We start from the raw sequence: 142617 nt of genomic DNA, 5'->3' as shown, positions 1-142617 counted from the left end.
TCCTAAACGCCTTGCTCTTTACGCTAAAGTTTTTTATTATTTAAAAAAAAAGAATAAAAAAAAGAAGGAGGATAACCTTAATTAAAAGTAAACCATGAAGTTCAGCTTATCAAAGATAGAGAACCCTGGTACGGAGTCTTAGGCTCTTATTTACAATTAAATAACAAGTTTTTTTTTAACTGAAAGTATGAAACAAAAAACTTAAAATGAACAGAAATTATTCCGTATATGAAAAGGGCTGTCCCCTCCTTGACGCCTTGCTCTTTACGCTAATTTTTTTATTGTTTTAAAAAATAGAGTTGTGAGAAAGAGTCAAACTTTAGCGTAAGGGGCGAGGCGTTGAAGAGGGGACAGCCCCTTTCATATACGGAATAATTTCTGTTCGTTTTAAGTTTTAATGTTGCTCCTTACTTTCAGTTTAAAAAAAAACGTGTTTTTTTATTTTATTTTTGAACGTTCTTGATTTAATGGAGGTTTTGATTTTGGCTCACTGTGCATCAATAATAATAAAAAAAAAACGCATATTAATTTTACTTTTATTTGGTTAAATGGCTTTCTCGAAAGTTGTTTAATTTTATTTACGAACGTTTTTATTAGTAATAAATATACGTAACTTACGAACTAACTTAAGTAACGAACTTCTATATCCATATATTTTTAATACGTATATTATGGGGTTTGCCTCCTAGTCAATACCTCGCTTTTTACGCTAAAGTTCGAAGTTTGTTCCAATTCTTTAAAAATGACCCCTTAATCACAAAGGCCGTTAATTATAATAAATAGCTATTATGAAAGTACTAAAAAATCTTTGGCTTAAAGAGCGAGGTATTGACTAGGGGGCAAACCCAATCATATACTTAATAATTTCTGTTCGTTTTAAGTTTTGATGTTGTTCCTTACTTTCAGTTAAAAAATTTTTTATTTTTTTATTTAATGTTTGGTCGTTTATTTAAATAATACCAGGAATTTTTTAAGTGTGGTATTATTCATCGAAAGTAACAAGCCAGGAAAAATTTATAGAATCTTCGAGAAAGGTATAAATAGCTCCAAGAAGGAGGATAACATTAATTAACAGAAAACCATGAAGTTCAACGTATCAAAGATAGAGAACCCTGGTACGGAGTCTTAGGTTCTTATTTACAATTAAATAAATAAAAAACAAGTTTTTTTTATTTGAAAGTAAGGAGCAACATTAAAACTTAAAATGAACAAAAATTATTCCGTATATAAAAGGGGCTGTCCCCTCCTAAACGCCTTGCTCTTTACGCTAAAGTTTTTTATTGTTTTAAAAAAGAGTAAAAAAATGAAGGAGGATAACTTTAATTAACAGTAAATCATGAAGTTCAGCATATCAAAAATAGAGAACCCTGGTACGGAGTCTTAGGCTCTTATTTCCAATTAAAAAAAAACACAAGTTTTTTTTAACTGAAAATAAGGAGCAAAAAACTTAAAATGAACAGAAATTATTCCGTATAGGACAGGGGCTGTCCCCTCCTCATCGCCTTGCTCTTTACGCTAAAGTTTTTATTATTTTAAAAAATAGGGTTGTGAGAAAGAGTCTAACTTTAGCATAAAGAGCGAGGCGTTGAGGAGGGGACAGCCCCTTTCATATACGGAATAATTTCTGTTCGTTTTAAGTTCTAATGTTGCTCCTTACTTTCAGTTTTAAAAAAAACATGTTTTTCTTATTTAATTTTGAACGTTTTCAAATTAATGGAGGTTTTGATTTTGACTCCCCGTACATGAATAATAATAAAAAAAACGCATATTAATTTTACTTTTATTTGGTTAAATGGCTTTTTCGAAAGTTGTTTAATTTTATTTACGAACGTTCTTGTTAGTAATAAATATACGTAACTTACGAATTAACTTACGTAACGAACTTCTATATCCATATATTTCTAATACGTCTATTAGGGGGTTCGCCTCCTAGTCAATACCTCACTTTTTACGCTAAAGTTCGAATTTTGTTCCAATTCTTTAAAAATGACCCTTAATCACAAAGGCCGTTAATTAGAATTAATAGCTCTTATGAAAGTACTAAAATATATTTGGCTTAAAAAGCGAAGTATTGACTAAGGGGCGAACCTAAATCATATACTTAATAATTTCTGTTCGTTTTAAGTTTTGATGTTGCTCCTTACTTTCAGTTTAAAAATTTTTTTATTTTTTTATTTAATTTCTGATTTTTTTTTTCAAATAATGCTGGGAAATCCAGCGCCCCATTCATAGCAATGTCCTTTCCCTCATGAAAACATCCTCCATGCAAAGATCCTCCCACATAACCCCCGACCCCTCCCTCCACTACAAGAAAAAAATCCCCCATGAAAACGTCTGTGTATTTCCCAACAACCAATACTATATGTAAATATTGGGCAAAGTTCATAGCTTTCAGCCCTCCCCCCTGGGACTTTGGGGACTAAATCATAATAAAAGACATATTTATTATATTTTCAACCATCCTGAACAAAATGCTATCTCAAAATTTTGATCGTGTGACTTTGGGAAAAAAAATTAGCGTGGGAGGGGGCCTAGTTGCCCTCCATTTTTTTGTCCCTTAAAAAGGGCACTAAAACTTTTAATTTCCGTTCGAATGAGCCCTCCTATGATATTCTAGGACCACTGGGTCGATACGATCACCCCAGGGGAAAAAAACAAATAAACACGCATCCGTGATCTTTCTTCTGGCAAAAAATACAAAATTCCCAATTTTTGCAGATAGTAGCTTAAAATCTCTACAGTAGGGTTCTCTGATACGCTAAATCTGATGGTATGATTTTCAGCAAGGTTCTATAGCTATTAGGGGGTATTTCCTCCTTTTTTCGAAAATCAGCCAAATTTTCTCAGGTGCTTAACTTTTGATGGGTATGACTAAACATAATGAATATTATATATTTGAAATCAGTATTAAAATTTGATTCTTTTGATGTATCTATTGGTATCAAAATCCTGTTTTTTAGAGTGTCGGTTATTATTGAGCCGGGTCGCTCCTTACTTACAGTTTGTTACCATGAATTGTTTGAAAATAGAAAATTTTGTAAGTTTTTGACACGATTGGTCCCGGACGTGTGTTTATTGCTTATTTTTTCTTCTTCATCTTTTCCCCTGGGTTGAGAGGGCTTTTCCCAAAGTAAATTGAAAGTCCTAGTGTCCTTTCTTAGTTGCCTAAGGCAATGCTGCCAAAACGAAGTGGTATTTTAGGTTGTTTCATTGCGTGAAACAACCATTTTGGCCCGTAGAGGGTCAAACTGCAGCCAAGTGACATTCATGAGATAGCTAGTCGATTTAGAATTATTAAAAAAATATATTTTCAGTTTATCTCAGAAGCTAAGCGGTTGTGCATTTGTTCCCGACCCTTGGCTCACAAAGAAGTGGTCTTTTTAATTCAAAACAGCCGGTGAAATGTGAAAATTTGTTTGACTTATTTAGACAGTATAGAAATAAGCTAAAACAAGTTCTATAAGCCAAAAAAGCATTCAAAAGGCTATGCCTAATTAATAATATAATTCGTACCTTCTATGCTCATTTCCCTGGAAATGTTCTGTCAAGCATTGAAGATTAAATATTTTCTTTAATGGCCCCCATTTTGTTTGTCTCTTGGTTATTTTAATATTATTTTAAATATGATCTGTTTCTCGGTTATTTCCATTAAAAAAAACGATTTCGAAAAAAAGGTTAAGAAAAGGTTTCAATTCAGCGTTTTTTAACGGCTTATTAGAAACGATTCAACATGCCCATTGAACCGTTATTAAAAATTTATAAAATAATCGTTATACAAAAAGAACAAGATGTTTCAACTGAAAGTAAGCAGCAACATTAAAACTTCAACCGAACAGAAATTATTCCGTATGTAAGGAGGGCTCCCCATTTTCAATACCTTGCTCTTCACCCTAAAGTTTTTAAGTGTTTAAAAAGCTTCTCATATACGGAATAATCTCTGTTCGTTTTAAGTTGTAATGTTGCTTCTTACTTTTAGTTGATAAAACTTGATCTTTTATATTTAATTTATGACCATTTTCCAAATAGTACCAGGAAATCCACCACCCCCTATATGGGAAAATTCCCCTTCGCAGAAAATCTGTTCATGGTAAGTTCCCCCGGCATAAAATCCCCCCCCCAGGAAATATCCCCGGACAATTCCAACCTCACTGATAATTCCTCTCGGAAAATTTCCTGGGACAATTCCGCCTGGAAAGTTCTCCTTATCTTAATTTCATTTTAAAAAATGCTCGTTTTTCATTTAATTTCTGGTCGTGTTTCAAATCATGCCAGAAATTACCTACTCCAATGGAAAATTTTTCAAAGACCCCTCACGCCCCCCCCTCCCCAAGGATAGTTTTCTTCAGAAAACTGTCCCGTAGAGAAATTCTACCGCGGAAAATTCTCCCATGGATGTTTTCTCGCACAAAAATCCCTCAGATAATGCCGACTTTGCGGAAAATTTTCATCTCTAGCATAAAAGCATCTCACCGTATAAAATTGAGTCACCAAAGAGAAAGTAAGACAAATAAAAAGAATTTTGTATAGGAATTCTTCTCTGTGTGAATTTATACTTGAAATTTTACCCCCAAATATCTCACTTCCCATAAAAAATTGTCCCTATGGAAAATCCCCCCCCAATCAAAAAATATATGTATAATTCCAAATAACAAATACTAAACGTAAACAATTGGCAGATTTCATAACTTCGAGCCTTTTCCCAAGGGGCATTGGGGGGGGGGGGTCTTGTCAGACAGAGCTATTGGACTTAACAACCATGCTGAACAAAATGGCTGTCTCAAAATGTTGATCGGATGACTTTGGGCGAAAAGGGACATGGGAGGGGATCTAGTTGCCTTCTAATCTTTTTGGTCACTGTAAAAAGGCACTGGAACTTTTAATTTCTGTTTGAATGAGCCCTCTCCCGATCTTCCAGGACTATTGGTTTGGTACGACTACCCTTGGGAAAAACAAAAAACAAATAAACAAGCATCCGTGGTCTTTGTTCTGGCAATAAGTTCAAAATTCCACATTTCTGCAGATGGGAACTTGAAAAATAGACAGTAAGTTGAAACATCTCTGATAAGCTGAATCTGATGTCACAAATTTTATTACAATTTGTAGATATTTTAGGGGTGTCTCCCCTTTTTTTGAAAATTGGGCGAATTTTCTCTGGCTCGTAGCTTTTGATGGGTAACAGCAATATTAATGCATTTTATGTATTTAAAATCAGCAAAAAAGCCAATTCTTTTGGTCTATTAGAGATTCGGTTGCTTTTGGGCAACCTATAGTTCCTTACTTAGCCTATTGTTTGTTACCACGAAATACTTGATGACGTATAAGTCTGCAGCAAAAATGGATGGAATATAAGGGATAACGCAAAAACATACATGCTAACAAGCAAAGTACATGGAAATTATAGTCTACGGTTCATATTGACAATTACTTTTAAGCGTCATTTGACCAAGGGGATTTATTTGAGGCTTCATAGTCATATTATTAGTGTAAAGTCGTGTGTTAGCTATTGGGAAAGAGGGTCAGCCGATATTTTTGTAATTAGGGAAGAGGGCTCCCGAAACCTTGAAAAATGAAGTTTTAGTACAAAATAGTAAAATTTCAATTTTTTTCCATGAAGTTACAAAGGATTTTGTTTTCATAAAAAAGGAAATCTACCGTTATTATAGACCATTTATCCTATAAGACTCATAGTAGCAGATTATGGGATTGTTGTTCGCATGCTATTGGGGAGGGGGGAGGCCATAGGATCCTTTCATAGGGAAGGAGGGTACCTAAAGCCTCGAAAATTGCTTATAGTCCCCATTTTCAAAAGTTTCCATGAGAGTCCCTTCAGAGGGTTTGGATGAACGGTCAGATTAATATAGATTGAGTTGAATATTAACCTCTGTCCTCTCGTAAAATTAAGTGAGAGAAACAAGTTTTTTTTAAACTGAAAGTAAGGAGTGACATAAAAACTTAGAACGAACAGGAATTATTCCGTGTATAATAGGGGCTGTCTCCTTATCAACGCCCCGCCCTTTACGCTAAAGTTTTTTATTGTTTTAAAAAGTAGAGTTAAGAGAAAAAGTCAAACTTTAGCGTAAGGAGCGGGGCGTTATGGATGGGACAGCCCCTTTCATAGACGGAATAATTTCTGTTTGTTTTAAGTTTTAATGTCGCTTCTTACTTTCAATTAAAAAAACTTGCTTTTTGTTGTTTAATTTCTGAACGTTTTTGAATTAATGCAGGTTTTGAATCCGGCTCACCGTACATGAATGATTAAAACGAAATTTACCTATTAGTTTTACTTTTTTAACTAATAATAACCTTATAATACCTAAGTTTGATTTTTTTTTTTTTTTCATTTATTTAGGAATGAATCCTGAATCACAAAGGAGGTTTAATTAAAGTAATAACCTCTTTTAAAAGTTAAAAAAAACTTTAGCGTAAGAGGGAGGTATTGAGTAGAGGCACCCCCCCCCTTATGCACGTAATATTTTCTGTTCATTTTAAGTTTTAATGTTGCTTCTTACTTTCATTTGAAAAAAAAAATTATTCAATTTCAGACTGTTTTTTTTTTAAATAATGCTGGAAAATCAAGTGTCTTCTTCATGGAAATTCTCTTCCCCATGAAAAATTCCTCCGTGGAAAGATCCTCCCACGTAATCTTCTCCCTCCAACCCCTCCCCTCACCAGAACTAAATCCGCCCTGAAAACGTCAGTATACTTCCCAATAACCAATACTATATGAAAACAATGGGCGAAGTTCATAACTTGCAGCCCTTCCCCTGGCGTTTGTGGGGGATTAAGTCGTCCTTAAAGACATAGTTACTAAATTTTTCGACTATGCTGAACACAATGGCTATCTCGAAATTTTGATCCAATGACTTTGAGAAAAAATGAACGTGGGAGGGGGCCTGGTTGCCCTCCAATTTTGTGGTCACTTAGAAAAGGCACTAGAGTTTTTAATTTTTGTTCGAATGAGTCATCTCGTGACATACCTAGTACCCATGAAAAAACAACAACAAAAAAACAAATTAACGCGCATCTGTGATCTTTGTTCTGGCAAAAAATACAAAGTTCCACCTTTTTGTAGATAAGAGCTTGAAACCTCTGCAGGAGGGTTATCAGATACGCTGAATCTGATGGTGTAATTTTCAATAAGATTCTATGACTTTAAGGGGGTGTTTCTCCATTTTTTCGAAAATAAGGTGAATTTTCTCAGGCTCGTGACTTTTGATGGGTTAAATTAAACTTGATAAAACTTATATATTTAAAATAAGCATAAAATAACAATTCTTTTGATGTATATATTGGTATCAAAATTTTGTTTTTTAGAGTTTCGGTTACTTTTGAGCGTGTCGCTCCTTATTTACAGTTCGTCATCACGAACTGTTCAATTTGACTATATATGAATGAATATGGGATGAAGCATGCAGTATGGCTGAGGATGGAATAAAAACCTTCTCTTTTAAGCATCCAGCATGGCCGCTGATGCAACGAAAACCTTGTCTTTTAAGCATGCAATATGGCTGCTGATGGAATAAAAACCTTTTCTCTTAAGCATCCAGCATGGCTGCTGATGGAACAAAAACCATGTCTTTTAAGCATGCAACATGGCTGCTGATGGAATAAAAACCTTGTCTTTTAAGCATCCAGCATGGCTGCTGATGGAACGAAAACCTTGTCTTTTAAGCATGCAGTATGGCTGCTGATGGAATGAAAACCTTCTCTTTTAAGCATGCAATACGGCTGCTGATGGACTGAAAACCTTCTCTTTTAAACATGCAATATGACTGCTGATAGAATGAAAACCTTCTCTTTTTGCAAAAACGATAGTTTATTTAGGGCAATTTTACTTTATGTTGAAATAGCAAACAAATTTATTTATTTCTTTATGCAAAACTAAGCATCGTTGTGCTAAACTTACCCTTTGGTAAAAAGAATGCTGTTTATCTGAAATTAGAAACGGACATAAATTAAACTAAAAAAAGTTTTTTTTTTCAAATAGAAACTAAGACCCACATGGAAAATTAAAACCCATTAAATGATATTGTATTTGAGAGGGCTCCCCTCCCCTTACAAACTCCCGCTCTTTGCACTAAACTTTGACTTATTTCTCCAATACTTCTAGAATGAAGGCTCCATATGGAATCCGATACCAATGGGAATCCGATAAACGGTTATTTTTACAATACCTTAAGAATGATACCTCAATCAATATGCATTACTTTCACAGTAAATATTCTTAGTTCAAAAGTTATAAACGACAATTAGTAAACAAAAAACACTTGCAGATATAAACTGGCAATATTTGTTGCATTCAAGCGTTTAGTAAAAGACTAGTAAACCTTAGCCTACAGGGGAGGGGAGGGGGAGATGTAAAGAAGGTTAGTTACATAACAGTGAAGTTAGTTGTGCGTCAATGGCCTTGAAGCGCGCTGTGCGAGCCTGCAATTAAAAAATTAGCAGAGAAAATCTAGCCACTAAAAATTTACTAGTTTTTGTTTTCGTTCCAGATGGTATTAAAAATAATATAATAGCTCAATAATACTCTGAATCTCATTTTGTTACAGGAAATCAAATCTTTTTATATGTATACGCTAATAGAAAGAAAAAATAAGGAGCAACAAACCTTTAAAAAATGGATTTTTACGCCACAACTTTTAGCAAAGTGTGTACATTAGCATGTCCGAAAACTTTCCAAACTCCCACTATGACGGTAGACTCCGAAGCCTCTGAAAGTTGGAAAAGTGTGATTGGTGAAATTTTACATTTTTATAATTTGGGATTACTTCAGAAGTATGCGACTTTGACCATGATTTCTAAAATGCACTATCCTAGTCTAAATACCTCCTATGACGAATAGAAGGAAGTAAATTAGATTTTTTTTTATATTGATCTTATTTCCTTTAGAGAAATATTTCGTGGTAAATCGAGTATTTACTTTTCAAAAATGATTCTAGCATTATACTCCTTTTGCATTAAGACTTATCATTCCTTCTGATGTTTGCCGTGGGGCTGTAAACATTTTTCCTTGGTCCAAGAAGATTTTGGCCACCCTCATCCACTCACGCAAGGTAAAATAAAAATTTGCTCAAAATAATCTTGTCAATCAAATTTGGCCAGCTTTGATCTGAATTTATGTCTCTTAGAGTGGTCACTAGCCATTGGTCATTCACAGTGGTCATTCTATAGCGATGCAGAAGTCTGTGGCGAGTTCAAGGTATGACTGGTCAACAATGTAAACAATGCAATTTAAATAAAGAGGTTCGTCTTGTGACGTGAAAAGTACTGGATTCAAATGAACTACGGGTTGCTGAAGAAAACAATTTCTTCCTGAAAATGTAGTTCACGCCCAAAACTTAGCCAGATCACGATAAAATAAGCCAAGTTTTAAGCCAGCGGTTAATTGTAAAAATTTTCCCGCCAGTCGCCATCAAAATAAGCCACTTTTACGGAAAATAAGCCAATATGGTAACACTGGTCATGACCGAAGAATATTGGTAACTTGTAAGAGCGTTAATTGGTGACAGTGTCGAAAAAAATCTCAACGCCAACTTTCTTTGTCATGGATGAAGAATGATTGGTTAACAAAAATTACACTTTTTGGAAATACCTCGTAGGCCAAATAAAAAAGTAGGATATTCTCAAATGTGTTGGTAAGAGTTCATAAGAATGGATTAGAAAAGGGAGCTTCGTGGAAGGAGGAAAAGAAGGAAGTTCTAGGAATATTGTGGGGAAGGAACTGCGTGCGAGGGTCTTTTGGCTCAGGTGGTTTAGTACTGCAATAAGTTCTAAATATTACAATAAACAACCGTAATAAATCCTATATTAGAAACATCTTTAAACCTTCTGATAGTTCAAGCACAGAAGAAGTGGCTTAAATTTAGAAAGTCTTAGGAGGTGGGATTTCAAAATTCCCGCTACTTCACACCAAAAATTAAGAGAAATTCCAATAAAAGGTGATACAACCTTGCATTTGCACTTTTGAAAGTGCAACAAGGAATGTTGTACTTAACAAGGAAACTTATCTAAACCCATCTTAAGAAAGAAACCTAACATTACGCGATAAGGCAACAGAACTGGTTTAATTTATCATCAAAAATAATCATTTCCGTTTTGTTCAGCACCTTAAACACTCCTTGCGGAGTGGAAGAGTTAAATATTGTGTTCCAGGCTACTGCTCTTACTCCTCAGTGATTTACACGCCTGAAGGCAAATGAAGGCGAAGAAGGCAAACTTTTATTACTTCACTATTGCTCAGCTCTGAAAGGTTCTCTGTGATAATTCCCACCTTCTTCGGCGAAGAAAGCAGTAAAAAATTTATAGACCGTAAAGTCATAAATAACCTTCTAACGATGTAAAGAATATATATAATGCTCAGTTCAGAAGCGTAGGATTTTGACAAACCCTTTATAGATTTTGTCACTGTTTTAACTTGGATTTTTTTTTTTTTTCAAGATATCGTATAAGGTTCTTACGATTTTTATGGTTTTTTAGGGTGCCTATGGAAAACCACAAAAATAATTTAGTCTGTCCCGCTAAAGGAAAATGTATAGGATTTCATGAAAAATTCTCATTTTGAGAATCCCACTCAAATTTTTAAAAGACTTGTTGAAATCCAATGTATCTGAACTTAGGACAAGGATATTCTGGGACTACAAGACTGCTAGTGTGTTCCCCTCCCCTAGACGCAAATGAAAACGAATGCACTTAAGTATGCCTGCAAGATTTTGCATTTCCCGCTAGATGACACTTTTAGCTGCGGATTGACTGTAAAAGTGATGAGGCCTGAGTTTTCAACTTCTCTATTACAATTTAAAGTTCATTTATAGTTGCGGAATTTTGTTTCTTTTTCTCTTTTTATTCTTGAATAGGGCTGCTAAATATATGTAAATAGACTCCGGCACCATGCCGATAAGGGAAGACCGGTGGCGGCAGGGCCAAAAATAGCAGTATGGCGCGTCGCCGATGATTTCTCTGTGCCGCCACCAGTGAGATGTCGGCGTTGCGCCGCCGGCGTGATCAATGTTGACCGCAAACATTATTGTTTTCATCAGTTTTTCTCAAACCCCAGCTTGAATTCAAAACAGATTCGGGCCTATTTATGATTTATTTTAGAAACGAAATGGGTGTGGCTTTTCAGAACCCTTGCATAATAGTTGAAGTATCTATTAGCTATGTATTCTTAACATAAATAATTATCAGAATTAGTAGGGTTTTTTTTTCATCGAGCATTACTGCATACAAAACTTCAAATACCGTATCACAAAATTCGTCAATTATCTGGAGCACATTTTGGAGCAGGGAAACGAATTTCTCTCAGTTTATGGTTATACAAACACTGAACCATTACAACAACAAAAAAAACGATAAAAGCTGAAGCTTTTACAATTTGCAGACACTGTTTTTTTAATAGGCAGCTTTAGAATTAGGGTCAGTAAAATTAATTTTATTGAAATGTTTAGCGGATTCCTTTTTTTATTTGGAAAACTGTTATTGAACGTCTGAAAACTGGATTCAAATCTACTGCCTGTAACATGTAAACTTAAATATTACTAATAAAAAAAAATTAGACTGTAAATTGTAAATATATTTATTAGGAAATTTCTTGAAACGCCCCCTTCTTGAAACCAAATACATTATACATTCTGAATTATTTTACAGTTTCAAGTATTTCTTACGTTTTCCGTCAACCCCCTCCCAAAGCTTTACCCCATCTAGTAATGGATAATGGGAGGGGGGAGTACATTGGCTTGGTTGAATTTTAATTTTGTGGTTTTTGCTTTTTTATATGAATATGTCGAGAAAAATAAATAAGCAGTCCCTCCCTAATTTTTGAAAGTTTGGATCCACAATCCCCCAACGAAATAGATTTTTAAGCACAAAGGTGAGTACATTCTTAACGACTATCCAATAAAACATCTAGAATTTCTTATATATGTCCTTTTTAGGACCGGGGTACGTTATACATCTCGGCAGAGAAAATAAATTCTGTCAAGTATTGGAAAAAAGTTCATCAAGTTTCTTTTCACTATGTTTTCTGCTTCATTTCTTAAAATAATACGACAGAAATTAATGAAAGAAGGAAAGAGATATTACTGATTTATATCTTTTCACCAAAAAGGGGGAAAGAGTGATGGAACAATAATAAAATGGATTCTATCTTTTTGAAGTAAATCCTGTATTGTTAAATTGATGGTATGCTGAGAGGTGAGATCTCCGGTTTTATTGACAGCTCAAATATACGATTCAAAAGGGATAACAAGAAACTTCAAAGAAATGTAGTTGGGATGAGTAATATTAACTATATAATTGTTTATGTAATAGAAACATAGAATTATTATATAAACAAGATATAATATGAATATAAACATATAAAGACACATAATGTAAATATAGACATGAATGTAGACAACAAAAAATATAGGCTATAATTAGACATAATATAAAAATACGCTTAGACATAATAAAATTGCTTATATAGTATAACCGCATAATAGGCTTATATAAAAATGAATACTATATAAGCTATAAAATATAAGGATGTTTAGCAATAGAAACTATATAAAGTAACTAATACTTATTAAATATATCTGATTTATAAGTTCAAGCCTTTTCACTAACAAAACCAGATCCTTGAAACAAGGCCTGTGGTCTGAACAAGATCCAGATCCTTGAATTATCAATGGAATAAAATAAGTTTATAAAACTGGTTTCTGAAACTTAACCATTGAATTACCAACTGTTGAACACCAAAATTTGCAATCCCACATTCCAAACCATAGCACTACAGCACCACATTGCAGCATCCAGTTTGTGAACACACCCTCACGATTGTCAGCGGATGTTAAGAATATTTACATTCGGTGACAACTTAAAAGATATTTGAATTTGCCATGTACACAGGAGAGGACCTACAATCCATGTGCTAACAAGATATAATTACTATTAGCAAGAGGCCTGCCACCAATCTAAATAAAAGCTGCCTTCCTTAGAAATTAATGACAGTAAATAGAAAATGTTTACTCTGTAAATCTCAGTTTTTTAAAATCGAATTTTATTTTATAATAATAATAATAGTTTATTTCTGACCCACTAACACGGTAATAAAATGGAGTAACAAAAACAAAAGAAAACACACAGTAAAAAAAAACAGCAATGCAAATCAAAATTATTGCACGAGATGATGAAAAATACATAACCGAGGGCAAACCTCTTCTTGTAGCTTGGTATCTAACTTATTGTAATTCAACTGAATCAACTGAACTTTCAACTGAAAATAAGGAGTAACATTAAAACTTAAAACGAAAAAAAGTTGAGGGCGGTATATAAAAGTATATGAGGGGGGTTGCCCTCTCCTCAATACCTCGCTCTTTGCGCTAAAGTTTGACTTCTTGTTCCAATTATTTAGGAATGAACAATGATTTAATTAGAATAATAAGCTTTTTTAAAAGTTCTAAAAACCTTTAGTGTAAAGAGTGAGGCATTGAGCGGGGGGGGGGACCCCCTCATATACGTGTTTATTTCTGTTCTTTTTATGTTTTAAGATTGTTCCTTATTTTTAGTTGAAAAACTTGTTTATTATTTAATTTCTGATCATTTTTTAAATATTTCCGGGAAATCAAGCTCCCCCTCCTTAGAAAATTCCTTTCCCCTACAAAACATTTCTTATGAAAAGATCATCCCATGTAATCCCCTCCGAAAAATTTCCGTATGCTTCCAAATAGCCAACACTAAATGTAAACAATTGACAAAGCTGATAGCTTAGAACCCTTCCCCCGAGAGCTGTAGGGAATCCATTAATTCTCAAAAACATAGTTATTAGGTCTTTCGACTATCTTGAACAAAATGCCCATTTTGAAATTTTGTTTGGAAGACTTTGGGAAAAAAGAGGCGTGGGAGGGAGGCTAGCTAGCCTTCAATATTTTTAGTCGCTTATAAAGGGTACCAGAAATTTTGATTTCCAATCAAATGAGCCCTCTCCCAATCTTCTAGGATCACTAGCTCAATACGATCATCCCCAGGGGAAAAAAAGAACAAATAAACACACATCCGTGATCTTGCTTAACAAAAAATACAAAATTCTCCATTTTTTGATATAGGAGCTTGGTAGAGTTTTCAGATTTGCTAAACCTGATGGCATGATTTTCATCGAGGTTGCTTGATATTTTGGGGCTGTTTCCCCTCATTTTCAGGCTTGTAACTTTTGATGAGTGACATTAAACATGAAGAATTTTATATAATCTGAATAAGCATCAAAATTCGATTCTTTTGATGTATCCATTGTTATCAAGACTCTGTTTTTCAATATTTCGGTTACTATTTAGCCGCACCACTTCTTACTCTTTACATCGTTCGTTACCACGAACTGTTTGATGTGAAAATGTCATAGTCCAGGAAGTGTGTGAAAAAAGGGCCTAACCCGGAACAAATTGAAATAGAAATGATTCTTTGACCACCCGACTCAGAAAAATGTGCTGATTCCAAATAAGCAAAGTTTGCTGATCTACCTGTTTCACAAATACGTTTTTTTGGGGTTGAGGTAAATAACGAGGAGGAGAAAAATGTCTTTTGCAGAAATGCGTAGAACCACAAAAAACAATATGCATTCAGGGGTAATAAAGTACGCTGAATCTGAAAGTGATCTCTAACTGCAAGGATAAACAACGGTTATCAGCATTTAAAGGGGAAGTATTCGGGAGGAGGGTGAATTTTCTCATCTAGTGTTAAACCACGCTGAATCTGAAACAAACAGGTCTTAAAATGTAGAATGACAACTACCACCCATTTTGAGGGTTTAATTAACAATTAAAGCATTCTCAACTTTTTCAGTTATATATTATACAAATGTGATAAAAAAAACGAAACATCAATATTCATAGATCTTCGTTATCTTCGAGATCATCAACTCCGAGAAACTCAGTTGTAACACAGTTCGCACAACTTGTTCCCTTGCAAGCTCCACAGGCCCAGGTGCATTTCATGCCATTTCTTTTGCAAGTGCATCGCATATTTAAGCAGTCAGTTTTGCAGTTACAGCAAAAAACTGCAAGGAGAGAGTTGGGGGCAGCGGGGAGTTCACCAAAAATAGGGCAATATAATCCATTCTGAATTACCCAACCGAACTGGCCAGGGTCAAGATTACATCCCAGGGTTTTCCACGATTCAACTTGCAAATAAACTCGAAATGAGTGGAAGCTGCAAGCATCACTGGTGGGAGGGAGAACTTTAGACTAAACATAAAAAGAAGATGCTGTAACTTTCTCGATGAGTCTGCTATAACGTATCTGATCGTGGGTTAAATTCAGCCTCGGAACATAAATAAAAGCATCATTTCTATTTTCTCAGCTGCTAAAATGTTGTGCTAGGTGGATCGTGGATCTACAAGAATTTTAGTAGACTCGTAAAACTCGTTGTTTTTTTATCAGAAGCTGTAGTCCCACTGACTTCCCAATGCCATAGACCGAAAAGTTGAATTGCACCCAAGGAAGGCGTGGACATACAGGATTGTGCTGCATATACGAGATCCAAGTTTGAGTTTCGTAGGATTTATATCCCAAATTCTATTCTTTGAGATTTCAGCTCGAGGTTCAGAGTAAAAGTAGATCGCTTGGTTATCTGTCTGTGCGTGATAACAGAGGAGTATAAGCAGATCTGTGTCGTCTCCAACCAGGACAGTAGGCATAAGAGAAGCAGATCGAACTGCGGTTAGAACAATGAGAAGATCAGCGGCCCCTTCTTTGGTCACACAGCTTTGGTCAGGTACTCACTGGTCATGGCTATGATTGCTTGCTTATTCTTGAAGTTGCTTAGGAACACTTCTTTCTTTGTAGAACAGAGCATATTCCTGCTAAAATTGATCTGCGGGCACGATCGTTTTCCTTTCCGTCTCAAATGGGTGATGTCTTTGATTGAAGGTGCTTGGTCGTATCCGTCGAAAACCACCGACGTCCATTGCGCCCCGTATTTCCGTGCAACGTACTTCTGGCAGATACTATCATAAGTTGAGTTTTTTTCCCAAGGAATTCGCTGAAGCAGTGCTCCACCATCAAGAACAATATGCTTGTCACTGAAATCTTTGACGAGGTCTTCAGTTTTCAGCTGCTGCTCTGCAACTAGATGCCACATCGCATCGGCGAGGGCAGGCTTATCGGCTGTTCGTGGAAGTCCGTTTGCTTCAAAAAGTGACGGAGGCGGTGAACTTAATTCATACTTAAAGTATGACTCCAAATCATCTTCGCTATTTCCAGCAACTGTCACCAGCCGCTGAAAAATGAATGTTGGATCAACGGCAACTGACTGTAGATCAATAACTGGTGCAGCTTTATTAGAAAGCGTTACGGCCACAGACTTTTTCTTGAATGTGTACGTGTTGACGTTTTCCCCTGTCTTGCTACCCATGATTTTTTGTCCGACTGATCTAGCTGTGTCAACGTTGAATTTTTCATTAGCCGTAACTCTAGAGGTAATGTTTCACAAACTCGGGTCTTCTGCATGAGGGGTATTCTCAGCAAGAAAGCAAAGGAGCTTGCTAGTGTCATGGTTGTCGCGTTCAATCCTCGACTCTCTAACTTCCTTGTGCTGTTTGCCCGTCTCGTATTGGACCTTAGCAAAAGTTTGTATCGACGAATTGATTGTACTACAAGTTGGTGCTGAGAGTAACCAAGTCAGCCTCTGCAACTCACTCTTGCCGCTTCCCCTTGTAAGACCACCGTTAGTTTTCAACGAGCATATGAGGACGGCTCCCGTTCTGAAAATTGTCAAACACGTCGGGATTGGTAGTTTCCAGCTGTTTCATTTTTTTTAGGAACACCCTGGCAGACTTCGCATATAGGAAGTGGTTGGAAGCTGCGAAATACGGCAACATAGCTTCAACTGCCTGAAGGTGAAGATCCCAGTTCCCCGCACGCTCTGCTTGGATGAACTTCTTCAGTATGTCTTTCATTTCCATATATTGTATCCACAGTTTCGCCGTACGCGACTTTTCCGAAAGTGACTGTTTAAGAGAAGAAAATTTCTTGGCGACTTCTGCCAGGGACAGATTTTTCTCTATACTTCGCATGTCTGTGTGACCTTCCAATGCCCCAAAATAAACAGTGAAGAAATCCATTAACTCGTCGGAGGCACTAAATATTTTTTCCGAGTCTGCTGAATCAGCGCCATCCTCAGTGCCGTAAAGTTCAGTGAAGAGAAGTGTGTTCAGTGCCCAGTCAGTGAGTATGTGTCCTCGTATAGCTCTGGAATAAGCTTTCCCAGAAATGATTTGTAGAATAGTATTTGGAGCATATATCATTTCCAACGTCTCTTGAAGTCCAGAGCCTTACATAATCTGTCTAGCAGCCACAATGTAACTCATGAGTGTCTGGAAGCCACCCAGCCACAGGACAATTTTTTTTATAGGACTTGCATCCGTCTCGGCAGCAATAATGGTAAGAGCTTTCCAGTAAAGTGGCTGATCAATGGTCAGTACTGGAGTCCCACCGTATCTGGAACACTGTTCGCAAATGAAGCTGAGTGTGGAGTAGATACAAATGGGATCACTTGGGCTTATATCTGGACATACAGGATTGGCCTGCATATACGAGATCCAAGTTTGAGTTTCGTTGCATTTATATCCCAAATTCTATTCTTTGAGATTTCAGCTCGAGGTTCACAGTAAAAATATATCGCTTGGCTATCTGTCTGTGCGTGATAACAGAGGAGTATAAGCAGATCTGTGTCGTCTCCAACAAGGACAGTAGGCATAAGAGAAGCAGATCAAACTGCGGTTAGAACAATGAGAAGATCAGCGTCCCCTTCTGCTTGGTATACCTGACACCCAGCTTTGGTCAGGTACTCAATGGTCATGGCTATGATTGCTTGCTTATTCTTGAAGTTGCTTAGGAACACTTCTTTCTTTGTAGAACAGACCATATTCCTGCTAAAATTGATCTGCGTCACGATCGTTTCCCTTTCCGTCTCAAATGTGTGATGTCTTTGATTGATTGTGCTTGGTCGTATCCGTCGAAAACCACCGACGTGTATTGCGCTCCGTATTTCCGTGCAACGTAGTCAACGTACTTCTGGCAGATACTATCATACGTTGAGTTTTTTTCCCAAGGAATTCGCTGAAGCAGTGCCCCACCATCGAGAACTATATACTTGTCACTGAAATCTTTGACGAAGTCTTCAGTTTTCGGCTGCTGCTCTGCAACTAGACGCCACATCGCATCGGCGAGGGCAGGCTTATCGTTTGTTCATGGAAGCCCGTTTGCTTCAAAAAGTGACGGAGGCGGTGAACACAATTCATACTTAAAGTATGACTCCAAATCATCTTCGCTATTTCCAGCAACTGTCACCAGCCGCTGAAACATGAATACTGGATCAACGGCAACTGACTGTCCGTCAATAACTGGTGCAGCTTTATTAGCAAGCGTTACGGCCACAGACTTTTTTTTGAATGTGTACGTGTTGATGTTTTCCCTTGTCATGCTATCCATGATTTCTTGTCTGACGGATCTAGCTGTGTCGACGTTGACTTTTTCCTCAGCCGTAACTCCAGAGCTAATGTTTCGCAAGCTCGGGTCTTCTGCGAAAGGGGTATTCTCAGCAAGAAAGCAAAGGAGCTTTCTAGTGTCTTGGTTGTCGCGTTCAATCCTCGACTCTCTAACTTCTTTGTGCTGTTCGCTCGTCTCGTATTAGACCTTAGCAAAAGTTTGCATCGACGAATTAGTTGCACTACAAGTTGGTGCTGAGAGTAACCAAGTCAGCCTCTGCAACTCACTCATGCCGCTTCCCCTTGTAAGACCACCGTTAGTTTTCAACGAGCGTATGAGGACTTGCTCAATGACAAGATCTGACGGCAGGCCCGCCCAAAATTTTTCGGATCTGCGGATAACATTGCTCCCGTTCTGAAAATTGTCAAACACGTCGGGATTGGTAGTTTCCAGCTGTTTCATATTCTGCAGGTACACCCTGGCAGACTTCTCATATAGGAAGTGGTTAGACGCTGTGAAATACGGCAACATAGCTTCAACTGCTTGAAGGTGAATATCCCAGTTCCCCGTACGCTCTGCTTTGATGAACTTCTTCAGTATGTCTATCATTTCCCTATATTGTATCCACAGTTTCGTCGTATGTGACTTTTCCGAAACTGACTGTTTAAGAGAAGAAAATTTCTTGGCGACTTCTGCCAGGGACAGGTTTTTCTCTATACTTCGCATGTCTGTGTAACCTTCCAATGCACCAAGATAAACAGTGAAGAACTCCATTAGCTCGTCGGAGGCTGTGAATATTTTTTCCGAGTCTGCTGAATCAGCGTCATTTTCAGTGCCGTAAAGTTCAGTGAAGAGAAGTGTGTTCAGTGCCCAGTCAGTGAGTATGTGTCCTCGTATAGCTCTGGATTAAGCTTTCCCAGAAATGATTTGTAGAACCGTATTTGACGCATATATTATTTCCTACGTGTCTTGAAGTCCAGAGTCTTCCATAATCTGTCCAACAGCCCAAAGGTAACTCATGAGTGTATGGAAGCCACCCAGCCGCAGGACGATTTTTTTATAGGACTTGCATCCGTCTCGGCAGCAATAATGGTAAGAGCTTTCTAGTAAGGTGGCTGATCGAAGGTCAGTACTGGAGTCGCACCGTATCTGGAACACTGTTCGCAAACGAAGCTGAGTTTTGAGTAGATACAAATGCGATGACTTGGGCTCATATCTATCATGGGTATGAAGAGAATGGAGGATTTCCCTGTGTAAGAGCCTGACTGCGTATCAACATACAGCTCGCTCATAGCTCCCTGCCAGCTAGGCAAGGGTGCAGGAAAAAGTCTTGACATCTTCCATAGAAAGTCACAATATTTTGAGGGATCCAGAATCGAAGCTCGTAGTAGTAGATCGTACAGAAGGTTCGGTTGTCCTAGTGTCTGTCTGAGATACTTATTAGGAATTCGGTTCGTTTCAGTTATCTGCCTTGTCGCAACAAACTTTCTCCTTTTAAGCACTGTCGAAGACCTCAACAGTGACGTCAGAGAAACGATAATACTCATGCCGTGAAAAGTGTCGTTACTATCAAGTGTTTGGACGTTCTGGTCGACGTTATCAGCTATGTGCTGCATGCAAAAAGTTCCTTCCAGTCCTTCTATGTTTATGCTGTTAGAAACCGCAGCGTTACGCTCGAAGAGCTTCGTTTCGTAATATGATGAGCTGAAACCCATAGCACTGAGCATGTCAATTAGAAAGGGGCTGCTAAACTGATGATGCAACTGGACAGCTAATCCAATCTGAAGAGGTGGTCTGATGGCCTTTGGCCGACATGCTTGTAACATGCACTGACCTATTGACGCAACCTTCCTGTCTGTTTTGTCTCCTACGAACAGAGTGTTGAGAAAAAGCCGCAAAGATGAGGGTAGGTATTCGAGGTTGTCTGTTATCTCCCCGAGGTTTTCAGAATTGGGATACACATCCATTTGTTGTTTAATACCTTTGGCATCACTTTTGATTATAGCTACTGCAGCTTGGACGATAGCTTTCTTCTCCAGTTCTACGTCGACATTTTTTGGCTTTAAGTAATGCTCGTGGAGAATGGCATGAGCTGTGGCTCTTAGCGTAATGACGTTCTGTCTGCCGTTTATCTCTGCAAATACTACGCTTTCACCAAATCTCTCGCATCTTCTTTTTCATGTATCTTCCACTATATCCTGAATCCTATGAGTCACCGATGAGCTCGCTCATCATACTAACAAGATCATTCATTGTTACTTGCTCTTCATCGTTAGGCTAGAAAAACTCGACATCTTTCTCGAACGCCTCGTTCTGACTCAAGTTCTGTGGTCGACAAGATTTTTGTTTTCCAGACTGTGAAGGAATTCCACTATACTTGTTGGGGATATTACGTTCCATTTGAAAGTTTGAGTAGCAGGATTTGTGATAAACTACATCAGCAGCGTGTAGATCGGCAGTGGCAGCAAGAATTCTAGTCATCACTGCTCCTGACCATTCATCATTTCTCTTTCCACAAACCTCTTTTAGTGTATTTTCAAATTCTCTCGTTCTAACCTTGAAACTGTCTTCCTTCTTCTTCGTTCTGTCAAAGGTAACTGGCGTAGAGAAAAAGAGACAATCGGATTTGAAGTTGAAGTTTCCAGATAAATGGGAAGATTCTCACCTCTGACTTTGTTTCACCTGCGACAACGATGACAAGTACTGTTCAATAGATCTCTTGTTAGTGAAGCTAGACCTGCATGACTTATGGACAGGATCCCCAATAACTGTCGTGCAATCTTCACGCTTCTGTGATTGATTGGCTTCATTCACCGAAACTGCCCTTTTCTCTCCCAAAACGACCTATCCTGACTCTTTCACTATTTCTTCTTTGCTGCAATTCATATCAACAATTTAAAGTTTAAGAGTAGTTATCCATACATTCATCGTTCAACCTAAAAAGATATAGCTAAATTTAAACTGGTTTAATGTTTCAAAGATTGAGAGAGATATAGATATATATTTTGTGAGTGAGAGAGATTGAGTGAGTGATTGTGTGTGATACATTCAGAGAGAGAGATATATAAAGGGACTAAGAGAAAGTGAAAGAGTGATAGAGAAAGAGAGACAGAGACTAAGATACAGAGAGAGAGAGAGAGAGAGAGAGAGAGAGAGAGGACGTGTTTGATCAGCAGGGTCAGCCAAACTAAAACGCCAGAAGCCATAGGAAACGAAAATAAACCAGAACAACAATTCCAAGATTACTGCGGCTTTATAAACTGACTATCATCAAGCATTTTCACAAGTGCCATTTTACCAACTTCGACGAACGGGAATTAAAGGTCACCGCCGGGCAAGGGCCTTGCCCACTGGGACTGCAAGGTCTCTAAAATAGAATCCATCACAGCGGGCATCCACAGGGCTTTATCATATTTTTTTCTATACCAAAATGTTTTATTACAAATCAGCAAAAACTCTTGCAGTTTTTACTCTGGTAAAAAGATAAGGCAAAACACGATGGAACAGGTTTTATCACTGTAACGATAGATTTAGAATCACCCGAAGGATTTTTACATTCTGGGATTGTTAGGTCCCGTCAGTCGCAAAAGGGTTATGAAACTGATCGAATATTTAGATGAAAGTTCTAATTTTACATTCAAATAAAGGTGATTTTCACAATCACGATGATCTAGTACCCTATTTTAGACATCAATTTCGTTGTTTTACGCCTTTATATGAAAAAAAATTAATTTTACATCCTCAAAATCAACATCAACCTCAAAAACATAATTTTTAGTAGTTTGCTATATATTCATCGTTCCACCTAAAAAGATAAATGAAAGTTTTAATTTTAAGTTCAAATAAAGGTGATTTTCCTACTCACCGTGATCTAGTACCCTATTCTAGACATCAATTCTGTTGTTGTACGCCTTTATATGGAAACACGAATTTTATCTCCTCAAAATCAACCTCAACCTAAAAAAAAACATATTTTTGAAGCAGCTAGATGAGCAAACTTTGCATATTTGGAATCAGCGCATTTTTCTGAGCTGGGTAGCGAAAGAATCATTTCTATTGCAATTTGTTCCCGGTCAAACCGTTCCTCTCCTGGACTATCAGTCGCACTAAGCATTTGAATAAACTTTTGGTTTCTATACCAACGAGGCAGATGCACGGGCTGTTTACATAAATGGAAATACAATACCCTAATGTGCTGCATATCACTTGCATTATAAACTGGTCGTAACACCATACAGAAACAGAATGGAATGGCCACAATATGTTGAGTAAAGTCTAGTCAATTTACTGAACATTATACATTTTATCAGCTTTGAATAACCTTAAAAAAGGAATTTCTTTTCGAATTGAAGTAAAGAGCAAGATTTAAGCTTAAAATAAACAGAAATTATCCTTTGGTACCAACTGTGTGACAGATCATATAATTTTTTCGGTTCAACTTTTTTCTGCCCGGGGCCAAATCTTGATTAAAGCTTCCCCCCTCGCCTGTCTCTCATAAAATTTTCAAGCCAAATTAAAAAAAAAATCATTTAATAACAAAATTATTTCCAGTTTATCAATTAATTATTAATTAATTTTTTAATTTGATTTCTAAATTATTTAATTATTTAATTATTATTAATTATCTTAATAGGTATTATTTAATTAATTTTTTAATTTTTTAGTTTTTTCGTTGAAGCTTTTTTGATCGATAAATTACAAAATTGCTATATCTCTTCACTTTGTATTTTTTTTTTTTTTCAAAACAAAATATCTTTCTCATAAATGCCCAGAATGAGGAGGGATTTCTTGGAAGACCTCAGGGAATGAGATTGAGTTTAAATGAAAAAAAAAAAATCAGACTATTATTTAGATTTTCGCTAGTAGGCTTTGAGAGCAAGGTCTTTTTACCGGCATTAGAGCAAAATCTCCAGCTCTTACCCGTCCCCCTTTGTGTGCCGGTATGTGTAGCAACCTTTTGGAAGCACCATGGTCAGTTCACAACACATTTGCTTAAAATTGCAGCATTAATTTTTCTAGGAGAGGGGTCTCCCTTCAACCTCTGTGAAGAGGATCATGTGAATCTGACCTTTTATTTGACACTCATAACTTGTGTGTAATAAAAAGGGTAGCTCCAACCCCCAGCAACTGTATTTTGCACTCGTTCAAAATAGATCCTTCCTAAAATATATTACTATTATTCATCCAGTTTATGATTTTGACTACAATTATGACCGGTAACAATTATGATTATTTTTGTTACTATTTGTCGAGATTATGAAATGCCTTCAACAGGAATCTAATCTTGGCCGCACACTTTTCTGCTAGCTGCCTTCTTGTTTCCACGGCCATCTCATGTTTGGCAAACTGAGGAGTTAATTCTGTTAAACTTCAGAATCACTTTTTTTGTCTCAATACGTCCCACCTTCCTGTACCAATTACACTCAACCCTCTCACTGCTCCCCGTCCTTATTGCCACTTTCCAGAAGCGTTGAGATATGGGAATAAGTAGTTTTAGTCAATAGCATGTCATTTATACTTTTTCTTTGGATAGCTCATCTGCCAATTCATTACCTGCGATCTCAGACTATTCTGGTGCCCACAGCGCCATGGCATTGACAATAATCCAACTCAGATTTTGTTTGCTCTAAATATTCTTTAGTGTCACTAAGCATGCTTGACTATCAGCTAAATACAAATATTCCCATCTGTACTTTTTTTTTGCACCAGTGTCTTAGCTGCCTGTTCTATTCCAAACATTTCAGTCTAGAAAACCGTAGCAAATTTTCCTTGGTGACAACTTGTTATCGTCTCATTTAAACCTGGAGCATTCTGGTATATAACTATTCCATTCACCGATTTCTATGAATTAGGAAGCCCGTCTGCATAACAAATCACTTCATTAGTTTGGTAAAGCAGTGCCATCTTCTGCTGGGATTCATTTTTTTTTCATTCATTACACTCGGAGATCAGCAGATGTCAACATGGCTTTTGAGTTTTGTGGCTTCCTGAGTTTATCGATCAGCATTCTGCGCACTGACAGTACTTGTTTTTTTTACGATATTGGGTTATCATTCATTATTATAAAAAAGAGAAATTTCCAATATTTTTCTTACTTATGATGGCTGCAACTTCAATCTTTTCTGGAGAAACTCGCAGTTTGTGTTTTTGTTACCGTATCTGACTTTTATCTAGCATGTGCTGTCCCAATTCAAACAGGGTATTAAAACGTTTACCTTTTAGGGGAGATACTGGATCATCAGCTAAAGTCAGAGTTAACCCAGAATGCCGTTGGTATGCCATAGCAGTTGGTATAGAGCGGTGTCTGTTGACTGGAGCTTCTTGTTTTAAAACACATTTGGTCCTTAAGAATCAGATTTTTAGTCCCTGCATAATTGACCAGGCACTGCATTACTAACCGGATATCAATTATTGCTCCGTCACTTCCTGTTAAATTGATGTTAGCAAGATCAACTCATAAAATCTAGGATTTGAATAGTCTTTTTCCTCAGGCTTAGTATAAAACACCTCTTGCTTTAATTTTGGGAATGCAGCCTAAAGTGAGACTCCTCTTAACAATTTTAATAATATGGGTTAGTAAATTTTCCATCCTTCTTTGGTTATTTATATATGAAGTATGAGCGCACTCAAAATTGATGCAGCCAAACTAACAAATTAAGCAGATCTTTGAACGCCATGACGGAACTTTTAGTCTTTATTTTTAAAGATTCAAAATATTATATTTTTGGGGGGATGAAAAGCTACAGATTTATACTTTTTTATTTGAAATTCCTAGTTGATGTTGATCCAAATTTTTCTTGGGGTGGTCGCATGTAGGCCTAACCCATGATCACATAAAATCTGAACAGAACTACAGATAGGCCTATAGCAGTTGTATAGATGTACAGTCTAAATCTTAACATTACAAAATATATATTAATCGATATTTCCGATTAATGTGAATGCAATAAATGAAATTACAAAATAGTGGTAAAAATGAAGCTCTCAAAACCACAACGTAGAGCATGATTCAAAAAGGTATTTAATTGTATATATTCAAGGATAGTAAAATTTAGTCTGATCTTGATCTTCTTTTTTGCAGATATAGTGGTAAAAGTGGCCCCATTTTATTTCACAGCTGCTCTTTTGCTGATTGTGGCAGAGGTTTCATGCCTAACTGGACAATTTTCCAAGAGAAGAAAAATTTTAACTTTTATCGGAGGAGTTATTTTTATTATATCTGGTAAGAAAGCTGATATCTGCTAAAGATTAATAATACTACTAAGGGTAATATAATACTAAAATGCGCCTCATTAATTGCATAGTACAAATATATCGTTACTTTTTTTATTGCATATTAAGTAATTTTTTCCAATAGAAGACTGGTAGCAGTTTTATAGAACTACCTCTTAGGAGGAAGGAAAGAATTACTGTGATCAGCAAACAATATTTTAGTCCGTTTAACTCAAAGACACGTGCATGGGAAAGGGGGAGGAGGCTCAAGTTTTACGATTTTGTATTTAATGTCCGATATTGTTCATGCTATTTGCGTTTATCAGATTTAGGACAGTGAACCCCCCCCCCCTACCCACAAAAAAAATCCTTTGCAAGTACCTACAGGTTCAACGATGACCCACATTAATCTCGGAAACTATTTACCATAATAAACCCACGTAATTGTTTCTTTATTGCCGACAGATAAGATAGATAGATAAGATTTATTGCAAAAAGCCTGTGGGCCATAGCAACACATAATACAATCTATAAACAAACACTCAGGAACAAAATACAACTTTAGATAGTAAAAATCAAAAAAGGAAAAAAGAAAAAGAACAACAAGACGACAAAAAAGAAACGCACCAAGGTTCGACTTTTAACCAACAAACACCATATAATAAAATTCAAATCATAAAAATATGATCAAGCTTTATTTTACTCCTTTTCATATAAATCTAGAGGTTGTCTTCGCAGACTGTTCAAAAACCACATTTCTGCTTTGTTGTAAAATCACAATCTTATATGCAGCTTTGTTTTAAATATTAAACATAGATGATTTCTTAAACCACATTGGCCAATAATACAATAAACATATTGTCTATATTATGGTTTTATAAAGTTTGATTTTTTTCCTTTTTTGTTTTATTAAGCGTTATTGGCATTATGACAAATCTATCTGTGTCAATTAAGTAAAAAGAATGTAATACAAACCAACAAAACCGTTGAACGATATTTATAAAGTCTAGTGAACCGTTGAACGATATTTATAAAGTCTAGTGAACCGTTGAACGATATTTATAAAGTCTAGTGCTATACCCAGGCAATATGGAACTGAGAACTTGGGCGCACTTAAACTGAAAGGGATTCTAAAACTTCATCAAAAAGAAATTTCCTCAATGTAATGAAGTAGAATCATGCTACTATAGTGATTAATTTAAAGAAGTGGATAGACTAGACTGTTGCCCTTCATTAAAACATGTCTTATAACACCAGTCAGGGGCCTGCCATAGATGATTGTTTCCATTGAGTGACAACCCTGCTTGTATATAAAACCTTGCAGGGCTCTAGATTTGTAGCGTTTTTTGCCATTAAAACTTATTAAACAGTTCCATCTCCATAGCAACTCTTTCTATCTAGTTTTTAGCTAGTTTTAATTGCTATTAAGCAGAGTGCAAGGGAAACTTGCGTCTAATTTCGTGATTTACTTCTCACTACACCAACTTCATGGAAATACTTTCGACATCGAGAGCTGAAATTTAGCAGTGATCTGGGAAAGTTACTTGTATCAATTAAATTAAGATAGAAAAAGGCAAAGAAGTTACAAGGTAGGCCTGCTCTTGAAAACAAAAAGTAAGAATTGATAGGCCTAGTGGAATTGTTAAGATGGCAATAAAAGCATTTTACATGCATTTTCTTGCCAAAAAGCTCAAAAAAGGTGAAAAAATTAAGCTACTAAACGTGTTAGGCTCACTGTTTCGTGGGTAACACTAGACAAATCCCTGAATATACAATTGAGGCGTATGAGATAATGAAAAGAAACAAAAAATGCACAGACAAAAAAAAAAACACGCATAATTCTTGACAACTTTAACTTTCAAACACTTTTCTGCATCCAGTTCCAGTTCCAAAATTTTATGTAAGGGTATATGGAATACTTAATTAGTCCATTCTCCTTTTTGACTCCATAAAAATACCTTCAGATAAAAATAAAATGTCCTCCAATCAGCTAACAATTGGCTCTCCTTGTGAAGTTACTTAATTCTAATGATGTATTGTGGGAAGTACGGGTACTTAAGCTGCCTGTCCCCAGCAGTTTAAGGCCTATAGGCCGGCTGGTACCTACACTGCTCTTCCCACTCACTCCCGCTCTCTTCTGCGCATTTCATAAATATTACTAAGTCAACCCGTTTTCCATTGTCTTCTTCATGCTTCAGTAACCTGCATGGGTTAAACATAATAAGATTTCACAACTATCGACGCTAGGCACTTCATAGAAGGCAAATCAGTGCAAAATCGATAATTCTTTTGCAGCGGTCAGCAAATCTACGCGACAATTCGTCTTTTTATTTGTGACAAATCTCAAAGACCGGACCGTCGTGAATTGTAACTATTACGAATCCAAATGGGGATACAAAGAAAATACTTACAGAACCTAAAGAATAGCAATCGGATTTGCTTTTTATCAGATGCAAAGAAAAATTTCCAAGAAAGTGTCAAAAACACATGCAGTGCAAAAAACGCATTATATAGCCGACCAAGGGTTCTTTTATCAAACTGGCCCTTTAACCTGGCGAGAAGACCATAAGATTGTCTTGTTTTCTCTTTCAAAGAAACATATAAGTTGAAGTTCTAAATGGAAGGCCTAAATACCTAATTGAACTGAAAGATGAGATTGTGGCGGGACAAACTTGGATTGTATCATTAGAAGTGATCTCTAGTCCAAAGACAAGAAACTCTGTTTTGGAAGAAGCAACTGAAAGACCTATTTCTTTCAGTCCGGAGCAAACAACATCGACAGCGTTCTGGATTTACATATTTTTTTTAATTTTTATTTTTCTATGTCATTTTATATTTCCAAAGACTACAGAAAATTATAGGGGAGAAGCATGGACCTCAACAACAGACAGGCAATTCTAAAAGTTTTAAACGTATAGGGTTAGTATTAAGCCTTTTGTACTGTTTACCACATTAGAGTGATTTCACATTGACTAAGCAGGCTTATAACACTACTTGGCATAAATTCAGTAAGAAATCTTTTTCTGATTGGTAGTTTATTTTTAACTGAACAATTGTAGGCTATTCGCATTTTTATTTCAAGTAGCTTATAATATGAAATACTAGCAGTAAAGCACAATTGTTGTTTTTAAATCAGGCTGCCAAAAGGAGATGAATTTTTAAGGAAAGGCTAAAATCCAGTAACTGAAACGTATCCGGTTTGGAAAATCTTTAACTCTAATCCAAGAGAGAGAGAGAGAGAGAGAGAGAGAGAGAGAGAGAGAGAGAGAGAGAGAGAGAGAGAGAGAGAGAGAGAGAGTAGAAGATATTCCATGATCCTTCAGCTGTGGTTTGCAAAAGATGGTCAATTTTTTATTTTTCTATCAGATTTAATTTTTTTGTTTTAGTTTTTTTCAGGTTCAGCCATCATGATGTAGAATATTTTTACTTTGTTTCTAGAATATTCCCATGTTTAAGTGGAGTATTTCTGCTGAGCCGCTGAAAAAGAGTGTGTAAAAAATTGCTATTTGTCAAATTCCAAGTCCCTAGTTTTAGCGTTCGTATTTAAACAAATAGAATGAAGTGGTTTGGCATGAAGAGATCTGTTTTTTGCTGCATTCTTTATGCATGGGATGTTGAACGTAAAGAAAAAAAAGGAAGAAAAAATCAATTTGAAACATGCGTTTGGAGTGTTTATAATTAAGCTTCAATATTCTGGTTTTCCGTACGTTCGAGTTTCCTGTTCACCCTTTTGAATTTTTCATGAGCCATATTAAAGAGCCAAAGTTTATTTTTCTATCCAGTTTCTAGTGTGAATTCTTTTTCTTTTTTTTATTATTTCAAAAAAGAAAGAAAAATAAACCACATTATATTTTCATAAAAAAATTTCGTAGAACACTATTTTCTTTATAAATCTTTCAGCGATAAATATAGGGTAGTCTCTAAAAGAGCTACCGTTTTTACCCAAGACCGCTTTTTATCTTCCTTACTTTCCTTCCATTTTATAATGCCACATTATTGATTCAATTTGCTTTCCTCACTACTCCTTCCTTCTCCCCTTTTTTCCTACGCGATAACGAATAGCCAAACCGTGGAATGCATACACATTTGCAAATAGATTATTCAATTGTAAAAGGCCCAAAATTGGGAAAAGGCGGGATTATAGTACAATTTTTCTTGCAATTTCATATACAGCTGTATAGAATAGCCTGTTTCTCGATAGTCTGAAAAGTAGATTAGATAAAAAAAAAAGGTTGCCAAATGTTAACATCCAGTCCTGGAGCAGTTTTGAATGAGAAGTTTTTTCTCTTACTATTAATATATTTGGTCAGAAACCGCCAGGGCCTCTGGGCTTAAGCCCTCTTTATATTTTGCAACTATTTTGCTGGTATAGAATTTCTGGCATGTTTCGCATAGTTTCTGAAACTTAACGTTTTCTAAACGTTTTTGTTCTGCTTAAAGTGAAGGTTCCCAGCAACATAGGAGCTTCTGAACCAAATTATGGAAACTATCCAGAGGAGCAGACAATTCTGGGTTGAAGTGCGGGTGATATATTACAATCACAATCAGCATGGCTTTCAATACAGATTTCTATTTTACTCAAAAAGAGGGTCAAAAGTAATTTTTGCTACTAATAAAAGTCTGCCAAGGCTCCGCAACAACCTCTTTTTGCAAAATATCACAAGATAGGATAAAAAAATATATATTTTTTTAGTTTTCTATTTTATTGCTGGTTTTAAATAGTAAATGGGTTGCATTTATGAAGTATCAGGAAGTCAGAATATTGATACTATAATTCTTAGCAAAGAGTGTGGGTAACTTATAAGGGTGAAAACTAGTGTTGGCAAAAAAAAAATCAACACCATCTAGCGTAGGCAACATTTGGCGTTTTTCAAGCTTCGTAATCCTTTTTCTAAGAAGTGAGATTATTACTACACTTATTTATTTCTACTCTTATTACTATAATAATTTAACCAACTACACAAATTAAAGTAATTATTCAATTTTTGAATCTCTGTATTTGATTTTTGACCTAAGATTTGCAATCAGAAAACTGAGAAAAAATCCAATTCTGGGTTTTTAATTTGATTTCTAGTGCTTTCTAGTATGGGATGGTTCCAAAGCAAAATTTTGTTTGCCAAAATTTCGAGACATAAAACTAGAATTTCTCCTGGTTAGACTAGCTATGGAGAATCAGGTCCAAGGTCCAAATTAGTGCCGTCCAGTTAGGCAGAGTAACAATCAATAGGTGGCTCTGATCTAAATAAAATATAAAAGTTCGCAATTATACTTATTACTTTAAGAGGAATGGGGCTGGCAGTGAGTGGGTGTAAGGGTGAATGTCAGAAGCCATTTCTCAAATGATTCCTGAATAACTTGATTTTGAAAAGGCGTGGAATATCTATGTAGCCGTGGTCAAGCAAGGTTAGGTCTGATGGCCCACATCAGGCCTTCAAACTACGCAGATAATAATTATTAACATAATTTTGATTTCAACCAGGTATGGCATTTTCACTGTTTTACTAAGTTTTTCAGGGAAGGAGAATTGCAAATTAGTTTATGTGTTACCCTGAGCTCACAGATATACAATTTTTCACTTGCAACATTGACAATAACACAATAACTGACAATGGCAATTGTTATTGTCAAGGTTCATGAATGTCAACCTCACTGATAGCTCGGACATTTAAATCACGCCTGAAATAGGGCTGCTTATACAAAATGAATATTAAAAACTGATTTTGAGCGTGATAAACTATCTGAGTTTGTACTCCAAAACTCGTAAAGACAACAGGAATAGACTATTCGTCATAAAGCATAGATTATATTTAAAAAGAAGTGGAAATTTGATTGCCAATCTTAAATCAGGACCTAGGTTTGAAATTTAATTTTAAAATGGATGACGCAGTATCTTCTTGATTTCTTTGCTTTTGAACTCAGTGAAAGCATGACACTCAGGGACCGCTCTATAAGCAGTCTCTGAACCGACCTAATTCATAAGAAGGCCATATTCAATTCTGCTCAGGCAAGGTCGGATTAGCGTAGTTGAGCCATTATCCTCTGCCTGGGGTCGGTTGTTTTTGAGGATAACACTTCCGACATGAATTTGATTTCGATAAGGTGTAGAAAGTTTTTTCCAACATCAAATTTTCATCAAAGTATCAAAACATCAAAGCGATGTTTTTTCCAACATTAAGGTTTTAAAGTTCAACATACCCCTCAACATTCCCTGAAAGTAGTTACAAATAGAGCAAAAACTTTCTATAAAATGCAACTGCGAAGAGTTAATTTGATTTTCAGGTACTTGTAAATTAGCTGGTACACAAGCGAGAAGTCAAGTCTGTTTAATGCTAATGAAAAAAAACAAAATATGATGAAAATATAATACTTTAGAAACAAATTTGGGCTATATATTTGCACATTAGGGGGGTGGGGGGTAAAGCATAGCATATATTAAATACGTAACCTAACCTAGGTACCTCCCCCCCCTAAACCCTTCAAAAAACAATAGTTTAAATATTGTAAACACAATGACAAACCACCGTTTGCGATCCAAATCTCTATTGACTGATACCTGTTTGACTAGTTTCCTTTAGCATCTGTATTGCGTGTGTACCAGCTACTTGACTAGTACCGATTTTCTCGTACACCAGTTACTATTCACTGAATAATGGCCGAACGACTATGATTCGAAAGAAACGTACTATGTCGACAAAGTAGATGATGGGGAAGATAAATCTTAGTCCCAAGGCCCCCACTCAGAGCCATCTTTGTATTCCAATTATCATTCCTGCAACAGTTTTGACTTTAATAAGGCATAAGATTGTTGAGTGAACATAACTTTTTCTTGTAACACAGGACTGTGTTTTAAGCTGTTTGTAACATCAATCCATGCTTGTTTTCATTGTGTTAAGGAAATGGGTTAAAACAAGTCGTTATGACTGTACAAGATTTATACATGAAAGTCCAATTTTCAAAAAGACTATTCTCATTATTTGGCGCGCTTGTCCGACGGAGTGGTGTACATTTTGTTACACCTGAAGGCATATTTTTGAAACTTTTCGCCATCCTCAATCCATCTTGACAATTGACAATTTAGGCGATGTCAAGTGGGGCCCTGGGACACACAAATGCTGCAAAATAGCATTTTGTTTTCCCACTCTGTTTACTCACTATAAAGAGCTATATAGATTTAAGTATTTAACTATATAGATTTAACTATATTTAACTATATATAGATTTAACTATATATAGATTTAACTATATATAGATTTAACTATATAGATTTAAGTATTTGCTATACAGTAAGCAAATTCTTGACTTTCTACGGTCATTTTTCATATTGGCAATGATGAGACCAGAGCAAATTTTAAATTTATATACATCAATTTTCCTAAGTCTATGCCATTTTATAGATTTTAGAAAAAACATGGCTTTTATAGAAACACACTCAACAGTTACATAGCAAGAAATATCTTAGTTTTTTGGTAGACTGGAAGATTTGATGGAAGAATTCTCGTAAATAGCTTCATTAATTAATCAACAAGCTCTATGAAATATTACTGTGTTGATAAATACGTTGAAAAGCTCACTACAGATGGCTGGACTGCAAAGATATGAATTGATCTTACACCTTAGAAAAGACACCTCATTTGGAGGCTGTTTATGCTGTGCATTTCGAGATAAAGATTTTTTTTGTAAGTTACTTAAATAATTTATTTCACTCTGTAGGAAATCCTAAAATAAATTATTGTCCTTTATACTTATGAATATTTTCACACGTTTTTCTTATCTATTTAAGCCCTTTCAAACCCTTTTGCTACTTTGAACTGACGGTGTCAGCTAGTTTGTAATATCTTGAGATCATGATTTCAACCAATGACAACCAATGACCATATCAATTGCTCTAACCGAATAATCAACGCAGTATGATTTGATCTCCAAGCTTCAGTCTTTGACCGAAAGAGAGGAAGAGAAACGATCTGACTTAAACTTAAGTAAAAAACCGAGAACGAAAACGAAAAACGAGTGAAAACAGAGGATCAAAAGTTAAGAAAAAATTATCTGCCATCTATATCACTTCTCAATGAGACGGCTAAAAACAGGAATGGACAAAAGCCCAAAGGCTTTCCCCTTAAAGCAGAAATTTAAGAAAAGATTTTAACGAGCGGAAGAATTTAATTAAAAATTTGCAACCAGAAATATAAGCTCTTGGCTCTTCAAATGACCATAATCAGAAGTAGCATTGATGAATGGGGTCAATTTTTGGAAATTTTTAGGGGAGGGAGGACAAAAAGTATTTTTCAATATCCAGTGAGGGGAAATTTGCATACCCCTTCAAGCAGGTACGTAGTCTTTTTTTTATTTAGCAAGAACAGAGTTTATTGATAATTCATAGTTATTGCTATGAAATCCTTTAAGTAAAAAAGCCGTTCATTCTAGGTCTGTTGTTGCTCATGGGGTTTGTAATGTACATATCTGGATTTAAAGCAGAGATTGGGGGCAAGCTCCGTCCAAAGTCACCGCTCCAGCCTGCAATGTTTACTTATAAGTTTGGCTACAGCTTTTTATTCGTGGTCTGTGGGTTTTTAGCATCAGAGATTGCAGGAACATCCGCGGTTTTTTTGTTTATATACTGGCATAAGCACAAATGGGCTAAACGAGAAAGGCATAAAAGGTAATATTGCTATTTATTTATTTTTATAGTTTATAATTAGAAGGGCAGTCAAAAAACTGTTTTTTGTCTCTAATTATTATTCTTTGGGACATGGAAGGATGTGAATTGAAGAGGGGAATGATCCCCCAGGTTTAAAACCCCTCACTCAACTCCAAAATTTTGGAAAATACATTTTTTGGTATTTTCTTTGAAAAAAAATCTAAAAAATAATAAATTGCCCATTCTTGATTTAGAAAACACATCCACCCCCACTGCATTTTCGTGGTTTTGTGCCCCGAGGAACTGTTATGTTTCTCCGCTATTCAAAAATGGAAATATATATATATATATATATATATATATATATATATATATATATATATATATATATATATATATATATATATATATATATATATATATATATATATATATATATATATATATATATATATATATATATATATATATATATATATATATATATATATATATATATATATATATATATATATATATATATATATATATATATATATATATATATATATATATATATATATATATATATATATATATATATATATATATATATATATATATATATATATATATATATATATATATATATATATATATATATATATATATATATATATATATATATATATATATATATATATATATATATGTATATATATATATATATGTATATATATATATATATATATATATATATATATATATATATATATATATATATATATATATATATATATATATATATATATATATATATATATATATATATATATATATATATATATATATATATATATATATATATATATATATATATATATATATATATATATATATATATATATATATATATATATATATATATATATATATATATATATATATATATATATATATATATATATATATATATATATATATATATATATATATATATATATATATATATATATATATGTAATATATTTTTTGCCAGGTCTGTAGAATCCCGCTTCGCCTGATTTCAGTTGTGGATTTTGTCTTTTTCTTAATAAACTCTTTCCTTTTGTCAATTCTTCTTGCTCTTCTTGTGTTTTCTTCTTTGTTTTCTCTTTTGTTTTGTTTCTTTCTTTATATCTATTTTTCTTTTTTCTTTCTATTTTCGATGTTCCTGAATTTTATGTGCGCAACTGATTAATAGCTTAATATGTAAACGTTTTATTTCGTAATTTTCCTACTTTACCGGGCATGGAGCCCATATTTTCCCACTTCCTCAGTATTTTTTTTACGAAGAAATCCTTCCATGTAAAAATAAAAATATATTGGCCAAATCAAATTTATTTGTTTTTTAATCCTTTCCATCAGGAAATCTAACCGTCTTCACATTTTGAACCAATTTCCACCTGATTTGGGAGCTATGTTGCTTTATATCCAATTTTTTACCTAAATCTAAGCTTCGTTACCATAAATAGGGCTAAAACCTTGCCAATAGTCCAAAAAGTTATATTTTGACTATTACATTTTATTATCATTTAATTAGTGTATTTCCAATTATTGAATGTGTACAAAAGTCATATAAATTTTTGTGGTTAACACTCTTTCCTATAAAATTCCTACCCAGTAAATTAAAATACCAATCAGGGCTTTCCCCGGTGAATTAGTCCTCTTTGAGCCTATTTTTGGCTTCATGTGACTGAGATAGTCATAGCAGTAGAAAAATAAAATCTCGACTGAATTTTGACGAGTAAGGAACACTCTAATTTTGTTGTCTTCATTATGACAGTTTGGGGATTTTCTTTTTTTCGTTTTTGTATTAGCCCATTAGAAAATTACATGTATACGTAAAATCACTGCACGAGTCGGTAAAACCGCTGCAGTTACCAACCGAGATTCAGATTTCGGTACATATCATGTTACTATTTTAATGCTATTTATTTAACCAAATGGAAAATTGTGGCACCATATGAAAAATCACGGAAGGATTCCGTAAAACTGCTGCGTTTATCGACCAAGTTGGAAATGTCTGTAAATGACATGCCAGTATTTTCGTGGTCTTTATTGAACCGAACAAAGAATTTTACCAAATTTTTTTTTACCAAGTGACCAAAAACCTTGGGGGGGGCATCCACCTCCCTCCATACGTGAACGGCCCTGACTTCATATGTATTTCTTTTTCATTAAAAATCTTGGTTCCCTTTATTATGTTGTACAAGTTTCCACTAACCAATTCAAACAATCAGAATTCATTTTCACTGTCCTTGGCACCTTTGCTAAAGATACGGTATTTTATCCTTTACAGCTGACATTTATTTTGTTTTCTTTTCCTTTAATTTTTCCTAAAACGAAAAAATAGTAAAGATGAGAAAAACGAGGATAATACAAGCCAGTGAAAAATGTAGACTAAAATGCAAATATTTAGGTCAAGACCTCCGCTTGACCGTCCTCAGTGTACGATAATAAAAAAAAAATTACAAATAAAAATCCAAGGATACTATAAAAAATTAAACCTTAAAGCAAAACATAACTAAAATTTGACGACCCTTTCCATGCAACGGTGAAAGGGAAGTTACCCTCGGGGAAGTTATTATCCTCCACTGAGGACGGTCAAGCGGAGGTCTTGACCGCTTATTTGTATTTTGTATTTTAGCAGTAAAATACAAAATACAAATAAGCCGAAGCATTTGTATTTTGGTCTACATTTTCAACTGGCTTGTATTATCTTCGTTTTTCTCGTCTTAATACTTTTCGCTTTATCATGATTAGCCAATGTGGTCTCGGAAATTATTTAATTTTTCCTAATTTACACAAATAATTTCCATTTATCGCCCTCTCACCCAAGTGATTCTGTTGATCAGAAGATTTATGCACTATAGAATTATGTTTTAACAATACTGATTAGGTCATCCGTTCTCTTGTGATTTTAGATGAGTTCTTTCAAGAGTTTAGTTAAAGGGAAAACGATTGAAGATTAAAAATCACTCAGATTGAAGATTAAAAGCATGTGGTAACATTTTAGTTCGCTGAAAGGGTATTATGAAACATTACACCAAAGATATATGAGGATAAGGAAAACTGTGTTTGTGAAAACTCTTTTAATCAGTAACTAATTGATCATGACCTTTTACTGTTTTTATACTACATATTGCAGTTTAGTTACGTTAATCATTACCTTTCACACTTAAATCAGTCTGTCACAAGAAGCTGACGAGGCATGAGTACGAAACATGAATCATGAGCAGTGCTATTCAAAGAAAAAAAACACTATGTAATGTATATGGATCTGCAAGCGTGAAAGGCATTCTAGGAATTGCTAATTTATTAATTTATGTCTGTTAATTTCATTTTCAAATTTATTAATTAATCACCAGAAATTCTTTTTGTTGTTACTATGGTGACTTTTTCATCACGTGACATTAACTTACTTAACTTAAAATTCAATATAGAGCTTGAGTCTACTTGGAGCTTCGTATGTTAAAAACGAAAATTGCTCCGTAAGATTACGTAACGCAGCGAAGGTTTGAAGTTATGCTAGTATTGAGATGTTCGTCGACGCAGCGTGAAAGAACTTCTTCAAGTATCATGATGTACTTTTTCAAATACTGAGCCTTAAGCTATAGCTTGGGTCAATATTTCCTGTATATCTGAGAGTTATTTTGTTTCCCTTTTCCTAAATTTTAGCTCATTTACACCAATAAATTCTAAGCTATCGCCTACTTACACAAGTGATTCTTCACACGAAAAGGTTCAAACACTATAGAATCATGTTTAAATAATGCTGATTGCGCACCTTTGCTCAGTTATAATATTAGGTGAGTTCTTTAGAGACTTTAATCGGAGAAAAAATGACTGATCATTAAAGTAACTTCAATGCAAGTGGTGACATCTTTAGTTCATTGAAAGAAAATTAAGAGGCGTCTATTCTGAAGGGTTTTGATAATATGAAAGGTACGTTTTTCTTGTTCGGTAGAGAACTGTTACTCTTCATTACTGTTACTGTTACTGTTACTGAAAACTGTTCGTTGAAACTGGTTCATCAGTAACAAACTTTTGACGACGTTTTAGCGGTTTGATACTACGCACGTAGTTTTCATGCTAAGTCGCCAAGTTATGTTACGTTAGGTATGACTCTTCACACCTAGACAAGTCCTTTGACGCCTCAACAACTTGACCTTAAGTTCACATAGCAGATAAATGTGGTTATTGCAGGAACTTCATCTCAACTTTTGACGATTTTAGTTGCTTTGTTAAACAATTTATCAAGATAGAAAAAAATAAATAACATTGGCCTTCTGAGCAATTTTTCCAGTAGTTTTTAAAAACACCAGCAACAGCAATGAAAGACGTAATTCCTATTGACTGAGAATTTGATTGTGACTATCCACCTCAACAAAATCATTTATAAGAAAAAGAAAATTTATACAAAAAGGCAGCTTTGGTCCTGAAAGTATGGGAGTAAAACATCCTTCTGGTCCATTTCAGCCTCGAGTTTTTAATCTTGGAATATTTTCCAGTAATTGTTTGGCGACTTAGAAATCCTCTGTGAACAAAATGACAACTTAAATTGCTCATTTATGCGATTGACGAATTGACATCGGACAATCTATCGCAACATTTTTTTTCTGTGAGAAAAAAGGGTCAGTATCCGTAAAACCCCAATAATTATCGTCTTAAGTCATCACCAGCACACTATTCAAAGATTTAAGAATTTATAATCGATTTGGAGCCCAGCAGTAGCAACAAGCTGCAATGCTGACGTAAGGACGTTAGTAGTGAAAAAGCGTCGTTAATCCGATACAAGACAATGTGAAAACGAGGTCTAAGCTCTGATCAAACATTAAAGGCTTTCTAGGAAAAGTTTTTAATATTTTTTAAATTCATTAATTGCTCTTCCCTAAAATCTATTTTGTTACTGCTAGCGTTGACTTTTCCATAACGTAACACAAACTACCGTACCATAAAATTCTACGTTGGATTTGAGTGTACTACCTACTTCAGTGACAAACGGAATACCTAACGTTTCGTGAAGTCTATGCGAGCGTGAAAGGTTCTAAGGGGTAGTGTAAAATAGTCATTTGTCTTGTTCAAGTATCGCGATGCGCTGTTGCGATTACTCGAGCTAAAGCTATATTTGGAGCCAGTATTTCTTCTAAAACTGACAGTTATTTGGTTTCCCTTTTCCTGAATTGTACCTCATTGACACCAATAAATTCCATACTATTCCCTCTTACCAAAGTAATCCTCTAGATTAAAAGATTCAAGCACTATAGAATCATGTTTCAATAATGCTGATTCCGTCCTTTGCTCTGTTGTGACATTAGGTGAGTTCTTTAGAGAGCCTACTAAAAGCGAAAACGACTATATGTTTAAGTCACTTTGATGCGGTAACGATACTAGTTCGTTTAAAATATATTAAAAGACGTTAGTATCAAGAACTACGATAGTAAAAGAAGTAATATGTTTGGTGTTCTGTGGAAAATGTTTGCTGTTTAGTGGAAACTGATTTATTCAGTAGCTAATTCATGATGACGTTTTACCAGCTTTTCACAATTACAAATTTCTTAGTTGATTTTTTTTTTACTCTCTTCTATTTTCTTTAAATTTTGATATCATAAATTCCTGCGTACGTGCCTGCCTCTAGCTAAAGGTTTTAGATTTGGACCATGAAAAAATGATTAGCTTTCTAAGAATCTGCATTCCTGGATAGTGGTAACCAAGTTACCATTAACCCAGGCTCGGATACCATTTATCCCTATTTCTACCAGCTTGGGCAGCAATGTTGTTTTGAAATAGGGCATTGTGGCCCTATTTGCATAGAATTTTCTTTCTATTTGTGGTGTGATAGATTTTCTAACTTAATAAAAGACACTAAACCTATTTGTCTACAGCCCTTCGTGATTATTTACGGACCTTCTGTTTCGTAAAATATCCTTTGGGGCAAGGAAAACAGAAGCAGAGACACGGCAGCTATACTTCCCATGCTAAAATGTGATTTTCATCGATTTTCTCGATGATATCCATAAAACCCCGATAACAAAATCAACATGCAAGACATAATATGGAGTACTGGTCCCTTGAATTCTGAGTCTCCCCTTTTCCACCTCTGTGCCAGTAGGCATGGGAATATTTCCCAGAAATATGATTTCATACTATATAAAGAAAGACTTTAATCAATTTTCTATTTTTTTTTCAGTGTCTTCTGTTTTCTCACTCTCTTCTATTTTCTTTAATATCTACTACTACTAAAAACTGAGTAATTTCATATGGAGATCTTTTTCTTTAAATTTTTTTTTTCTTAAAAATCCAATTCCGGGGTTTTTTCTAATATTTTTATGTACGTAAGATTATTTTTTTCCATTTATCAAACAATTAGGTCTCAATTTTTACTGTACTTGTTGCTTTAAGTTAAAGCTACGTCAGTATCTCCGATAGAGCTGACAGTTATTTTGTTTCCCTTCCCCTGAATTGTATCTAATTTACACCAATAAATTCCAAGTTATCGCCCTCTTACACAAGTGATTTTCTAGATTATAAGATTCAAACTCTATAGAATTATGTTTCAGTAATGCTGATTATGTTCATCGCTCTGTTGTGATGTTAGGTGAGTTTTTTAGAGAGCTAGTCAAAGGGGGCTGGACATTTAAGTCACTTAAATACAAATAGTGACATTTTTAGTTCATTTAAAGTATATTAAAATATATTAGCCTATAGAATAATGATAATAAAAAAGTCACATTTTTGGTGTTTAGTGGAAAAGGTTTGGTATTTAGTGGAAACTATTTTATTAGTAGCTAATTCATAACGACGTTTTACAGGCTTCTACATTTCGCGTTTTAATGTTTTTGAGTTTATTTTTCATTTTTTTTCACTCTCTTCGCTTTTGTAACGCGTGTCTTTTAATACAAATCTGTACAAAAACAAGCATAAAATTACAATCAAACAAGAAAACACAAAAAATAGTCCTTAGTTCATTCTTAACCGAATCAAAATATCGAGCTGCAAAATCAAGTGGTTTGCAAAAAAGCTTTTGAAAACGGATCAAAAATTTCTTTATGTACACTTTTGCTACGGCTTTACGGAACGGAAAATATTTTGGGAGAGGGGTCAAACCTCTTAACACCCCCCTCCCGCCCAGATACGATATTATACTGTTACAAAGCTTTTTAACATAACGCTTAAAATATTTGTTATTGTGTAGTTCTGGTTGAGCAGAAACGCTGTTACGAAAGATATAATAAGCAAAACTTAATTTAAATTTGTATAGTGCAAACTTACACAGCCGTATCTCTTATAAAAAAGTCTCTTATAAGAAAAGCTGCGTCAGTATTTGCGACAGAGTAGCAGTTATTTTGTTTCCTTCCTCTGAATTGTACCTAATATAAACCAATAAATTCCAAGCTATCGACCTCTTTACACAAATGATTTTCTAGATTATAAGATTCAAACACTGTAGAATCATGCTGCAACAATGCTGATTAGATTCTTCGTTCTGTTGTGATTTTAGATGAGTTCCTTAGAGAGTTTAGTCAAAGGGAAAATGACTGAACATTAAAATCACTTAAATGCAAGTGATGGCATTTCTAGTTCGTTGAAAGGGCATTAAGACGCATTAGTCTGAAGATCTACGATAATATAAAAGTCACATTTTCTAGATTGCAAGTGGTAAGCGGAAAATTCGAGATATGTAAAGAGCGTTAATTAATAAATAGTACCGCTTAGATAAGGGATCCTAATAATAATTACAATAGTAATAGGTAAGGTTACACTCTAATTGAGAGATTGGGATATATGTGGTTGTTGACATCTAGGCAACAAAATGTGATGCGCAACATTTTGTAAATGGATTTAAGATTTTAAAATTTTAATAACCTAAACATTGTTATTCTAAGTTCAAAATTGTTTATTGAAAAGGAATTTAATATTGAAATAAAATCAGAAAGATAGTGGCACAACCAGCACTAATAAAGGGAATGAAAATATTTCGACTGTGCATCTAGTTTTATCTCTCTATTTTTTCTTTTTTTTCTTTTTTTTTGTCAAAAAACGTTTATCGTAGGCTATAGCGCTACCTAAGTAAAGAACGATGTTGGCACAATGTATTTTTTTTTTTTTTGGTTTTAGACCAGGGCACTTCGTATCGATGAAGTTGTCGTAGAAATTTCGAAAATGGATCAATCGATTGGAAATTGGAGCGGCTTGTGCCCTTTTTAATAGTCAAAAGTGATTGGAGGGCAACTAAAACCCCTTCCACGCCCACCATTTCCCCAAACACATCCAATCAAAATTTTGAGATAGCCATTTTGTTCAGCGACGTTGATTTTCCCTAATAACCCTCAGGGTAAGGGTTGTAAGTTATCCCCTTGGGGCATATAAGATACTTATAGACAGTGTTGTCGAAGAAACTTCAAAAAGGGCTCATTCGATTGGAAATTTAAAGAGCTAGTGCCCTTATTAATATCGAAAGTTGGTTTGAAGGGCAACTAACCCCCCTCTTACGCCCACCTTTTCCCCAAACACATCCAATCAAAATTTTGACGTAGCCATTTTATTCAACGTAGTTGAAAGTTCTGAAAATTAGGTCTTTTAAGAAGGCAAATCCCCCCCCCCACATCCCTCAGGGCAAGGGTTATAAATTATGCCCTGGGGGCATATAAGGTTTTCATGTTGTCGTGAAAACTTCAAAAAGAGCTCATTCGATTGGCATTTGAAGTGGCTAGTGCCCTTTTTAATAGTCAAAAGTAATTGGAAGGCAACTGACACCCCCTTCCACGCCCACCATTTCCCCAAACACATCCAATCAAAATTTTGAGATAGCCATTTTGTTCAATGTAGTTGGAACTTCTGGAAATTATATCTTTGAGTAGGACACTCCCCCCCCCCCACATTCTTCGGCAGGATTATAAGTTATGCCTTTGGGGCATATAAGGTTCTCATAGAAAGCTTTGTCGTAGAAACTTCAAAAAGGGCTCATTCGATTGGAAATTCAAAGTGCTAGTGCCCTTTTTAATAGTCGAAAGTGATTGGAGGGCAACAAACCCCCCTCTCACGCCCACCTTTTCCCCAAACACATCAAATCAAAATTTTTCGATGACCATTTTGTTCAACGTAGTTGAAAGTTTTGGAAATTAGGTCTTTAAGGATGACACCCCCCATAGCCCTCAGGGCAAGGGTTGTAAGTTATGCCCTGGGGGCATATAAGGTTCTTATCGAAAGCGTTGTTGTAGAAACTTTAAAAAGGGCTTATTCGATCAGAAATGGAAATGGCTAGTTCCCTTTTACATAGTAGAAAGTAATTGGAGGGCAACTAACCCCATCCCACGCCCACAAATTTCCTAAACACATACAATCAAAATTTTGAGATAGCTATTTTTTTCAACTTAGATGAAAGTTCTGGAAATATAGGTCTTTGAGGATGACCCCCCCCCCCACAGCCCTCGGGGAAAGGGTTGTAAGTTATGCCCTGGTGGCATATGATGTTTTTATAGAAGGAGTTGTTATAGAAACTTCAAAAAGAGCTCATTCAATTGGAAATTAAAAGCGCTTGAGCCCTTTTTAATAGTCTAAAGTGATTGAATAGCAACTAACCCCCCTCTTACGCCCACCATTTCCCCATGCACATCCAATCAAATATTGAGATATTCATTTGTTCCCCGTAGTTGAAAGTTCTGGAAATTAGGTCTTTGAGAATGACAAGCCTCCCCCCTCCCAAAAAAAAACCTCAGGGCAAGGGTTGTAAGTTATGCCCTGGGGGCATAAACGGTTTTTATAGAAATTTTTTTCGTAGAAACTTCAAAAAGGGCTCATTTGATTGAAAATTGAAAGGGCTAGTGACCTTTTTAATAGTCGAAGTAAATGAAGAGCAACTAACCCCCCTCTCACGCCCACCATTTCCCCAAACAAATTCAATCAAAGTTTAGAGATAGCTATTTTTTTCAACGAAGTTGAAAGTTCTGGAAATTATGTATTTGAGGATGACAAACCCCCGAGTTCCCCCAGGGCAAAGGTTGTAAGGTATGCCCTGGGGGCATATAAGGTTTTTACAGATAGCGCTGTCGTAAAAACTTCTAAAGGGGCTCATTCAATTGGAAATTGAGAGGGTTAGTGCCCTTTTTAATAGTCGACAGTGATTGGAGGGTAACTAACCCTCCTCTCACGCTCACCATTTCCCCAATCACATTTTCAGATACCCATTCTGTTCAACGTAGTTGAAAGTTCTGGAAATTAGGTCTTTGAGGATGACACTCCCCCCAGAGCCCTCAGGGCTAAGGTTGTAAGTTATGCCCTGATGGCATTTAAGCTATTTATTGAAAGCTTTGTCGTAGAAACTTGAAAAGGGCCCACAGCCCTCAGGGTAGGGTTGTAAGTTATGCCCTGGAGGCATATAAGGTTTTTATACAAAGCGTTGTTGTAGAAACTTCAAAAAGGGCTCACTTGATGGGAAATTGAAAGGCTCTTTTTAATATTCAAAAGTGATTGAACGGCAACTAACCCCCTCTCACACCCACCATTTCCCCAAACACATTTAATCAAAGTTTTGAGATGGTCATTTTGTTTAACGTAGTTTCAAGTTCTGGAAATTAGGTCTTTGAGAATTACAACCCCTCCCCCATAACCCTCAGAGCAAGGGTTGTAAGTTATGACCTTTGGGCATATAAGGTTCTTATCATTGGGAATTGAGAGGGCTAGTGCCCTTATTAATTGTCAAAAGCGATCAAGAAGCGAATGCCCCCCCCCCATACCCATCATTTCCCCAAATACTTCCGATCAACATTTTGACATAGCAAATTTTGTTGAACATAGTTGAAGAGTCCGGAAATTATGTTTTTGAGTATGACAACCTCCCACAGTCCTCAGGGCTAAGGTTTTAAGTTATGCCCTGGGGGCATACACTGTCATATAGAAAGTGTTGTTGTAAAAACTTTAAAAAAGGCTCTTTCGAATGGAAATCGAGAGGTCTGTTGCCCCTTTTAAAAGTCGAAAGTAGTCAGAGCAACAATCGCCCCCCCCCCGCCCCCCACGCTCACCATTTACCCAAACATTTCCGATTAACACTTTAATATGGCCATTTTGTTCAACGTAGTTGAAAGGTCTGGAAATTATGTCTGTGAGGATGAAAACCCTTTCTCCATAACCCTCAGGACAAGGGTCGTAAGTTATGCCCTTGGTGAATTTAACGTTTCTATAGAAATTTTTGTCGCAAAAGCTTCAAAAAGGGCTCATTCGATTGGAAATTGAGAGGACTAATGTCTTTTTTATCAGTCGAAAATGATCAGAGGGCAAATGTCTCCCTCCACGACTATCATTTCGGCAAACACTTCTAATCAAAATTTCGGTATAGCCATTTTGTTAAGCCTATCAGAGAGACCCAAGAAGTATGACTTTGATGGTGGCAAATCCCCCCAGCCGTCAGGGCAAGGGCTGTAAGTTTGTCCTAGGGGCATTTTAGGGTTCATTAACTAAGCGTTATCATATAAATTTCAAGGGGGGCACGTTGGGTTGTTAGTCAGATAATCTATTACCCTTTTTAAGAGTCAAAGTGATGAGAGGGCAGCTACCCTCTCCCCCTTACACACACGTCATAATATCCCAAAATGCGTCCAATAGAAATTTTAAAACAGCCGTTCTATTAAAAACAGTCTAAATATGAAAAAACAAGGCTCTTGGGGTTGAAACAAACCCCAGAGATTAGGGGCAAGGGTTGTAAGTTATGCCCAGAGGGTATTATTGGTTTTTTTTTGTGGAAGAGATGGTTGTTTAACTTCAGAAGAGGCTCAGTCTTTCTCCCTGAAAAGGACTATGTCAATATAAAACGAACAGAAATTAATCAAACAAAAAATTTGCAAAAAATGAGTTTTTCAAAAAAAAGTAAAGAACTCCATTAAACCAAAAATGAACAAAAATAGAATCAAATAATCTACCAAGCATACAACCACCACAAATCACTATCAACAAATAAATAAAACCCAAAAGAAACAGAAATTAAAATAACTCGAACTCAAAAAAAGTAGAAATTAATAGGATTAGGGTTCTAAACCCTAGGCTATATAAAAACAAGAGTATAAATTGTGTTTTACTGAAAAAACTCTTTTAAATGTTATATTTTTTATAACTTTAAGAAATCAAAAATTGATTAAGATTTTATGGAATAAATATCAGCATATGTATATTAAACTGACAATGCACATTTTTACAGTAAATTCATTTGAATTTTTTTTTATGAGTGCAAAAAACGCAAAAGTGCAAAAAAATTGCCTTCGAAGTAATTGAATGAAAAATATATTGCCATCAACATATCTATTGATGAAAATATATTCAAACAATGAAATGTGACTTCATAATATATTAATGTTTATTGATATAAAATACATTTGAGAGGTTTTAAGTTATGCCCTGGGGGCATACACTGTCATATAGAAAGTGTTGTCGTAAAAACTTTAAAAAAGGCTCTTTCGAATGGAAATCGAGAGGTCTATTGCCCCTTTTAAAAGTCAAAAGTAGTCAGAGCGAGAATCCCCCCCCCCCACTCTCACCATTTCCCCAAACATTTCCGACCAACATTATAATATGGCCATTTTGTTCAACGTAGTTGAAAGGTCCGGAAATTATGTCTGTGAGGATGAAAACCCTTTCCCCATAACCCTCAGGACAAGGGTCGTAAGTTATGCCCTTGGTGAATTTAACGTTTCTATAGAAATTTTTGTCGCAAAAGCTTTAAAAAGGGCTCATTCGATTGGAAATTGAGAGGACTAATGTCTTTTTTATCAGTTGAAAGTGATCAGAGGGAAAATGTCTCCCTCCAAGACTATCATTTCGGCAAACACTTCTAATCAAAATTTTGGTATAGCCATTTTGCTAAGCATATCAGGAAGGTCTGGAAATTATGTTTTTGAGGATAACAAATCCCCCCAGTCCTCAGGGCAAGGGTTGTAAGTTTTGCCCTGGGGACATATAGGATTTTTATAGAAAGTATGGTCATATAAACTTCAAAGGGGGCTCATTGGATTGATAATCAGACGCTCTAGTACCCTTTTTAAGATTCATAGTGATGAGAGGGCAGCTACCCTCTCCCCCTTACACAAACGTCATATTGTCCCGAAATACATCTAATAGAAATTTTAAGACAGCCATTCTATTCAAAATAGTCTAAATGTCATATAACAAGGCTTGTGGGGTTGAAACAAACCCCAGAGATTAGGGGTAAGGGTTGTAAGTTATGCCCAGGGGGTATTATTGTTTTTTTTATGGAAGGGATGGTTGTCTAACTTCAGAAGAGGCTCAGTCTTTCTCCATGGAAAAGACTATGTCAATATAAAACGAACAGAAATTAATCAAAAAAAAATTTTGCACAAAATAAATTTTTCAAAAAAAAAAGTAAAGAACTCCATTACACCAAAAATGAACAAAAATATAATTAAATAATCTACCCAACATACAACTACCACAAATCAGTATCAATAAATAAATGAAACCCAAAAAAACAGAAATTAAAATAAGTCAAACTCAAAACGAGCAGAAATTAATCTGAGTAGGGTTCTAAACCCTATGCCTTTTAAAACCCAGAAAATGATTTGTACTTTACTGAAAAAAATTCTTTTAAATGTTTTCTTCTTTTATAACTTTAAGAAATCAAAAATTAATTAAGGTTTTAAGGAATAAATATCAGCATATGTGTATTAAACTGACAATGCACATTTTTGCAGTAAATCCATTTGAATTTTTTTTTAATATATTGCCATCAACATATCTTTTGATGAAAATATATTCAAACAATGAAATGTGACTTCATAATACATTAATATTTATTGATATAAAATATATTGAAACAAAGAAATAGCCATCAATAAGTTTGTTCACTATCAAGGTATTATGAATCCAATCGTCCTTGTTTCAGCACTCGTTCTTAAAGCATTGTGGGTTAAAATAAAACTTTAACGCAAAAAGAAGGAGTTAGGGCAGGAAGGAGGTAACCCCCCCCCTATACAGAATAATTATAATTCAATGAAAAACCTTTTGATCTTCACCGTAAAGAGTAGAGGGTCAGGGGGCGGTATCCCCTATAGAATTTTAAATGATCTCTGTTCGTTTAAGCTTCAATGTCGCTCTTCACCCTCTTTTGAAAATTTGTCTTTTTGTATTTAAATTGACAATATTATGAAGAGACTTTCAAGAAAATGGAAATATTAACGAAGAGCACAGGTCTCAAGTTCGAGAATAAAATACACGACACATGAGAAACTGAAGGAAATGTGAGTCGTAACTTGGAGTTGAAGTTGAAGCTATTCTTAACGAAAACAAAAGCAGACTCATATAGTTGTGGACCATTAATTTTCGATAAGCATGAAGTAGTCTCTAAGCTAGACTAAAATACCAAATATTATGAATTTTCCTAGATTTACTCCAGTTAATACTATAAAAAACAAGCTCTGGTCAGCTAGATTTTATAACAAAGCGGGTAGCAAAACCTTGTAAAATGCTCATCGGATGACGCAATTCATTTGCAATATTTCTAACGTAACATGTTGCTGACGGCCTAAGGCCAGAGCTACTTACGATATTGTTCGAATGAGGGAAGTGCCACCAAAAAGAAGTATTTTCAATCTAAAATTCTTGTCCTCCTCCCTCCCAAGATTCTGACAAATGTTTTTTTTGTGTATTAATTGAAAAATACCTTTTTTTGGGTGTTTCATTGAAAGCGATTAAAAAACAAGAAAATTACCCCCTTTTCTAAACTTTGAAAAATATATTTTCTTCCTTCCATTGTTTCGCCTGGTCCTGCAGCAATTAAAAGCAAGGATAATCTGAACCGTTTTTTTTTTCACCGAACCGCTTAATGTGTCATGACTGAAACCTCTTCCCTTAGAAATATGGAAAACGTTTATAAAGTAATTTTTAGAAAACTAAGTCAAAAATATTGCCAATAAATGCAAAAATAATGTCAATAAGGCGTGTGGACCACATTTGCCACCAAATCGTTGGGAACTTATTGCTCGGGGCATATGTAATGAATAAGCCACTCAACTATTCAAGCTTGAAACGTATACAAAAATTGATAAAATGTCAAAAATAACGCCAAATTAATCTTAAAATTCATCATTGAAAAGGAAACAAATAAAAACAACCTTATACTGTGGCTGAAGGCCTGAGTTGTTGACTATAGCGCACAAAGCGAGCATAGGCAGAAGATCAACGGAGCAAACTTTTTGCTGAACAGTAAGGTCTGCGAAGCGAGCTTTTCAGCTAGCAACAGATTATTCAGCACAAGTATTCCGGTCAAACATCCAGGTATTGTCTTTAAGACTAATCAAAAACGCTTTTTGCACAAAATAAGTTAATTAAAAAAAATAAATTTTTTCTTGAGTTTTTTGCACTCATAAATGTTTTCATTAAAGTAATTTGAGGCTTTAGCGTAAAGAGGAACCATTAAAAAGGGAGGGGCAGCCCCACTCATATACGAAACAAATTCTATCCATTTAAACACCATTTAAACTTCTCAAGAGTAGAAGAAGGGATACCAGCACTGTACAAACAAGATGACAGCCAATCAGAGGCCTAAAATCCGTGTACGAACAAGATCACGTGCCTCTTTCTAGGCCAATCACAGAGCTAGAAATACTAACGGGAGTAACGCAACTGATATAAGGAAGGATATTCAGTACAGTTGATATTAGTGTGAGAATAGAATTTAAGGAGTTTTAACAGTTTGACTTTACTCGTATATTTATTCATTGAGATATATTTACAATAATGAGTGGAATGTTTACACTATTAGAAGTTGATAGTAGAGTTGGTAATAGCAGCAATGATACAAGAGCAGCGAACATAGCAGTAGAAATCACGAGAGGATCACGGCTTTGTCTTGAATGAGATGAAGTATATGCAAGATACGTGTTATCTTTGAGCAAATTTAAATTGGACGACCAATTAGGCTTCGCTGCAAAAGTTGATATAACACATATGAATAGACTTCAAAGTGCTTTAAGTGCAATAGTTAAGTATATAGAGGACAATAAGTTATAACGATGATTGTATATGTGTAATATATATTATTGTTGTAATTATGATCACGCACAATAAAATTGTTTCGAAATCAAAAATGTTCCTTTCTTTTTGTTAGAATTTTTTTAGGTTATCGAATATTCTTGAAGCAGAATGAATTATGGTTAGTCTAGTATCAGCAGTGAGAGTGTTAGGATTGAAAAATGAATAAATTTGAGAAAGAGAGAATTAAGTCAAATCTTGTGATTATGGAACAACATTTGATTCTAGATGACGATTTTCTCGAGTTATCTCTTCAACGGAAAATATTTTCTCAGGAAACACTTGACAATATAATAAAAACTGATTTTTGTATGAAGCTTTTACGTCGTGACTCAAATGTTTTTACTCAATTTATTGATATATTAATTGAAACAAAGTAGAATAATATCGTGAATATACTTTTGAAAACACTGCAATAGATTCTTTGTAGATGACTCTCCCTTCGAAACAGGGTATGTAACGTCACAGAGTTACTCATCTCCTATCCCCCTCTGAATTTATCGAATGTGGATCAGTTTCTTTTTAGCTGTGAGAGATTTGACCGCTGAAACCAAAAAAAAAATGTTCTATACATATCCACTATGTATGTACACTCTTGGCAGTTGGTCATCATCTGATAATTGTACGATCATTGATGAAAATAATGAAAAGTGCAAATTATGCAATCCCTGGAAATTACATAGAGGATATGCAGCAAAAATTGATGGCTGTGATTCATCTCTTGAAGAGATTTGCGACTCTCACCCTAGAGGGCAACTATGCTCCAATTGTCACTATGATTAATGTGATCAGTGGGAGAATACTTATCCTGGTATGATTGGAAGAAACCTAAACGTGATTTTAGTTTATTTCTACGAGATTGGTATCGTAATGGTTTTAAATTATTTTGGGAGGAAGAATCAGGTCTACGACTCAACAGTTGGGGTAACAAGACAATTTGGTTTCTACGCCATCGTTGTCACAACACTGTCTATTATGACTATAACCCTAGTGATTTTCAATTAGAAGTTACCGAATGTGATTCACCGCTTGAAAACAGTGTATGTCATATTGCTTCAAATAAATAAACTGAAACAAATGATTTCTACAATAAGAATGCAAATAATATCATTGGTTATACAAATAGATACGACAAGAGTGACTTTACTTTGTACTTTAGACAAAGTGACCTTGCCTCTGTAGCCAATCAACATCAATATACAGTGAATCCAAATGATCCATCAGCATTATTGGCTCTCGAAAGTTGCCCACACACTGACGAAGAAGAAAATCTAAAGTGTAGAATAAAGACATTTTTGTTGTATACATTTTTTTTTATTAATATACAAATTCACATACATTTTTTAAGCATTTCACTCGTAAGCCAATAAAATCAATATTATACAGGTCTGAGAGGATATTTTCAACTATAAAGTCGTTCAGGCATGGACTGTCTACATAAATGTTGGGAAACTGCTTGTAAGTATAGCCGCTACATCTGACATCATCTATTTTTTAGAGAAAGCCGAGAGGATCAAAAAATTCAATCGTCTTCATTGTTTGAAAGATGCACAACCAATTTTTGGTATTCACAGTCGACGGGTTGCTATTACCGACGAGTAGGGTAGCAGTGGTACTTCGGCTTTATCCATGAATTGTCAATGGCTAACACAGTGACATATATTAAAACAGGCAGGGGTCCATGCAAAACACACTATTCAGGCTACTGATGTTCACTGCACTAGTTTTTGCAGAAAATTACCTTCAAGGGGGAGTTTCGAATAGGTTTTAAATTGATTTAATGAGATTAGTGCTATACTCTCAGGCAATGGATCAGCAAATGTGCACTCTAAACGCACACTCCCCGTTCGTACTAGACTCATATCTTGAGTTACAGACAGATCTATTACATTGAGACCATGTGTTTTAGCGAACATTTCTTCGTTTAAACCATTTTCAAATAGTTGTGAATCATGATCTAAGGTTTGCATTGTCAACTCATACAGTGTCCTATAGGATTTATCAAAAGATGGATTGTAGAGTGGTATTCAATTTACTTTGCAGACAAGAGATGAAAGCCTAAGCATCTCAAATTTATGTCGGCAACCAGTCCACGGTCCTATTGCACTAACTCTTTTTACAAATGCCAATGCAAATTTTATGGAATTTCGCCATTGATAAAAGATGAGTCGGTGAATGTAGGCGAGCCTGTGGCAATATGACGTTGATTGGTGATTGTATGAGGAACGAGTGGAAATATTATTTCCACTTGCTCTCAGTTTTTCCACTGCCAAAGCAACAGAACTCATAACCTGCTGCTTTCGTATATGTAGTATTGCCGAGGTGAGAGAGAGAGAGTTACATCACGATTGGCAGGAAGTTCCTCTCGTAATATAAAATTGGATGGAGCAAGCGTCAAGTTCTTATCCACTTTAATATTTGGTGGTAGCTATTGGGGTATATTAAATATTTCATGACATAGTTTTCCAACTAGATGTAGTTCACTAGTTGTATCATTTTTAAGTGCATCTGTACTATTAGTATCTGTAATATATTCCTTTCCATTGGAGGTGCCTCTCAATTCCTTGTATGACTTATGTGTCATTAACATGAACTGCATATAGCTTGTATAATTTGAAATATTGTTGCTTGTGCTCACCAAAGTGCCATTTATGTAGAAACTAATTTGACGAAATAAATGATGTAATATACAATTTTCATATGATATTCCATCAGCACGAACTGGCATTCTATTGTCAAATTTCTTGACTATCATATGTAAATCTATAAATGTCGAAGACATGTCCATAAAGTAGTCTTCATTAGAATAAATTTGAAAGCGGATAATATCAGAGAGGGGTTGTTGTGGGTAAAATTGTTCATAGTATTCATATTTTAAAGTAAATAAACATTTTTTGCATTGAATAGATTTAATGATGAAGTGATTCAAGGTTGGGAATCCCTATGCGGTAGATATGCCATTGTTCAGTCTATGAAAAGAAATCCAGTTTTGATCTAACAATTCTCTTCCTGTGGTTTCTTCTTCTGTTTACTCTACAAGTCGTCTTTTTCCTACTTTTCATTGACATGAGTGATGACTTTCGTTTCTGACCTGAGTAGAGACTGATGAGTGGTGCACTGTTTCTCAACCTTTTTAAACCTTTTCTATTTTGTCGAGATTTCAGTTGTTCGCCAAGGGTTTTCACACTGGACCTAAGATTGTCCGAAGCACTTTTTTTAAAATCCTTGCCAGAGCTCCAATCGTATAGTGTAGAGGATGCAAAATCTGTCGCAGCCGGTACAATATATTTTTTAGCAAGAGGTTGTGCAGAGCCGAACAGCTTAGCAAACCAACTGCCATGACCATAGCAAGACATTAGAGTGTGCGTTTAGAGTGTAAATTTGCCAACCCATTACCTAAGAGCATTGCACTAATCTCATTGTAGCGGCTATACTTACAAGCAGTTTCTCAACATTTGCTTAAAAAATGTATGTGAATTTGTTTATTAATAAAAAAAATGTATACAACAACAATGTCATTCTACACTTTAGATTTCTTCTTCTTCGGTGTATCGGCAATTTTCGAAAACCGCTAATGCTGGTAGATCATTTAAATTCACTGTATATTGATCTTGATTGGCTGCAAAGTCTGGGTCACATTTTCTACAGTACAATGTAACTTCACTCTTATCATATCTCTTTGTATAGTCAATGATACTATTTTCATTCAAATTGTGAAATTCACGTGTTTCAATTTGTCTATTTTAAGCAATATCACATACAGTGTTTTCAAGAGGTGAATCCCACTTGGTAACTGCCAAATGAAAATCACTAGGTTTATAGTCATAAATGGCAGTGTTGTCACAACGATGACGTAGAAACCACATTGTCTTTTTACCCAACAGTTGAATGGTAGACCTGATTCTTCCTCCCAAAATAATTTAAAACCATGACGATACCAATCTCGCAGAAATAAACTAAAATCACGTTTAGGGTTCTTTCCAATCATACCAGGATAAGTATTCTCCCACTAATCACATTTGTCATAGCGACAATTGGAGTATAGTTGCCCTCTAGGGTGAGAGTCACAAATCTCTTCATGACATGAATTACAGCCTTTAATTTTTACTGCATATCCTCTATGTAATTTACAAGAATTGCATAATTTGCACTTTTCAATATATTCATCAATAATTGTACAATAATTACATAATGACCAACTGCCAAGAGTGTACAAACATAGTGGACATGCATAGAATTTTTTTTTTTGGGGGGAGGGTTTCCGATGTCAACTCTCTCACAGCTAAAAAGAAACTGATCCACGTTCGATAAATTCAGAAGGGTATAGGAGAGCAATAACTCTGTGACATTACATAACCTGTTTTGAAGGGAGAGTCATCTACAAAGAATTAATGGCAATGTATTCAAAAGTATATCCACAATATTATTCTGCTTTGTTTCGATGAATTTATCAGTAAAGCGAGTGAAAGTGTTTGAGCGACGTTCTAAATGTTTTGTAAAATATCCCCACGGGGCGAATTTATCCTTCATTTCTTTTACAGACAATCCCTGACAAAGCGTCCTAAGCTGTAGGAGTAACTTGAAAAAGTTGATACGCAGAATCAGACATTGTGTAGCAGGCCTAAAATCTGACTTAATTCTCTTTTTCTAAAATTCATTCATTTTTAATCCTAAGACTCTCACTGCTGACTCTATACTAACCATAATTCATTCTGCTTCAAGAATATTCGATGACCTAAAAAAAATCTAACAAAAAGAAAGGAACATTTTCGATTTCGAAACAATTTTATTGGGCGTGATCATTATTATAACAACAATATATATTACAAATATACAATTACCGATATAACTTATTGTCCTCTATATACTTCACTATTGCGTTTAAACCACTTTGAAGTCTATTCACATGTGCTATATCAACTTTTGCAGGAAAGCATAATTGGTCCTCCAATTTCAATTTGTTCAAAGATAACACGTATCTTGCATATACTTCATCCCATTCAAGACAAAGCCGTGATCCTCTCGTGATCTCTACCGCAATGTTAGGTGCTCTTGTATCATTGCTGGTGTTACCAACTCCACTATCAACTTCTAATAGTGTAAACATTCCACTCATTATTGTAAATATATCTCAATGAATAAATATATGAGTAAAGTCAAACTGCTAAAACTTCTTGAATTCTATTCTCACACTAATATCAACTGTACTAACAATCCTTCCTTATATCAGTTACGTTACTCCCGTTAGTTTTTCTAGCTCTGTGACTGGCCTAGAAAGAGGCACTTGGTCTTGTTCCTACACGGATTTTAGGCCTCTGATTGGCTGTCATCTTGTTCGTACAGTGCTGGTATCCCTTCTTCTACTCTCCGGCAAGAGTAGGTGGTTGAGGGGTGGCTGTCCCACTTATATCCAGGATAGTTTCTATTAGTTTTATGTTTCATTGTCTTTCTTTTCTTTAATTTTAAATTTTTTTATGTATTTTCTATTCGTTTTCAACATCGTATTCGGAATAAAAGATCGTAAAACAATAAATATGTTTTACAATAAACGTTGATTTTTGCACAAAAACCCTTCCAAAATGTAAATCACCATGGAAAAGGTGCCTTTTAAAATTCTTTGTAAGAGGATTCAAAAATGCCAAAATCATTTTTGATTAGGTGGTGCTTACATTTTAAAGAGGATTCATTTACCACTCCTGGTAAAATATCCTCTTCACCCTTGCACCTTAGTGCCAATAAGCTTGTAGTAGGGCCTACGATATTTAATACGAAAGTCACTGGACCATTGCAACCAACAAAATATTAGGAGGATAATCAATAGATGAGCATTTTGTCAATATAAACATATTTACATTGAAGCTAGCTTACAATTACTCTACAATTTTCATTGGAATCCCTACTTGTCCTGGGGAGTCTTTCCAGCCACTTAATATTGTTATTTAAATTTAATTTTTACTTTAAAATAAAATTTTTCTTCAGTAATAGGGAAACCATTCTTCCCTTAGTATCCATATTACAGGTTCAGTCCAAATATATTATTCCAAGTGTGAGGATGCTTGGCAGAAAACGATTTTGGTAAATTTACTTTGGTGGAAACTTAAACTTGTAGACATATATACTTGTCGATTATTCTAAGCAGATTGGCAATCTCAAAATTATTACTCGATAGCATTTACTCCTGTTTGGATGAAAAATTCTAAATTTCGACCAAAAATTAGTAACTACCCTTTACATACTGGGAGGGATCGCATAAAGTAATCAGAAGATGATATAAACCAACAAAAATGATGTATAATACAGATCTTACCATTATGCTAATGAGATATCTTTTGATACCTGTAATTATGTAGGTCAATAACCCAATTATGGTCTTCGTCAATTATAGCATAAATTATGATGTATGCTAAGTATAACATAGCATTCAAGTGGTCTGACTCGTCTTAACTCAGGATATCCATATGTAACCAAATAATAATAATAAGAATACAATTTTTTTTTGTCTTTGAATTGAATGAAACTGGCAAAGGGTTGAAATTTCAATCGCTTGTCAACTAAAGGTAAGTGTCTGAGGGAATGGGGACTCCCACGCCACAATATATAAATATTAGAATATGATTGGAATAAATTCATCCTTTCACAAGTCGATTGATTCGATTGACCTAGCTTTACTTCTTGGCTGGTGTGGATATAATACACAAGTACCAAATGAAGAATGAAGCTAATATAAAATATTGTTTGGTAATGGAGTTTGCATAAAGTTGAGATTAATAAAGTCGTAGGCACAAGGAAGAGAATTATTATATAAAAATCCAGACAAATCCATAGAAATCCAGTACAACCCTTAGTAATCAAGTAGTGAGGTGATTATGGATTTGAACCACCAAAAACCCCAACCATCAAGAACCCCAACCACCAAGGACCCCAACCTCCAAGGGCCTCAATACCCGTTCCACCAGCTTTTTGCCCTCCCCCCCCTATTTTTTGAATTTTATTAAGTTTAATTTTTTTGGAACTTTTTTTTAGCTTTTATTATTTGTTTTTTAATATTTTTAACAAAATTTTTTTCGACTTTTCTTGCACATTTTAAAATGACATAAAATATGCTTAAAACAAAGAAAACCCAGATTTAATATTTACGAAATACAAAATGAGAATGATGTAGATATGTTATTCGTGATTTTTACTTGCGGGCTCGCTTACTGAACCCAAACGAACCTAGCTTAAAAACAGTTAACATAATGTAACCTAAGTAATAAGGAAAAAATGTTCACTGTAAGTAGCCGGCGTGCGATAGGTTGGCTGCAGGTAACCTGTGTCTCTGTTCAAACTTAATATTCAACACAGTTATACTTTTAAGCCCTAACGAAAATACAAGGAATAAACCGTGTCAAATTTAAAGCATTGGTTTAAACTTTATATTCAACAGAGTCAAAGCTTTAGTTATTACGACAAATTCAATGAATCAGCCGTGTCAAATTTATTTCATCAGTTCAAACTTTATACTCAACAGAGTTAAACCTTTTAGTCCTTACGAAAATTCAAAGAAAAACCATATAAAATTTAATTCATCAGTTCAAACTTTATACTCAACAGATCTTAAGCTCTTAGATCTGAGGGAAATTCAATTAATAAATCGTGTCAAATTTAATTCGTCTGTTCGAACTTTATAATCAAAAGAGTTAAACCTTTTAGTCCTTGGGAAAATTCCAGGAATGAACCATGTGAAATTTCGTTCACTTATTCAAACTTTTTGCTCAGCAAAGTTCAAGCTATTCATTCCTGGGAAAATTCACTGAATAAATCATGTTTTTCAACAGGAATAATCCACATTAAATTTAATTTATCTGTTCATTTTTGAGGAAATTTACTGAATAAAACATATTTTTGATTTGATGATGATGATACTGAATAGAGTTAAACCTTTTAGTCCTTAGGAAAATTCAATAAAAAAACCAAGTCAAATTTAATTCATCACATCAAAGTTTATACTCAATCGACTTAAACCTTTTAGATCTTAAAGAAATTCAATGAATAAATCGTGTGAAATTTAATTAATCTGTTCAAACTTAATAATCAACAGAGTTAAACTTTTAGTCCTTTGAAAAATTTTAAGGAATAAACCTTGTGAAATTCAATTCATCTGTTCAAACTTTATTCTCAACAGAGTTAAAACTATACATTCTTGGGGAAATTCAAAGAATAATCTGTGTCAAATGTAAATCATCATCTTTAACTTTGTAATCAATAGAGTTAAAGGTATTCCTTTTTGAGAAAATTCATGCTGTTGGGTCCTTATAAAAATTCAATGAATAAACCTTGTCAAATTTAGTTCATCTTTTCAAACTATGTTATCAACAAAGTTAAAGCTATTCATTCTTGAGAAAATTCAAAAAATTAACCACGTCAAATTCAATTCATCTGCTTAAAGTTTATACACAACAGTGTTATATCTTTTAGTCCTTAGGAATATTCAATGAATAAACCGTGTTAAATTTAATTCATCTTTTCAAACTCTATGCCTCTAAAACTTTCAGGCCTTATGAAAATTCACGGAATAAACCACGTCAAATTTAATTCATGTGTTCAAATTTTTCAATAAACATAGTTAATGATATTCCTTCTTGGGATAATTCACTGAATAAACCATATCAAATTTAACGTATCAGTTCAAACTTTATACTCAACAGAGTTAAACCTTTTAGTCCTTATGGAAATTCAAGGAATAAATTGTGTCAAATTTAATTCATCTGTTCTAACTTTGTACTCAATAGAGTTAAAGCTAATCATTCTTGGGAAAATTTAAGCTTTTGAGCCCTTAAGAAAGTTCAATGCATAACCATTTTCCAATTTAGTTCATCTGTTCAAACTTTGTAACCAACAGAGTTAAAGCTATTCTTTCTTGAGAAAATTCATTGAAAAAACCAGGTCAAATTCAATTCATCTGCTCAAAGTTTATACACACCAGAGTTATATCTTTTAGTTCTTAGGAAAATTCAAGGACAAAACCAAATCAAATTTATTTCATCAGTTCAAAGTTTATACTCAACAGACTTAAACCTTTTACATCTTAGGAAAATTCAATGAATAAATCGTGTCAAATTTAGTTAATATCTTCAAACTTTATAATCAACAGATTTAAACTTTTAATTTTTCTCCATGACAACACTGCCTCTTCTATGACGAAATGAATAAGAATTCCAAATAGGGATAGGTCCTTTTATTACATAGTGAAGCGAAAATATAAAACAAAGGCTCTAAATATTTCGATGACACAGTCGGTCATCATCATCAGTAGAGTTACTAATACATCAAAATGAAAACAAACTGCTTTTATACTAAACAAAATAATCACTTTAGGGTCAAAGCAAGTTACCGGTCCATTGACTTAAAAAGTTCACTAACTGTTCTTGAATTTTGTAATACTGCGTTGAGTAAAGGTGGTACAATTTTCTTCGAAATTGCAGGTCAAAGCAGGTTAACGGTCCATTGACTTAGAAAGTTCACTAACTGTTCTTGAATCTTATAATACTGAGTTGAATATTCTTCGAATTAAAAATGAAATAATGCTGAATTTACAGGTGCTAAATTTATCATTTTATTCTTCTAATAGCAAATGAAATGATTCTGAAGTTTGTCTGTCATCCCCATATATAAGACGTTTTTATTTTTCTCCACGATCACACTGCCTTTTCTATGACGAAATCAATAAGAATTCCAAATAGGGATAGGTCCTTTTATTAGAATGTGAAACGAAAATATAAAACAGAGACTCTAAATATTTCGATGACACAGACGGTCATCATCAACAGTAGAGTTACTAACATATCAAAACCAAAACAAACTGCATTTATACTAAACAAAATAATCACTTCCAGGTCAAAGCAAGTTACTGGTCCATTGAATTAAAAAGTTTACTAACTGTTCTTGAATTTTTTAATACTGCGTTGAGTAAAGGTGGTACAATTTTCTTCGAAATTGCAGGTCAAAGCAGATTACCGGTCCATTGACTTAGAAAGTTCACTAACTCTTCTTGAATCTTATAATACTGCGTTGTATATGCTGTCTAATGCTATTTATTCTTGGGGAAATTCACTGAATAAAGCACATAAAATTGAAATTATCAGTTGAAACTTTATACTCAACAGAGTTTAACCTATTAGTCGTTATGAAAATTGAAGGAAACAACCACGTCAAATTCAATTCATCTGTTCAAACTTTGTAATCAACAGAGTTAATGCTATTTATACTTGGGGAAACTTACTGAATTAACAATGTCCAATTTAATTCATCTGTTCAAACTTTATAACCAACAGAGTTAATGCTATTCCTTCTTGGGGAAATTCTCTGAACAAACCACATCAAATTTAATTCATCAGTTAAAACATTATATTCAACCGATTTAAACCTTTTAAACCTGAGGGAAATTCAATTAATAAATCATGTCAAATTTAATTCATCTGCTCGAACTTTATACTCCACAGAGTTGAGCCTTTTAGTCCCTATGAATATTCAAGAATTTAATTCACGTCAAATTTAATTTATCTGTTCATTTTTGAGGAAATTCACTGAGTAAAACATAAAATAATTTAATTTATTAGTTAAAACTTTAAACTCAACAGATTTAAACCTTTTAGTCCTTATGAAAATTCAATCAAAAACCCATGTCAAATTTAATTCATCACTTCAAAGTTTATACTCAACAGGCTTAAACCTTTTAGATATTAGGAAAATTCAATGAATAAATCGTATGAAATTTAATTAATCTGTTCAAACTTAATAATCAACAGAGTTAAACTTTTTAGTCCTTTGGAAAATCTTAGGAATAAACCTTGTGAAATTTAATCTATATGTTCAAAATTTTTTCTCAACAGAGTTAAAACTATACATTCTTAGGGAAATTCAAGGAATAAACTGTGTCAAATTTAATTCATCTGCTCAAACTTTTTAAGCAACAGAGTTAAAGCTATTCGGTCTTGGGAAAATTGAAGCCTTTGAGTCCATAGAAAAGTTAAATGAATAAACCCTGTCCTATTTAGTTCATCTGTTCAAACCGTGTTATCAACAGATTTAACGCTATTCATTATTGAGAAAAATCATTGAATAAACCACATCAAATTCAATTCATCTGTTTAAAGTTTATACACAAGAGAGTTATATCTTTTTGTCCTTAAGAAAATTCAACGAATAAACCGTGTTAAATTTAATTCATCTTTTCAAACTCTATGATCAACACAGTTCAAACTTTTAGGCCTAATGAAAATTCACGGAATAAACCACGTCAAATTTAATTCATGTGTTCAAATTTTTTAATCAACATAGTTAATGATATTCCTTCTTGGGATAATTCACTGGATAAACCAAGTTAAGGTTCACGCATCAGTTGAAGCCATGAGATGCACCAAATCGAGCTTTGTACCTCTGAGAAAAAATCATGGAATAAATTGTGTCAATTTAAATTCGTTGCTTCAGAATTTATAATGAACAGAGATAAAGCTATTCTTTCTTGAGAAAATTGAAGCTTTTGAGTCCTTAAAAAAATTAAATGAATAACCCTTGTCAAATTTAATTCATCAGTTCAAACTGTGTAATCAACAGAGTTAAAGCTATTGTTTCTTGAGAAAATTCATTGAAAAAACCAGGTCAAATTCAATCCATCTGTTCAAAGTTTATGCACAAGAGAGTTATATCTTTTAGTCCTTAAGAAAATTCAACGAATAAACCGTGTCAAATGAGATTCATCTTTTCAAACTTTATAATCAACAGGGTTAAACCTTTAAGTCCAAATGAAAAATTCACGTAATAAACCACGTCAAATTTAATTCATGTGTTCAACTTTTTAATAAACAGAGTTAATGCTATTTCTTCTTGGGGTAATTCACTGAATTAACCACATCAAGTTTAAATCATCAGTTAAAAATTTATACTCAATAGAGTTTAACCTTTTAGTCCTTATGGAAATTCAAGGAATATATTGTGTCAAATTTAATTAGTCTGTTCTAACTTTGCACTCAAAAGAGTTAAAGCTAATCATTCTTGGGAAAATTTAAGCTTTTGAGTCCTTAAAAAAGTTAAATGCATAACCATTGTTCAATTTAGTTTACCTGTTCAAACTGTGTAATCAACAGATTTAAAGATATTCATTATTGAGAAAAATCATTGAATAAATCAGGTCAAATTCAGTCCATCTGTTAGAAGTTTATGGACAACAGTGTTATATCTTTTATGTCAAATTTTTTTCATGAGTTCAATGTTTATACTCAAAAGTCTTAAACCTTTTAGATCTTATGAAAATTCAATGAATAAATCGTGTCAAATTTAGTTAATCTGTTCAGATTTTATAATCAACAGATATAAACTTATTAGTCCTTTGGAAAATTCTAGGAATAAACCATGTGAAATTAAATTCATCTGTTTAAACTTTATTCTCAACAGAGTTAAAACTATACATTCTTGGGGAAATTCAAGGAATAAATGGTGTCAAATTTAATTCATCTTCTCAAACTTTTTAAGCAACAGAGTTAAAGCTATTCATTCTTGGGAAAATTCAAGCCTTTGAGTCATTAGAAAAATTCAATGAATAAACCTTGTCATATTTAGTTAATCTGTTCTAACTGTGTAATCAACAGCGTTAAAGCTATTCATTCTATAGAAAATTCATTGAATAAACCACCACAAATTCAATTTATCTGTTCAAAGCTTATACAAAACAGTGTTATATATTTTAGTCCATAGAAAAATTCAATGAATAAACCGTGTTAAATTTGATTCATCTTTTCGAACTCTATGATCAGCAGGGTTAAACTTTTTAGTCCTTAGGACAATTCAAGGAATAAACCATGTCAAATTTAATTCATCCATCCAAACATTATATTCAACAGAGTAAATACTTTTAGGTCTTATGGAAATTCACGGAATAAATCATGACAAATTTAATTAATCTGTTCAAACTTTATAATCAACAGAGTTAATGCTATTCGTTCTTGGGGTAACTCACTGAATAAACCATATCAAATTTTATTCATCAGTTCAAATTTTATACTTAAAAGAGCCTTTTAGTCTTTATGAAAATTCAAGGAATAAATTCTGTCGAATTTAATTCATCCGTCCAAACTTTGTAATTGACAGAGTTAATGCTATTAACACTTTTGAAAATTCACTGAATAAACCTTGTTAAATTTAATTCATCTTTTTAAACTTTATATTCAGCAGAGTTAAACCTTTTAGTCCTTAAGAAAATTCAATGAATAAACCATATCAAATTTTATTCATCTGCTGAAACTTTGTAATCAACACAGTTAAGGCTATTTATTCTTGGGGAAATTCACTAAATAAAGCACATAAAATTGAAATTATCAGTTCAAACTTTATACTCAACAGAGTTAAACCTATTAGTCGGTATGAAAGTTCAAGGAATAAACCACGTTAAATTTAATTCATCTGTTCAAACTTTTTAATCAACTGAGTTAATGCTCTTTATAATTGGGGAAATTAATTGAATTAACCATGTCAAATTTAATTTCATCTGTTCAAACTTTATAATCAACATTCTTGGGAAAATTCAAGGAATAAACTGTGTCAAATTTAATTCATCGACTCAAACTTTTTAAGCAACAGAGTTAAAGCTATTCATTCTTGGGAAAATTCAAGCCTTTGAGTCCATAGAAAAATTCAATGAATAAACCTTGTCATATTTAGTTTACCTGTTAAAAATTTGTAGTCAGAAGATATAAAGGTATTATTTCTTGAAAAAATCATTGAATAAACCACGTCAAATTAAATTCACCTGTTCGAAGTTTATACACAAGAGAGTTAAATCTTTTAGTCCTTAAGAAACTTGATCGAATAAATCGTGTCAAAATTAATTCCTCTATTCAAATTTACAAACAACAAGATTGAATCTTTTAGTTCCTAGGAAAAATTCAAGGAATATACCTCGTAAACTTTAATTCATCTTTTCAAACTTTATATTCAACAGAGTTAAAACTTTGAGCCCATATGAAAAATCAAGGCATAAACCACATAAAATTTAATTCATCTGTTCAAACTTTATAACCAACAGAGTTAATGCTATAACTTCATGGGGAAATGGGGAAATTCACTGAATAAACCACATCAAATATAATTCATCAGTTTAAACTTTATAATCGTCAGAGTAAAACCTTTCAAATTTGAGGGAAATTCATCTCTTCAAACTTTGTAATCAACATAGTTAGAACTATTCATTCTTGGGAAAATTGGAGGAATAAACTGTTTCAAATTTAATTCATCTGCTTAAAATTTGTAATCAATAAAGTTTAACCTTTTAGTCCTTATGAAAAATCAAGGTATAAACCACGTTAAATTTAATTTCTTTGTTCAAACTTTGTAATCAACAGAGTTACTGTTATTCATGCTTGGGAAAATTCACTGACTAACCATGTCAAATTTAATTCATCTGTTCAAGCTTTATACTCAACAAAGTTAAGCCTTTTACTCATTACGAAAAAAAGAATAGCACATATCAAATTTAATTGATCACTTCAAATTTTATATTTAAAAGAGTTAAGCCTTTTAGTCCTTAGGAAAATTCAATGAATAAATAGTGTCAAATTTAATTCATCTGTTTCATATTTGTAATCAACAGATATAAAGCTATTCATACTTGTGAAAATTTACTGAATAAACTATGTTAAATTTAATTCATCTTTTCAAAATGTGTAATAAACAGAGTTTAACCTTTTAGTCCTTATGAAATTTCAGGGAATAGACCATGTCAAAATTTAATTCATCTCTTCAAACTTGGTATAAAAATAGTTAAAACTATTCATTCATGGGAAAATTCAAGGAATAAACTTTTTCAAATTTAATTCATCTGCTTAAAATTTGTAATCAATAAAGTTTAACCTTTTAGTCCTTATGAAAATTCAAGGAATAAACCGGGTCAAATTTAATTCATCTGTTCAAACTTTGTAATCAACAATTTTAGGACTATTCATTCTTGGTAAAATTCAATGAATAAACCACGTCAAATTTAATTCATACGTTCAAACTTTGTAATCAATAGAGTTAAATCTATTCATTCTTAGGAAAATACAACGAATAAATCGTATCAAATTTAATTCATCAGTTCAAACTTTATAATCAACCAAGTTAAACCTTTTAGTTCTTCGGAAAATTCAAGGAATAAACCGTTTACAATTTAATTCATCTGTTCAAACTTTGTAATCAATAGAGTTAAGGCTATTCATTCTTGGGAAAGTTCGCTGAATAAACCACGTCAAATTTAATTCCCCCGTTTAAACTGTAAAATCAACAGAGTTAAACCCTTAATCTTTATCAAAATTCAAGGACTAAACCACGTCAAATTTAATTCATCTATTCAAACTTTGTAATCAACACAGTTAAGGCTATTCATTCTTGGGGAAATCGACGGAATAAACCACATCAAATTTACTTCATCAGTTGAAACTTTATAACCAGCCGCGTTAAGACTTTTACTCATTAGGAAAATACAAGGAATAAACCGTGTCAAATTTAATTCATCTGTTAAAACCTCATATTCAATAGAGTTAAACCTTTTAGCCATTTTTTGGAGTTTAGCAAGTACAACACTTGGAATTTACCAACTACCTTAGTTTATTGTAGTTAAAATTGTTTTTATTACATTTTTGATGCTCAGTTAGCAACTAAGACTTTCGGAATTTTACAGCTAGCAGAGTTTGTCCTATGCAAATGTGCTTTCTATTAATATTTTGATACCCTGTTATCAATAAAAAATATTTTAAACATAACAAAGTAATGCATGAAACATTTTCATTGAAATACCGACATTTAGAATATTAACATAAAAATAAATTACATACATTATTATACATTATTAATATCTTTAACCAGCTTTGGACATATTGAGTTTGTTCATAAGATAATTCATCATGTTCTCTCTTGATATTGTAACTATTATCTTCTCGTAGTTCGTGACCAGTAGATTAACCATTATTTGATATTGAGTCATACACAACTGTCGTGTAAGCACCTATAGCCTCAATATGCGTTGTGACATTTACTTTCTATGGTTTAATGACTACATCTGTTGGTATACATGCAAAGATCGCATTAGTGTTCACATGCGCTTTGCTTTTTATTGGTTCATCATTATACACCGTTGTTATTTTGTATACCAATGTTCTTTTTAGTCTGCCATCGATTTCACTGTCTATTGTCACATTATTTTTACACATGCAACAGTTCTGGAATCGTAGACAAAATATGGTTTATGACATTAGTGCAGCAGTATGCCTTTCCTCTTTCGACTTTCTTTGAATGCTAATACGCAAAAGCTGTCGATAGGGTTTATCACTGGGTGACGTGTTACTGCAAGCACTAGCAAGAAGATACACCTTTTTATCAACTATTAATTTTGTGTTGGCATTCTCTTTAAGCACTATCATCTCAGGAAACGATACTCTCGCATATTCACCATCATAAGAGTTGAACTTTTTGGTACTCCAAAGAAATTTATCTCTCACTTTCGTGACAATGCATGCATACATTTCCAATGAGATCCCCACAAGTACTTTTTTTATAATTCAAATATTGGTCTTTGTCAGCATTCAGCGCATCGATGACTTTATCATGTGCACACACTTTCTTCGAATATTTCATCTTCACTGAAAAAACAAATATGATGCAAGTATTTATCCTTCCAATGTACAAAAAATACTCATTGAAAATATACAATAAACTAGGCAGTGTCGAGGAGCAGCCATATGGTATCACTGGGACATTGAAAAAAGTAAGTGTATTCAGGACGTATTATAGCCTATAGCGATGAATAAAAAATGTCCTGATTGTAGTAATTATGCTTCATCTAAGGTGTTCCCATATCTTGCAAAACAACTGCCAAGACCATATCCTGACATTGATGAATGACCTTTGTTATAGTCCATTCCATGAGCCATTGGTCCTGGACCAAAAGTAGCAACATAGAAATCCATATCAGGACAAATGAAGGCCATCTTCATTTTTTGAATATGATGCATCTGTTTATCCTTCCAATGTGCAAAAATACTGATTGAACATATATAATAAACTATTTAGTGTCAATAAGTAGCCATAGAGTACCACCGATACAGCCGCATAATTAAAAAAATCTAAGTAAAAAAAATAAAAATGTTACTACATACATTAATTTTCTAATAGTAAAAATCACGAGTAACATATGTATATCATTCTCATTTTGCATTTCGAAATTATTAAGTGGATTTTTTTGTTTCAAGCACATTTTATGTCATTTTAAGACATGTAAAAAAAAGTTGAAACAAATTTTTATGTTCAAGAAATATAAAAATAAGAAATAAAAGTTAAAAAAAAGTTCAGAAAAAAATTGAACTTAAAACAAGTGTAAAAATAGGGGGCGGGGCAAAATTCGAGGAGGGGGTTTTGGGGCCCTTTGACTCTGGGGTCCTTAGTGGCTGAGGTCCTTGGTGGTTGGGGTCCTTGACGGTTGGGGTCTTTGGTTGTTCAAATCCATAACCACCGGAATACTTTATTTCTAGAATTGTACTGGATTTTTAAGGATTGTTGAATTTTAAGGAATTCTTTTCTTGGCGCCTACACATTTATTAGTTTCAACTTTATGCGTACTCCAATACCAAACAATATTTTATATTAGTCGCACTCCTCATTTGGTACTTCTGTATTATAGCTACCACAGCCAAGAAGTGAAGCTAGGTCAATCGAATCAATTAACTTGTGAAAGGATGAAAAAATTTTAGTCATATTCTAACATTTATATAATGTGGCTTGGGAGTCACCATTCCCTCAGACTTAGCTTTAGTTGATAAGCGATTAAAATTTCAATCCTTTACCAGTTTTATTCAATCCGAATAACAAAAATAAATGTATTCTTATTATTATCATTAGGTTTTATCTGGATATCCTGAGTTAAGACCATTCAGGCCATTTTAATGCTATGTTATACTGAGAGTACATCATAATTTATGCTATACAGGACGAACACCATAATTGGGTCATTTGACATACATAATTAAGGTATCAAAAGCTATCTCATTTCATAATTATAAGCTCTGTATTGTATATTCTTTTGGTCGGTTTATATCGTCTGGTGGCCACTTTATACGATCTCTCCCAGTATGTAAAGGGGCCTTACTACTCAAAACGCTGCAGAACTTGGCACTGTCGTCGTCCAGCATCATCTCTTTCGGTAAACAAAATAAAGCTATAAATTTTAATTCTTATTTGAATGAACCCTCTCCCGATATTTTATAATGAATAGTTTGACATGACAAAATTAAAACGAAAACAACAAACAAACAAATAACCCACACGTGCTAAGACATTTTTGGAAAAACAATGTAAATTTCGTGGACATGCTGAATATGACGATGGGACGTTCACAAAGGTCACGTCCCGTTCAAGGACGTTTCCAATCTTTTTTAGTTACGTAAACAATATTTGATAGATATAATTATTAGGCATTGTTATGGACCTTTTAGGGCAAGCAAGCCTTATTTCTAAAATATCCTTGCAGTAAAGTGAGGTTCCCTGTTGTTCAAGCCAGGAGTCTGCAGCAAGTTTTCTGTATAAGGTTTTCGGCCATGACAGTTCTAATGGTGTAGCCTACTTTTTTTGATCCGCGGCCATTTCCTGGGAGTTTTAGAATATTTTTCGAGATTCTCATAAATTTGTCTTCAAAAAATGTCTTCAAAAATCATCTAAAATGACAATTTTTCGAACTAGCTAGTGTTATTAAGCATGTTTTTATTGTTACTATGGGCAATGGTTCATTCTTTATTAGGTTACAGCCAGCGCTGCAACCATAATTATTTTCTATAATTAAATATACCTTAAACCAATTTTGAAGAATCGTTGAAATAAAGTTGCTACCAACGTTGAAATAACGTTGGAAAAGGTGTTTGCCGTGCCAAACGGCTAAAAGCACTGCACGCTAGCAACATCGTGGATAAACAATCGTTGCCGGCTGAGGTAAGACTATTTGTCCATTTTTTTAATTGCTGCTTATTCATGGGGCGAAATAAAAGAAACCGTAAAGAAGTCTCATTCGAAGAGGATCAAAATGATTATTCGTCATCTTCACCTAAGGAGGAGAAACTTTGTCAATTTCGACGCTGGCTCGGAGCTTTTCTGAAATTCTAACTATAGTGAAAGACAATGGAAAAAAGCTTGACGGTATCACGGACCAGTTCAAATCTCTGGAAACCCGGGTCAAATCGCTTGAGGAAGCGCTATCTGGCCAATCGCAGCAATTTTCGACGATCCAGACCCATGTGGCGGCTACTGAGAATGAAATAATAAATGTAAAATCACAGATTAGTGTTGTTACAGCTGAGTCAGTGTTTCTCCGTGAAGAAAATAATCAGTTGAAAAATCGGTTAATGCATTGCGAGTATAGAATGAATGAGAAAAATATAGTGGTTTGGAATGTACCTTGCGATAATAAAGAGGAAGCTAAAGCGATTTTCAAAACTGTTTGTGAAGAAGGACTAGGTGTAAACGAGACCCCATAATTTGATTTTAAATAATTAAAAAAAGAGCTTATATATTTTAAAGTTACTTTTCGGTATAAATAAGAAAAAATAACGATTCTGAAACAGAGTAAAAAACTTAAAGGAAAGACTGTTTGCGGTCATAAAGATATTTATCTTAGTGATGATGCTCCGACGGCAGTGAGAGATATTAGAAAACGGCTAATTGAAAAAAGATCAAAGCTTGCTGATTGTGGTATTCAAGCATGGGTAACAAAATCGGTTCCACCTCTCCTTTGTTTTGATCGGCCAAATGGCCTGCGTGTTTCTTTCTCCGTGAATGACGTGATTCCTGAATTGTCAGTGCCGATAAATCCTCGAGGTGGGCCTATGCAATGCTAGGCGGGTTGTCATATTTATATTTATATTAATTATTTTAGTTTAATATGGTTTTGAGTTATTATTTTGTTGTGCTTTTACTTCTTTTTGTTTTTTTTTTTGTGATATCAAATTGGTATGAAGTAGTGTTGTCTCGTGTTTTTTTATCTTCTTTTTTTTTAAAAAGATGTTGTGGATGGAATAATTTAAAAAAAACAAAAATAGGAAAAGTATTAATGGTTTATAGTGTATAGCGCGGTGCGGAGCGTACCGGGTGGTGATTGGAGTTCTTATGGATTGGTCTTGGCTTTCAGTGATCCTAGGCCTGGAAACAGTAGTAGTGTTTTTTGGTTTTGATGAAGATATTTATGTTTCTAAATTAAAAGTTGCGCAGATTAGTCGTACTGAGGGAAAACGACTTGGAATGGAGATTACTTTTTTTTTTTTTTTTTTTTAATTGTTATTTTTTATTATGGTTTGCTGGTCTTTTGGGGCATGGTGTGGTTTCTCTTAACGTGGGGTTAATATTTGATAATGGATAGAGATAATCGTGAAATTCCATCATCAAGGTTAAAAGAATTTGAGCGGAATTCTCTTTCATTTCAGTAAATTTTTCATACTATTGTAGCTGGTGATGATGAAGATACTTCTAGTAATTTTGATATCCCAAAAAATCAATATATATTTATGAATGAGCTGGTAAGAAAAAATGTAAATACAAGTAGGATGTCGTTTTGGAATTGCCGGGGTTGGAGGACTGCGCAGGATGTGATTGAAACTTTTTTGTCGGATTCAGATAGAGATATATTAGGCCTATGTGAAACTTTTTTAGATGATTTTTCAATTGAAAATATACATGTAAAAGATTACCAATTTTTTCACATCGGTCGGAAAAGACAAAAACAAGGGGGTCTAGGTGTTTTGATTAAAAATTGCATACCAGCACGTATAAGGATTGATTTTTTGCCAATGAATATTGAAATGATTTTTGAATCTTGTGTAGTTGAATGCTCTTTTCCAAATAATCGGAAGCTTTTAATTGCAGTTATTTACCGTACTCCGTCATCCAGCCAGATAGAATTTAAAAATCATTTTGAAAGTATGTTGGATAAATTAGCTAGTCTTAATACTCCTTATTTAGTTATGGGTGATTTTAATATTGATTTAATGAAACTCCTATCTGCAGATCAGAATAGAATAGATAGAAATATTTTGCAGTTTTTGGAGGGCCCACTATCTTATGGACTAAACCCCGTATGTTTTGTTCCCTCTAGAATAGCTGATACATCATTTTCACTTATTGATAATATTTTTTCACCTTATAGTGCTGTTAATACATTTATTATTCCTGATGATTCATCTGACCACTGTATAATTATGTCTGATTTTCTTATAAATTTTCCGCATAATAAAAAAATCAAACCAAGCGTAGAGATTTTTCACATAAAAATGTGTTAAGGTTAAGAGAAGGGCTTGGTGATGTTGATTGGAGTCCTGTAATTGATGAGAAGGATCCGAACCAATCATTAGATAAATTTTATTATATTATGAATGAAAAGCTTGATCTTTTTTGCCCATATAAAAGCCCGAGAGGAAAGAAACTTACCCCAAAAAAACCTTGGATAAATGAATCACTTTTGAGATCTATTAATGAGAAAAATCGTTTATATAAAATTAGAATAAAATATCCCACGGACATAAATATCACGCGTTTTAAAAATTATAAGAATATGCTGGTACGGATCCTTAGAGTAAGTGAAAGACTTTATTATGAAAATTCTTTTCGAAATTCAGATTCCCCTAGAAAAACTTGGAGTTTGATTAAAGATAAAATTGGAAGAAATAAAAAGTTGTTACACCCTGAAGTGTTATTTGATATTAATGGTAAAGAATTTAGAGGACCACAAGCTGTTGCTAAGAAGTTTAGTGAATATTTTGCTAGTATTGGATCATCTGTTGTTTCAGGAGAAGTTGACCTTTCTTCCCCAAGGTCGCATAAAAAATATCTACCGCCCACTGAAGATACGAGCATATTTATGGCCCCGGTTACTTTTGCAGAATTTCAAAAGGTCATTAAGAATTTAAAAAATGGTAATTCATTGGGATATGATGAACTTTCAACTAATTTGCTAAAAAATATTGCAGGTGAAATTTTTGAACCATTGCTTCATATTTTAAATTTATGTATTTTCTCAGGTACATTTCCTAAAAGATGGAAAATTGCACGCGTAATACCATTGCATAAAAAAGGAGATAAATCTGATACAAATAATTATCGTCCTATTGCAATTTTATCACCATTGTCTAAAGTATTGGAAAAAATTTTAAAAGGAAGGATCACTAATTATCTAGATAACATAAATTTTTTACCAAACATCAGTTTGGATTTAGAGCAGGCCATTCGACGGAACAAGCAGTTGCAGCTCTTGTATTAGAAATAAATGACTGCTTAGATAGTAATTATCATGTATCTACTGTTTTTTATGATGTTAAAAAAGCATTTGACACTTTAAACCATGAAATTCTTTTTGATAAAATGGAAAATTCCGGTATAAGAGGGAAAGGACTAGATATAATAAGATCATACCTTTATGGACGTAAAATCGTGGTAGATGTTGATGGACATTTGTCTAGTTTAAATGATCTTGAAGATATTGGTGTCCCACAAGGATCGGTATTAGGTCCGCTTTTATTTTTGATGTATATTAATGATCTCCCACGATGTTTGCAGGAAATAATGGTCTTGCAATTTTATTCGCAGATGACACAGCTGTTTCTGTTAAAGCGAAGGATTCATCTACATTGATTCAAAATCTGTTTAACACTGTTAGTTCAGTTAATCGATGGTTTGTATCTAATTATTTAGTACCGAATTTTAAGAAGACTGAATTTATGGTTTTTGGTCATTCAAAACGTGCTACTAAAAAAATTTCATGTCAGGAGCTTCAAGTTGGTGAGCATAAAATACGTAGAGTTCAATCGTATCGTTATTTAGGAGTTTTTATTGATCCCCTTTTGTCATTTCAAACTCATATTGATCATTTAAGGGTGAAACTTTCGCAAAATATTGGGTCTATGTATCGTTTGCAACATGTTTTTCCATTTTCAATTTTAAAAATAATTTATCATTCTTTGATTGCTCCTTATTTAAATTATTGCCCAATTATTTATTTAAATACTTTTTGGACGCATATAAAACCCCTACAGATCCTTCAAAATAAAGCAGTGAGAATACTTGGAAATTTTTTACATCGTCCATCAAAACTTAGAGATGCATCGGAAACTGAAACATTATTTCTTTTCTTGAATTTGTTAGATCTGAAACATATAAGAGAACTTAATATATCAATATGGCATTTTAAAATACAAGATCCTAGTAGTTATTTTTATGAAAAATCTCTGTTGATTCTGCCCCCTCCTTCGGCTCTTAGGTGTTCTGGAACATATCGAATTCCCTTTGTTAATTGTGAAAGATCTAGATTTTCAATTAGATACCAAATACCATTTATTTCAAATAAATATAGGCTGAAAGATAGAATTCAAATTGAGTCATTTCGGCAAATATCAGTTCTAAGGAAGAAAATATTAAAATTATGTATTGACCTGTGATGGTGGAATAGAAATTTTTTTTATTATTATTATTATTTTTTTTGTTTATATTTGTTACCCATGTTGGGATAGCCTTCCATGCCCCACTTGTCCAGCGTTTGTTTTCTTTATGTTTGTTATGTTTTTTTGTTTTTTATTTAACCAGGTTTTTTTTTCTTTCTCTCTTTTGTTATGATGAGGAAATGTTTTTTTTTTTTTTTTTTTTTTTTTTTTTTTTTTTTTTTATATTATTATTAATACCCAATTTTACGAGCTTTGCTCTCTGTTGGGGGTATATGTTTTTTTGTTATGTTGATTTATTCAAATAAAAATCTTCTTCTTCTTCTTCTTCTTCTTCTTCTTCCTACAGAAATCTAGATTCCACATGGAACTTTTTTTTTCTATTGAAGTTGCATTTCTAAATGTTTACAAGCCATTATCCAATTACTAAGCAAATAGAACTTGGCAACGGCAAATCCTAGAAGTTAAATGCCATAAACGTGGCTTTTAGTGCTAGAAATCAAAAGCAAAGTAATGTAATTTCACATTCGACTTTCAAGGAAAAACAGTAAATTCCCGAATAATGCCTTTGAAGCATAGTTAGTAAACAGGATAAGTTGATGGATTGAGATCTTAGGCTATCTCTAAGTGAATTAACTGTTCCGAAATGCGAAATTCGTTAACGTCCAGAATAAAAATCGGTTGGTCGTCAGAAAATAAAAGGAAAATTGAATATCTTTCATCTTCTATATGCACTACGATAGCTATCATAATGCGATCAGTGACGTTCAAGACATCATTGTTTGTTATTAGTTTCTGATTGAATGATTGAAATTCAGCATATGCCATATTTTGAAGGCATAGCAGAAAGTGCTGGATGGTTTAGAAGCTCTTCAAATGTGTTTGGAAAACATTCTCAACAGCATAGAAAAGAAGTGATTAGCGGTATTATCCTTAAGAAGTATCTTTCATATAGTTTGCCTGTTGTTTATTTTCAATCACAGCTGTGCCCTTGTAAATAGTATTCTGAAATATAATAACAAATTTTCAAAAACAAATAAAACAAATCCAGCATTGGTAAGCAGATACTACACGATAGACGTGAAGCAAATTTAAAACCTAAAGATTTTGCTGTTCAGAATAGTAAGACCAGCACCCCAAATTCCTTAACATACTGGGTGGGGGGGGGCAAAAATATTGTTATAAATTTAGAGAATTTTTTTCGGTTTTTTAATGAAAATATCCAAAAGGATATATTTCAAATAGCAAAAAAAGTACATCTTAAAATCCAGAGGGGAAAAATCTGAGGGATGCTCAGCTAAGGCACCGTAAAAGGCAAGAATTAACCAATAAGAAAAGATTAGCCAAAAATTGATTAAAAATATGAAGCACTATTTATGTACTTAAAATTAATCAAAATCAAAGGATTAGCCAAGAAACTCACCAACGACAGGTTCTTCTTACAAATGAGAGAAAAGCAACTACTGAAAGAAGGGAGTTAGGGATGGCGAGAACAAAGGGATGGCAGGCTCAATACAAACTGTTCCACAATTACAATCAGCCAGAAATACCTCAAAATGACGTATAACTTAAATTATATGTACAACGTTGAAATCGCTATTGTCAAAATTCTGAACATGATGTTTGAAGTTCATCATCTTGAATAACCATGAAAATCACATTTTTACATGAATAAAATGTATGATTTATCTCCTTTTTTCCCCGGGTGTTCATATTAAACCAATGGTCGTAGAATATCAGGAGAAAGATAATTATCATGAAAACTGAAATTTTTAGCTATATTTTCAAGTTAAAAATTAGATTCCGCAATGTATTTTTTCTGCAATTTCTGCTACGAAGCAGCAATTTTGGCCCCACATGGAATTCATAAAAAATAGTCTCGGAACCAAAATTGAACAAAAATTATATTCAAATTTAAAAGTAGATTCCACTAAATTTGCATCTTGGTTATCTTAATTCCAAAATTGTATTAATTAAAAACATGCCTAGCATCAGAGGCAGCAGATGAAACTCCTATGTAGAGACAAGTTGCGAGACCAGGCGTCCAGCTGAGTAATCTTTAAGGACTTGGTAGACATACTGAAAGTTAAATACCTTTAGCTATATCAGAAATAAATGATTCTAAATTAATTTATAAATGGTCAAACACCAAAAATATTCGAACAAAAACGGCACGAGATCTACATAGCTCGGCCCACCATGGAAAATTACAGTGGAAAAAGAGCCGAACTGCTCAGGTTAAAGACACGAGGTTTTTTTTAATAATAATAATAATAATAATAATCGCGAAACAATGGGCATCGCTATAAACTTAAAATCATCAAATACTTCAATAGAAAGCAAAGTTCATAAAACTTAACTTCGAATGACGTCACACAATTTCCGAGTTCGGTGATTGCCATTTGTAAGAGATTAATTTAAAAAAAAAACTTTCCGAAAAATGAGTTTTTCAAAGAAAAGTAAAGGCCATTTTAAACTTCAGCTCAGCAAATACAAATACCTGTTAAAATTCAAACTCAAAACGACCAGAAATTACTATTAAAGAATAAATGAAACCCAAAACGAACAGAAATTAAATTAACAATCATAGCAAAAACATACAACAAGTAATAATATAAATGAATAAATAGATCTTAAAGAGATTAATGCTTAGATTGAATATGAAAATCAAGCTTAAAACCAAAAAAAATATTTTCCTATTGAAGTATAAATGAAACTTAAAACAAACAGAAATTAAATAAACAATCAATGCAAACAAACATACAATAGATATTAACCTAAATTAAAAAATAAACATTAAAACGAGTGAAGCTTAAATTGAATATGCAAATCAAGCTTGAAACGAAGAAAAGTTACTACAAAGTGAACGAGAACTTTCAATTTCCAATCATATGAGCGCTCTTCAAAGTTTATACGAGCATAAAATCCGTAAGAACCATATATGTCCCCATAGCAATACTTACAACGCCTGCCCCGGCCCTGAGGGGGGGGGGGTGTTGACACATTTTTTCTTATCTGACCTTTGAACTATTTTTAACGAAATGAAATAGTTTTAAGAAAATGGCTATCTAAAACTTTTTATCAGATATATTTGGAGAAAAAGAGCTTGGGGGGGGGGGGGGCTAGTTGCCCTCTTTTGAATCTTAAAAGGACATTAGAGCTCTCGATTTCCGATGGGACGACTTCCCTTTGAAGTTTATACGACGACCCCTTCTATATGAAGTGCCTCTGGGAAAAAATAAATGGAGTGTTGGGGGAGACTAGCTGCCCTCCAGTCACTTTTGAGTCTTAAAAAGTGAATTAGAACTTTAGATTTCCAATCGAATGAGCCCTCTATGAAGTTTATACGAGCATCCCTTCCATAACAACCATATATGCCCCTAGGGCATAACTTACAACACCTACCCCCGGGCCCTGGAGGGCTGCGTCGACAACGGTTTTTTTCTGACCTTTGAACTATTTTTAACAAAATGTCTATCTCAAAGTTTTTATCTGATGTATTTAGCACTTGGAGGAGAGGGAACTAGTTGGCCTCCGATCTCTTTTGACTCTTAAAAAGTGAACAAGAACTTTCAATTTCCAGTCAAATGAGCCCTCTCCGAAGTTTACACGAGCATCCTTTCCATAAAAATTATATATGCCCCTAGATTATTACTCATAGCACAGCCTCCGGGCCCCCCCGGGGGGGGGGGGGGTTGCGTCGACACGGGATTCTCTTATCTGACCTTTGAACTATTTTTAATGAAATGGCTATTTCATCAGGTGGGATTGGGGAAGAAAGTGTGTGTGGAGGGAGGGGACTAGTTGCCCTCGGATATCTTTTGATTCTTAAAAACTGACCTAGAACTTTCAATTTCCAGTCAACTGAGTCCTCTCTGAAGTTTATACGAGTATCCCTTTCATAAGAGTCATATACGCCCCCAGGACAAAATTTGCAACGTCTATACCCCGGGCCCTGGTGGAGTTTTGTTGTCTATTTTTTGAACAATTTCCAAAAAACTGGCTATCTCAAAATTTGTAGCGGATCGGTTCATGGTAAAAAGGGCGTGGGGGGACTAAATTTCTATCTCAAAATTTTCATCAGATAGGTTTGGAAAAAGAAGGCGTGGGGGGCTAGCTACCCACGGATCTCTTTTGACTATTCAAAATGAGATCTAACTTTCAATTTTCAATCAAATGAGCCCTCTGAAGTTTATACGAGCATCCCTTTAATAAGAACCATATATGTCCCAGGGAATTACTTACAACACCTGCCCCGGGCCCTGGGGGTATGTCACGACACCTGAGTTTTTGTTATCTGACTTTTGAGCAATTTTTAACTTATTGGCTATCTCAAAAATTTTTTGGATGCACTTGGAGAAAAAGGGGCATTGGGGGCTAGTTGCCCTCCAATCTCTTTTGACTCTTAAAAAACCGAACTAGAACTTTCAATTTCCAATCAAATGAGTCCTCTTTGAAGTTAATACGAGCATCCCTTCCATAAGACCCATATATGCCCCTAGGGTCTAACTTCCGACGCCTACCCCCGGTCCCTGGGGGGTTTTGTCGACACCGGAATTTTTTTATATAATCTTTGAACTATTTTTAACGAAATAGCTATCTCAAATTTTAATCGGATGAATTTGGGAAAAAAGGGTTTGTGGGGGAAGCTGGTTACCCTCCGATATCTTTTGATGCCTAAAAAGTGGACTAGAACTTTCCACTTCCAATCAAATGAGCCCTCTCTGAAGTTTATACGAGCATTCCTTCCATAAGAGCCATATATGCCCCAATGGCATAAATTATAACCCTTGCCCTGAAGACTTTGGGGGAGTGTCCTGCTCAAACATATAATTTTCAGAACTTTCAACTGCGTTAAACAAAATGGCTGTATCAAAATTTTGATTGGATTGTTTTGGGAAATGGTGGGCATGAAAGGGGTGTTAGTTGCCTTTCAATCACTTTCGACTATTAAAAAGGGAACTAGCCATTTAAATTTCCAATAAAATGAGCCCTTTCTGAATTTTCTACAACAACGCTTTCTATAAGAACCTTATATGCCCCAAGGACACAACTTACAACTCTTGCCCTGAGGGCTGTGGGGGAGGGGGTTTTTATCCTCAAAGACCTAATTTCCTGAATTATCAGCTACGTTGAACAAAATGGTTATCTCAAAATTTTGATTGGAATTAAGGTGGGCGTCAGTGGGGGGTTAGTTGGCCTCCAATCACTTTCGACTATTAAAAAAGGCACTAGCCCTTTGAATTTCCAATCGAAAAAGTCCTTTTTCATGTTTCCACGACAAAGATTTCTATAAAAACCTTATATGCCCCCAGGGCATAACTTACAACCCTTGCCCTAAGGGCTGTGGGGGAGTGCCCACCTCTATAACATATATTCTTTCTGGAAATCAACTACGCTGAACAAAATGGCTATCTCAAAATTTTGATTGGATGTGTTTAGGGACCTGCTGGGCGTGGAAGGGGTGTTAGTTGCCTTTTAATCACTTTTGACCTTTAAAAAGGGCACTAGAACTCTCGGTTTCCAATCGAATGAGCCCCCTTTGATGTTTCTACGACGACTCCTTCCATATGAAGTCCCTCTCGGAAAAATAATAAATAATAATAAAACATTGGAGCCTTATGGCCTTTACTATAGGCAACGCTATAGCGTTGCATAAAATTTCATGGTACATCCAGGTGGCTTCTTGGTCAATGCTGACCAGAAAGCTGACGAGAAGATGGCCAATGCTGGCAATGGATGTTCTCAGACTTAAGAAAAACACTTTTTTTCAGCTTCAGAGCGCTATTCCCTGGATACATTATGAGGAAGCAGGAACGAGTCAGAAGTTTTAGTGACGGATAACATTACGGCCGTAACGAGTTCCATGGTGCCCTAGAAAAGTGTATTTTATTGGATTCTCAGTAAATTCACTAACATTTGAAACAGAACCTAACACCCGAAAAAAATAACAGAAATTTCTTAAAATTTTTATAAACGTCGTAGATATATTGCAATATTAGCATTTTAGGTCTTTGTCTCCATAAGTATCTTCCCACTGATAGTAGATTTAAAAAACAGTTTTCATTAAATAGGCCTTCAATTTCTTCTTAATAATTAATAAATCTAGATTTAATTCTGTAATTTAGATTCTTGTTACCAAACTTTAGCGTACAACGTGCCAGAAAAAAGTCTTTTTGAAAATGGTTTGTTTTTATTTATTTTTTTACGCTCTTTATCAAGCTGGCTATGGTCCATTAGTGCAACTGATTTAAAAATAAAAGAAGCAAGGAAATCTTTCCTTTCTGGACATTAAATCTAGAGATGGAAACTTCCACTAGAAGTGGAAAATATGATGAAAAGTAAAATAATAAACTTGTTAATGAGCTGCTCGGTAGCAAATCTATCTAAGTCCAAAAATAAAACGTGGAGAGAGTCAAAGAAGAAGGTTCTTTGTTAATTTTGATTTGAAAATTTTGATTTGATTGAAAATTTTGATTTGATTTGAACCCAGTGAAAAAATACATCTGGAACTATTTGGTAGTTAAATTTAATACTTGAGAAAAAATATTTGATTATTGTGGATTTTTTAGGATTGGAACCGAAAACTTTATTTAGAGTTTTACGGCCAATAATTGGTCACTCTTTTTTATTCATCCTTATTTTTTGGAAATAAAAAAAAAAAAAAAAAGTTTGAAATTTAAGAATTTGAAAGTGCTTGTGAAAGTAAGAAGTTAAGAGCAGATGAATTGCTTTGATCTTAAAAGTTAAAATAAAGTAAAGTTCAACACAAATCAACTTGGTTTCTGTATGGCTTAAATACAATTAAATAAAAAAAACAAGTTTTTTTTTAACTGAAAGTAAGGAACGATGTTAAAACTTAAAATGAACAGAAATTATTCCGTATATGAAAGGGGCTGTCCCCTCCTCAACGCCTCGCTCTTTACGCTAAAGTTTTTTATTGTTTAAAAAAAATAAGAGTTGTGACAAAGACAAACTTTAGCGTAAAGAGTGAGGCGTTGAGGAGGGGACAGTCCCTTTCATATACGGAATAATTTCTGTTCGTTTTCAAGTTTTAACGTCGTTCCTTACTTTAAGTTTAAAAAAACTTGTTTTTTTATTTTGTTTTTGAACGTTTTTGAATCCATGCAGGTTTTGATTTTGGCTCATCGTACATGCATAATTAAAACAAAATGTGCATATTAATTTTACTTTTATTTGGTTAAATGGCTTTCTCGAAACTTGTTTAATTTTATTTACGAACGTTTTTATTAGTAATAAATAAACGTAACTTACGGATTAACTCACGTAACAAACTTCTATATATATTTTTAATACGTATATTCAGGGGCTTGCCCCCTAGTCAATACCTCGGTCTTTAAGCTAAAGTTCGAATTTTGTTCCCATTCTTTAAAAATAACCCCTTAATCACAAAGGCCGTTACTTAAAATCAATAGCTCTTATGAAAGTACTAAAAAATCTTTGGCTTAAAGAGCGAGGTATTGACTAGGGGATGAACCCAATCATACACGTAATATTTTCTTTTTGTTTTAAGTTTTGATGTTACTCCTTATTTTCTGCTGGAAAACTTGTTTTTTTTATATTTAATTTCTGATCTTTTTTTAAATAATGCTGGGAAATCTGGCAATATCCCTTCCCCCTTGAAAACTTCCTTCATGGAAAGATCCTCCCACATAACCCCCGACCCACCCACTCCCCTACTACCAGAAAGAATCCCCCCCCCTTGAAAACGTCTGTATACTTCCTAATAACCAATACTATATGTTAACATTGGGTAAAGTTCATAACTTTCAGCCCTTCCCCCGGGGATTTTGGGGGATTAAGTCATCCTACAGGACATAGTTATCATATTTTCGATTATGCTGAACAAAATGGCTATCTCAAAAGTTTGATCAGGTGACTTTGGGAAAAATGAGCGTGGGAGGGGGCCTAGTTGTCCTCTATTTTTTTGGTCACTTAAAAAGGGCACTAGAACTTTTAATTTCCGTTCCAATGAGTCCTCCTACGATATTCTAGGACCAATGGGTCGATAAGATCATCCCTGGAAAAAATACAAAAAAACAAAAAAAAACAAATAAACATGCATCCGTGATCTTTCTTCTGGCAAAAAATACAAAATTCCACATTTTTGTAGATAGGAGCTTGAAACCTCTACAGTAAGGCTTTCTGATACGCTGAATATGATGGTGTTGATTTTCATTAAGGTTCTATAACTTTCAGGGGGTCCTTCCCCCTTTTTTCAAAAATCAGCCAAATTTTCTCAGGCGCGTAACTTTTGATGGGTAGCACTAAACTTAATGAAAGTTATATATTTAAAATAAGCATTGAAATCTCATTCTTTTGATGTATCTATTGGTATCAAAATTCCGTTTTTTAGAGTTTCGGTTACCATTGAGCCGGGTCGCTCCTTACTTACAGCTCGTTACCACGGACTGTTTTATATTTGTATGACTGATAGTCGTGAAAAATAATTTATGTGAGAAAAGATAACTTTTCAGTTTTCTTTAGAAAATATACAGAATATACAGAAAATATCTTTGTATCCTTAATCCATCCAATCAATTATTATGTAGATGAAGTGGTTTCCCCCTCCTCAATACCTCGCTCTTTACATTATAGTTGGAATATTTTCTCATTTGTTTAATAACAACTCCGGAAACACAAGGATCATTTAATACGAACAATTTTTATAAAGCTTATTTTAAAAGTACTAAAACCCTTTACTGTGAAGAGCGAGCTGTCGAGGAAGGGGCAACATAAAAAAGTAGCTTTGTATTCTGATTCTAGACATATAAGATTCATCAAGTTTAGTGATACCTATCAAAAGTAACGAGCCTGAGAAAATTTGTCTGATTTTTGAAATATGGGGGACATCACCTAAAATACAAGGAATCTTAATGAAAATCACACCATCAGATTTAGCGCACCAGACAACACTACGTTATAAGTTTCAAGCTCCTATATACAAGAATGTGGAAATTTGCTATTTTTGCCAGAAAGATCACGGATGCGCGTTTATTTTTATTTAATTTTTTTTCTCAGGGGTGATCGTATCACAATAATGGTCCTAGATGTTCAGGAGAAAATGCCTTCGAACGGAAATTCAAGGTTCTAGCGCCCTTTTTAAATGACCAAAAAGATTGGAAGCCAACTGTCCCTCTTCCAAGCCCCCTTTTTTCCCAAAGTTATCTGATCAGTATTTTGAAATAGCCATTTTGTTCAGTACAGTCGAAAGACAAAATAAATATATCCTTAGGGGTAAAATTACCCCCATAGTCCGTGAGGAGAGGCCTGTAAGTAATGAAATTTGCCCATTGATCACATATAGTATTTGTTATTGGGAAGCATACAGATATTTTTACATAGATTTACATAGATTACACAGATTTACATAGGAAGATTTTCGTTGAGAGTTAAGTTTCCGCGGAATGAATTTTTCAGGGGAAAGTTTACACTGGAGGGGGGGGGAATTTGACAGAATTCCTATATGAAAATATTTTAAATTGTCTTACATTCTCTTTGCCAACTCAATTATGAAAGTGGGCCTTTTCCAGGGACATATCCGTTGGCTATTGTCCGCGTGTTTTAATTTTCGGGAAAAAACTCCACGGAAGGAGGCATTTTCAGAGTGATCGTGAAACCGATTAGAAATTAACGTCTTTTTCAAGTCAAAATATACTAAGGTGAAATATTTCCGTCTGAATCGTCTGCAAGATGTTTTATGGGGAGGGGGATCTTCAGCGAGGATGGAACTGTCTGCATGGAGTTTGACGGGATGGGGAGGTTTACCTTACGCTGGATGAAATTTTGACGGAGTTTTTTGTAAGGAAGGGGGTATATTTCATGGAGGGTGAGCCAGATTTACCGGCATTATTTGAGAAACGATCAAAAATTATATAAAAAACAGTATTTCAACTTTTCAACTAAAAGTAAGGAGCAACATTACAACTCAAAACGAAGATAAATTATACCGCACATGAAGGATTGCTCCCTCCTCAATACCTCGCTCTTTATGATAAAGTTTGACTGTATGTCCCAATTTCTTAAGAACGGCTACTGAAACACATAGGCCGTTTAATAAGAACAGGAAGCTTTCGTTAAAAGAGCTAACAGCTTTAGTGTATAGAGCAAGTCATTAAGGAGCAGCTAACCCATTCATATGCAGTATAGTTTCTGTTCGTTTTGAGTTTTAATGTTGCCCCTTACTTTCAGTTAAAAAAAAGAACTTTTTTTCTTATTTTATCATAGGCAGCGCAATCGCGCTGCTTAAGTAAAGAACAATGTTGGCACAATGTATTACTTATTTTTTGTTGTTGTTCTAGACCAGGGCACTTCTTATCGAAGGAGCTGTCGTAGAAACTTCGAAAAGGGCTCATTCGATTGGAAATTGGAGTGGCTAGTGCCTTTTTCAACAGTCAAAATTGATTAGAGGGCAACTAATCCTCCTCTCACGCCCACCATTTCCCCAAACACATCCAATCAAAAATTTGAGATATCAATTTTGTTCAACGTAGTTAAAAGTTGTGAAAATTAGTTCTTTGAGGATGATACCCCCCCCACAGCTCTCGGGCAGCTCTCCCACAGACAAGGGTCATAAGTTATGCCCTAAGGGCATATAAGGTTTTCATAGAAACCGTTGTCTTAGAAAATTCAAAAGGGGCTCATTCGATTGGAAATTGAAATGGCTAGTGCCCTTTTGAATAGTTGAACGTGATTGGAAGGCAACTAAAACCCCTTCCACGCCCACCATTTATCCAAACACATCCAATAAAAATTTTGAGATAGCCATTTCGTTCAACTCAGTTGAAAGTTCTGTAAATTAGGTCTTTGAGGATGATAACCCCCTCAGAGCCCTGAGGGCAAGGATTATAAGTTATACCATGGGGGCATATACGGTCCTTATTGAAAACTTTGTCATAGAAACTTGGAAAAGGGCTCATTCGATTGGAAATTGAAAGGGCTAGTGCCCTTTTTAATAGTCGAAAGTGATTGGAGGGCACCTAACCCCCCTCTCACGCCCACCTTTTCCCCAAACACATACAATCAAAATTTTTCGATAGTCGTTTTGTTCGACGTAGTTGACAGTTATGAAAACTAAGTCTTTAAGGATGACATCCCCCCCAACAGCCCTCAGGGCAAGGGTTGTAAGTTATGCCCTGGGGGCATATAAAGTTTTTATAGAAAGTGTTGTCGTAGAAACTTCAAAAAGGGCTTATTCCGTAGGAAATTGAAATGGCTAGTGGCCTTTTTAATAGTCGAAGGTAATTGGAGAGCAACTAGCCCCCCTCTAACCCCCACCATTTTCTTAAACACATGCAATCAAAATTTTGAGATAGTCACTTTTTTAACGTAGTTGGAAGTTCTAGAAATTATGTCTTTGAAGAGGATAACCCCCCCCCCCACAGCCCTCATCGCAAGGGTTGTAAGTTATATCCTGGGGACATATGAGGTTTTTTATAGAAAATCCCCCTGTCACGCCCACCATTTCCCCAATCACATTCAATTAAAGTTTTGAGATAGCTATTTTGTTCAACTATTTTAATGTTCTTGAAATTATGATTTTTAGGATGACAAACCCCCTAAACCCCTCAGGGCAAGGGTTATAAGTTGTGCCCAGGGAGGCATATTAGGTTTTAATAGAAAGCGTTTTAGTACTCAGAAAGAGCTCATTTGATTGGAAATTTAAATGGCTAGTGTCCTTTTTAATAGTCGAAAGTTATTGGAGGGCACTACTCCCCCTCTTACGCCCACCATTTCTCCAAACACTTCTAATCAAAATTTTGAAATAGCCATTTTGTTCAACGTAGTTAAAAATTCTAGAAATTAGGTCTTTCAGGACGACACTCCATCAAGAGCCGTCTGGCTAAGGTTGTAAGTTATTCCCTGGGGGCATATAAGTTTTTTTTATAGAAAATGTTGTCGTAGAAACTTCAAAAAAGGCTCATTTAATTGGAAATTGAAAAGGTTAGTGCCCTTTTTAATAGGCTAGTTGAAACTGTTTGGAGGGCAACTAACCTCCCTCTAACACCCACCATTTCCCCAAACTCATCCAATCAAAACTTTGAGATAGCCATTTTGTTCAACGTAGTTGAAAGTTCTGGATATTATGTCTTTGAGGATGACAAACCCCTCAGGGCCAGAGTTGTAAGCTAGTGCATAGGGGCATATAAGGTTTTTATAAAGCGTTGTAATAGAAAGTTCGAAAACTTCAAAGGGATAGTGCCCTTTTTATTATTCAAAAGTGATTGGAGGAACACTGACACCCCTCCTACGCCCACCATTTCCCCAAAAACATCCAATAAAAATTTTGAGATAGCCATTTTCTTCAACGTAGTTGAAAATCTGGAAATTATGTCTTTGAGGATGACACTCCTCCCACAGCAGGATTCTAACTCTATGCTGTCTAAAAGCGAGAATATAATTTTTACTTTACTGAAAAAAAATACTTATAAATGTTTTCACTTATAACTTTAAGAAAACACAAATTAATTATGATCTTAAGGAATAAATATCAGCATATGTATATCAAACTGACAATGCACATTTTTTTCAGTAAATTCATTGCAATTTTTTCATTGCAATGTAAGGTACAAATTATATTCTGGCTTTTAGAAAGCATAGGGTTTAGAACCCTACTCAGATTAATTTCTGCTCGTTTTGAGTTTGAATTATTTTATTTTCTGTTTGTTTTGGGTTTCATTTATTTATTGACACTGATTTGTGGTAGTATGCTTGGTAGATTATTTGATTCTATTTTCGTTTATTTTTGGTTTAATGGAGTTCTTTATTTTTTTGAAAAACTTATTTTGTGCAAAAAGTTTTTTGATTAATCCAAACATAAGGCTATGTCTGTTACATTCTAAAATGCTCTCATGAAAGCACGTTAATGTTTAGTTTAAAGAGCGAAGAATAAAGTGGGGTGATTGTTGTCTTCATACATAAGGTGATTCCTGTTCACTGTCAATTTTACTGTCGTCCATTAGAAAAAAATCTATATTATTTTCAAAATCTAACTAATAAATCCAGGTGATCCATTCACTAGAACTAAGTAACTAAATGTTTGTGCAGAAGTACTAGAAAGAAAGATGGAGGAAAATTTAAAATCAATTACTTAAATTTTACTACGTTAATCAAATTAAAAACTAAAAAGATCTGATTTTTGGTGAACGAATGGAAAACTCATTAATAAGGTTAGGGTTTACTGAAGTTCACCCTCTTGGAGACAAATTATTGAATTTGCAGAAAAGTTCCTTCATGAAAGTTAAATTCGGAAACTGGAATTCCCAAGGTTTGTAACGGTAGCTAGAAAGTTTGCTCTAGTCTGTCTCAGAGGTCTCTTAAGAGATACTTAAAAATTAGAATTGGATTTAAAACATAAAACAGACAAGTGATGCTTTGACTCCAAAAGAAACACAGGAGGGCACAGTAGAAGGGCACAGTAGTTCTGCTCCAAGGAACGAAAGACTATTGATCAATCCCATCTGTCAATTATTACCAGCCGTGTGATACAGAAAGCACAGTAAGTATGGAATTAAGAGTTTGAATCTTATTGGCTCTACCATTTGAGACTGAAAACCTTTTTTTTTTGAAAACTTGTAAATAAACAATCATGGTTGCATATCCGCCACAACCTAGCAAGGAACTAGATCTAGCCCATAGATACAGAAATACAAGTTTTAAAAAAAAGCTGTGAAGTGAGAAAAATTGCCATTAAATTGAAAGCTGATTTAGGAATGATAAATACCATTTCAATTAATCTTAATGGTAAGAGTCTGTTGCGAAAAGCAATTTATAAGAGCTTCTGGAAAAAAAATAGTGATACAGTTATGGGGCAAAGGGGAACGGGTGTCACCGATTGCAACCTCTGAAGGGGTCGCAAACTGAGTTTTTTTTTCTATTGTGGTAGCGATGGTTGAAGGGGCACAAATACCGATATTGGCGCCAGGCACTGAAAACCCTAACTAAGACTCTGCTGAAACACCTAAATATGGTGTTGGATCGAAATAAAAATTACATGTCGGAATCACCTTTGCCTTGGGGTGTGTCTCTTTCTTGTTTATGGAAAGTGAGAGCGATAGTGTTTGAATATTACGGTGCTAAACTATTATCTTAAACCAGTAATGTCTGTGAGCTATTGCTGGTGGATTAAGCCAAGTTTTTATCGAAGCAGAGACCTTATTGCAATTTTACTGGAAAAGGGGCGGGGTACTCTTCTACTTTTAAATTAGCATCCCCTAATTGTATAGTTTTTTATACATCACTCGATCAGTGTTCACAATACCCCTAATCTTTTAAGGTTAAAGCGTTCAATCTTCGCATTTGAAACAAAATGCCTACGTCGCCTTGCAGGGACCTACATTGACCGAGCATCCAATGAAGACCCCTGCAAACTCCTCTGATCCTCACGCACTATCATTGACTGAATTAGAAGTCAGCAACTCCACTAGCACGGTTATATCCAACGAATGCCGTCAAGTAAACTGGTAAAAATCAAATTTAATAGACGGGTAAATGGTACAAGACCTCGAGACCAGCCTCGTAAGAAATGGCGTGATAGCTTGAATGGTCAAACCCCCCTCGTAAATCGTCCATTTAGCACCAGATAGAGCAAAGTACCGTAGTCGTTTCATCAACTAGTGAGAAGAGAAGAAGCCCTAACACAGCCACAGAGGCTGGATTGGACTTAAGTCAAGTAAGGTCAAGTGAAAAGTCCTAGTCTGAGGTCTGAAAAGTCTGAAGATTTTAGCGTTAACCAATGCAGGCACCGGAGAAGAACTACAAACATCAACAAGGACTTTGCTTCTGGAACACTATTCTCCCGCTTTTGTTTTAATTAGCGTTCAATTATATTATGGTGTTGTAGGGATCGTTTTGTTAGCCATTACGCTCATCATAATCTGAAAAATTTCCTGTTCTGAAAAGTGTTCGATATAAGTGTCAACCACGAAATAGAACTGAGTAAAAATTCAAACATTTAACAGGGTCTTTGTTCTGGAATATTGTTCTGTCTGCTTCTTCTTTTGAGAGAGAGAGAGAGAGAGAGAGAGAGAGAGAGAGAGAGAGAGAGAGATATTTATTCTAAACAAACAAACAATTTAACATCAGTTTAGCGGCCACCCCTAGAAGTAAAAACTTGTCCAAGGGAGTGGCAAAAACACACTAACATAACAAAACAATACAAAAAACAAAAACAAAACAACCTATCTATGTCACAGTCCCCAAACAACACCACAAACCTTACACCTTACCAATTTCATTAAATTTAATATCATAATCATAATCATAATCATAATCATCACCTCTAGGGGCCATAAATAATTACCAATTTTTACCAATTTTAAAATAATTTTCCTTTAATTTAATACGGCTTTAGATAGTTTCCTATTAGCTTTCCCAATATACGTAATTTGTAATATTTTTCTGTTCTGAAACGTCTCTGAGTTTATTACCGACCAAGATGTCATGTTGAGAAAATATGCTTAGGTCGAACAGAACATTGTTTCTGGAAGCCCTGAACTTTTACTTTATTTTCAGACCTTTAAAAGACAGAAAAAAGGAGTGCTTCATTTTACTCCGCCTTATGAAGGAATAAGGGGTGCTTTTACTAGATTCAATCTCGACTGAAAATGATCTATTCGAGATTTGACTGGAAGATTGTCATGCAAAGCGAATATGATATTCAAAATCATTCTAAAAGAAACGCTTCTTATAAGATTCGAAAAAAGGACATTTCTATCTTCAGGAAAACAGATAGAATATTTCTTGTTTAACACCCAATATTCACCATGGCAAGGGCCTGGAATCAAGATTTCATATTATGGCATCCGTAATACATTTCTGAACTTCGCCTGACAAGAATGATTGATCAACAAAGAACAAACCTTTTTATACTAACTCGGGAAACAAGCCTTACTCTGAAAATTCGTTATTCCGTTTGCAGGATATCGATGGGCTGTAGCCCTCTTTCAAACCATCCCTCTCGTTGCTGAGCTCACAATTGGCCCTTGGCTGAAAACAAATTTTGCTTGGGACATTACATAGTCAACTTTATAGTATAATTTAGGATTTATGGTAAAATTATACAATATTTTTAAATTACAATTTTTATGTTAATCCTTTTAAATTTTAACTTTAAGGAGGCTACTGAGTCAATTAATTATAGTCAGATTATAATTAGAGTCATTAATTATAATTATTTATTTGCCATTATTATCATCCTAAGATTACTAATAACTACAAATTCTTCACATTATATGCTTCATAATAAGCAAAACGGTTAATATTTGAGCACTTTCTAATATCTTCTTTTATCATCCTTTTTTTTATAACAAATAACAGTAATTAATTATAACTGAACACAGTAATTAATAAGAATTAACATTAATGATAATTGCCTTCTGGAACACACTCTAATTCTGTATTACTTTTCCAAAAAAGCTGCTTCTTTCAAAATCGTTACATCCAGATAAAAAGCATGCATATATTTGTATTCGACTGAAAAGCTCTCTCACTGTTAAACAAGTAAAAGCTATCTTGTTCTCTAACATTGGTTAAGGTCCACCAAACAAGGTTTGTTCAACTAGAACTAAATAAACAAAAGAGAGAAAATGTGATGCAAGGTAAAGAAAAATGGAAGAATAAGAGAATTTAATTCAATGGCTCAGCAACAAGATTATACTGTGAAATGGAAAGATTAAAAGGTTATCTGGAATGATAACATTTTTTGCTTTAAAACGAAAGGTCTTAACTAGTAATGTCTATATTTATTGAGAAGGCAGATTTTGGAGGTGTAAAACGGAAGACGTAAAGTAGAAATGGAAAAAGTAAAAGGTGATCCAGAATTATCTTATTCTTTGTTTTAAAACGAAGCATCTTAACTAGTATTGTCAATATTTATCATATTGGGGAGGCAGATTGGGGCGGAGTAAAATGGAAGAAGTAAATTAGAAATGGAAGACGTAAATTAAAAATGGAAGAAGTAAAAGGTGATCCGGAATGAGTAATATTTATCAGAGCTGGGGAGGCAGAAAATTGGGTGAACATGGAAGTCGATACAAAGCTGAAGTTGCATTTTATTATGTGTTGTAATAAAGTTCAACTTTAGAATCCCTTGGTACTGATGTTTATTCATTAATCAGTGATATCAATTGCTGGTCAGGGAGAGCATGCGCCCCTTTAGATTTTGTTGCCCTCCTCGCACTAAATTTTGAAATATACAGTTAAATAAAAATTCTTAATTTAAACAAGGAAAATAAATAAAATAGTTACAGTCTGCACAAAGTGGAGCTAGGTTAGCTGAGGAAAATCTTTGCAGTTAGGCTAGTGAAATTTTAGCCGGTAGGCCTGATGGGGATGAAATAACCTCCCACGCACTTTAAAATACCTGAAAAGACAAAAGTACAGCAATTTCAGGCTAAATAAAGTTGTAAAGCAGTAGATGGCATTGGTAATGTTATGCCCGTGCCACATTATAGTCACATTTGTCGATAAAATCAAAATTATGCACGACTACAGAACCAATTACGTTTGCCGTTCGTAATTTCTCGAGTTGAACATTGTTCAACTTTCTACCATAAATTTCTTGACTGACCAATCATAGTAAATGTTTAAGGCATACTTTTTGAAACTAGGGAAGATGGAAACTTAGAAATGCGGTTTTTCTATCTGGGAGAGGAATTTGACAAAAGTGGCACGGGCATTACTCTTAACCCTACTGTCAGTTATAATGACTCTAGGCGTTTACCCCTCCCCCCCCGGTGATTACCCTCTCCCCCAGAAAATGAACACCCGGAAAATACCCCCCCTCGCGGAAATACTCCCCCGCGGAACCCCCCCCCCCGGAAAATACCCCCCCCTTTGAAATTAAGGCTTTTAAAATTTGAGAATTTTTTTTTAGTTTTAATTTTTTTTTTCCGTAGGGGGAACGAATTTCGGTACTTAAATTCGAGAACACACCAGTTTTTTCGTTACTTTGAAAATGAATTTGGGCTATAGCTTTGCATATTAGGGGGGGGGGGTAAACTATAGCTGATCTGCATACAAAATGTCTTTGGTACAATTATTCTGCATATTAGATAGATAGATAGAGAAGTGTATTTAAAAGCAAAATATACGGCCATGAACATAGTAAAATAATATAAACAAAAAGCACAAATAACATAAACTTAAAACTTGGAAAATCGGTCATTGAAAAAAAAACATTTAACGCTTGGAAAAAACAATTAAATGAAACATTACATTTACTTTATACTGGGATTTTTTTTTTTTTTTTTTTCAGTTATCAAAATTTCCAGATATTTCGCTATTCTTCTATAATTTCTTAGTGACCATACCTAGAAGGAATTGTTTTCTGAGTTCAAACTGTCCAAACACTTTACCCCCCCCCCTATTTGCAAATATATAGCCCAAAATATATATTTCCCATCTATTCTGTCACTTGCCTTTGTCTTGTCTCATGCTAAGATGAAAGTAACTAACGAAGAAATCGGTTTGTTCTCGAGTTGTATACACACCGTAAACTTGAGTGAGTGGTGCATAATACACAAGTACCAAAATTCCTTCCCCTACCGAAATAAAAAATAAAACTCAAATAAAATTCTCAAATTTGGAAAGCCTTATTTTCCACGGGGGGGGGGGGTATTTACCGGGGAGGTATTTTCCGTGGGGGAGGGGGTATTTCCCATGGGATATTTTCTGGAGGGGGTATTTTCCGCGGGGAGGGGGGTAAACTCCAGCCATTTTTATAATCTACTGTTAAAAGTCTCCCATATTCTTTATCTAAGTCTCTTTATAAAGGTCTCTTTAAGTCTCCGTGTTTTATATAAGTATCCCAGCCTCGGTTCCCCCTGTAATAAGTCTCCTATACTCTTCGGTAAAAAAAATAATAATAATAGCTTCTTTTTAAACTATTAAATTAATGAACGGTAATTATGGTGACACGTGTCAATATTAACTGAAATTCATAAGAAGGGAAGTTTAAAACCATAGATATATTCAATTCATGTATTTTAATGCCGATTCTGAATATTTAAAGTTTCCTAGTGTACCAAGGACATTAAAATAAAAATACTTTTGCCCTCTGGATCCATTTAAAGGTTTATTCATAGCTAGAAAGCGAGATTTTATAAGATTTTTCTTCGGTCGTTTCAAAATTAAAAAGTTGCAGGGTAGTACCACACTTTCATCAATGTTGCAACGTTAAACGTAAAAATAAGTGAGCAAAACTAATTAGTTAAATATAGCAGCGTTTTTCATCCATAAAAATTCAAGCCTTAACAGTATGTTGATCCTAAGAGACAGCTACTGGCACCAATAGGCATAGGGGACATACCCCCCTAGATTTTGAAAATTATCTTGTTATTTCCATTTCATAGCTATGGGCTATATAAAACCATCGAGACTAGCTAACTGGCGGTTTGAATTTGCCACCCATGTGCTTCCATCTTTCGCAACTTTTAATAGCTCTGTTATTTTTCGATGACTTTGTTTGGAAGTCCTGTTTGCCCCACTCTTGTAAACTCCTTGTTGTGAAATATCTAAAACGATTCCTCGGCGCTGTTTTAATACCATACTCTCGACCAGAAATGTGATCTCTGAGTAGGGTTCAGTGAAAAACTAAGCATCGGCCACTTTATCTTGGTTATTTTATCCTTATTGTTCCAGTGAATTCGTAATTAACCTATGAGTTAAAAGTGATAGCAAACTTTTGATTTTTTTGCCACAAAAATGCGGAAGAAAAATAAAGAAACTTTAGTTCAAAAACTGGCAGTAATGTCAGCGCTCAAAGTGTTGGGCTAGTGGAAATAGCTTCCCTCGCTTGTGATAGTCTTTTGGAAACAAATGGAACAATACATTACATATGTCAACATGAAAGTTTGGTCTGCATCTCTCAGCCCGTTACGAATTCCAGCAGCAGTAGCAGTCAAGAACCTGTCTCAGATAATTCTAGGACGGGGTAAGACAAACAAGGTCAGCATAGATAGATAGATAGATCGCGTATTTTAAAAGCCCAAGAGCCATATACAGACAAAAATTTATGAAAAAATAAAGAAATCACCAACAGAACAAATTATAAAGCACACAGAAACATAATACATAGCTAAAAAATACCTAATGGTAATTTAGCGAGAAAATAAATGTAACTGTATATAATCATTAATTGTATAAACTTTTCCTTCTTTCTAAGCATTTATCTATGTACACACCAACATGAAATATTGTAGTTGGATTACTACTTTGTAAAATCCCTTCAGATTATTTGTCCAATCAGAGAGCACCGGCAAATTCCTGAGAAAAAGGTCCAAATCTTCGTCCTCATCTTTACAAAGAGGACACAGATTATGCCCTTCAGGATCAACTATCTTTTTGTTGAACACCTTTTGCCTGCTCTGGATGGAAGGCAATTCGCCTTAAGCTGAATCCATCGACTTAAAATCACAGCCGGTAAAGTAAATTGACAATAAAGTTCCTCTCCAAAACTAGGTTTAGCCTGATCATAATGATTCAATATTCTTGAGAATATCTGGCTTCCACTTCTAACAGAAGGAAATTCAGAGCATATTATTTTAAGACTTACGAATGGATTGAATACTAAAAAAAAAACATGGATTCCTCTTATTTTGCTCGCCACCGTTTTTTTTTTTTTTTTTTTTTTTTTTTTTTTTTTTTTTGGTTGGTTGTAGGGCCTAAGGGCAGGAGAAACTTCTGGAAAAAGGGATTTCATTGAGTCAAGAAATAAAAGTGGAAAGACAGTTCGACTCTATTAAAACAACATGATGGTTCTGAAAGACATAGGCATTTTATGTCAGCATGGACGAAATTCAAAATAATTATTACTGATGCTTCAAGATCCATAAGAAATGCCTTAATCCAATCCAGATCTAAAGAGCTTCAAGAAAACAAAGATCATGTGAAGCACCATTTTCGTGCTATTTGCTTTCTTGGCCGCCAGGGTCTTCCTTTGAGCGGTTATGGTTAACCGGGAACATCCACAAACCGAATTAATTTCGCTGATCTGGCGGAGGAAGTATCTGAAGGTAATAGAAGCTGAAGACCAAGTTATAGAGCCGATATGGTCACTATTGCGGTTATCAGTGCAAAAACGACACAGTTACACTGATGGGAAATGGCTTGCGCCAAGACATTATCTCAAAACTGAAATCGGCTAATTACTTCACTGTTCTTGTCGAAGAGAAAAAAAAGGATATTTCTAGAAAAGAAAAATTAGCGATCCTGCTCAGGGTCATATGCAATGAAAAAGTAGCGGAGGGATCAATCGGCTGCTACCACACGCAAAAATCAGAGGCTAAAAGCTTTATCCACCTCAATTTGTGAAACTATAGAAAATCTCGGTGTAAACTTGATGTTACGTATTACTTTATGATGTTACGTATAAATAACCCAATTTATGACGGCGCATCCATTCCAGCTAGAGGATTTAAAGGAGTTCAAGTTGGGCATAAGGTTAAAGTACCTCAATCACTTGATGTGGACTGTTACGCCCACAGATTAAATATGGTTTTGGGTGACTGCCTATTCATCACCGAATTTTCCGAATTTCCCTTTGTGGTGCAAAGTATTTACGTATTTATTTCATGCAGTAACACTTGACATGAACTATTTGTGGAATCCCAACGTACTAGCGGGCAAAAAGTCATTGAGCTTGAAAGGACCGTCCAGACTCACTGATTGCTGTAGGGACATATAAAAACTCGTCAGCTCTGCAGAATAAAAAGCAGGCTAAGATTCTGAGAAGGCACGCTAACCTGTAAGAATTAAAAGATGAAATGAGGAATAGAAATACAAGAAGTAAAAATTGGAATAAAGGTGTAAATTAAGAGGAACAGGACGACGGTCCCAAAATCCTAGAAGGGTCAGGGCCCCCAAGAGAGGTACATATAGACTCACCCATTTTCTCTGAAAAATAAAAAAATAGGCTGAGAATCTGGGAAGGCACGCGAATCTGCAAGAATCAAAAGATGAAATGAAACATAAAAAAATTGTACCAGCTAAACAATTAGAAAAAATACATAAATTAAAGAAAGTCAAGCAAGGCGTGTAGTCTAAACCCTAAACGCCAAAACGAGGACATATAGATTCAGCCGTTTGCTCTGAAAAGTAATAAAATCGGCAAAGATTCCGAAAAATCAAATTATTACTAAAATGAAAAACATTATTCCGAAAAAAATAAGAAGCTAATTTGACTAAAAAAATTTTAGCTGTGAAAGTAAATGTAAAATTTCTTACCATTAATTGGGACGTGTTTAAACTAAAGAAAGTCGAACAGGACGACGGTCCTAAGGCCCAGAAGGACCATGGCTCCCAAGACTGAGACATATAGATTCACCCATTTGCTCCGAAAGATAAAAAAAGGCCAAGATGCTGAGAAGGCACGCTATATTGTAAGAATCATAAGGTAAAATGAAACATAAGAAAATATACGACGAAGTGACGCTACGCTAGGTTGTGTGTCGTTGCAGACACACTGTGTGCCCGTTACTTTAATGAATAATTAGTACTATGATATGCCTAGCTTAGACTCCTAGACCTATTGATGATGAGGGTCTCCTTAGAAAGAAAATTAGTGGCTAGTAGCTATTAAAGAGAAAAAAACAAAGAATATGAGATAGGAACCATTTAGCCTTTTCCTACTCTCATTCTATATTTATTTGAAGGCTCAATAAGATTTAGGATATTTAGGCATTAAGATTTATTCTTCCAGGCGTCTGAACCTCCCCCCCTTGTACAATGGGCCAACACCCTCTTCTAAGATAGCTAATGTACAGTTAAACATCACTGCATACACCCCGGCCATACCCCTTTCTATATTTATTTCAAGGCTAATGGAAAATTAAACGACCTGGGCATTGAAATGCGCTCTTTATGCATCTGGCATTACTCCTATCTACGCATATGGTTGCCAACTGCCAACGTCTAAAAGGAGTGCAAATCAAGGGCAAAAAAGAGAGATTTTTGCTCAAAACGAGTGCAAGTCAAAAAATGTGTCGCGCGCCTGCGTGGCTACCACCACGCGCGTAGTCCCTCTCACTGTTCTGACAACTCTTCTCACCGATCTCCAATTTGTCCAAATTTGTTGACAGGAATATAAGAGGATCAAGTAGCTTGTCATGAACTATAGCTGACTTCACTGTAGTCAAGTCGAGTACCATATCGTTGCAGCAAAAACAATTGGCAAACACATTCTTAGTCGTGTAAAATAATTCTTCTTCTTCCTCTACTGGATTTTTTCCATCTTACCTTTCCTTGTAAATTCATTTCCAATTTTTAGATAAAATGAGTAGTTTTCTGGACATATTTCCAAAAAGTGAATAGTTGATTGTTCGGCGAATGAACTGCTTTGCTTTAAGTACTTAAAATTTGAGTATATTAATGAACATGAATAATTGCGAATGAGACAAGAGTTTTGAGAAAGGGTATTTTAAACACTGTGAATCAGAGAAAAAAAAAGACCTACTGGGTGGATAGTTTATCCCAACAGCACAGAAATGCAAATTTAATTTTGCTACTGTGTCTAAATTAAATTAAATAAAGCAAGTTTTTTGTTTAACTGAAAGTAAGGAGCGACATTAAAACTTAAAACGAACAGAAATTATTCCATATATAGAAGAGGTTATCCCCTTCTCAACGCCTCGCTCTTTACGCTAAAGTTCTTTATTGTTTTAAAAATAGAGTTGTGACAAAGAGTCAAACTTTAGCGCAAAGAGCGAGGTGTTGAAGAGGGGACAGCCCCTTTCATATATGGAATAATTTCTGTTCGTTTTAAGTTTTAATGTTACTCCTTACTTTCAGTTGAAAAAAACTTGTTTTTTAATTTAATTTCTGAACGTTTTTGAATTAATGTAGGTTTTGAATTTGGCTCACCGTAAATAAATAATTAAAACGAAATTTGCATATTAATTTTATTTTTTGGATAAATGGCATGTTCGAAAGCTGTTTAATTTTATTTACGGACGTTTTTATTATTAATAAATATATGTAACTTACAAATTAACAGTAGAATAGATCCATGCAGTTCCAGGGGCCCTCCGTACAAACAGGTTTTTTCTAGTAGTTACAGGTCAACACACTCTTTGCCAAGAGGAGCGTGTATAACTTGATTAGCGATTAGGATTTGAATAAAAGGAATGGTTTTCACTACAATTCATATTAGTAAGAGAATTGGATTCAAAGAGAATAGTTTTTTATTTGAAAGGATATTAGTGGAGAAAAAAATGAGTGGTGCATTTACACTATTGGAGATTAATGATGGAACCGACAGCAGCAGCAGCAACGATATACGAGTACCTAATGTAGCTGTGGAAATAACCGATGGTTGTAGACTAGGTCTTGAATGTGACACTATGTATTCTAGATACGTTATATAATTAAGTAAATTTAAGCAGGAGGAGCAACTGTGTTGTGATAGAAAAGTAGATAGTCTCCAGATAAATAAACGTCGGCCATCATTGGATGTCATATTTAAAGATATTGATGAGAACAAACTGAATCAGTGATTATTATTATTGTAATTATGTTAAATAAAACTGTTTATAAATCAATGGTATTTTTTCTTTTTTTCTAAATTATACTATCATATATTATGAGTACAAAAAGAGATTCTGATAAGCGGACCACATATCTAACACATAATTCAAACGCTTTTTGACAGCTGGTCAGGTATAGGGTATTTTGGCTAAAACGGTTCTTAACAAGCTTGCAGAAATATATCATATTTAAGACTAAAAATTGATTAACGAGCCATGCGTCTCCTTTAAATATGCACAATATATTTAATGTGTTGGGATGGGTTTTAGTCTTGCGGAGGGGGGTGAGGAATATTAATATTCTGAAAAGATATCAAAAGGACCTAATAGTCAAAATTGTGTTATTTTTTTATGCATCGTATTTAAAATTAATATCAAACGGGTCTAATAGTCAAAATTGTGTTACTTTTTTATGCATCGTATTTAAAATATAGATAGCTTAGGCTCCATCTAAGACTGGTGTTCTTTTTTACGAGTTTAAGCAGATTGAAATTTAAGCCTATAAGTTTTAAAATCATGACGTTCATAATTGAAAAAGACATACAATTTTTTTCTTTTATCCTGTGTGAGCTGTGGTTTTGGGGTGGGGGGAATGGCCCCCCCTTTAATATTCTGAATAAAAAACAAACAGAACTAATAGTCAAAACAATGTTATTTTTTATGCAACGTATTTAAAATATAGATAGCTTAGGCTCCATCTACGACTGGCGTTCTTTTTTTACAATTTTAAGCATATTTAAATTTAAGCCTATAAGTTTTAAAATAGTTAAGTTAATAATTTAAAAAGATATTAAATTTTTTATTTTATTAATAGCGAGAGTTGGTTTTGGGGTAGGAGGGACTTGCGCCTCCATTAATATTCTGAATAAATATCTTACTGACCTAATAGTATATATTGTGTTATTTTTTATGAATCTTATTTAAAATTAATATCAAATGGACCTAATAGTCAAAATTCTTTTATTTTTTATTCATCGTATTTAAAATATATATAGCCTAGGCTCCATATACGACTGTCGTTCTTTTTTATGAGTTTAAGCAGATTTAAATTTAAGCCTATAAGTTTTAAAATCGTGACGTTCATAATTGAAAAAGACATAACATTTTTTTCTTTTATCCTGTGTGAGCTTTGGTTCTGGGGAGGGGGAACAGCGCCCCCATTAATACTCTGAATAAATATCAAACGGACCTAATAGTCAAAAGTGTGTTTTTTATGCATCGTATTTAAAATATTGATAGCTTAGGCTCTATCTAGGACTGTCTTTTTTTTAAGACTTTAAGCAGATTTAAATTTAATCATATAAGTTTTAAAATAGTGAAGTTTATAATTTAAAAATAAATAAGAAATTTTTATACAAAGTGAGCGTGTGTTTTGGGGAGGGGGGAACGGCGCCCTCATTAATATTCTGAATAAATATCAAACAGACCAAATCAAACGGACCTAATAGTCAAAATTGTGTTTTTTTTATTCATCGTATTGAAAATTAATATCAAATGGACCTAATAGTCAAAATTGTGTTATTTTTGTATGCATCGTATTTAAAATATAGATAACTTATGCTCAATATAGGACTATCGTTCTTTTTTAAGAGGTTAAGCAGATTGAAATTTAAGACTATAAGTTTTAAAATCGTGACGTTCATAATTGAAAAAGACAAACAATTTTATTTTTATTTTATACTACGTTAGCTTTGGTTTTGGGGAGGGGGGAACGGCACCCTCATTAATATTCTGAATAAATATCAAACAGACCAAAGTGTGTTATTTTTTATGCATCGTATTTAAAATATAGATAGCTTAGGCTATATCCAGGACTGGCTTTTTTTTACGAGTTTAAGCAGATTGGAATTTATGCCTGTAAAATTTAAAATCGAAGTTGCTGATGGTTGAATTTATAGGAAGAATGTAGATATGAGTAATATCTTTTATACGAGCTACTAAAAATCTGTATAGATACCTGCGATAGCAATACGCCCAAAAATAATACGTCCGATACCGAGACACTGTGCAGCCCGTTCCTCAGGGGACTTGGAGGGTCATAATATCACCAACACCAAATAAAATTGACTCTAGCAATGTCTCTTGTAATCGTCAAATCTATTAAGTATCTGATGTAAGCACCCCATTCTTTAATTACCCCGTGAGGCATTCTTAACCATCGCTGCATTTACACAATTTATTGATATATTGATCACGACACATCAAAATGATATTGTGGATATGCTTTTAAACATTAGTTTTTAGAAATTTAGGACTTTTTTCGTGTTTTTTGCAAGCAATTCATACTATACCTTAAATGCATTCGAATATTTTCTTGATTAAACACAGCCGTGACTACATCAGATGGTTTTGTGATGCAGTGAGTTGTTACTAGTAGTAGTAGCACTTTCGTGTTTTTTGCAAGCCATTCATACTATACCTTAAATGCATTCACTTGGCCCAATGTTTACATAAAGTATTGGTTATTGGAGTATACAGAAGTTTTAAGGAGGAATTTTGTCTGATAGTTGGGGGGGGGGGGGGGGGGTTAGTCGGAGGGTTACTCTATGACCTTTCTAATATTCTCAATACTCAAAGGTTAAAATGCAAGAACTTATTGATTTTCTTTAATTTATATAAAAACATCTAATCTATCGTGATGAAAACCACAAAGTAATGTATATTTTTTACATATTCTACACTTATATGTTGATTCATATCGATGTATATCTCTCCATACTAAAAACCAGTTCCGCTGCTTACACCAGTAGCATCGTTCGTCTTTGACTATATCGTCGGGGTTATGGGGATAATACGATCCTCCTTCGGGTTTCATTACAGAACTCTGAAAGTAAAAGTATATTAAATTATTAAGAAGCCTATTTCCTTCATATGAATACTTTTCATTTTAAACTTAAAATATGCTAAATTCTTGATTTTCATTCTAACTTATTTTCTTTAAAAAATTGGGGAAAAAAAAAACCAACTTCACAATAAAGAGTAACAAGTTAAGGATGAGACAGACATTTGATCGTTTACATAATTAAATAAATAAAAAAATTATATATTTGAAATCAGCATAAAAATATGTTTCTATTGATGTATCCATGGATATCAAAATTCCATTTTTTTTAGTTTCGGTTACTATTGAACAATGTCGCTCCTTACTTACAGTTCCTTACCACTAACTTTTTTAAAAAATTTTAATTTTTTTCCTTAATTTAATTTAAAAAAAAAAAAAAAAAAAGCTATAAAAATTATTCTATTTACAAAAAAACTTTTATATTAAACCTTTTAAAATATAATAAAATTAAAAAAAAAAAAAAGAAACCCACACAACCCAAATCATATATTTAAGACAAAACACACCCCAACGAAAGACTAAGAAATATAGCTCCGAAAAGTACACTGAAACGAACGATATGATTTTGATTAAAATTCACTGACTTTTAGAGTGAGTTTCCTCCTTTATTCAAAAAATAATGCAAATCTTCTCAGGTGCATAACTTTTGATTGGTAAAACATCTTCTCAGACGCATAACTTTTGATTGGTAAAACTAAATTTAATGAGTTGAAATCACTTATATATTTGAAATCAGCATAAAAAATATGATTCTATTGATATATCCATGAATATCAAAATTCCAGTTTTTTAGAGTTTCGGTTACTATTGTTATGTTTCTATTGATATATCCATGGATATCAAAATTCCAGTTTTTAGAGTTTCGGTTACTATTGAACAGTGTCGCTCCTTACTTACCTTCTTATTTGTGGATTCTGAATATGGATATAAAACAACATCAGTCACTATTTATAGCTGAATAGGACATGGTTGAACAAATCGTCAAATCGTCAAACAACCTACTTGATCTAATGAAGTGGAACAGAAACTCACCAACCTGAAAAGATAAATGTAATAATTAACAATTAATAAGTAGATCATGGTTTAATCTAAATAAAATTGCTTTTTACTACTACCGATTGCCAAGCAGTAAGAGGAAATTACAATTCTTACTTTTGGTTCAAATAATTGCATTCAGCATATGCGATAGAATTGACTATGGTACGAAAAGAACTCATAAAACTGCAGTTTCTATAAAAAAGGCTGAATTACAAAATCAAAATTAAATTGCATTTACTACTTTTCATTTAAACTAATACAGTTTCTATAAAAAATTGAAATTATTTCGTTTAAACTTCTATAAAGTTAAGTTAAGATGTTTATCTCCAATCCCCACTCAAGAATTTTGATCTGTAAGATCTGAGAAAAACTGGTTTGTAATTGCATTCAGCATATGCGATAGAATTGACTATGGTACGAAAAGAACTCATAAAACTGCAGTTTCTATAAAAAAGGCTGAATTACAAAATCAAAATCAAAATTAAATTGCATTTACTACTTTTCATTTAAACTAATACAGTTTATATAAAAAAATTGAAATTATTTCGTTTAAACTTCTATAAATTTAAGTTAAGATGTTTATCTCCAATCCCCACTCAAGAATTTTGATCTGTAAGATCTGAGAAAAACTGGTTTGTAATTGCATTCAGCATATGCGATAGAATTAACTATGGTACGAAAAGAACTCATAAAACTGCAGTTTCTATAAAAAAGGCTGAATTACAAAATCAAAATTAAATTGCATTTACTACTTTTCATTTAAACTAATACAGTTTCTATAAAAAAAATTGAAATTATTTCGTTTAAACTTCTATAAAGTTAAGTTAACATGTTTATCTCCAATCCCCACTCAAGAATTTTGATCTGTAAGATCTGAGAAAAACTGGTTTGTAATTGCATTCAGCATATGCGATAGAATTGACTATGGTACGAAAAGAACTCATAAAACAGCAGTTTCTATAAAAAAGGCTGAATTGCAAAATCAAAATTAAATTGCATTTACTACTTTTCATTTAAACTAATACAGTTTTTCTATAAAAAATTGAAATTATTTCGTTTAAACTTCTATAAATTTAAGTTAAGATGTTTATCTCCAACCCCACTCAAGAATTTTGATCTGTAAGATCTGAGAAAAACCGGTTTGTAATTGCATTCATCATATGCAATAGAATTGACTATGGTACGAAAAGAACTCATAAAACTGCAGTTTCTATAAAAAAAGGCTGAATTACAAAATCAAAATTAAATTGCATTTACTACTTTTCATTTAAACTAATACAGTTTCTATAAAAAAAAATTGAAATTATTTCGTTTAAACTTCTATAAAGTTAAGTTAACATGTTTATCTCCAACCCCCACTCAAGAATTTTGATCTGTAAGATCTGAGAAAAACCGGTTTGTAATTGCATTCATCATATGCGATAGAATTGACTATGGTACGAAAAGAACTCGTAAAACTGCAGTTTCTATAAAAAAAAAAGGCTGAATTACAAAATCAAAATTAAATTGCATTTACTACTTTTCATTTAAACTAATACAGTTTCTATAAAAAATTGAAATTATTTCGTTTAAACTTCTATAAAGTTAAGTTAAGATGTTTATCTCCAATCCCCACTTAAGAATTTTGATCTGTAAGATCTGAGAAAAACTGGTTTGTAATTGCATTCAGCATATGCGATAGAACTGACTATGGTACGAAAAGAACTCATAAAACTGCAGTTTCTATAAAAAAGGCTGAATTACAAAATCAAAATTAAATTGCATTTACTACTTTTCATTTAAACTAATACAGTTTCTATAAAAAATTGAAATTATTTCGTTTAAACTTCTATAAAGTTAAGTTAAGATGTTTATCTCCAATCCCCACTCAAGAATTTTGATCTGTAAGATCTGAGAAAAACTGGTTTGTAATTGCATTCAGCATATGCGATAGAATTGACTATGGTACGAAAAGAACTCATAAAACTGCAGTTTCTATAAAAAAAGGCTGAATTACAAAATCAAAAGACCATCGTTTATGGATGTTTAAGAGTGAACTCTAAGTACTATTTTTATGTAAACATTTGTTGTTGTTGTTGTTGTTTTTTTTTTTTCTCAAAAAAATCTGTTAATACATTTAATCAATAAATATATTTCAGCCTAACCATTCATGTTCTTTAGAATAGTTCTATTGTAAGTAAGTAACAAACTCTTTCCTGAACTAACCTCTTGGATACACAATACAGAAATTTTCGTTAAAGAAATTATGAAAAAATCCACTTTTCAATCTAGAAGAGTTTAAGTGTCTTAAATTTAAAGGAGGGCTATCACCATCCTGAAGACGAGGTTAGGTTCTTCGCACAGTGGATACCTAAGAACATACCTGATCGGACTTCATGCTTCAAATTGTAAGAACATACCTGATCGGACTTCATGCTTCAAATCGTAAGAAGGAACTGAATATACATCATACTGTTTTTAAGGGGTTTTATACGTATCTTGGATTAAGTCTCTTCTTAACAGTATTCTGCAATAACGCTACATCTTGGAGATTAAAAGAGTCAAATTTCACCTTAAAACGCTAACATATCTGATCAAATAGTTTAAGTCTTAGGATCAATTTCGTTTCAGAATCAAAGTAAGGATTTGAATAATGACTTCAGGAATTTGAGAAAAATCTGAACTAATGAGCCGTGTCGATCCTTACTTACAGTTCGTTACCACGAACACAATAAATTGTTTCAGCCAATCGTGTATCTCCCCCCGAAAAAATACTTTTCAGACAATCAACTTGAGACTAACTTTTTTTTTTTTTGAAGGAGGAGGGAGGGATTTTTCCGTGGAGATGGAGGCCAGATTTACTGGCATTATTTAGAAAACGATAATGCAATAAATTAAAAAAAGTTTTTTCAACTTAAAGTAAGCAGCAAAATTAAAAAACTTAGAACGAAGATAATTATTAAGTATACGAAGGGGACCCCCCCCCCCCCCCTTTGGGGTTAATCTAGGTTCACTTAGACGCGCGCGTCTAAGTGAACCTAGATTACCCCCAAAGGGGGGGGGGGGATCCCCGTCGTATACGTAATAATTCTCTACGTTATAATTTTTTTAATTTTGCTCCTTACTTTAAGTTGAAAAAACTTTTTTTAATTTATTGCATTATCGTTTTCTAAATAATGCCAGTAAATCTGGCCTCCATCTCCACGGAAAAATCCCTCCCTCCTCCTTCAAAAAAAAAAAAGTTAGTCTGAAGTTGATTGTCTGAAAAGTATTTTTTCGGGGGGAGATACACGATTGGCTGAAACAATTTATTGTGTTCGTGGTAACGAACTGTAAGTAAGGATCGACACGGCTCAATAGTTCAGATTTTTCTCAAATTCCTGAAGTCATTATTCAAATCCTTACTTTGATTCTGAAACGAAATTGATCCTAAGACTTAAATTATTTGATCAGATATGTTAGCGTTTTAAGGTGAAATTTGACTCTTTTAATCTCCAAGATGTAGCGTTATTGCAGAATACTGTTAAGAAGAGACTTAATCCAAGATACGTATAAAACCCCTTAAAAACAGTATGATGTATATTCAGTTCCTTCTTACGATTTGAAGCATGAAGTCCGATCAGGTATGTTCTTACAATTTGAAGCATGAAGTCCGATCAGGTATGTTCTTAGGTATCCACTGTGCGAAGAACCTAACCTCGTCTTCAGGACGGTGATAGCCCTCCTTCAAATTTAGGACACTTAAACTCTTCTAGATTGAAAAGTGGATTTTTTCATAATTTCTTTAACGAAAATTTCTGTATTGTGTATCCAAGAGGTGAGTTCAGGAAAGAGTTTGTTACTTGCTTACAAGAGAACTATTCTAAAGAACATGAAGGGTTAGGCTGAAAGATATTTATTGCTTAAATGTATTAACAGATTTTTTTGAGAGAAAAAAAAAACAACAACAACAACAACAAATGTTTACATAAAAATAGTACTTAGAGTTCACTCTTAAACATCCATAAACGATGGTCTTTTGATTTTGTAATTCAGCCTTTTTTATAGAAACTGCAGTTTTATGAGTTCTTTTCGTACCATAGTCAATTCTATCGCATATGCTGAATGCAATTACAAACCAGTTTTTCTCAGATCTTACAGATCAAAATTCTTGAGTGGGGATTGGAGATAAACATGTTAACTTAACTTTATAGAAGTTTAAACGAAATAATTTCAATTTTTTATAGAAACTGTATTAGTTTAAATGAAAAGTAGTAAATGCAATTTAATTTTGATTTTGTAATTCAGCCTTTTTTATAGAAACTGCAGTTTTATGAGTTCTTTTCGTACCATAGTCAGTTCTATCGCATATGCTGAATGCAATTACAAACCTGTTTTTCTCAGATCTTACAGATCAAAATTCTTAAGTGGGGATTGGAGATAAACATCTTAACTTAACTTTATAGAAGTTTAAACGAAATAATTTCAATTTTTTATAGAAACTTTATTAGTTTAAATGAAAAGTAGTAAATGCAATTTAATTTTGATTTTGTAATTCAGCCTTTTTTATAGAAACTGCAGTTTTAAGAGTTCTTTTCGTACCATAGTCACTTCTATCGCATATGATGAATGCAATTACAAACCGGGTTTTCTCAGATCTTACAGATCAAAATTCTTGAGTGGGGATTGGAGATAAACATGTTAACTTAACTTTATAGAAGTTTAAACGAAATAATTTCAATTTTTTTATAGAAACTGTATTAGTTTAAATGAAAAGTAGTAAATGCAATTTAATTTTGATTTTGTAATTCAGTCTTTTTTATAGAAACTGCAGTTTTACGAGTTCTTTTCGTACCATAGTCAATTCTATCGCATATGATGAATGCAATTACAAACCGGTTTTTCTCAGATCTTACAGATCAAAATTCTTGAGTGGGGGTTGGAGATAAACATGTTAACTTAAATTTATAGAAGTTTAAACGAAATAATTTCAATTTTTTATAGAAAAACTGTATTAGTTTAAATGAAAAGTAGTAAATGCAATTTAATTTTGATTTTGCAATTCAGCCTTTTTTATAGAAACTGCTGTTTTATGAGTTCTTTTCGTACCATAGTCAATTCTATCGCATATGCTGAATGCAATTACAAACCTGTTTTTCTCAGATCTTACAGATCAAAATTCTTGAGTGGGGATTGGAGATAAACATGTTAACTTAACTTTATAGAAGTTTAAACGAAATAATTTCAATTTTTTTTATAGAAACTGTATTAGTTTAAATGAAAAGTAGTAAATGCAATTTAATTTTGATTTTGTAATTCAGCCTTTTTATAGAAACTGCAGTTTTATGAGTTCTTTTCGTACCATAGTCAATTCTATCGCATATGCTGAATGCAATTACAAACCAGTTTTTCTCAGATCTTACAGATCAAAATTCTTGAGTGGGGATTGGAGATAAACATCTTAACTTAAATTTATAGAAGTTTAAACGAAATAATTTCAATTTTTTATAGAAACTGTATTAGTTTAAATGAAAAGTAGTAAATGCAATTTAATTTTGATTTTGATTTTGTAATTCAGCCTTTTTTATAGAAACTGCAGTTTTATGAGTTCTTTTCGTACCATAGTCAATTCTATCGCATATGCTGAATGCAATTACAAACCAGTTTTTCTCAGATCTTACAGATCAAAATTCTTGAGTGGGGATTGGAGATAAACATGTTAACTTAACTTTATAGAAGTTTAAACGAAATAATTTCAATTTTTTATAGAAACTGTATTAGTTTAAATGAAAAGTAGTAAATGCAATTTAATTTTGATTTTGTAATTCAGCCTTTTTTATAGAAACTGCAGTTTTATGAGTTCTTTTCGTACCATAGTCAATTCTATCGCATATGCTGAATGCAATTATTTGAACCAAAAGTAAGAATTGTAATTTCCTCTTACTGCTTGGCAATCGGTAGTAGTAAAAAGCAATTTTATTTAGATTAAACCATGATCTACTTATTAATTGTTAATTATTACATTTATCTTTTCAGGTTGGTGAGTTTCTGTTCCACTTCATTAGATCAAGTAGGTTGTTTGACGATTTGACGATTTGTTCAACCATGTCCTATTCAGCTATAAATAGTGACTGATGTTGTTTTATATCCATATTCAGAATCCACAAATAAGAAGGTAAGTAAGGAGCGACACTGTTCAATAGTAACCGAAACTCTAAAAACTGGAATTTTGATATCCATGGATATATCAATAGAAACATAACAATAGTAACCGAAACTCTAAAAAACTGGAATTTTGATATTCATGGATATATCAATAGAATCATATTTTTTATGCTGATTTCAAATATATAAGTGATTTCAACTCATTAAATTTAGTTTTACCAATCAAAAGTTATGCGTCTGAGAAGATGTTTTACCAATCAAAAGTTATGCGCCTGAGAAGATTTGCATTATTTTTGAATAAAGGAGGAAACTCACTCTAAAAGTCAGTGAATTTTAATCAAAATCATATCGTTCGATTCAGTGTACTTTTCGGAGCTAGATTTCTTAGTCTTTCGTTGGGGTGTGTATTGTCTGAAATATATGATTTGGGTTGTGGGGCTTGTTTTTTTTTTTTTTACTTTTCTTAGCTTTTCACAGGTTTAATATATAATTTTTTTTTTTCACTCTAATAAGTTTTATCGCTAGTTTTTTTTTTTTTTTAACTGAAAGTAAGGAACAACATTAATATTTTTTCAAACAGTTCGTGGTAAGGAACTGTAAGTAAGGAGCGACACTGTTCAATAGTAACCGAAACTAAAAAAACTGGAATTTTGATATCCATGGATACATCAATAGAAACATATTTTTATGCTGATTTCAAATATATAATTTTTTTATTTATTTAATTATGTAAACGATCAAATGTCTGTCTCATCCTTAACTTGTTACTCTTTATTGTGAAGTTGGTTTTTTTTTTCCCCAATTTTTTAAAGAAAATAAGTTAGAATGAAAATCAAGAATTTAGCATATTTTAAGTTTAAAATGAAAAGTATTCATATGAAGGAAATAGGCTTCTTAATAATTTAATATACTTTTACTTTCAGAGTTCTGTAATGAAACCCGAAGGAGGATCGTATTATCCTCATAACCCCGACGATATATTCAAAGACGAACGATGCTACTGGTGTAAGCAGCGGAACTGGTTTTTAGTATGGAGAGATATACATCGATATGAATCAACATATAAGTGTAGAATATGTAAAAAATATACATTACTTTGTGGTTTTCATCACGATAGATTAGATGTTTTTATATAAATTAAAGAAAATCAATAAGTTCTTGCATTTGAACCTTTGAGTATTGAGAATCTTAGACCGGTCATAGAGTCCCCCTCCGCCTCGCGCCCCCCCCCCCCTCCCCAACTATCAGACAAAATTCCTCCTTAAAACTTCTGTATACTCCAATAACCAATACTTTATGTAAACATTGGGCCAAGTGAATGCATTTAAGGTATAGTATGAATGGCTTGCAAAAAACACGAAAGTGCTACTACTACTAGTAACAACTCACTGCATCACAAAACCATCTGATGTAGTCACGGCTGTGTTTAATCAAGAAAATATTCGAATGCATTTAAGGTATAGTATGAATTGCTTGCAAAAAAAACACGAAAAAAAGTCCTAAATTTCTAAAAACTAATGTTTAAAAGCATATCCACAAAATCATTTTGCTGTGTCGTGATCAATATATCAATAAATTGTGTAAATGCTGCGATGGTTAAGAATGCCTCACGGGGTAATTAAAGAATGGGGTGCTTACATCAGATACTTAATAGATTTGACGATTACAAGAGACATTGCTAGAGTCAAATTTATTTGGTGTTGGTGATATTATGACCCTCCAAGTCCCCTGAGGAAAGGGCTGCACAGTGTATCGGTATCGGACGTATTATTTTTGGGCGTATTGCTATCGCAGGTATCTATACAGATTTTTAGTAGCTCGTATAAAAGATATTACTCATATCTACTTTCTTCCTATAAATTCAACCATCAGCAACTTCGATTTTAAATTTTACAGGCTTAAATTCCAATCTGCTTAAACTCGTAAAAAAAAGCCAGTCCTGGATATAGCCTAAGCTATCTATATTTTAAATACGATTCATAAAAAATAACACAATTTGGTCGGTTTGATATTTATTCAGAATATTAATGAGGGCGCCGTTCCCCCCTCCCCAAAACAAAAGCTCACGTAGGATAAAATAAAAATAAAATTGTTTGTCTTTTTCAATTATGAACGTCACGATTTTAAAACTTATAGCATTAAATTTCAATCTGCTTAACATCTTAAAAAAGAACGCCAGTCGTATATGGAGCCTAAGTTATCTATATTTTAAATACGATGCATACAAAAATAACACAATTTTGACTATTAGGTCCATTTGATATTAATTTTCAATACGATGAATAAAAAAACACAACTTTGACTATTAGGTCCGTTTGATATTTATTCAGAATATTAATGGGGGGGCCATTCACCCACCCAAAAACCAAAGCTCACGGAGTATAAAAATTTATTATTTCTTTTTCAATTATAAAACTCACTATTTTAAAATTTATTGGCTTAATTTTAATTATGCTTAATGTCGAAAAAAAACGACAGTAATGTATATATCCTATGATATAAATATTTTAAATTCGATTCATAAAAAAACACAATTTGGTCCATTTGATATTTATTCAGAGTATAAATGGGGGGCGCTGTTACCCCCCCCCAGAAACAAAGATCACCCAGGGTAAATGAAAAAAATGTTATGTCTTTTACAATTATTAACGTCACTATTTTAAAACTTAGAGGCTTAAATTTCAATCTGCTTAAACTCATAAAAAAGAACGCCAGTCGTCTATGGAGCCTAGGCTATCTATATTTTAAATACGTTGCATAAAAAATAACAGAATTTTGACTATTAGGTCCTTTTGATATTAATTTTAAATACTATGCATAGAAAATAACACAATTTATACTATTAGGTCAGTAAGATATTTATTCAGAATATTAATGGAGGCGCCAGTCCCTCCTACCCCAAAACCAACGCTCGCGATTAATAAAATAAAAAATTTCATATCTTTTTAAATTATGAACGTCACGATTTTAAAACTTATTGGCTTAAATTTCAATCTGCTTAAACTCGTAAAAAAGAACGACAGTCCTAGATGGAGCCTAAGCTATTTATATTTTAAATACGATGTATAAAAAATAACACGGTGTTGACTATTAGTTCTGTTTGATTTTTATTCAGAATATTAAAGGGGGCACCGTTCCCCCTCCCCCCAAAACCAAACCTCACCCAGGATAAAAGAAAAAAATTGAATTTCTTTTTCAATTATGAACATCAGGATTTTAAAACTTATTGGCTTAAATTTCAATCTGCTTAAACTCGTAAAAAAGAACACCAGTCTTAGATGGAGCCTAAGCTATCTATATTTTAAATACGATGCATAAGAAAGTAACACAATTTTGACTATTAGACCCGTTTGATATTAATTTTAAATACGATGCATAAAAAAATAACACAATTTTGACTATTAGGTCCTTTTGATATCTTTTCAGAATATTAATATTCCTCACCCCCCTCCGCAATACTAAAACCCATCCCAACACATTAAATATATTGTGCATATTTAAAGGAGACGCATGGCTCGTTAATCAATTTTTAGTCTTAAATATTATATATCTCTGCAGGCTTGTTAAGAACCGTTTTAGCCAAAATACCCTATACCTGAACAGCTGTCAAAAAGCGTGTGAATTATGTGTTAGATATGTGGTCCGCTTATCAGAATCTCTTTTTGTACTCAAAATATACGCTAGTCTACTATAGAAAAAAAAGAAAAAATACCATTGATTTAGAAACAGTTTTATTGAACATAATTACAATAATAATATTCACTAATGCATTTTGTTCTCATCAATATATTTCGATAGAACATCTAATGCTGACCGAAGTTTATTTATATGGAGAATATTCACTTTTCTAGCAAAACACAGATGTTCCTATTGCTTAAATTTGCTTAATGATATCACGTATCTAGCATACATAGTGTCCCATTCAATACACAGTCTACAACCAGCAGTTATTTCCACAGCTACAGTAGGTACTCGTATATCGTTGCTGCTGCTGCTCTCGGTTCCATCATTAATCTCCAATAGTGTAAATGCACCACTCATTTTTTTTTCTCCACTAATATCCTCTCAAATAAAAAAACTATTCTCTTTGAATCCAATTCTCTTACTAATATGAATTGTAGTGAAAACCATTCCTTTTATTCAAATCCTAATCGCCAATCAAGTTATACACGTTCCTCTTGGCAAAGAGTGTGATGATCTGTAACTACTAGAAAAAACCTGTTTGTACGGAGGGCCCCTGGAACTGCATGGATCTATTCTACTATTAACTTACATAACAAAATTCTATATTCATATATTTTTAATACGTATATTAGGGGGGTTCGCCCCCTAGTCAATACCTCGCTCTTTACGCTAAAGTTCGAATTTTGTTCCAATTCTATAAAAATGACCCCTTAATCACAAAGGCCGTTAATTAGAATAAATAGCTCTTATGAAAGTACTATAAAAACTTTAGCGTAAAGAGCGAGGTATCGACTATTAGGCGATCCCATTCATATACATAATAATTTCTGTTCGTTTTAAGTTTTGGTATTGCTCCTTACTTTCGGTTGAAAAACTTGTTTTTTTATATTTAATTTCTGATCGTTTTTTTTAAATAATGCTGGGAAATACTGCCCCCCTTCATACCAATGTCCCTTCCCCCATGAAAACTTCCGCCATGGAAATATCCTCCCACGTAACCACCGATTCCACCCACTATCAGAAAAAATCGCCCTGGAAACGTCTGTATGCTTCCCAATAACCAATGCTTTATGTAAGCATTGGGCAAAGTTCATAACTTGCAGCACCTCCCCCGGGGACTGTGGGGGATTAAGTCATCCTCAAAGACATATTTGTTATATTTTTCGACCATGTTGAACAAAATGGCTATCTCAAAATGTTGATTGGGTGATTTTGGTAAAAAAAAAAATGATCGTGGGAGAGGGCCTAGTTACCCTCCATTTTTTTTCACTTCAAAACGGCACTAGAACTTTTAATTTTCGTTCGAATGAGCTCTCCCGCAATATTTTAGGACCACTGGGTCGATACGATCACCCCTGGAAAAAAAACAAATAAACACACATCCCCGCTTTTTCCCCCTTTTTTCGAAAATCAGGTAAATTTTCTCAGGCACGTAACTTTTGATGGGTAGGACTAAACTTGAAGAAACTTATATGTTTGAAACAGTATAAAAATATGATTCTTTTGATGTATATATTGATATTAAAATTCCGTTTTATAGAGTTTCGGTTACTATTGGGCCGGGTTGCGCCTTACTTACAGTTTGTTACCACGAACTGTTTGATAGAATCAAAATCTTGCAAAAATGTTCAATGATAGCCTACCCCTGACATAACCTTTCATTTAGATGTACTTGCAATGTCGATCGAGGAGAAGTCAGAACCCGTGAATAACTACTCAGAATTTCATAAATAATAATAAAATTAGTAAACCAATTTTTTTATTATATATCTAAGAAATGGTTGCGCCAAACAGTTTCTGACTTCCTTTTATTGAATTTGAATTTCCACGTTTTAAGTTTAACAAGTAAAGGATTATTGGTGCTATGGATGTCATGGGCTGGTTCGTCTTTTTTGGGATGATTAATTTCAAAATAAAGGTTAAACTTTATTTTTGAATTGGAGTTCCCCTCCAAATGCTCCCACTGGACCTTTCTTTCACCATTTTCTAGTACCCCTCATTAATATGGTTTTACGCAAAATCCTTTATTAATCATGACAGCGTTTTTGATTTGGTGGAGAGACTTCAACCTCGAGTATAATTAAGTAAATAAAGTAAGTGTTTTCAACTGAAAGTAAGGATCAAATTCGGAATTTAAAACGTAGAGTAACTATTCCATATAAGAGGGCGTCCTCCTTAAGACCTCGCTCTTCATGGTAAAGTATTTTAGAACTTTTAAAAAAGCTTCTTATTCTAATTGAACAACCCTTGTGTTTCAGGAGTCGTTCTTAAGGGAATTAGGCAAAAAAAAAACAACTTTAGTGTAAAGAGCAAGGTATTGAGGAGGTGGCAATCTCTCTCATATACAGGATAATTTCTTTTCGCTTTAAGTTTCAATGTTGCTCCTTACTTTCCGTTGAAAAATATTGTTTTTTATATAGTTTCTGATCGTTTTTCAAATAATGCCGAGAAATCCATCTTCCCTCCATGAAAATCCCAACTTCCAACAGAAAATTCCCCTGATGAAATTTCATCCCACATAACCCCCTCCTAAAAGCTCCTCCCGGCAAATGCAATCCTCGCTGAAAATATCCCAGGGAAATTGCTTACGGACAATTCGGCTTGAAAAATTCTCCTTAGCATATTTTCATTGGAAAAAGACTTTAATTTCTGATCATTTTTTTAATGATGTCGTATATCCCCCCTTCGTAGAATTTTTGGCTATATAAAATAGGAGCTTGAAACCTCTACAGTAGGGTTCTCTGATAAGCCGAATCCTTTAGTATGATTTTTGTTAAGATCACCTGGCTTTTTGGGAATGTTTTCCTCCCTTTTTCAAAAATTAAGCAAATTGTCTCAGGCCCGTAACCTTAGATGAGTAATATTTCTCAGTGAACTTTACGTATTTTGAATCAACATAAAAACTTGATTCTTTTGATGTATCTTTTGTTATCAAAACTCTGATATTAGAGTTTCGGTTACTATTGAGCCTTGTCGCTCCTTGCTTACAGTTCGTTACCACTAACTTTTTGGTAACCCCAATAATGCGTAATGATTACGCCCTTGGTCATATAATCTTGACAGAGTATCTTTGCTTTCTCATCAATCATTCCAGACGATGGTCTGCGAGATGTATATGATTTTAGCAATTAATATCTCCTCATTATTTATCTTTCCAGAGACGATACGCGAGACTTCTCCCCACAGGCTACTTTCAAAGAAAGACTAACAACTTGCGGAAAGAGCTTTAGATACTTCTAGGCTCTAAGAGACTCAATTTACTTGAATCACGTCCTGCGGTAATTTCCCTTGAAAAATCTTTTCTTTTGAAGTTGGGATAAAGCATAAGAAAGGGAAAAAATGATACAATGGTACTAGGGAGAAATTGAAGCATAGTGATCTAGACTTTAAGCTTTCTTAAATGAATAATAAATTAGAATAAACTGGACAACACATTTGACCACAGCGTCGTCATGAAGACTATTTCTTACTAGTGTTTCGTCGTCATCATCTATTATTACAGAACTACTAAAATTAACTGGCATCAAAGTCTGGTGTCTGTTGAATGACAGTAAAACAAAAAAGAGAAAGATCGTAGCATATATATCTTTTAAGAATTGAGAGAAATTGTCTAGAAGGAGGGATCTACCCAAAAGTTTTCAAAGGGGCTCTTGTTTTGTGGAATTAATGAATATCAGATGTATATGAAAACTATTTTGAATATTGAACTTCAAACCCACCTTCTATGCTCTCTAAATAATTAAGTCAAGTATCTGCTGTCGGAACTTTTACTTGACAATTTCTAGTCTTGTTATCTTCCTTCATTCTTGAACAGAATTTCAAATACACTTTATTGCCTTGTTTGCCTCTCATTACAGGCAATCTAACAGTCTTATGTCAATTTTGAATTCTTGGTCAACATGCCTGAGACTCTAGGCAGGCATGCCTTTCCAAAAACTAACAAACAAGTATGTGTCCAATAAGAGAGTCATGCATACTCCCGCCATTTACCCGTGTTCCAGCCATTTAAACATTTGCCTCTCAATTACTTGGACTATCTGTCTTGGCTTTCCCTTGTCTACAATTAGCCATGTCTTACAACCTATGGAACCTACTGCATAATAATTGATAATTTCAATTCAAAATCAACGGACTCGGTCGAGGCCTTCGGCCGTGCCCCAGCCATTTAAATATTTGCCTCTCAATTATTTGGACTAATCTGTCTTGGCTTTTCCCTGTCTACAATTAGCCATGTCTTGATGCAACCTATGCAACCTACTGCAAAATACTTAATAACTTCAATTCAATGTTGAATTAAAGTTATCAAGTATTTTGCAGTAGGCTTCATAGGTTGCATCAAGACATGGCTAATTGTAGACATAGAAAAGCCAAGACAGATTAGTCCAAGTAATTGAGAGGCAAATGTTTAAATGGCTGGGGCACGGGTAAATGGCTGGAGTATGCATGACTTTCTTATTGGACACATACTTGTTCGTTAGTTTTTGGAAAGGCATGCCTGCCTAGAGTCTCAGGCATGTTGACCAAGAATTTAAAATGACCAAGAATCTTTTCAAATACACTTAGATACACCAAATTTAAACACTTACTCCATCTCCTTTTGTTCTTCCCAAAGTATATCTCTCTTGCTTTCTCTTTTCAACCAATTATATTTTGACCTTTTTTTAAACCTAGCTAGCAATTTTTGCCTTTCTTGTTCCAAAACGAAACTATGTTCTTTATACTGATTTTCTATATTTGAAAGGAATGCATTTAAAAGGAAGAAATCAGTTTTGAAAATTTGCTAAAAACTAAACCATGAAAACTAAATTAAAAAGTGTAAATATACTGCTATAAAAAAAATGATTCTTGAAAGTTCCCGTACTACCCTATCTTATTGTTTTGATGTTATACATTAACTAAAAAAGAACGATGCATGAAAATGTATTTTGTTTTTAGCGGAAATGAACTCTGGTCTTTTTGGGTTTTTGGGGGTTGGCAATACCACTATTAAGGTGGAAATCTCTGTTTATTCTGAAACAGACTGGCTTTGTGTTTCATGCCTGGCTTTGTGTTTGTGTACTTTTTGGTTGTTTTGTGCTTGTGGCTTTGTGCATCGTTTGTCAGTAATAGTGAAGTCTGATTGATTGAGATGTGACATCTTGCTTAAGCTAACTTGCTTGTTTTTAGTTTTAATTTAGCTATTTACTTTTCATAGAAAACCCTTTCGTTTTATTTGATTTCTATTAATTTATTGGTTAAAATTATTTTTGTATTTTTTAATATTAGTAGTATTGGCCCATTAGTTTTTATGTATGTGTAATCAACCTTCTTAGAAATTCTTTATACCAGCTTTACTGAATACAACAAAGTTTGGCCTGATTAATATTAGAGTATCGTGTATCGAGTATCGTGATACCATTTGGATTGTGATCAACATTATCAATGACCCTTAAAAACCAAATTTGGGGACAATCGAATACTATGTGTAAGTTGGTTAGTAAATCGGTGCTGATTTTGAATTCTATATTGCAATATCAGCCTCAGATTTTCTTTCAACAAGCTTAGGAGCCACTAAGCGCCAATCTTTGTAGAAATCAAATATAATTTTCTAAGCATTTACTTAAAGTGTTTCGACTGGGAATAATTGAACCGTAATCTCAGTAATTTTAGATATTTATATGCTTAATTTAGGACCATTCCGTCGAAAATCCTAGATTGATCATGATTCGAAGGCATTAAAACATTTTATAAGCATGAAGTTAGCCGGAAATTGGAGGGGATTTTACAAGGGGTACACCACTTTTTGTCTTGGATTCTTACTGGTTAAAAATCTTTGCAGGGATCTTTCGTCTAAATGGCGTGATATCAGAACCGTATAAAATGTGTTTTTGAATTGTTTTGATTTAGAAAAAATTAATTTCCACATACAATCAATCAATCAATTTATTAATACTAAAAACAATACAATCTTAGATTTCTAATAGACAAGGTCAGGAATCCTTATTAGAAAATTTTGGTACTTACTTGTGCTTGTAATTGCAGATTACAGATATTTTTCCGGATGTTTTCCCAGGTGTTAAATCAGCCTTCAGAAGAGAAGGGTAAAATTATACATGAAAGTCAAGAGGACAAACCTGAAAAAAACGGTTTTAATTTTTGTTTCTTATTTGCTGTTTTTTTTTTCAAAACAACTTTCATACACATCTTTTAATCTTTTTCTTGCACTGAAGGAAGGGTGACCAAAGGTCTCGACCAAGATGTTTTCAATCTTCCCTTTTTTCACTGGGTGTGATTTACCTCGTTTTTCTTCCATGTCCTACAGTTTCTAGCTTAAATAATTTAAACTTCTTGCCCCCGGGCTGTACTTATTGCATTGTGGCCCCCCAAAATAACTCATTGTAGATGTTTAAACCTATATGATTTAAAGGACTTTCATGAAGTATTGATCCGATGCCAGAAGGGGGTGCAAGGTTGTACATGAATCGCTCAAATGGTGATAAGCTTCCGTCTTATCTTGAACTTCCCTTAAAATGGCCACAAGTACTCAGAATCCGCCATTAAATGAGCAGTTTGAAACTTACCACGTAACGCCTTACAAAGAAATAATATATGGGGGACATGTATTCGTGTATGCTTTAAACAACAAATTTTTTAGTTTGATATGGCTTTCATGAAAGATGTATGCCTCGTAAAATTCTAGCATGAATGTCAAGGGGTTGAAGGGATGACAGTCTTCTGATATACTGAATAATTTTTGTGCGTTTAAATTCTTACCATCGTTGTCTCCTTTCCTTTTATAATAAAACTGGAAGGTTCAGGATGCCTTAACATTTCAGGATTCGTTACCGAATATTTTATCTAAATTAGAAAATAAGAAGTCAGTTGAGAAAAGAAAATGAAGCACGTGAGATATTCACTTAATTTACAAGTATCTATGTCACCTCTCATTCTCCAAGTGAGCTAATTAATGTCACTAAAGTACTGTTTTGCAATGCATTGAATTTTCTGAGGTTTTACAATTAGTATAGACGTTAATATTTGTTCTGAAGCTAGATTTCTTAATACTAAGAAAATATTAGTTAAACTCCTTGACTTAAGAAACCAACAGAGGTTGTCCCTTGTTTTTCTATTTTTTGATTCTTCAGTTTTAAAAATCTTATTTGAAAAATTGGCGTAATTCTGGGTAATAGTGAAATTTGATCGGGAAGTCTTGTGGAATCTGGCCTCTCTGGCAGAAATTGATCTCTGTCCTCTATATCCGTGGTTAAAATTAGCTTCTAATTTTGGCTTGTAGATAGCGTCTGGTACTGAATCCCCCGCTCGTCGTATCAAAAATATAAGACTTGTGCAAAATGAATGATAAATTGCCAATAATGTAGCATAACAATAAATCTAAAACTAGTCATTTTCAGTTTACATCTATGTAGAATAAAAAAGTATCACCTACATCAAGACTTTTTTTAGGAGGTGATCATTTTACCACATAATAAATATAACTATAAATATATATATAAATATAATATAAATATAAATATAATATAAATATAATATAATATAAATATAAATATAAATATAAACCACATAATCAGTAACATCGATCAACCTTTGCGCTTCTACCTTAAACACTGTTTGAAGGTATTGTGCGTCTAATCACAGCAATTAATGCCGCATTCTAATTAATGCCGCATTTTCGTATATATCTTCTAAGCTTTTCCCCAGTCAAAAATAAGCGTTGTTGAGCTTTGGGGAGAAAATTATCTCAAAGAGCACTACTGTATTGAAGTTGACTATGTTTTACGATATTATCTAAACAGTAACAAATGGGTATGATTTCAAACAATACACAGTTTCAGGTGATAAAAAAATACTAAAAACTTAAATTATAATTCCAAGTTCTAAATATGATCTTACTTCCCACCAATTCACTCCAAAAATGCCAGTGCGTGTAAGTTCCTCCATACAGTAAATGCTCACGGTAAGTACCACACAACATCATAGAATGTGTTGTTGAGCCGTTAGTGACCTCACACAGAAAGGCTCTAGCGGGAATTCCGGTACTTGTGCATTATGAGGGTCCACCGCTATATATTGTACAAGGAAATACTAATAGATACCCGTCAAGCGGGTTTTTGCAATAGAGAAATGGAATGCAAAGCGTGGTTTTCATTGCGTTTACAATATTTAAACTGTTGTTTTTCGGGGTTTAGGGGGGGGAGGTACCTAGCTTAGGTTAGGTTACGTATTTAATAATGCTATGCTTTACCCCCACCCCCTAATGTGCAAATACATAGCCCAAATTTGTTTCTAAACCTTTATATATTCATCCTATTTTATTTCATTAGCATTAACCAAACTTGACTTCTTTCGTGGGCCCGTATAATGAACAAGTACCGGAATTCCTAGCAAATCATGGAGAAAAAGATTTCATTATATATCGGAGGAAATTTTTAACTACTTATAGTTTCCCACAGTGGAGACACAGAACAGGTGAATTTGAAACACCCCCATTTGTAACCCGCTCGCAAATAGATTCACACCCCATAGGGTTATTTATTCGTTGATTGTATTATGAGCAGTGTTGCCACGGGTGACACTTTCATGCTACCTTTGGCACTTTTTTTTTAAGTGGCACTTTTCGGGAAACGTGACACTATTGTGAAACTTTTTAGCAAAAGTAACACTTTTATAAAGAAGAAATTAAAAAAAATGGGAAGGAAAACTGTCAATGTGGAAAAGCATCGATATCCTTTTTTCTTTCATTTTTCCATCCCTAAGTTTTTAGATTCAGAAACGCGCGTTTCCGAATCAAGTCTTGAAAGAGTTATGCCCGTGCCACATCATAGTCACATCTATCGATAAAGAAAGCCAAATATCATGAATGACAAGGCAATTTTCTTGATTTTGCGTCACACTTGTATTTAAGAAGCCAAAAAATTTAAATTGCCAGAAATTAGTTTAATGAGTTTGCACCAACAGTAATTTGTGTCCAACTGTTCTCTACTGATACTAAGTCTTCTTAACTTTTGTCAAATTCCTCTGCGAGATAGAAAAACCGCTGTTCTAAGTTTCCATCTTTTCTAGTTTTAAAAATTATGCCTTAAACCTTGACTCTGATTGGTCAGTCAAGAAATTTATGTTTGAAACTTGAACAGTGTTCACCTCGAGAAATTACGAACGGTGAACGTAAATGGCGCTATATTCGTGCGTAATTTTGATTTTATCCACAGGTTTGACTAAAATGTGGCACGGGCATTAGTGTCTGATCGACTACTAGTTGTATTTATCATTGGGTCATCAATAGCTGCGACCTTTGTTCGCGGTATTCTGTTCAGTATTTTCAGAGAAAAGAAAAGTTTCAAGTATACGAAAGCACTGTAATAATCCAAATAGTCCATTTTGTGGTAAAAATGGATGAAAAACTCTCAATGCAGATGAGTATTGCTGTCCCTTTTTTCCGTTTTCTCAAAAGAAAAAAAAAAGTTCGGACGGCTTTTTCTCTTTTCTTTTTTCATTCTTTTTTACGCTATGACCAAAGACTACTAAAAAAAATGAGAAGAAAGTAAACTATGGAACGAATTCACATTTTATACAGTAAGCGTCATTTGCGTTTTAGCGGGTTTTAAACGGGAGGGGGAGCTGGAAAGTTGACAAGAGTGAAAGTTCTGCGTAGAATCAGCACTGCCTAAGTAAGATCAATATTACTTTTTTTTTATAGTTGATAAATAGGACTAGAGCCAACTTTTCATGTTTGAAAATTTAAAGATGTGGAAAACCGCGCAAAGGTGATCCCAAGCGGATTTGACAATATTTTCATGGCTCATTTACACATTGCGGAAATCCCTGACCAACTTACATCATGACAGTTTTCAGATTAATCGAGGCATAAATTTTTAGTGTATAGAAAGGGAGTTATATGCATTATATTCTTGCAGGTTCAGCATGGCTCTAGTACAAGGCCCTATTGATATTAGTAATCAAGGAATCCGAATCCCTATTGCAAGCTTCTCGCTATCACCCAACCATGTGACATCTAATCATACCACACCTCGACGTCATAGTTTGGGCTCAAACATGAGAACTGACACTGAATATCACCTAGACTCGAGCCTTCCGCCCCTTCCTGAATCAGTAAGAACCCAACGTCGATGCATTGTTCATCCCTTTAACACCCAAAGACATTCAGTGGCGGCACCACCACCACGCTCAGTTTCTATTGATGTGCCAATTAAAGGTGTTTCTGCATCCAGCTCCTGTCCTGGTTGTCGACAAGAGGCAAGAACTCTTCCACGTAGGTTTCCTCGGGATGAAACCGTGTCGACAATATTGACTGCTGCGGACGTGAACACCGAATTTTATAGTGATTCTAGAACAAGTGATTCTCGAACGTTTTATGCTAGTAAACCAAAGCGAATAAATTCCATGAAACTTGTGACTCCTGTGTGAAAGAGTCAAAAATGCTCAGAAAGACTTTGTTATTTGTACTTGTCAATTTTGATAAAAATAAATAAAACTGTTTATTATTTCTTTTATTTTGTTTTATTGACAAGCAAATAATGTATTTTTAGACGCAACATATGAGTCAATTTCTGCCCATTCTAAGTTTTAACATTGATCTTTAATTTTTTTTGTTGATTGTTTGAGCCAGAGTAATGGCAATCAATTTTTTTCAGAAGATTTGTTACAGAGTATTTTTTTCAGAAAGAGTGTCTATTTAGAATGTATTTTTGTTTTTTCTTTCTTTTTCTTTTTTTGTCCAGGGAAAACATTTCAATTCAAAGAACACAAGATAAAAATTCTAGCTTATTGACACTATGAGGGAGTCATTAGATTGGAGGATGAGCTTGACAAATATGTTAACCTCAAGTGGCTTGGTGCTTTAATCTGTTTTTAGTACTAATAGTATACTTCATGAGATTTGGAAGTCAGGGGCCTGGTCCAAAGAATTTCCATTTAGGAGCATACTTCCCTCGGCTACCACTACTGGGTGTATGCTCCCCATTGGGGAATTGATTTGAGAGAGAGAGAACAATTATCATTTCTTTGACCTAATTTTTAAAAGTGCTTAACCCATTAGTGCCGAAGAAAAAGTACACGATGGAGGTCTCCAAAGCCCTATAGGACCAATTTTATCGATACTAACAAAAATTCAAATATGAAGTACTGAGAACATTAATTCAAAATATTATGCTGAATGTAGTTTCAGTGTTAAATCTTTTTTTTTTATATATATATATGATTAGATATCTAAATATATCTAAAAAATCCTTTTAGTCCCCTACCCTAGACCTATTTAAGGTATACTCATAACTGAAAACCATAATTTTCTAAAACTGTTGTGTATGTTACTTCAAAATTAGGGAATTTCCAGCCCAGTATCACACTTTTGTCAGTGTTGTCGCGGTGAACTGTGTAAACAAACAAGCGAAAGTAATTAATTAAATTTGACTACTGTTTTCGTCCGTAATTTCACTGCGTTAACATTCTGTTTATTCCGAAAACATCTAAACCTGCAAAGGAAAGCTAAACGGTCTTACGCTCTTTGTTGCCATGTGTTTTGACTGATGCGTTTTAACTGCGTTTCTTTTTTAGCTTTTGTGTTCGCTACAACCAAAATCTGTTTAACTGAATAAAGAGGTATTTTGCGTTAAAAATTAATTCCTTAATTTTTTTAAGATACATATATATATATATATATATATATATATATATATATATATATATATATATATATATATATATATATATATATATATATATATATATATATATATATATATATATATATATATATATATATATATATATATATATATATATATATATATATATATATATATATATATATATATATATATATATATGGTTGTATATGTTTCAGCTTAACCAATTCAAATAATCAAATCTTATTTTCGCTGGCCTTGGTAGTTCCCCAAAAAGTCTACACCGATCTAGAAAAAAAAACAAAAAAAATGTAATTATTTGGGGGCATTGGGCGAAAGTCAGATTAAAACTTATTTATTTATTTTCTTACCCAGATAGCTTCATTTCTTAAATAAATTAAAGAAACTTTCCGAAAAATAAGTTTTTCAAAGAAAAGTACAGGCCATTTTAAACTTAAGCTCAGCAGATACAAATACCTTTTAAAATTAAAACTCAAAATGACCAGAAATTACTATTAAAGAATAAATGAAACCCAAAACGAACAGAAATTAAATAAAAAAATCATAGCAAAAACATACAACAAGTAATAATATAAATGAATAAATAGATCTTAAAGCGAGTAATGCTTAGATTGAATCTGAATATCAACGAAAAAAAAAATATTTTCCTATTTAAGTATAAATGAAAATCAAAAGGAACAGAAATTAAAAAAACAACCAATGCAAACAAACATACAAAAGATATTAATATAAATAAATAAATAAATCTTAAAACGAGTGAAACTTAAATTGAAAATGCAAATAAAGCTTGAAACAAACAAAAATCACTACAAACAAGAGTTTGGGTATGACCTCGTTCTCTCACTGTAAGAGTCTAAAACCTATTGCGTTATTGGCGCTTTACTAAAAACCAATTTTATGGCAAATATTTTCTTTTGTACTTAATATTGAAAATAAACATTAAAATTATAGTAAAATTTTGAACTAATGATCTTTCAGCAATTAATGTCATTATTCATCAAATATTCAGTTTAATTTATTAGCTCTTTTTAAAGTTGTTAAAGACGAATATAGTTTCCCTACAAACAAGTGCTTGGATACTGCCTCCTTTCCTAACTGTAAATAAAAACCAAAAGCCTACTGCGTCATTGGCGCTTAATTGAAAACGTATTATATTATAAATATTTTCTTTTCCGGTTCTTACAGCATTGAAAATAAAATACAATTACAGTGAAATAAATTCTTGAACTGATGGATCTTTCAACAATTAATATCATTATACATCAAATACGGTATTCAATTTGATGTTGTTTATACTTTCCAAGACTGTTAAAGACGCATATAGTTTTCAGTAAAGCGCCAAAGACGCAGTAGGTTTTAGACTTTTACAGTGAGAGAAGGATGTCATATCCAAACTCTTGTTTGTGGTGATTTTTGTTCGTTTCAACCTTGATTTGCATATTCAATGTAAGTTTTACTCGTTTTAAGATTTATTTATTAATTCACATTAATATCTATTGTATCTTTAATTGCATTCACTGTTTATTTAATTTCTGTTCGTTTTAAGTTTCATTTATACTTCAATAAGAATTTTTTTTTTCGTTTTAAGCTTGATATTCATATGCAATCTAAGCATTACTCGCTTTAAGATCTATTCATTCATTTATATTATTACTTGTTGTATGTTTTTGCTATGATTGTTTATTTAATTTCTGTTCGTTTTGGGTTTCATTTATTCTTTAATAGTAATTTCTGGTTGTTTTGAGTTTGAATTTTAAAAGTTATTTGTATCTATTGAGCGTAAGTTTAGAAAGGCCTCTTCTTTTGTTTGAAAACCTTATTTTTCGGAAAGTTTTCTTTTAATAAATTTTTGTTCGTTTTTGATTGCAAAAAATTTCAAGTTTTTGGAAATTCTTTATTTCAAAATCAAACTTAAAAAAAAACAAATATTCATCAAAGTATCAAAACTGATATCAAAGTAACAATATCAAAGTGAAAAAATGGGTTTGTGTCAACCTCGGAGTTTTTATTATCTTATGTTTGAACTATTTTTAACAAAATTGCGATCTCAAAATTTTATCGGATGGGTTTGGGGAAGAAGGGTGTGGGGGGAATAGATTAAGCTTTGGTCTCTTTTGACTCTTTAAAAGTGAACTAGAACTTTCTATTTTGAATCAAATGACCTCTCTCTGAAGTTTATATGAGTATCCCTTCTATAGAAACCATATATATCCCCAGAGTATAACTTACAATGCCTGTTCCTGGGCCCTGGGGGTTTGTGTCGACCTCGGAATTTTAATATTTGATGGTTGAACTATTTTTAACAAAATCATCTCCTGAAATTTTTATAGGATGGGTTTATCCATCCGATACGCCCAAAGGCGTGGAGGGCAGGAGGGGCTAATTGCCCTCTGATCTTTTTTCACTCTGTGAAAATGAACTACAACTTTTAATTTCCATTCAAATGAACCCTCTCTGAAGTTTATACGAGCATATCTTCCGTAAGAACCATATATGCCCCCGGAGAAATACTTACAACGCCTGCCCCGGCCCTGGGGCGGGGGGGGGGTTATGTCGACACAGGAGTTTTTCTTATCTGATCTTTGAACTATTTTCAACGAAATGACCATACGTAAAGGAGTTTCTGTTGTATGATCTTCAACTATTTTTAACAAAATGGCTACCTCAACTTTCTTATCAGATGTATTTGGGGAAAAAGGGCTTGGGGGGCCAGATGCCCTCTGATAACTTTTGACTCTTAAAAATGGTACTAGAACTCTCGATTTATAATCGAATGAGCCCCCTTTGAAGTTTATTCGACGACACCTTCTATATGAGGTGCCTCAGGAAAAAAATAGAGTGTGGGGGGGAGGGCTAGCGGCCCTCTAATCACTTTTGACTCTTAAAAAGTGAATTACAACTTTCAATTTCCAATCAAATGAACCTTCTAGGAATTTTAAACGAGCATCCCTTCCATAACAACCATATATGTCCCCAGGGCATAACTCACAACGCCTACCTCCGGGCCCTGGGGGTCTGTGTCCAGACCGGAATTTTTGTTATCAGAACTTCGAACCATTTTTAAAAAATGTCAATCTTAAAACTTTTATCTTATGCATTTAGGGCGTGGAGGAGGGGTAGGGCTAGTTGCCCTCCGATCTCTTTTGACTCTTAAAAAGTAAACAAGAACTTTCAATTTCATATCAAAATTCAATTTCAATTTCATCCATAAGAACTATAAATGCCCCAAGAGCATTACTCATAACGCCTGCCTCCGGGTCCTGGCGGGTTTTGTCGACACAGGAATTTTCTTATCTGACCTTTGAACTATCTTTAATGAAATGGCTATTATAAAAGTTTTATCGGATGGCCTTGGGGAAAAAAGGGTGTGTTGGGGGAGGCGAGTTACCCTCGGATATCTTTTGACTCTTAAAAATTAGACTAGAACTTTCAATTTCCAATCAAATGAGTCCCCTCTGAAGTTTATACGAGCATCCCTTTCATAAAAACCATATACGCCCCCAGGACAACACTTACAAGACCTATCCCCCGGGCTCTTGGGGGAGTTTCCTTTATCGAATTTTTGAAAATATACGAGAAAAATGCTATCTCAAAATTTGTAGCGGACGGGTTTGGGGAAAAACAGCGTGGGGGGGCTAGTTTAACTCTCTTGACTCTTAAAAAGTGAATTAGAACTTTCAATTTCTAATCAACTGAGCCCTCTATGAAGATTATACGAGCATTCCTTTCATAAGAACCATACATGCTTTTAGGGAATAACTTAGAACGCCTTCCCCTGTGCCCTGGGGGTTTCTATTGACACCGGATTTTTTCTTATCCGACCTTTGAACTATTTTTAACAATATATCTATCTCAGAATTTTCATCAGATGGGTTCTGAAGAAGAAGACTTTGGGGGGGGGGGGCTAGCTGCCCTCGGATCTCTTTTGGCTATTAAAAAGTGAGCTCAAATTTTCAATGTCCATTCAAATGAGCCCTTTCTGAAGTTTATACGAGCATCCCTTTCGTACGAACGATATATGCCCCAGGGTATAACTTACAACGCAACCCCAGGCCCTGGGGGGTTGTGACGACACCTGAGTTTTTGTTATCTGACTTTTGAGAAATTTTTAACTTAATGGATATCTCAAAATTTTTATTGGATGCATTTGGGGAAAAAATGGCGTGGGGGGGGGTGGCTAGTTGGCCTCCAATCTCTTTTGACTCTTCAATAGGAACCATATATTCCCCCAGGGCATAACTTACAACACCTGCCCTCGGGCCCTGGGGGGGGCTGTTTCGACCCCTGAGTTTTCGTTATATGGTCTTTGAACTATTTAAAAAAAGCTATCTCAAAGTTCTTATCGGATGGGTTTGAGGAAAAAGGAGGCATGGAAGGGGGGGGGGGGGAGGCCCTCCAATCTCTTTTGACTTTTAAAAAGTGAACTAGAATTTTCAATTTCCAATAAAATGATCCCTCTTTGAAGTTAATACGAGCATCCCTTCTATAAGACCCACATATGCCCCCGGGGCATAACTTATTACGTCTGCCCCCGGGCCCTGCTGGGTTGTGTCAACACTGGACTTTTTGTTATATGATCTTTGAACTATTTTTACCAAAATAGCTATCTTAAGATTTTTATTGGATGCATTTGGGAAAAAAATGTTGTTGGGGGGGGGGGCCAGATACCTTCCAACAGCCTTTTACGCTTTAAAATTGAATTAAAACTTTCAGTTTTCAAGCAATCTCTGAAGTTAGCATGAAAAGGTTTTTCATAAGAACGATATATACCCCCACGGCATAACTTATACCCTTTGCCCTAAAAGTTGTGGGGGGAGTGTCCTGCTCGAAGGTAGAATTTCTAGAACATTCAACTACGATGAAAAAAATGGCTACACTAAATTTTGATTGGATACGTTTGGGGAAATGGTGGGCGTGGAAGGGGTGTCAGTAGCCTTAGAATCACTTTCAAGTATTAAAAAAAGAACTAGCCATTTAAATTTCCAATCGAATGAGCCCTTTCTGAAGTTTCTACGACAGCGCTTTCTATCAAAACCTTATATGCCCCCAGGGCATAACTTATAACCCTTGCCCTGAGGGCTGTGGAGGGTTGTCATTCTCAAAGACCTAATGTCCAGAGCTTAAAACTACGTTTAATAAAATCACTGTCTCAAAATTTTGATTGGATGTATTTGGGGAAAAGGTGGGCGTGAGAGGGGGGTTAGTTTCACTCAAATTGCTTTCTACTATTAAAAAGGGCACTAGCTCTTTGAATTTCCAATCGAACGAGCCTTTCTTGAAGTTTCTACGACAACACCTTCTATAAAAACCTTATATGCCCCAAGCGTATAACTTAAAACATTTGCCTTGAGGGTTGTGCGGGAGTGTCCTCCTCGAAAACATATTTTCTATCTGAAAATTAACTACGCTGAACAAATAGCTATCTCAAAATTTTGATTGGATGTGTTTGGGGGAATGATGGGCGTGGGGGGAGGCTAGTTGCCCTCCTATCACTTTCGACTATTAAAAAGAGCACTAGCCCTTGAATTTACAATCGAGTGAGCCTTTTTTGAAGTTTTTACGACAACGCCTTGTATAAAAACCTAATATGCCCCCAGGGCATAACTTAATACCCTTGCCCTGACGGTTGTGGGGGAGTGTCCTCCTCAAAAAACATATTTTCTATCTGAAAATCAACTACGCTGAACAAAATGGCTATCTCAAAATTTTGATTGGATGTGTTTGGGGAACTGATGGGCGTGGGGGGGGGCTAGTTGCCCTCCAATCACTTTCGACTATTAAAAAGGGAACTAGCCCTTTGAATTTCCAATCAAATGATCCTGTTTTGAAGTTTCTACGACAACGCCTTCTATAAAACCTTATATTTCCCCAGGGCATAACTTAACACCCTTGCCCTGAGGGTTGTGGGGGAGTGTCCTGCTCAAAAATATATTTTCTATCTCAAAATCAAATACGGTGAAAAAATGGCTATCTCAAAATTTTGATTGGATGTGTTTGAGGGAATGATGGGCGTGGGGGGGGGGGCTAGTTGCCGTCCAATCACTTTCGACTGTTAAAAAGGGTACTAGAACTCTCGATTTCCAATCGAATGAGCCCCCAATGAAGTTTCTAAGACGACCCCTTCCATATGAAGTGCCTCTGGGGAAAAACAAAATAATAAATAAATAAATAATAATAAAACATTGGAGCCGTATGGCCTTTACTATAGGTAACGTTATAGCGTTGCCTCTGACTCTGCCGAAATGAAAAAAAAGTTGTTGAGAAATCATATAACAGTGATTTGAAGAACAATGATAATCTGTTTTTTATCAGCTATAAAAAGAAATTAGAGTAACAAGACAAGGAAACAAAACAATCGTAACAGAAAAAAAGAATAAAAAAAGCTCGAAAAAACTAGTAAGGGCATTATGGGAAATTTGGTATACACCTTAAAAGCGCCTTAGATAAGTTTGCCACCAAGACCCTAAAGGTTTTCACCAATACCTGGGACTCCAAAAACATAATTAGCTTTCTATTTCTGCACTTTAAAATTAGATACAAAAAAATAGGAAAAATGAAAATAAAATAACCGGATTGGATGAATGTCTTTATTATGTAAAATAGAATATATTCCCGAAAGAAACAAATTCAATGGTCAATGAAAGATGAATATAATTTAGCCAGTAATTCCTTATCATATTTTCCACAACCGGCTAAAATTTTAGAGAGCATGAACTCACTTAGAGCAAAATAAAAATAACCTATCAAAGATATTGGTTGTCTCACAGTTAGGCCTACTCCTTTCTTTCAATACATGAGTATCACTTAATTGGGGGTAGTGATTCGATTGAACTTTGTTTGAAGGCAACACAAACGGCCGTGTTATAATTCTATTGTACTTCTAGCTGTATTCCCCCTTCCCATTTATATTTTTTTTTAGCTTTCTACTGCTCTTCAAAGTCGTGCCGTTTTAGTTTTGTTGTTTGTTTGTTTGTTTTTCTTACACAGCCTCTGTAGCAAGGAACCCAAGGAAATAATAGTCAAGTAAAACGTAAGAGTTGCTTCTGTAAAAAAAGGACAAAACAAGTTACTACACAATCGCCAAGTGGGCCGCTAGTTCGCTCTGCACAATGCTTCTGGAGAACATATTATATATTCAACAGCCTTATTATCATTATTATGTTCTTTTTATGGCCGGACTTACAAAATCCAGCCATAAAGGCCAATTACCTCCGTACCCCTCCCCCCTCCAAATAATAATAGTAATAACATAATACTAATAGTCACTGGGCTATTGGTGCCCCCTAAGGGTGTAATATTTGGAGAAATGTCTGGTCTATTTTTCCCGTTGTAGAAGAACTTTCCTTAGTAGCGTAAAAGTGTCCATCCTTTTTTACCCCAACTCTGAGAACCAAACTAACCAGCTTCAGACATTTTTGTCTAATCTCATTACTGGCCTGCAAGACTCTAAGCTTAGTTAGAAGGTTTATCCTCCACTTCTTCCAAACATTTTTCAACTGCGAAAAAAATACTTTGCGCCTTGATTATTCTAATATTTATGTATACACTACATCTATAATCTTTTCTAAGATGATACGTAGCATTTACCTACCTAGGTAAATGCTACCCACTTGACTGATTCCCTCGTTTACCAATCAAAATTTTTTAATCTTATTAAAGTCCAGGTCTAAGTAGCTTAGCCTTTTTAATCCTAATTTTAAAACCTATTTTACATCCAGTACTCTCAAAACCCTGATAAATTTATTAATCTCGCTAATATTTTTATCTAGAACATTCAAACCCACTGTATAATCTAAGTCTACGGGAGTAATACCTACCCTTTGATACTATGATCTCCCATAGCCTATGCTGTGTTTTTTAGGACAAAGTATTTCAAAATCTTCTGTATAAACAGGAATAGGACACAACCCTGGTTACCTCCTGATTCTGCACCAAACGAACTACAAGCCTTACTTTCAAGCTTAACTTAGTAATATTATTACAACGCTATTCCCTTAAATTATCGTAAAGGGATCTAATTCAGTTTTCCTAAAATCGCTAGGTACTTCCGTTTTTTCAACAATTTTTCTTACAATTTTTATTTATTAGTCTCTATATTCGTATCCATCATAATTCAAAAACTCATTTACTACGCTATTCGCACCTGAGTTATTATTCTTTTATTAATCCCTTCAGCACGTCTTTAATTCCTCCTTGAAAATTTTTTTTCCTTCATTTCTGAGCTTTAATTTTTTTTTTACTATATTTTTTTATGAGATATACATTTATTAAAAAAGAAAACAAACACTATTCGCCTTTCGCCTGCCAAGAAAGGCAATAAGCTAGAAAGGGCAATTGAGGTTATCACTCTCAGCTAATCAAAACAACATTCATACCTTGCTACTCAACACACAAGAAACTTATCTGATGAAGGAATAAAGAAAAAAAGAGAGAAAGAGGAAAAGACAAGAAGTAGGGAGAAAAAAAGCAAAAAAGCAAAGTAAATCGGGGAAATACCTTAAATAGAATGACAACTTGAAGTGGGCTTGACACCAAATTCCCTCCCGAGATAAAAGAAACTTCTTTGCCCGTGACTTGAAAGCCAGAAGACTAGGCACATATTTCACACGCTTGGGCAATATGGTCCAAACATAGGTACCATACTAACGAACCACAACAGATACCCGAGCGATACTCCTAAAATCATAAGTTAAGTCATCAGCTTTTACTGCATTATGATCATGACGATCTGTATTAAAAGTAAAAAGATTTTCAAAAGCAGGGGTGAGCAGCTGATTCAAATATTTATACGAGAAAATCGCGACTTGGTAATCTCGAATTTGAGATACATCCATTAACTTATTCTTTTTAAAATGCTCATGAGCAGGAACCTCATCAGTATCATCAAATTCAGATAATAATTTTACAGCTCTATTCTGAAGTTTTTGTACTCTTTTGAAACATGTTACAAAATTACTTGCCCATATAGAGCATCCATAGCTAATATATGGGTAAAATGTAGAAAAATAAATCATTTTCTGGATCTTTTTTGGGACTAGGTTTTTAATTCTTCGCATCACCCCAAGGCCTCTGCTTAATTTTTCAGCTATTGCACTTGAATGGTTTTTCCACGACAGGTTTTCATCAATTGAAAACCCCAAATACTTCGTTGTTGCTACTCTCTTTATCACATTTTCTTGAACCGTGATATGGTCATTTCCAGCACTAGACGATAGTCTAGTAAATATCATGAAAAAAGTTGTAGAAAAGTTTAGGGTTAACATATTTTGCTGAGAAAAAGTTAGAAATTCAGAAACTGCATTATGAATTTTATTATATAAAACATCAAGTGAAGGCGCTGCCAGAAAGAGCAAAGTGTCATCCGCAAACAGGATGACACCAGCCTCTGACAGGTAGTGTTTCACTCGATCAATGAAAATAACGAAAACTAGAGGTCCCAAGATTGACCCTTGTGGGACCCCATGCTCTATTTTCTTTTTTTTATATATAAAATTTCTGATCTTTTTTTTAAATAATGCTGGGAAATCCGGCGCCCCCTTCATAGCAATGTCCCTTCCCCCATGAAAACTTCCTTCATGGAAAGATCCTCCCACAAAACCCCCGACCCACTCCCCGCCCCCCACTACCAGAAAAAATCCCCCCTTAAAACGTCTGTATCTTCCCAATAACCAATACTATATGTTAACATTGGGTAAAGTTCATAACTTTCAGCCCTCCCCCCGGGGACTTCGGGGGATTAAGTCATCCTAAAAGACATAGTTATCATATTTTCGACCATGCTGAACAAAATGGCTATCTCAAAATTTTGATCGGGTGACTGGGAAAAAAATGAACGTAGGAGGGGGCCTAGTTGCCCTCCATTTTTTTGGTCACTTAAAAAGGACACTAGAACTTTTAATTTCCATTTGAATGAGCCCTCCCACGATATTCTAGGACCACTAGGTTGATACAATCACCCCTGGAAAAAAACAAAACAAAAAACAAAACAAATAATCACGCATCCATGGTCTTTCTTCTGGCAAAAAATGCAAAATTCCACATTTTTGTAGATAGGAGCTTGAAACCTCTGCAGTAGGGTTCTCTGATATGTTGAATATGATGGTGTGCTTTTGATTAAGGTTCTATAACTTTTAGGGGGTCTTTCCCCTTTTTTTCGAAAATCAGCCAAATTTTCTCAGGCGCGTAACTTTTGATAGGTAGGACTAAACTTGATGAAACTTATATATTTGAAATCAGCATTAAAATTTGATTCTTTTGATGTATCTATTGGTATCAAAATTACGTTTTCTACAGTTTCGGTTACCTTTGAGCCGGGTCGTTCCTTACTTACAGTTGGTTACCACGAAATGTTTGATAATCAGTAAGGTTAGCCATCTTACCATCATGTGAGTAGCATTTTAACTTATGGGTAATTTTATGAATGAAATCATATTATTTGCAATTCGATTATTGTCAGTCTCAGTCTATAGCATTGCTTTTGGGTCAAAATTTGATAGAAAGTAGCCGAGATTGCATGAAATGTAACCAATATTGTTTTATTTGTTTCCCTGATTTCCTTTTTGTGAAACTTTTTTTTGTGAAACTGAAATTTCACCGGCCAAGATTTTCATTCAAAATAGGTCTCAAGGAAACACCAAAAGGATACCAAGGTCAAAAGTCTTGTATTTAAAAATGCATAACATTACAGACAAGATTATCAGGAAAACAGTTGAGATTCCTAGAAAAAAAAATAAAGCTCATACAAAAAAAGCTAATGCTATCAAGATAAAAAAAAAACCGAATCAAGAATGCGGGAATTATCACTGATGTTAACAAGAAATGTCGCAGAGATTGCATAAAACGTAACAAATATTCTTGAATTTGTTACCCTGATTTCCTTTTTTGTGGAATTGAAATTTCACCAGCCAACATTTTAATTCAAAATAGATCATCCAGAAATACCAAAATTTTTTTAACTGACACTATTCCAGCTTCGCGTATCCATACGGACTAATTCTTATCGATCACCTTTTGTTCGCCATAATTATTGACTATATAACTTTTAGGTATTTGATCATGAACATATCTGTTCAAAATTAGGATGTTAGGAACCCCTCCTCCAGACGCGGTCCAAGGACCATTTCTCAAATTGATGGCAACCTAAAAATATAGATCATATTTCAGTGAGCATTGTTCAAAAAGAAGAGAAATAGTCCCCCACTCAAAACCCCTCGTAGGCCTAAAAATCCTCCTAAACATTTTATTTTCCTTAATTTGGGCAATTTTTAATTTTGATTATTCAAATTTGACAGGCCCTAAAAAAGCTCAGTGACTAATCTATGATCTGTTTAGAGTAATTTTTTTAAATTTAACTTCTGAATAGTGTCATTGTAAAAAAAACTCTTTGGTATCTTTCAAAAAACCTCAAAACCATGTAAAAGTCGAAGTTCTGACAGAAATGATTAATATCAGTTGCAGATGATAAAGACGGAATGTTTTCATGAGAGATGATTTCCCTGGATTTTGAGAAATTTCAACTTAGGCCTATATTCGACGAAATTTTCGAGCCATAGAAAAGGATATAAGGATTAATCTATGGTCTAACGGGATTAAAAAAATTTCACGCTAAAGAGTGCAGTCAAAATTATATTTTTTCAGGTTTATATCCTTGTTTTCCAGAAAAGGGTTTATTGGGAATTTTGGCTAGAATTTGGCATAGCAAATTTCAGAAATAAGTTTCCTTCCAATCGAAAGGCAACGGTTTTTGCCCATTTTAGGAAGGCCGTTGCCCCAGTCTAGTTTACTTTTTTATATTACTTTTTTAACATGCGGGCATGAGTTTCAAGTCTTTCAAATTAAAGCAACAGTTTCAGGCAGAATAATTTTTGGCAATTTTTTTAAACTAGGCTCCACTCGACCTGTGGAACTTTAGATGTAACCGTCAAGCCAATCGAAAAAATGATTTATGGTTCCATTTTTTTTGGGGGGGGAGGGGCTTGCCCCAATCTTTTGTTTATTTAGGTTCCCCTTGACATGAAATGCGTGGGTTTAAGTTTTAAGTCGCACGGAGAAAACAACTGTGTTCTTGTCCTTTTTCGGGGGACCTAATATGTTTTTATATCCCTATTTTCTCGTGAAATGGAGCCCTCTAAACTCAATGACTTAAGTTTTGCGCCGATAAGGAAAAAGAATTTCTGCCCTTTTGGACCCATTTATGGCAAACTGTTTCCCATTATATATCTTTCTCACTGTGTCCCAGCTCGGGACTTTCGGCTGTAAGCTTTAAACTGGCCATGATATAGAGTTTTTTGGCCTTCTTCAGGGTCCTCAGCACTCTTTTCCTCCCAACGGAAAGTTTTTCGGCCTTTAGCCTACGCAGCAGTTCTTGAAAATTTCAAGCCAATAGACAAAAAATATGATTTCCTGACTATTCACGAGAAAACCAAACTTTCTTTTAATTTTTTTCTTGTGGGTTGTGGTCAACGCACGAGAATTATATCCAAGGAATTATGGATATAAGTTAAAAAAATTATATTTTTTAATTTGATTTCTGAACGTTTTTGAATTAATGCAGCTTTGATTTTGGCTCACCGTACTTGAATAGTTTAAACGAAATTTCCATGTTGATTTTACTTATTTTTTGGCTAAATGGCTGTCTCGAAATTTTGGTCTGACGTAGCTGACGAATTAACTTACGTGACAAACTTCTATATTCGTATGTTTTTATTACATATATTAGGGGTTTCTCCCCCTAGTCAATACCTCACTCTTTACACTAGAGTTCAAGTTCAAATTTTATTCCAATTCTTTAAAAATGACCTCTTAATCACAAAGGCCGTTAATTTGAATAAATAGCTCTGATGAAAAAACAAAAAAAACTTAAGCGGAATGAGCGAGGTAATGACTAGGGGACGAACCTAATCAAATACTTAATAATTTCTGTTTGTTTTAAGTTTTGATGTCGCTCCTTACTTTCAGTTGAAAAAATTTTTGTTTCTTTTAATTTAATTTCTGATCGTTTTTTTAAATAGTGCTGGGAAATCCTGCGCCTCCTTCATAGCAATTTCCCTTTCCCCATGAAAACTTTCTCCATGGATAGATCCTCCCATGTAACCCATGACCCCCCCCCCCCAAAAAAAAACTACCGGAAAAAATCACCCCTGAAAACATCTGTATACTTCCCAATAACCATTGCTATATGTAAACATTGGGCAAAGTTCATAACTTGCAGTGCTTCCCCCGGGGGACTGTGGGGGATTAAGTCATCCTCAAAGACGTAGCTATTGTATTTTTCGACCATGCTGAACAAAATTTCTACCTCAAAGTTTTGATCAGGTGACTTTGGGAAAAAAAGAGCGTGGGAGGGGGCCTTGTTGCCCTCCATTTATTTTTGGTCACTTAAAAAGGGCACTAGAACTTTTAATATCCGTACAAATGAGCCCTCCCGCAATATTCTAGGACCATTGGGTCGATACGATCACCCCTGGGAAAAAAAAAACAAAAAAAACATACGCTGAATCCGATGGTGTGATTTTCATTAAAGTTCTATGATTTTTAGGGGGTGTTTCCCCTATTTTCAAAAATAAGGCAAATTCTTATGGGTAAGACTAAACTTGATGAAACTTATTTATTCGAAATCAGCATAAAAATCTCATTCTTTTGGTGTATCTATTGGTATCAAAATTCCATTTTTTAGAGTTTCGGTTACTATTGATTCGGGTCGCTCCTTACTTACAGTTTGTTACCACGAACTGTTTGAAACAATGATATGCCACTAAACAATTATAACTGTTTCATACTATCCAAAGCAAATAACTAATGCCTTTATATTTTAAACTATAAATATAAATATAATGCCTTTATATTTTAAACTAATGCAAATAGGAAATGCCTTTACATTTTAAACAAATTTTTAGAAGATTGACTTTTCCCCATTTTAAACAGTTCTCGGTAACAAACCATTTTGATACCAGTAGATACATCAAAAGAGTCGGATTCTTATGCTGGTTTCAACTATATAAGTTTCATCAAATTTAGGCTAACCAATCAAAAGTTATGAGCCTGAAAAAATTTGCCTTATTTTGGAAAAAGGGGGAAACACCCCCTAAAAATGATAGAATCTTAAGGAAAATTAAACCATCAAATTTAGCGTAACTTAAAACCCTACAGTAGATATTTCAAGCTCCTATGTTCAAAAATGTGGAATTTTGTGTTTTTTGCCAGAAGAGAGATCACGGATGCGTGTTTATTTGTAATTTTTTTCCCAGGGGTGATCGTATGTATCCAGTTGTCCTACAATATCGTGAGAGGGTTCGTTCAAACGGAAATTAAAAGTTGTAGTGCCCTTTTTAAGCGACCGAAATAATTAGAGGGCAATTTGGCCCCCTCTCAGGCTCATTTTCCCCAAAGTCACCCAATCAAAAGTATGAGATATCCATTTTGTTCAGCATAGTCGAAAATCTAATAAATATGTTTTTGAAGATGACTTAATCTTCCACAAGTCCCGGGGGAAGGGCTGCAAGTTATGAACTTTGCCCATTGTTTACAAATAGTATTGGTTATTGGGAAGTTTACAGACGTTTTCAGGAGGGATTTTTCTGGGGGGGGGGGGCTCGGAGGAGGGTCTTACATGGGAGGATCTTTTCATGGAGGATGTTTCCTTGGGGGAAGGGACATTTCTATGAAGGGGTGCCGGATTTGCCAGCATTATTTAAAAAACGATCAGAAATTAAACCAAAAAACAAGTTTTTTCAGCTGAAAGTAAGGAGCAACATTAAAACTTAAAACGAAAAGAACTTATTGCGTATATGGGGGGGGGGGGGTTCGCCAGTTAGTCAACACCTCCCTCTTTACGCAAAAGTGTTTTTAGTGCTTTCAGAAGAGCTATCTATTCTAATTAACGGTCTTTGTGATTCAGGGATTTGTGATTCGAACAAAATTCAAACTTTAGCGTAAAGAGCGAGGTATTAAATAGGGGGTGAACCCCCTCATATACGTAATTATTTCTGTTCGCTTTAAGTTTTAATGTTAGTCCTTACTTTAAGTTGAAAAAACTTGTTTTTTATTTAATTACTTATAAAATCGGTTTCATTTTCTGAACTTCTGATATTTTCAAAAGCGCTTCAATTACTGTGAGAAGTTCAAAATGAAAGTAATGGTAATGTCAGAAATAAGGATACTATTTGAAAAGACATCGTATCAGAAATTAAATTAAAAAAAACAAGCTGAAAGTAAGGAGCGACATTAAAACTTAAAACGAACAGAATTTATTCCGCATATGAAAGGGGCTGTCCCCTCCTCAACGCCTCGCTATTTACGCTAAAGTTTGATTATTTTCTCACAACTTTATTTTTTAAAACAATAAAATATTTAGAGTAAAGAGCGAGGCGTTGAGGAGGGGACAGCCCCTTTCACATACGGAATAATATCTGTTCGCTTTAAGTTTTAATGTCACTCCTTACTTTCAGCTTGTTTTTTTTAATTTAATTTCTGAACATTTTTTAATTAATGCAGCTTTCATTTTTATATTTAATCTTTATTAAGGATTGAAAATTAATATAGCGTAATGGAGAAGCTTAAACATAAAAACACAATAATTTCAACACGAAAATAAAAAAAAATTCTTTTGTCTCCTCGACAGAGGGGCACATGTAAAGTGTATTATAAGAAAGAAGGGGGCAGCATCCTTTTTGCGTGCCTGGTGAAACTTTCTTTAATGAGAAACTTTCCTTCTTTCTTTTGTCGTTTGTTTTGTTTGAGGTATTATATTAATTTGCAACGGCAACTTCAGTTTTATTTTTAGGTCTTTTCTATGTTGGCCATTTTGTTGATCCTGATGAGCCATTGATGATTAAAGTAGTGTTAAAAGCAAAAAGCAAAAAAGCAAAAAAAGTAGTGTTAAAGTAGTGTTAAAAGTAGTGTTAAAAGCAGTGTTAAAGTAGTGTTAAAGGTCTAAAAGCAAAACAACGTAGTTTCAGCTTGGAAATGTGTATTTGTTATTTTAACCAAGGTTTCAAATGGATGGAAACTGGAATAAAAAAAATCAAACATTTCAAGGTAACGAACTGTAAGTACGGAGCGACTCGTCTCAATAGTAACCAAAACTCTAAAAAACGGAATTTTAATATCAATACATCAAAAGAATCAACTTATTATGCCGATTCCAAATATATAAGATTCATTAAGTTCATTGTTACCCATCAAAAGATAGGAGCTTGAGAAAATTTGTTCGATTGTTGAAAAAGGGGAGGGGGACACCTGAAATTAAATGAATACACCATCAGAAAATCACACCGTCAGATTCAGCGTACCAGAGAGCCCCACTGCAGAAGTTTCAAGCTCATATCTGCAAAAATGTGGAATATTGCTATTTTTGCCCGAAGACTATTCCGTGTTTATTTATTTTTTTCCCCATGGGTGATTGCATCGAAATAATGGTCCTAAAAGATTGGGAGATAGTGCATTCAAACGGAAATTAAAAGTTCTATTGACCTTTTTGAGTGACCAAAAAGATTGAAGAGCAACTGGGCACCATCCACGCCCATTTTTCTCCAAAATCCTCTGATCAAATTTTTCAGATAGCCATTTTGTTCAGAATTATTGAAAGATCAAGTAATTATGTCTTTAAGTTCAATATGACCCTCCACAGTTCGTGGGGAGAGGCCTGTATGTTGTGAAATTCGCCCATTGCTTAAGTATAGTATTTTTTATTGGGAAGTATTCAGACATTTTTTTTGGGGGGGGGGGTGCGCTTGGGGTGGATTTCTAACAGGGAGAACCTTTCTCAGGGCGGCAAATTTCTGGGGAGGGGGGGGTGAATATTCCAGGGAAAATGGTACACTGGGGGGATTTGACAGAATTACAATACGAAATTCTTTTTAATTGTTTTACATTCTCTTTGCAAAATTTATCATGCGGAGATGTTCCGGGGTAATTATCCAGGGGCTTTTGTCTACGTGTTTTGATTTCTGGGAAATAATTTCCAAGGAAGGTGGCATTTCTGGAGTGATCGAGAAACCGACTAGACATTAAAATCTTATTCAAATGGAAGAATGCTAAGGGGATTTTCAGGCTGAATCGTTCGCAAGCAATTTTACATGGAGGGGAGATCCTCAGCGATAATGAAACTGTCTGGAGGGAATTTGATGAGGGAGGGGGGGCACTTTACGTTGGATGAAATTTCCACGGAGGCGTTTTCGATGAGGAAGAGGGGTATATCTCATAGCGGGTGAGGCAGAATTACCGGTATTATTTGAAAAAGGAACAGAAATTATTCCGCATATGAAGGGTTCCCCCTTCTCAGTACCTTGCTCTTTACGCTAAAGTTTGACTGCTTTTCCCAATTCTTGAAGAGCATCTACTGAAACACACTTCCCGTTTAATTAGAATAGGAAACTTTTTTAAAAGTGCTAACAGCTTTAGCGCAAAGAACAAGGTATTAAAGAGGCAGCAACCCTTCATATACGGAATAAATCTGTCAAAATTAATAGCCAAATTTTGCTTCAATTTTTCATATACAGTGAGCCAAATTCGAGCTTGCATTAGTTGAAAAACGTTCAGAAATTAAATAATGAAAAACAAGCTTTTCTAACTGAAAGTAAGGAGCATTAAAACTTAAAATGAACAGAAAGTATTCCGTATATGAAAGGGGCTGTTCCCTCCTCAATACCTCACTCCTTACGGTAAAGTTTTATTGTTTTAAAAAGTAGAGTTAAACTTGACAAAGAGTCAAACTTTAGCGTAAAGAATGAGGCGTTGAGGAGGGGACAGCCCCTTTCATATACAGAGTAATTTCTGTATTTTAAGTTTTAATGTCGCTCCTTGTTTTCAGTTAAAAATTTTTTTTTATTTAATTGCTTTAAAAACCAAGTTCAGGACATAAGAAATATAATTCTTTGAAATGCTTCAAGTCAAACTTTGTTTATTTTCTTGATAGAGACGTGCAGCAGAAAGTATTTTACAAGGAGGGAACGGAGACAGGATTATTTATACGCATATGCTGAAACTTTTCCAAGGGGATAGTGATTTGACAAAAAGATTATTTCCAGGAAAATGTTAAATTTTTAATTTGAAATTTTAGGTTATTGGTCACTTCAAAATTCACTTTTATCTGTTTTCTATTCAGGAGGAGAGGGGCATAATGCTTTAATTTTTGTTGGTTATTTTCTTTCCCTTTCTATATAATTCAATTGTAATAACATTACTTAATTTAGTTTATTTTCTTCCTTTAATTTTTCCAGTTGAGTAAATGTTTGACAAAAAGAATTATCTTCAGGAAATTATCTGCAATTCAAATATTACATTGTTAGGCACTTTGTTTTTATTTATTGGTCTTCCAGGGGGGATAGGGTATCCATTCTACTGCCTCTTCGAGGAAAACATGTAGTTACATGAACCTTTCAACTTTCATACTCTCTCGCAGCAGAAAGCTCTGCAGAACCTCAGAATCATAATCCCTTATCTTTCATTTTCTTTTGTTGTTGTCCCAGTGTTTTTATATGCAGCCTATGACGCTAAACGTAAAAACGGTTATTCCTTCTCTTTGTAAGTAAAATTTTACTATTATCTTAAAAGATACGTCAATACCACAACATAAAAATATATGCGAAAAATAGTGAAAAGTTTCTTCAATAATGACAAACATCATAGCGCATTGAATGGGAAGTTTCCATTACGACAGAGCAACAGTTTCGGTTGCTATTTGGCATTCGATCAGATCATCCCTGTTGCATTACAATAAATATTTGTCATTGCGTGTGCGCGACGGGGCAGAGTCATGAAGAGAGTTCTAGATTGATGTGTTTCAAAAATTTTTAATGGAGAATATAGGACATTTTACTACTGTTTGTATACATATTCATACTGTGGACGATACATTGAATTGATCTTCAGTGCATCCTTATGTTTATTTGCATTCG

General features: G+C 34.2%; 1 protein-coding gene across 1 annotated transcript; it reads left to right on the top strand.

The window, feature by feature from the left end:
• The first annotated feature begins 23400 nt into the window (after positions 1–23400).
• On the top strand, positions 23401–122488 carry LOC148956133 (uncharacterized). The gene is made up of 5 exons (XM_089089377.1): positions 23401–23429; positions 24681–24748; positions 25540–25680; positions 34092–34326; positions 121973–122488. Exons 1-5 carry the CDS (start codon positions 23401–23403, stop codon positions 122481–122483), a joined length of 984 nt encoding a protein of 327 aa, XP_088945503.1. The 3' UTR covers positions 122484–122488.
• Positions 122489–142617: the final 20129 nt, after the last annotated feature.

The sequence above is a fragment of the Artemia sp. Qi Xiang Cuo genome, chromosome 1, assembly GCF_049724085.1.
Source record: "Artemia sp. Qi Xiang Cuo chromosome 1, ASM4972408v1, whole genome shotgun sequence".
In the NCBI taxonomy this organism is placed as follows: domain Eukaryota; kingdom Metazoa; phylum Arthropoda; class Branchiopoda; order Anostraca; family Artemiidae; genus Artemia; species Artemia sp. Qi Xiang Cuo.
This window is presented reverse-complemented; position numbering and strand designations above follow the sequence as displayed.

Excerpts from the sequence above, each read along its gene's own strand:
- LOC148956133 (XM_089089377.1), top strand. The coding sequence starts at position 23,401 with ATGTGTAGCAACCTTTTGGAAGCACCATG. Across the intron at positions 23,430-24,680 it reads AACCTTTTGGAAGCACCATG|GGGAGATACTGGATCATCAG; the intron begins GTCAGTTCACAA and ends TTTACCTTTTAG. Across the intron at positions 25,681-34,091 it reads AGTTATTTTTATTATATCTG|GTCTGTTGTTGCTCATGGGG; the intron begins GTAAGAAAGCTG and ends CGTTCATTCTAG.